The sequence below is a fragment of the Cnephaeus nilssonii genome, assembly GCF_951640355.1.
Source record: "Cnephaeus nilssonii genome assembly, chromosome: 10".
NCBI classification, from domain to species: Eukaryota; Metazoa; Chordata; class Mammalia; order Chiroptera; family Vespertilionidae; genus Cnephaeus; species Cnephaeus nilssonii.
This window is the reverse complement of record NC_137081.1, coordinates 30,160,432-30,304,610: the sequence shown is the minus strand read 5'-3', so window position 1 is coordinate 30,304,610 and position 144,179 is coordinate 30,160,432. Positions and strand designations below refer to the sequence as shown.

Below are 144,179 nucleotides of genomic sequence, written 5' to 3'. Positions count from 1 at the left end.
CATCCCACACAGCTCTGGCCCAGCACATGTCACCCTGCAAGGCTGGGGAGCGGGGCGGGGGGGGGGGGGGGGACATGGGGGGCGGGGAAGGGGAACACCACCCTTTGAGTCTCTCTGACCACACGTTACTCCCTTGATGAGGGTCACGAACAAAGCTCGTCAAGAGAGGGAGGTGGGAGAACAGCCCACATAGGACTCAAACTTTTGGTGTTAAAAGAGGGAGAAAATAACACTTATATATACATGTTGGTACAGAAACTCTGGAAGTAGCTGTGCTGAGGATACCCTGAGGGGCAGGTGGGGAAATACTCATTTTTACAAAAGGAGATAGCTGGAGGGGAGGTGGACGGGCTTCCTTTGAAGAGGAACTGAGCCGTGAATGGCTCTGCAGGCCCTTTAGTTCCAACCCCTTCCTGGGCCTCCCAGGCCACGGCCCCGCCCGAAACCTGCGGGTCTCCTCCCTGCTGCTTTTGGGCAAGTCCCTGGCCTCTGCAGCTGCACCCAGGGTGCCCTGATCTGGCCGCCTCCCCTCTGCTTAGGTTGCCCTAGGGGCCTGGGGTGGGGAGCGGGGAGCTCTCTTGGGGAAGGACTGCCCGGAGCCCTGCTTTGAGCTCAGGCCAGCTCGGGGCTCTACGGCCCAGGGCAGGGATTGAACTTAGTTCTCCCCTTCCTTCGCATAACATGGCTGCGATCAGAGTTGGAGACGGTGGGCGAACACTTGGAAGGCTGTCACGGTCCCAGCAACCTCTTTCCTGAGCGATGGGGACCCCAGCTGACTTCCCCGAAGTCACCCACCAGCTGTTATTGACACCCAGTCCCACCCCGGGGAGCTCCTATTCCTGTAGACGCCTGAAAGCCACGGCACGCCAACCTGTGAGAACAGCTTGAGCCTCGGGTTCTCAGGGGATCTCCTAGTCACTTCGCGCACAGGGCTGAATCTGCCAGGCGCGGTAATGCCAGACTTCCCTGAATGTCTGGACTCTGCAAGGTTCCCTGCTGAGACACACCAGCCTGGGCCCGTGGGTGGGTCGCAGGTCCCAGCCCTGAAGATGGGAGGCCCTGAGGCCATCTCTGCTTGCAGGACCCTGGGGAGCTCTGCAGCCCAAGGCTGGCCCCGCTGCTGTGGAGACCTGGCATAGAAGCCAGGGCCAGGGAGCTGACCGTCCTTGAAGACACTCAGGCAGGGCTGGGCATCCCTGCCCCCCAAGTCCTAAATATGAAGGTGCCCAGCACTACCCTCTTTTCTGTGGGCGGCAGTTCTTAATCCTAAACCCCAGAAGCGATGGAAGCCACGAGGGCTTTTGTAAGACGCTGGCTGCCCCTGCGTTACACCCGGCTTAGACTGCTTAGACTGCGGCGTGTGAGATGACTCCACAGACATCCTCAGACCTGAAAGAAGGAGCCCCCAGCCAGAGCCACTTGAAAAGCATCTGGTCCCACCCCCTCATTTCAATGATGAGGAAGCCGAGCCCCAGAGGGGAAGTGACTCTCCCCAGAGCAGGCTGGCGACCAGGCTGCAGGAGAAATGACATCTCACAGCTTGCTCAGCTACGCAGGACCACCAACAGGTAACAGCCCCTGGGCCACTTAGAAAGACGAGGCACAGAGCCACAGACTGACCCTGCTTTCGTGGACTGCAGGTGGCTTTCCTGATGTCAGCCGGGCCCCCATGGTCTGGGCTCTGTCCACACCTGCCCTGGCTCAGCGGGAAGTACCAAGCGACAGGGGCAGGGCAGCCCTGGCAGCCTCCGTGACAGCAGCAGCTGCAGGCGAAGGGTTGGTTTCCCCCTCCTCCCCGATTAGCAGAGACATTTTTTTATGAACCTTCCACTTCCTCCTGATTTGGCTCAGGATTGCAGTATCAGGCTGGGGGTGGGAAGCCTCAGGGTTGGCAGCCCAGGAGCCTTCCCCAGGGGAGTCGGCTTATGTGCCACACCCCCCGCCCACCTGCCTGCTCCCCGGAATCTGGCTGGGAAAGCACCAAGAGCCCGAGAGTACACAGGACTCTCCCTGCAGCCCCTGCGCGTGGTGCTGCGCAGGCCAGGGAGCCTAGGCCAGCCACTTGCCAGCGGTGTTACTTCCCTGGCCTCAATGTGCCTCTCTGGGGAATGGGAGCAATAGAAGTTTCTTCCTCAGGGGGCTCTTGAGCGCAGTGAGTGATGGAAGTGCTTGCCCCCCAGGAAGCACCCAGGAAGCTTTGCTTTATGTATTATAACTGGATTGTTTTTGAACCCTAACTAAGTGTCTTTTGGAGAGGCTGGGGCTGGGGGGAGGGGGATACAGCAACATGGGGAACCCTGGGGGTTCTGGATTCTTTCTTGAGAGTGGAGGTGGAGAATGGGAGTCGGGAAATGTCTGCCGGACTGGCCTGGGCTCGGCTTTGTGCTGCCCGAGGCCGTGGGGCTAGGGTCAGGGGGTGCAGAGAGCTGCCCAGAGCTCGGTGCTCCTCTGGTTCTGACCCGTCATCCCAGCTCCAAAGGGAACACCTGTCACTCGGAGCCCACAGACCCAGTCATTCGCTCGTCCCCCCTTCATGGAGCTAGAACTTCCCGGGGGCCTGTTTTTGGGAGGCAGGGTGATAACAGGACGAAGGAGACATGGCCCTGTCCTGGGGTTGCTAGGACACTCTCAATGGCACACAGGTGACTTAAAGGCCCTTACTCAGTCACAGCGAGGAAATCACGTCAGATGACACAGGTGGACCACGCAGTTGGCCATTTGGAGGGAGGGATGGAGTTCTGAGGAGGGGAGGGGAGGTTCTGAGGGAGAGGAGGAGATGTGAGGTGGAGCCAGGCGGAAGTGGGGACTGGGAGGGAGCTCCTGGGTATGCTGGTGGTGCTGGAGGGAGGCCATAGTGAGGACAAAATGAAGGAGAGACTCTGAATGTGAGTTCCAGCAAGGCCCCTCACTGCCTGCTTGACCTTGGGTAGACTCTCTTATTTAAAAAAAATATATTTTATTGATTTTTTACAGAGAGGAAGGGAGAGAGATAGAGAGTTAGAAACATCGATTAGAGAGAAACATCGATCAGCTGCCTCTTGCACACCCCCTACTGGGGATGTGCCCACAACCAAAGTACATGCTCTTGACTGGAATCGAACCTGGGACCCCTTAGTCTGCAGGCCGACGCTCTATCCACTGAGCCAAACCGGTCAGGGCTGGGTAGACTCTTTACTTCACTGTCTTTATCTATAAAATGGGCATAACTATAACAACGTCCCAAGAATGTACAGAGTTCCCCCCGTAGAGCATTTAACACAGGACCAGCCACATCTCAAGCCCATGAGCTGGCTGGCACCTCCACTTCCTGAGCCCCCACATCAAGCCACCAAGCTCAGGGGTACAGCTCCAGCAAAGTGCTGGACTCAGGGACATTCTGTCTACATGCTCTGTCCCCTCTGTGTCCTGTTCCTTCTTGCATCGTGTCCCCCAGACGCCCAGCTCAGGGGTAGACTGGTGAATTGGTGTACGGTGTTAGTCGCAGATACTAGTAACTGCGTCCAAGTAAATATCTGTGTTCTAACTGTGGCATTCCACACTGCACCCCCAGGGAGGCTGGGATTGCAGGCGCGGAACCTGGATGGGATGACGCTGGTCCGGGGAGCATTCCTCCTCCAACTACATCCGCTGGGCTGTACCAACTCTGCTCAGCCAGGCCTGGCCCTCCCGTCTCTGGTATTCCTGCTTAGCCTGCAAACCCCCTCAGGTTGCATCCTTCCTCTGGCTGTTGTTTTCTGGAAAGTCTAGTCTGCCAATGCAAGGCAGGTTGGCTTGGTCTGAGGCCTGCGGCTGGGTTTAGGTACCCCAGCTGCGCAGGCATGGACTCAGGCCTGTCCCAACTGAGATGGGCAGGTAAGGGCACCACGGGGCACAAGCAGCTGCAGAAATCACAGCCCAGCGCGGGGCCGAGTTGGCAGTAAGAGAGCCAGCTCGGTGAGGCCACAGGCTCGGGTTCACAGGGATGAATAGTGCTGTTTGGCTAAGAGAACCCAGACGGAGGCCCCACAGCCAGAGAGAGCCGGGCGCAGAGCGAGGCCTCGACGCCCAGCCCCGTCCCTTTCCACACTCGGGATGCTTTCTTTCCTATTCACTAAACATTAATTTATCGACAGAAGATTCCATGTCGGGGTTTTGCTTTTTTGAAAAATTGTTTAAGTGTGCATACCTCTGGTGACAGAGAGCTCGCCACACGGTGAGGTCTGCTCTCGAACACTCTGGTAGCTAGATCTGCTTTCTATGGCCCCTGGAACCCATCCCTTTTATGGCCCCATGGATCAGACAGTGTGCATGTCTTGAGCACTGGAGAATGCTAATACGTCTATTCTCAGAGATTATGGGCAACTCCAGCCCTTTCTCCGTCTTCTCCTGTGTTGTGGCTTCCCAGCCCCTCCTCATGCGGCCCCTGCAGACAGGCAGCCCCTGGTGCCCGGGTGATCAGAGCAGTTGCAAGGGCCACGGTCACTCCGTGTTCCTCCCACGTAGCCTGGGTTCACCTCCTTTCTCACCATCTCTCCTGTTTCCAAGGATACGTAGGAATCCCCATGTTCCTTTAAGCTGGGACTGCACCAGTGTTTTGTGTGTATTTGTCCCTTTCCAATATGTCAATAACTTCTGCTTTTCTCTCTGATTCACAGAGTTCAAGAGACTACTTAAGAGAATGCGTAAAAGTACCTTTTACATATTAGTAGTTGTTTTCTTGGTGGTCTGAGAAGAAAAAGGTAAAATTGCCATGGCTTTGGAGTGCTTGGCTGGGCCCAGGAATGGGATAGATTTGGTGGAAAACCCTGGTCGTCTCTCAAAGGGAGGGTATTCCCTTGATTTACGATTTAGTCCTTATTGATCAGCTAGTTGTACCTTATTAGTAATTGGGCTGTTCAGAGCTCCAAATTTCTCTGTCTACTTGATCAATGATATTCCCAGAGGGGAGCAGTAAGGCCTTTACCTGCAGTTGTATCTCCATTTTGACTTCTTTTTGCATTTCTGGCATGTCCCCATTATGTACTTCTTTGCTACGCTCATTGGAACATAAATCGGGTGTTTTATGTTTAATTATTTATTGTAACTTTTACCTTTGTGGAGTCTCTGTGTTACTCTCTTAATTCCTTTTACTAAAAAGAATCACCTGGTTCTAGTCCCTTCTTTTCTAGTATCTGTGTGCCTGAAAAACCATCGATTATCCTATCAGTTTCCTCTCTCTATGTCTTTTGGTTTCCTCTGTGTTTCATATCCACAAAATTAGGTTAGGTTTTGATTTTTTAAGTGGATGCCCCTTTTTATAGGGAGTATTATAATTGTTAGGAGCATTGTTTATATTATAACTAGAGGCCTGGTGCATGAATTTCTGGCACCAGAGGGGGGTGTCCCTCAGCCCGGCCTGCACCCTCTCCAATCTGGGACCCCTCGGGGGATGTCTGACTGCTGGTTTAGGCCCAATCCCACAGTCCCGGATTGTGAGATGGATGTCTGACTGCCCTCCCCTGCCAGCCCGATGGCCCCCAACTGCCCTCCCCTGCTGGCTTGATCACCCACAGCTGCCCTCTCCTGCTGGCCATCTTGTGGTGGCCATCTTGTGATGATGTGAGGGTGGCTATCTTGTGGCGCCATCTTGTGGCGGCCATCTTGTGATGACATGAGGGCGTCGCACAAGGGTGCGAGGACTACCTAGGCTTTTATTAGTATAGGATTATTATATTTGTGTAAACTCCCATCGGGTTGCCCCTCTGCTTTCTATATTGAAACAGTGCATTTTTTCATTTTCAGTTTCTATTGTGAATTTTCCTTGTGTTCCTTTAAAAATATACAAGATAATATAACTGAAATGTCCAATATAGAAAATATTTAACTTTTAACTTCTACATTTGTTTCCATGAATAGCTCTCTAAACACTGGGAGAATTACATTTAAATATTGTTCCTTCCCTTCACCCAGTCTTCATTGTTAACCTGGCATTTTTCATCTCATATACTGTTCTTTACTCTTTATGTTAGGTACAATTTTTATGATGTAATAGCTGAACTGCTGGCAGGTGAAACTTTTTATTAATAATCAGGTTCTTGATGCCTTTCTCATCTCGTAAGTGGCACCTGCTTTCAATTACTTGTCCCTTGCAATTCTCTGTCATTCATGCTTTGTTCTCAGATGCTATGTGTTGAAATGTTCATCTTTGACCTGCCAAGATAATGCCTCATCAGCTGAGCACTAGTTAGTTCAATGCATTTCTTTAAATTTTGTGTAACCTCCCTCCCACCCCTGCCTCAAACACACACCAAGACTTTTCTTCTTTTACGGGAAGTCAAAGCTATTATTTTTCTTCTTTTTCTCCAACATTTAATACATTACAAATTTTTAAATTGTTTTCATATTATCATTAATTAATTAAAAATACACACACAGCCCAGCCGGCGTGTCTCAGTGGGTGAGTGTAGACCTGGAGGTTGAGGTTCGATTCCTGGTCAGGACTCGATCCCCAGTATAGGGTGTGCAGGAGGCAGCCAATCGATTCTCTCTTATCATTTATGTTTCTATCTCTCTCTCCCTCTCCTTTCCTCTCTGAAATCAATAAAAATATATTTTTAAAAAATACACCCCCCCCACATAAATGAAAGATATGAAAGATAAGAGATAAAGATAAAAGATTTAAAAATCACCCGCTATCTATGAGAATGTAACCTATGTTTGACACATGGAAATTTTTTTTTCTAGGGTTTTCCCCACCTAAGCATGGGTGTTTTCTAAAAAAAAAAAAAAAAAATCATAGTTGAAATCATTTTCTGAATGTACAGTTCTGCAGTTTGTGGAGTTTGTACTTAACATAATCAGTATAAACATAACACAAACAGAAAATGTTTCCATTGATTAGATTTACCAAAGTGAAAATAAGCTGTTGTTGGTATTTAAATATGTGTGTGTGTCTTTTGCTACCAGAAAAATGTTAAAATAAACATATTCTGTACCCAATTTTTCCTACTTTTGCATAACTTACTTAAGGTAAAATTTCAGAATCAATGGATGAAAGACAAATATTATTTCTATGGTTCATAATCAAACCCCAAAAGTATATTAATTTGTATACTCACCAGCATATCCGTGACTGTCTCATGGAATCCTCACCAGCTTCTTTAAATTCGATAAGCAAAAAATTTTATCTCTTTTTAAATCCTTTTCTGAGAACTGTCTATTTTTGCCCTTTATCTGTTGATCTATTGAGGATGTTGATATTAAACATTTTTATATTCTTCATAGAGAAAGAACATCATTCATCTAACATTTATCGCATTTTCTTTCCTCCAGCATATTACTTGATGCTAAAATGTTTTAACAAAAAATTTTTTTTTTAAATTTTGTGCAAACTTGTTGTGTCTGGCTTTTTAATTCTTCTGCTTTTTAATCATTCTAAGATGACAAAGAGCTTGCTTCCATAAGTTGTCCATTAGATTTTCATCTACTTTTTCTATGGCTTGATTTGTTAAAATTTAATTAATTCATCAATGAATTGGGGATTTCTTTGGCTATCCAGTGTGAGATGGAGATCTAAGTTGGTTTTTACTGATAGTTTCAACATCATTTATTGACCAAACCTTCCATTTCTATTATTTATTCCATTGTCTTAGTGCATCTTTGGAACTTCTGGGTATAGGCTAGTGTCTTATTGGCAATTTCAACAAAAACGACTGTTTTTGTTTGCTTGTTTGTTTGTTTGTTTTAACCATTAAATGCAAAGTTGGCCAATGGTGTGAACAGGTTACTCTTTATCATGTGTAAGAACTTGATATCCTTTCATTTAAACGACTTTTGTGTAAAAACTATCTACCGATAAAGCAGAGGGTTTTTCATTTTTGCTTTAATGATGTAATACACAATGTTAATACAATGTTAATAGATTTCCTAACATTGAAACGGAGTTGGTCATTTGAACAATAGCTTTTCTCTTTTGTGCTACATCGGTCAAGTTTTGATATTCGGGTAAGTTGGTTTCATAACACAAATTCATTAATATTATCTTATGTCCTGAAATTATTTTTAGAGTATGGGAATTATCTGTTTCTTGACATTTTAAATGAGCTAGAGCCTGGTTAAGAGTAATTCTTTGATAGCATTCTCAGTTTCTTTCATGGTTGTTGGTCTAATCAATCAATACTTCTCTGTCCACTCTTGTATCAATCGAGGTAGATTATGTTTTGCCTCCAAATCATCAACTGCATTAAGGTTTTTTAATGGATTAGCACTCACGTGATAAGGTAATTTATTTCGGTTTTTTCTCTTCTCTTCCTCTAAGCTTAACACTTTCTCTTTCATTTCTAGTTATGATCATTTGAGTTTTTTTTCTTTATCATAGTTATTGGAGATATATGCTTTGTTTTATTTACTCCCCTCCCCCAGAAACCAGCTATTAAATTTATGAATTCTGATATTTTCCTCCTTTTAAAATTCATTTATTTCAGTTTTAATCTTTGTAATTTTATTTCTGATTTCTCTACCACATTTTTTTTTTCCTAAATGCTAAATGTTCAAGTTGAGTGTTTAATTTATTTATTTAATTTCCTTTTGTAAAAAAAAACACCAAAGCTGTTGCATGGGAGTGGGAGCGGGTGGGTGGCTGCTCTGGGGATGGCTGGTGAGGCATGGCAGCGCCGCAGGGAAGGGGGGCGTCGTGGGGGGCGGGTGGAGGGAGGCTGGGGCCCGACCGGCTGCCCCGCCAGGTGCCGGAGTTGGGGTTCTCCTGCCTGCAGCTGTCGGCGCCCTAGTGTGCAAGCGCTGGTACCGCTGCCTGCACAGCGATGAGAACAGCGAGGTATTGCAGAACTACAAGGCCAAGGTTATGATATAGCCAATTCCAAGAGCTTTTGCTGAGAGTTTTGTTTATAACTTCTGTTTGGTCTTATTAGTAAACATTCATTTTGTAACGAAGTTTTGAAGGTGCCGAATGGAAAACAAAAACATAGTTATTGCATATCGAACCTAGAATCAAATGTGCCTAAATATTTAACGACAAGCTATTCTTACCTAAAAGATTTAAATTCCCTAATATCCCATTTGCAAAATTTATAAGATGGAGGTTCATATTTAGCACAAGCATTGGGGAATGAAGAGCCTTCATTTATAACCTGATAAATGAATTTGTTACTGGAGACCAACAGTACAGAATATTAAAACAAACTGCTACAATGTTCAAGGAAATGGAATCTCTTTTTCACTGGTGCTGAGAGAGCATTTAGGTAGAAGATAGTTGCCCTTAAAGATTGACTATAAATCATCTAAACCAATAGTTCTCAATCTTAGCTGTACTTTGGAGTCATGTATGTTTTAAAAATATTGATACTTGGGTCCCATACCCTAAGATTTTGATGTTGGTCTGGGATATGACATGATCTTAAGGATTCTTTAAAACTTTCCAGATAATTTCCAATATGTTGCCAAGGTTGAGTTCAAAATTCACCTTAAGTTTTCTCCTCTAAAAAAAGAACAAGTCCTTGCTCCCTCCCTTCACTATCTCACAAGAACGTCAAGGATAGAGAAAATATTGCGAAAAGGCTTGTGTGATGGATAAGAAGTGCTATTGAGATGCAAAGTAGTATTTGTTATTTCAACTGAAACTATGAGCAGGAAAAATGTGTAACTGAATTTGCTTTGCTGACTTGAGAAACAGGGATCACTCTAGTTCTTAACTTTAGTGAAACCTGCAGATGTGTAAGCAGACGTTACTATTGCTTGCATTCGCACTGTGGTATTCTGTCTTACTTGAAATAGACAGTGTTAATGATCTGGTTTTACATAGGAAAGAAGAAATATTAAGGCTTAAAGTCTATACTGGTCAATGGTTCATAATTAATCAAAACATTTCATACAAAGGGAAAAAAGCTGTTAGGGCTATGCATCTCTCAGAATAGTTTTGGCTGCATCCTGATATATATATATATATATATATATATATATATATATATATATATATATATATATATATCTGATATATATATATATTTTTTAAATAACCAATTCAGAAAGTTCTTGTCATTTCAGATTATATCCCAGGAGTTTTGTTTTGTAGTTCTGACTTTACTTATTTGTAAATAGCCAATTCTATTTTTTATTTCCTAGGTTTCTGTATATTGTGGTCAGAGAACATAGCCAACGTAATTTCCGCTTTTTTTTTTTTTTAATGGAAGGTTTTATTCTTGCTAGGCAGAGAATTATTTTGGCAACTGTTTATTCGATATTTGGTTTAAAACCAAATCCAAGAGCTACTAATTAAATTGTATTCATTATACTGCTTATATAATTCTATATCCTAATTTATATTTGCCTACTTGATGTGTTCAAATCGATAGTATATTAAAGTTTGCCACTACAATGTATCTTTACCAATGTCTCTTTGAATTCTATTTAATGATGTACTTTTTTCAAATAATACTTAGAATTTATTTTGTGCTTTTAAAAAAAATTATCTTTATTGTTAAAAGTATTACCGATATCCTCTTTTTCCCCCTCATTGACCCTCTCCACCCACTCCTGCTCCCTCCCCAGGCCTTCACAGCACTATTGTCTGTCTATGGGTTATGCATATATGCATATAAGTCTTTTGGTTAATCTCTTCCTATCCCCACACACTCCCTCCCCCTTTTGCCAGTCCATAGAGTGCTTTCTCTGGCTTCAAAGATTATCATTTGAAAAGTTCCCATTTGAAGTCTGTCAGTAATTTTAATGTGACCTTTAGCATGGTCCTACTGGAGAATACTGACAGCCAAATCTTGTCTATTTTCCACACATACGCCTGGTGCAGTCAAGTCACATAAGCCCAGTGCAGGCATGCCCGCAGACTTGGTCTTCTTGACCCTGGGACCAGTTCTAGTCGTTCACCTGTCTCAAGGCCTTTCTTTGCCCTGTGGAGACCTCAGGCCCTTACTTCATTTCCCTCTTCCATATTTCTCCATTTTTGTCTAGTTTTCTCCATGGGATAGCAAGAAGTTACAGCAGCTCCAGACCTTACATCTTCCCAACTTCAAATCCTACAGAAAGAGCCCCAACCCCCTGCCTAGAAACCCAAGCAAGAGTTTCATTGCTTTTCATCACCTCTGTGTGAGTCAGGTGTCCATCCCTGAACCAACGACCCAGTCACCGAGTTCAGAGGAGTGTGATGCGCTGATTGTGACCAGCCCTACAGTCAGGCAGGGTGAACTCTGTCAAACCTTCGGGAATGTGGGTGGAAAAGAGAAGAGGGAAAGAGAAGCTCAAGTCAGCCCTATCTTGTGTTTTCATGTTTTCCATTATGTTAAACTAGAGGCCCAGTACACGGATTCGTGCACCAGTGGGGTTTCTTGGCCTGGCCTGCAGGGATCGGGCTGAAACTGACTCTCTGACATCCTCCAAGGGGTCCCGGATTGCAAGAGGGCAGTTCTCAGGTGATGCACCCAAGAATCAGGCTCCCTCCTCTCTGGTTCCTGGTGCGTCACCTGAGAACCACAGCTGCCAAGTCACTGCAGCTCTGCAGCTCCTGCATTGAGCGTCTGCCTCCTGGTGGTCAGTGCGCATCATAGCTACTGGTCGGATGGTCAGATGGTCACTTAGGCTTTTATATATATCTAGATTCTCTCTTTGCTTAAACCGGTTTGGGTCAAGGTTTATGTCGTTACTCCTTTCAACAGAAGGAGTTTTGATTGGAAAAAGAAAGACAAATGTTCATGCATAATTTTATTTTTGTAAAAGAAAAAGGCACACACATGTGGTGTGTGAGTGTGTGTGTGAAAAGAGAGAGTCTGGAATGATATACATGAAATAGGAACAGTTACATCTAGGCAGCAGAATTAGAGATAGTTTTTATTCCCTGTGTTTTCTAATGGTTATTCAATGAGCATTCAATTGCTGGGTGATAAAGGGGAAGTGTTTATCATTCTTGAGGAAGTCATAGGAATCCATCACTTCTAGAGATCGAGAGGAACTTCATCTAATCTATGTTGATGTTGTAGGGAAGGACATGAGCCAGCCAAACGAAAGCAAGAACTGCTCCTTGCGTGACGTGGATGAGCTGATGAGAACCGTGCAGCTGGCGGTGCACATCCCCACCTTCCTCCTGGGCCTACTTCTCAACGTGCTGGCCATCCGACGCTTCCGCACCTTCCTGAAGAAGAGGTGGCCGGAGTACGCTGCCACCTCCATCTACATGATCAACTTGGCAGTCTTTGACCTCCTGCTGGTGCTCTCGCTCCCATTCAAGGTTGCCCTGGGCCACGTGAAGGATCCCTTACAATCTCTCTGTACGTTTGTGGAGTGCCTCTACTTTATCAGCATGTATGGCAGTGTCTTCACAATCTGCTTCATCAGCCTGGACAGATTCTTGGCCATCCGGTACCCGATCCTGGTCAGCCACTGCCGGTCCCCTAGGAAGATTTTTGGGATCTGCTTCACCATCTGGGTCCTGGTGTGGGTTGGGAGTATCCCCATCTACAACTTCCATGGGAAAGTGGAAAAAGGGTACACATGCTTCCACAATATGTCCGATGACACCTGGAGTGCCAAGGTCTTCTTCCCTCTCGAGGTGTTTGGCTTCCTTCTTCCCATGGGCATCATGGGTTTCTGCTCCTTCCGGAGCATTCACATTCTGGTTGGCCGTCTGGACCACAGCCAAGACTGGGGCCAGCAGAGGGCTTGCATCTGGACTATTGCATCCAGTCTGGCTGTCTTTGTGGTCTCCTTTCTTCCGATCCACCTCGGTTTCTTCTTGCAGTTCCTGGTGAGGAATGGCTTTATTGTGGAGTGCAGAGCTAAGTGGAACATCAGCTTGTTCTTGCAGTTGTCCATGTGTCTCTCCAACATCAACTGCTGCCTGGATGTTTTCTGCTACTACTTTGTCATCAAAGAATTCCGCACGGGCATCATGGCCCTCCAGCGTTCTGGTGGCCAGCTGGCCCTCTGGGATACCATGACCACCAGAGGCTAAGAGAATAAAGTCCTGCTCAGAGGAAGGAAACCCCAGCCCTGAATTCCAGGAGCAGATATCCCATCCCAAGACTGTATTGTGGTGGGATGATACGTGGTGCTTTGACTGGTGTGCTTTCCCTTTAGATGCTCACTGAATGCTGTGCCTGCTCATTATGCCCCCAAAGACCTTCCCGCCACACCCAGACAGCTCAACATAAATCACCCAGCATTTGGGGATTCCTGATGAACCTAAGAACTAGGTGAATTCTTGATTTCTAAGTCCGAAAAGCATGAGGCAGAATAATTGAGGAAGAAGATGAGTCCATATGGACAAGGCTGGTTCTCAACTCTCCCCTACCTCTTGTTAGATCAGAAGATTCTGGAAAGGAAGAGAGAGTGGAGTTAGGAGAGAGAATCAAGAAAGTCAGTCATGATGGCAGGTATCCTGGGCTGAGATGCAGTGATAGGGATGGATCAAGCTCCTCTTTAGTTTGGGGATCCCAGGGTGGAGCAGACTTATGCTTTCCAGTCCCTTCTGAGGCTCTGTTGGCCGACAACCTTTCAGAGATGATAGCAAGTGGGATGATCAGAGCAGATCAGGTACACACAAAGAGCCCCAAGTTTCTTAGGGGCTTTTGAAAGGCCTGGGAAGCCCAGGAAAAGGTTGCAGAAGAATGAAGGGGCTGGTGTGGACCAGGCTATGGTGAAGCTGCAGATACTTTGTGGAAGCAGTGGGGTCAGAGTGGACAGCTGTTGGTGAGACCTGAGATCCATGAGGATACACCTGGGGAAGGAAGGAGACAGGCCAAGGGCAGCTCTTCCCCCATTGCCACAGGGGTGTCCATTGCCTGACGTTTTAGCGCATGCCTGCGGGAGGAGAGGCAGTGGTACCAAGCCTGGGAGAAAGGAAATTCCTGAATATGACTAGTTTGCTATCTTGAACAGACTGGGAAGTTATTCGTTAGTCTTACCAGGTGTACTGGTTAATAATGCAGATTTTGTAATCAAAGAAAACATGATAATTTCAAGAGAAATATCAGAAGTGCTTTATTCAAAGTAATGTCCATCACTAGCTACACATTTCCCCCATCTTTCAGGTAATTTGTGGATACCGTCCCGACAGAACTTTTATTGTTTTGAGGCAAACCATTCAGAGACCCAATTTTCCACTTCTTCGTACGTTTTGAAGTGCTGCTCAGAAAGTGCGTGTGCCATCGATCGGAACAAGTGGTAATCTAAAGGAGCAAGGTCTGGTGAATACGGCAGGTGGGTTAATACTTCCCAGGCAAGATCTCTTAACATGTCTTTAACTGGTTTTGAAGTGTGTGATGGTGCGTTATCATGAAGCAAAATTACTTTGCCCTGTCTTCTGGCCCATTCTGGTCGTTTTACGATCAAAGCGTGGTTCAAATTGACCTGGACGTTCTTTGTCTTTCACATAGAAATCATCACTTTTAAAGCGTTTACACCAGCGTTCACAAGTATCTTGAGATGGAGCATGTTCACCATAAGCTTCCCAAAGTATACGATAACTTTCAGCAGCACTTCTAAATAAAGTAATGAATTAAAACTTCCCACAAATGATCTTTTTTTGGCACGAAATTCAACATTTTTAAGCGTAGAAATATCTATGATGTTAACACCTTCAGAAAATTTGACATATGAAGTTTTGAAGCTTGCTGTCAATACAACAAAATAGCATACATATCAAATCGCATATACATCGACATATGTGTAACTCCATCTATTGAAAAAAAAATCCTCATTATTAACTGGTACACCTGGTAGTTTCCCTGAGAACAATGAGACAGAGTCAGGCTTGATTTGGTTCAGCCAGAGGAGAATAAAGAACATGTGTGTGTCTTGCCCACCTGAGTCCTAGCTGGGCAGCTGGCCATAGTGGTGTGTTCACAGAGCTGTCCTCTCCAGTGGCTGGGAGGGAGAAAATGAGTCAGCCAGGAATGGAGGAACCATCTTGAGGACACAAGGCTCTTGGCAGTTCCTGGTTGGAGGCTGTAAACTGTTGAGTCATGACTTGGCTCGGGCTCCTGTCATGATCTGAGAAGGAGAAGCAGTGATAGCTGAAAGCCTTCGATGACTCAGCTGCTCCAGAGAGCCAAATGATTGCAAGGGTAAATTAGATTGTGGGGTGGTTTTGGAGGGTGGAGTGAGTGGGATGTGAAGTAACAAATGAGACAAGGGGAAGGCTTTTCGGAAGAAGAACAACCACCTTCTACCTGTGGGATAAGAGGCTTCCACAACCAAGTGGTGGATAGGAGGGTGGGGTGATCATGGGGGAGGAAGAGGGTGGTTTAGATAAAACCTAATGGGAGGAGGAGGTGAGGTTGGGTGATTGCCCATTGCGTGGTGACATGGAGTTCTGTGAGAAGGTGGGAGTGAGCAGGACGGATGGAGGGCCGAGCTGCTTCCTGCCTGAGAGTCCCCAACTCGACTGAGACCCATGGAAGGGCAGGAGCCCCTCCCCTGCCTCCCTGCAGCTCCTCAGTAGTGAGGTGCACTCGGTGGGCTGCAGGGAAAGGCGGAAGTATCGATAAGGGGTGGGAATGGGTATGGAGGATTGATCTGCCCAGGACCAGAGGCTCCTGCCCCTCAAACTGGACCTCCAGGGACTAGCGGCCAGGGTCAGGGCTCTACAGACCCAGAAATGAGTCTTGTCTCCTTCCCCAAGCCCTGGATGCTCCACCCTGCTTGCAGGCTGCACTGTCCCATGGCCATCCTGGACGGAGACACACCTGTGCTATGTCAGAAAGCCAGGCTGTTGTATCCAGCAGGACATTTGGGGGTACAACTGGGGTCAGAGCTCAGGGGAGAGTGAAATTAGGGGCCACCCCTCCTCCAATTTCTCTCTTTGCATTGGGGACTGGGCGCTTACCCAGTGGAGGTGAGCGGCACCCTTCATGCTGCATTTGTATCTACCAGTGTGCTGGCCAGGCAGTCTTCCCAACAGAAAAGGAACAGCAGGGTCTGACCACCTATCATCCCCAATGTTGTTCATAAGCACAAAATCTTGGGTTGTGGGCAGCATGACCCTGCCTGAGCCAGCTGACAGAGCGTGGAGGAGACTCTTGACTCAAGAGCTCTGCCCATATAAAGTGTAGGTCCTTGGAGGGGAATAGCAGTCTTGGGTTGATGTGACAACTGTGGACTGGTGGGTGAACCTTGGGGACCGATCTCAGTACACTGACGGGGAGGAAAGGGGCCTCTTCTCTCTCCCTGGGGGGACTCATCCTGGCCTGCAAGGCACAGAGGACTCCTCAGGATCCTCAAGAGCGGGCACAGGCCCAGCACTGCAGGCCAGGCTGTTCTGCAGGGGGTCTACTCCTGGGTCCAAGCCCAGCCCTGGGTCAGCACTTGGACCTAGCAGGCAAATAAGGGGCAGAGAGTCAGGGTCAGGGTTAGGGTACAGATGCCTCCGAGGGCCCAGCCCTGCAGTTAGTGAGTTGGGAAACCTTGAACTTAGCTTTGGAAAAGGTTGAAATTCTGAGGATGGCGGTCAGGGGCTGCCCAACAAAACTGGTGGAAGACAGCTCTTCTGAGCCAGGGCGTCTAAATCTCTGGGCTAGGGGCCACTGAAGCCCTGGGACTTGGTGCATGTCACCGAAATACTGCTCTTTCTACCCGGTGTTTGTCCCAGTTCTGGCAAACGCGAGTTTTATTACCAGCAACAACAACAGCACAAAGACAGAATTGGATTAGATCCAGCTGGAAACCCTCCTGTCTTGGAGGCAACAATCTCTTCTTAGCATAGCCTGGCCCAGGGGCCTTGGTGACAGTGGTCTCCTGGGTAACGGTGGCCCAGAATGGGAACTGGGGCCTGCTGGGGGACTCTGCAGCCAGCTGGGCAGGCTGTGTGGGCAGCTCTGCTCTGAGGGGTACCCCCAGGGGGGAACCAACCTGGGTGGGCACTGGGGCTCCATCTGCATTGCTGGGCTGGGAGGTGGGTGCACCTGGAGTGGTCAGGGGCTAGGATGTCTCCGTGAGGCCTGGGAGAAGAGGGCACTCCTGAAACAGGCTGCATCTAGCTTCCCACCCTCTCCCCCCAAAAAACACCCATATTGCAAAGCCCACAGTTGCCACAGGCCAGGTCTGGCCCCCACCCCCCATGAGCTGGGCATTGCTGTATATTAGAGAATCAAGTTTTGAAATGAAAGGAAAGGACTTTTGCTCCCTAGACTGGTTTAGAGCTGCCCCATTTCCCAAATTACATGGTGCTCCATCAGATTGCTGCTGACTGCATTGAACCACCTGAATGCAGGTCCCGGCAGAATGAGTGGGGAGGGGAGGGGTGGTCTCCTCTTCAGAGCCTGAACTCACCACTTCTTTCTCTTCTCCCACGGCCCCCTTTCCCTACACAGCTAATAGTTTTACAACAATAACTCTCCCCGAGGCAATGGGACCCAGTGGGGAGGGGCTTCATGTCGGGAGGGGTGAGCAATGCTGGCATTGTTCCACAGGATGGGCGCTGTGCTCCAACACTGATGCCTGAGCACTGCTCCGGTGGAGACCCTCCATGCATTTGCTACATGTCCAGGAGGAGGGGAGGTCTCCACGAGGGCAGCAGAGGCAGGGAGTGAGGCCAGAGTGGGAGACGGTGTCAGAGGCAGACGCTGAGAGGACCAAAGGTGGGAAAAGTCTTCCACCTGTGTGTGGACCGTGTGTGTCCTAAGAATTGTCTAACACTGACACTGAATTCTTTAGAGTCGTGGGATGTATTTATACATGCTCCCTGTTGTAAGCTCAACTGAGAGCTTAGTTAATCCTATCACAACCAAGTGAGATAGATGTTATATCCAGTTTACAGAAGGGGAAACTGAGACTTTGAGAGATTAAATAACTTGCTCAAATTCACTGGCATAGCTTGTATCGAATGGCTTCAAACAATTTTGCCCCTCCCTGTACACATGTCACTTCTCCCCTCAAGAGAGAAGTGACGTGTTCCCTCCTCTTGAATCTGGGTTGGGCTCAGAACTGTTTTGACCAATAGAAACGAGAGGAAATGATGTTCTGGGGCCTCCAAGCCTGGGCATTAAGAAAGCTTGGCCACTGGGACTTCCTCTCTTTTGGAACCCAGCCTCCATGATGTGGGGAAGCCCAAGAAGTCGAGAGGAGAGGCAACACATACCACTAAGCCCAGCCCAAACTGTAAAATCTTGAGTAGATACATGCAATTGTAAGCCACAGGTTTGGCAGTGTTTATTATGGGTCAATAGATCAGCCAAACACACGGCCAGGAGGTGGTGGAGATGGGATTCAAACCCAGGCCTGGTGGTCCAGAATCCCTCTCTTCCCACTGTCCCCCAGGGCTGACAGCTACCACTGACGTGCAGGGTGGTTCTGACCGTCCTCCCTGAGATGTGGTTGGGCAAACTCCCTCTCATGTCCAAGGTGCAGATTGGGTGCTCCAGTTCCAGGAGCCCTGAGCATCAGAACTTTTCTCCTCATGCAACTCCCTGAACTCCCAGCCTGGCCTGGGGAGGCACGCAGCCGGCTTCAGGGTCAGGCCCAACTGCCTGGGATGCTGGTGGGGAGCCTGAGGCCTAAGCAATATATAGACCTCATGAGGTTTTTTTTTACCCATCCTTCTCCGCACAGCTCCCGACAAGTGTAGATAAAGATCCCACCTGCTGGGAGGGCTAGAGGTCAGAGGTGAGATAAGGTCAAAATGGGTGGGTCTGGGTCCTCCTGATCCCCCCGCCCCCGCCCCGCCAAATCACCTGAAGTTAATTCCAAGAAGGAAACCTGTTAACACCCCTGAGGGATCTGAGAAAAAAACAGGAATGTGCCCACTTATTGGACATTCCAAAATAGAGGACTTGCCAAGGAGTGACTCCAAACCAATCCTGCAACTCTCGTCCATCCCCCACTCCATGCTCGCTAAAGGCAAAGAACGTTTCCGAGAGTAATCCGTGTCCCACTCGCCACGCTGCTGCCTCTGGCCTAGTGAGAGGGGCTTCCATGAGGCTGTGCAGAGCTTGATATGGGTCCCCTACTGTTGGGAGGGTCCCCTGAGGACCTGGTGTGGGACAAGCTCCTGAAGGCGCTCACGGTCAGTGCTGCTGGGGCTGCCTGCTTGGAGCAGAGCAAGGAGAGGTGCCCTGCGGTTGTAGCCCAGCATCAGAGCACGGGGGGGGGGGGGGGGGGGGGGGGGGGGGGAAGTCTCAAAGCACTGAGACCAGCCCAAGAAGACTGGAGCGCAGAGGGCTCACCTGCGTTGAGGTGCAGTGAGCAGTGAGGATGGGGGGAATCAAACACTCCCAACGAGCACCTACCCCAGGGAGGGGAACGGTGCCAGGTACCACCAGCCACCCCTCCTGCCCCTCCTTGTCCTGCACGGTTCCCCACCCAATGGTGCTGGGGTAGCCTGGGGGAGCGGGGGAGGCGTGGAGCATGCCCGGAGGAGGGTCATGGAGGTAAAGCTGACCACGCTCTCCTTTGCCAGCCACAGGTTTCCTGTGTGGGCCCGTCTCAGAGGGTGGAGGGGAGCAGCTTCAGCTTCCAATGAACTTTGGAGTCTCAACTATTTTCATAACTAGACATTTTAATTCTTGAAATTAGACTTTGTGCCTAAAAGTGACTCCAGGAATTTTTATGATCTTGGATTGACTCCCCCCACCCCCCCGCCCCAAACACACACACACAAAACAAACAAACAAACAAACAAAAACAAGAAATCTACCTTAGATTTCATTCAAGGCTGGGTGAGAACCAACCCCACTGAACAGGTTTTGGAAAGGAAGTGGGAAGAAAGAATTAAGTTGTTTTCTGATCACAAGCTCGCTAAAACTGTGACTCAAGTAACAGGAAGCATTCTGGCTAACCTAGGAGGGAAGGCGTTATTGACAGGACACTGGGGAGCTCGGAGAACCACCGCTGGGCTAGAGAAACAGCCTCAGTAATTGGGGGCCGACAAGGGGAACCAATGATTCAATGAATGCTACGAACCACAGAAAAGGTGCCCCCACCACCTTCTGCCCACAGGATGCTGGGTGACTCGGTCTTCGCAGTCCCCCATTCCGTGTATTCACAGAAATTTTAGGAGGCCGCCGCTATTTCCATCAAAGCCCCATTGTAGGGAAGACCCCAAATACAGGGCCCTGGGGCAGGAGGCAGAAATGAACATCTACCAAAAGGGTGAACCATTAACTGATTGAGCTTAAAACTGTAGTTTACCCCAAAATGACCAAGATGACATTTTCTGCCACCAGACTAAATGGGGATTTGAAAAATAGGTTTTTATACAAAATAGATTATTATAGAAAAATAAGTTTTTGCATGCCTGAGTTTGTGGTTATGAAATTCATACCTATCCTAGAGATAATGTAAGATATAAACAAAATAAATCAATGAAAGCCCCTGGCATATGTGTAAAAAGAGTGGGTCCTCATCGGTAAATGTTGGACAAGGATGCTGGTCAATGTTCCCCTCCCTCCCTCCTTCCCTCCCTCTCTCTTTGCCCCTCCCTCCCAGCCCCCATTAGCACACTGCTACCCACCATCCTCCTCAGTCCTCTAGGTGCCCAGAGCCCTCGCTTCAGTGGGGCTGGACCCGACATGTTACTTCCAGTGAAAGGCCCTCTGTCTCCAGGTGGGAGGCGGGCACCGCGGCCTTTGCTCTCACGTCCCTTGCTCTGTGCTCTGGCGGTTGGAGCATGTGCGACACACAGCAGGGCCAGGGAAATGCCAGCCGTATCAGGGCGTCACTGGTGCTGTGGACCCACAGTCTTGGGAAAACACCACGCATCCCTGGTACCCCCAGCCCTGGACTCCAAACCTCCCTTCCAGACCCCAAGCCACGCTCTGGGACTCTACCTCTGTCCTCTGGCCCGTGGAGGGCACACTGCTCTTTCCTGCTGCATCTCCCACCTCTGCCACTCCTCCCTAGCCTTCGAAGCTCAGGTGATCCCAGGAAGCCTGCCCTGGCCACTGTCCGGTCTCCCCTCCTCTGAGCCCCATTCCGTCAGGCCACGTGCAAACCAAAGCTGGAAAAGACCTTCAGAACGACTTGGCCTCAGCTCTCCATTTTACAGAGGGGGCTGGAGCCCAGACCCAGCGTTAGTCCACCACCGCTATACAGCACATCGGTGGTCAGTGGCAGAGTCCAGGTCCCCGGACCTCCAGATGCGGGCCCTCCTCCCTCCGGGGACACTGAATACATTGCTTCCCCATAAGGGCACCCCCTGTGAGAATGGTGGCTCTTCCTCCTTCTCCAGCAGCAGCTGGTAGTGCCTAGAGCCCACCTGGGCGAGCAGGGGCCAACCCACCATTCCCTCCCTTAGCATTTATTGAAGCTCGAAGGTCCCTGATAAGTAAGATTTCAACACCCGTGGGTGGCAACTCCTTCAAGCAGAGTTGAGAACGGTTTCCATGGAGACTGCCCAGGCTCCAGTTTCCATAGCAACATCCACAGGCGGTTACAGAGCCTCCTATTTATGTCAACTTAACATTTGCAACTGCTCTATTTTTCAGGCCAAACCTGGGCCTAATATAGGGCTTCCTGTCTAGGATCAGTGACAGACCACAAGGGCCGGAGGGGAACTGGGTGACTCGGTGCCATTAGCTGACAGTGAGGACATTGCCTCAGCCAGCAGGCCTCCTCCATCCTGGCTGCAGGGTACACATGTACACGGAGACATACACACACTTAAACTATAAAGAGAATACATCTTCTCGACAGGAGAGATAGAGGCCTGCAGAGCCCTGCCCTCCGGAGATGACTGTTACGTGGTTTGGAGTACCCTTCCGGAAGCAGTACATGCACATCCATAGAGCTATCTTTCAGAAAATTCACAAATGGGATATATATTTTATTCTTGCTCTGCCAACTACTTTACCCTAATTATATATGTTTCTTTAATTGGATTTAGAGAGAGAGAGGGAGAGGGAGAAACAATGATGTGAGAAACATCAATTGGTTGCCTCTCATGCACCCGGACTGGGATCGAACCCAAAACCTGGGTATGTGCCCTGACCAGGAATTGAACCGGCAACCTTCCGGTGCATGGGACAATGATTAACCAACTGAGCTACACTGGCCTGGGCTTACCCTAATTGTAGATCTTGGAGAACTTTGCACATCAGCACAAATTTGAGATACTTCATTCTTTGTAATGGCAACAAAATATGCACTTTAAAAATAAGTCCCCAGTTGAGGGAGTTTTGTTTTTAGTTTCTTGCTGTTACAACAATAAATATCCTTGTACCCATTTATATTTCTGTAAACTTGTTTGAGTATATCCATAGAATAAATTCCTAGCAGTGAAATTGCTGGGTCAAACCCATTGCATTTTAAAATTCGACTCTTGTCACCAATTTACTGCCATTGGTACAAGAGGGCTTGTACCAAGTACATACTTGAGAAGACTGGGTATTATTAAACTTACACCAAACCAAACACAAAACCAGTCTCCCCAACTTATTCTAATAACATGAAGGCCTGAAAAGGAGAGTGTGAGAAAGGGAAATTACAGGCCAACCTTACTAATAAACATGTACCCAAAACTGCTAAAGAAAATATCAGCAAACAAAGCCCAATAGTATAGAAACAAGAGAACACATCATGACCAAATGAGTTATTAATGTTATTCCCCACATTAACAAGTTAAAGGGGAAAAACATGTGATCATATCAATAAAGAAAAAACACTTGATAAAAAAATTAAACAACTATCCCCGATTAAAAATGAAAACTAGAAATAGGAGACAACTGCTTTAACCTTAAAAAGAGTATTTCCCCAATATCTAAAACTATGCAAGGTGAATTCTCTTTAAAATCAAGAACAAGCCAAGATTTGTGACTATCACCATGGTACCAGAGGTCCTAGTCAGTGAGACAGGTTAAGAAAAAGAAATAAAAGTTTTAGTTATTTGAAATAAAGAAATAAAATATATTGTGCTTCAGAATTTACACACTAGTGATTTACAGATAACATTTTGTCTACTTTAAATGTTTTGCTACATAAAATATATGAACCCTCCCTGCAAAAAATGTGTGTCCCTTTTTGTTTCGTATTTTCTATGTAACAGTAATAAAACATCTTTTCATGTTTAGCTATGATCCATTTGTATTTCTCTGTGAACTGCCTGTTTATATTCTTTGCCTTTTTATGTACCAAGTTGTTCATTTTTCATGACTTTAAGAACTTGGCATATTAGGGAAAATTTATGTCCTGTGTTTCAACATCTCCCCCAGTTTGCAGCTTATAAATCTTTTGCCTTGGTGTTTTGCTGTATGTAAGTTCTAATTTTTCATAGTCCAAGTTATTGGTAGATGTCCCACTTAGAAAGGTCTTTCCTCCTCCCAGATTATCTTTTAAATCATTTCAAATACTTTCATGGTTTCAGTTCATACTCAAAACCTTTGCTCCATCGAGAATTTTGTTGCAAGGAAGTAGGATCCTGGTTAATTTTTGTCAAAACAGTTACCATGTTGTTCCACTAAAAAGAACTCACGTCCCCCCTAAATTATCTTGAATGTAAGTCAACTTCCAGGCCTCCACCACATCCATTCCCTTTGCTACAGCGAACTCTTTAATTGTAGAAGTTTATAATGCTGAATATCTGGAGGCTATTCTCCATGCATACTTTCCTAAAAGAACTGAAAGTCGTTAAAAAAATAAACTGTTGGCATTTTAATTGATTGCATTTAGATTGATGTCTTTGCAAGATTTAGAACAAGGTGTGTCTGTACTAACCTGAGCCTTTTATGCCCCTCCCAGGATCACTGAGCCTGTGACTAGGACCTACAGGGAAGGTACCTACCCTCATCCCACCGCTGGGCTCATTCGGTCAAGGTGCTGGGCAGCTTCCCTCTTCCTTCTCTGCAGAATGTGGACCTGACTCATGCCAAACTCAGCGCAGCCCCACCAACGTGGTTACTTAATGCCCAGAAATCGTGGAGAACACGTCAGCGTCCTTGTGCTTAAGGACAAGCAATAATGATGTCATCTTCCGGGGTGGTTTAGGGGCACTTAGAAGCAGCGTAACCTTGGGCAGGTTGTGCAAGCCCTCAGAGCCCCCTCACCTGTAAAACGTGAATCTACCCGGCTTATGAGGGGACATCTACGGTCCTTGGCTGGACCAGGGAACAGGCCCACCTCTGCAGGGATCAGACGCCAAAGCCTGCTGGCTGCCCCTGCCTACTGCCCCCCCCCACCCCCTGCCACTCTGCCCCCAGGCTGTAGCACCCCTGCCCTGCCCACCCCCACCTGCCACTTTCGAGTCAAAGTCAGAAGTCAAAGATTTTTATTGTTCTACAGACACTTCTGAAAAGAAATCTAAGTGAGAAAATATACAAAGCGTTTAAGAGTTTCATCTCCAGGGAGCACCTAAGCCTGACTGGAGGCGTTGAAGCCTCCTCTTCAAGGCTCAGGGCTCAGAGCGGTTAGCATATGGAATGATCAGTAAAACATGCAAAAGTGAGGAGGAAAAGGAAGAATGGTGCATTCCCCCAAAGCAGAGGGGCACGGATTTCAGAACAAAGAGGAGGCAGGGTGTGCAGGTACCAGGTGCTCTCCCTCCCCTCCACCTTATCTCCTACAACAGCTCAAAGCGTGGAGGGAGCCAGGGGCCCCCACCCACTTGGCGCGTCAGTGCTGCGCTCAGCCCCTCAGCGAGGGGGAGAAGCGACCCTCCTCTGCCCTGTTCCAGCGCGGCTGCGGCTGTGGGGCCCTACCACACTCCTGGGGGCCCCGGCTCCTCCCTCTTTGGTTCCACTCAGAGAACGATTGTGCTTGACAAACTCATCCCCACCCCCAAGCTCCAGGCTCCCTCTGGTGGGCTGAAGGCACTGACAGGAGTCCTGGGAGGCCCCCAGGACAACCACCTTCCCTTGTGCTCTGGTGGGTCCATCCCTGGCACAGTCCGCCATCCTCAGCCCAGACCCGGGAACTGGGACACGGGAGGAAGTGTGCCATCCAAGGTAAAAGCCTTTGGGACTTTCCCAACTGTGCAGACATTTCTGAACCCCACTCCACACCCCTCCCCGCACTCTATCCCTTAGCCCAGGACCCCCACGGGCCCAGCCCCTCCACCCAGTCCTCCCCAGAGGACCCAACTTTAAGATGGTGGTCACAGAAACCATCTCAGGGCGCCCTCTCTGTCCCCCAGGCCCAGGACGTCAGCGGAGGTGAGGGCCTGGAGAGGTCCCGGCTCTGGTACAGGGAGGTGGGCAGGGCTGGACGGGAATGGGGAGGCACGTTACGTCTATGGAATGGCGTCCAAAGTACAAGCTAAGAGAGGGGAAGAAGGAAGGCCAGAGAGTGGCAGGAAGAGAAAAGAGGAGAGGCAGGGGTGGGACGGGAGGGCGGGGAGGCCTTCACACCGCCCCGCAGATGAGCGTCTCCACCACGAAGGTGTTCTCGAAGTGGCGGATGGCGTTGCAGTTCTTGGCCCCACGCTTGTTGATTCCTGCGGGGAACAGAGAATTCCCAGTGAGGCCGTGTCCTGGCCCAGAACTGGCTGGGCTACGAAGCCACCAGCCTCAGAGCCTGAGGGGGCCAGAGGGGAGGGGGAGGAGGCCCAGGAAAACAAACCCAGGTTCACCCCAGGCAGCGCAGTAAAATGCTCAGCATTGCCTCCCTCCTGCTGTGTGACTTTAGACTCTAAAGTTTAGAGGGATTAACTAACTTCTCGGAGCCTCCGTTTCCTCACCTTTAAAAGGGGCAGCAATGATGATGATGATGATGATGATAACTTACACTCTTTAAGGACATAAAGAGCGTAAAATGCGTGGTATGTACTAAGTGCTCAATTAACGTTTACTGCTGCTGCCATCTGAGCTGTCTGACCACTGGTCTCCAGCTCTGGGGCCAGCACGCTGGGACGGGCCTGGTGTGGAGCCCAGGGCAGGGGCCACTCACGCCTCCGAGTTGCCCGGCGCCGCAGCCGGTAGGTGTCCTTCCCGTTGCACAGGTGGTAGATGAAGGAGCCCAGGGTCTCCTTGTCGTTGACGTGCTCTGTGACCACCATCTCCTCCTGGATGATGTACGTCTGCGGCAGGTAGGTGCCTCTCTGCAAAGGGAGTGGCCACAGCTCTGGTCAGTGCACAGGGCTCCCCTCCTGTGGTCTCCACTAGCTCTCTGCCCACTCCCCTGTCGCCACCCTTCTGCTCACTCGAGCTGTGTCCCCCAACACTGAAATGCACACATGCCCCTCCCTCATTCAGAGGCTCCACAGCTCGGCCTTCTAATGCCCCCAGGCACTTGCTGCTGTGCTAAGTACTGCCACCTGCGCTGCCCTGAGCTGCCCTGAATTCTGCGTGTGTGGGAGTCTGGCCTCCCACCCTAAGGGCAGGGTCTCTGCATCTCCCTGCACTGTGACTGGGGCATGGAGTGGGGCATGGCCTGGGGTATGCAGTGAGGTATGTAGTGGGGTATGGGCTGGGGCACAGAGTGAGGACGTGGAACCTCCCTCACCCCAGGCCTGGCTCCACAGGGCGGGACAAGATACCACCAACACCACCGCTCACCTTCACGTTCATGAGGAGCTCCCAGAAGTTGCGAGGGGGCAGCACGATGGTGGTGTTGAGCTCGATGACATAGCACTTGTCCAGGGAGATGTCATGGTAGGCGGTCAGACCCTGGGGAGAAGGAGGGGGCCATGTCAGTCCCTGCAGGTGAGGGCCTGGCCCATGGGGGGGAGGGGGGGGAGGGGACTGGGAGAGGCCTCTGGCTAGCAAAGGCAGAAACCCCACCCCCGCCGTGGGGATACACCCCTTTTTTCTGCTCCTCTCCCAGCCTGTGTTTCATTTACTAGATGCCAGTCACCAAGTGTGAAACGCCTGTGTCACAGGGCTCTTCTCACGGGTGACAGAGCTGAGTTGGGGGGAACACAGTGATGTCCCGACTGCATGCTATCAAAGCTGGGAGGCCCACTTCTGTGGACCCTCAGGGAGAAAGCCCCGACCCCAGGCCCTCCTTGTGCTGCACCTCGATAAACGTGGCACAGGAATATGCGATAAAAAGGGACATCCTGACCCACGAAGCCAGCGTCTGCAGCTGCCAGGTGGCGGGGGGAGAATCCGTGGCTCGTTCATTCAGTGATAACTGCGTTCCCCATGCAGGGAGGGCAGAAGTAGGTTCAGTTGTTCGTATGAAAATAATACAATTACTAACTAATAATACAAAAACTTCGTGTTTTGTATATTCACAACCATAAACTTACTTTAGCACCTGGTATAATGAAAGCAATGTCTTTAAAACCTCAACAAAGCTAAGCCGTAGTCAGTCATGCCCTACACACAGTTGATATTACTCTGACTATGGTCAAAGGATGTAAAGGGCCGTCAGCCTCCTTTCACGCCTGTTCTTCCTCATGACTCTTGGTGGAAGGGGGCGGCGGCCCCTGGGTGCCCCTCTTCCCACCCCGGCCGGCCCCAGCCTCAGCCCCTGGCTGGCCTCACCCGCTGGAAGTCGTGGATGATGTCGGCAGGGTCGCCGCCACCAAACTGGGGCACCGGCACGTTGATGCGCTCGTAGTTATCTTCGAGGTAAATCTTCACATCCTCCTCCAGCTCCATCCGCGTGCGGGCCTGGGAGGACAGGGAGTCCTCGTAGAAGACGCCGCAGTGGAAGAAGTTGTCTCGGGCCAGCTGAGCAAGGTGGGGAGAGACAGACTGGTCACGCAGTGCCCTGGGCACGGCCACTGCCACCTGCCCAACCACTTCACTCTCTTAAGGCCGGAGGACACAGGAAGGGTGGGACTGTGAGACCCATTTCACAGATGGAGAAACTGAGAAACGTGGGGAGTCAGGGAGGGTGAGCTGGGCCAACCATTTCCTAGGTGGATGACCTCTCTGGGCCTCAGTTTCCCCATCTGTAAAATGAGGTGCTCCCTCAGGCTTCTTCTGACCTCAGGTCCATGAGTCTGTGCTTGAGAAATGGGGTGGACCAGCACGGGGAGGACCCAGAGGGACAGACCTGAGAAAGAGCCTGGGGTGAGCAGGAGGGTCCTCAGGGGCAAACACAGGAGCTTGAACTGAACAAGCTGGGCTCCAGGGGCAGGCAGCGCCCTACACCGCCACCAGAGAGCATTCACCCCTCTTTCCTCCTCCTGCTGTGGGGCCCTGAAGACCTGGGGGCAAAGTGGGGGTGGGGAGGAGCTGAAAGGCAGCCCTTGTGATTCCAGTTCCATGTCCAACCTCACACAAGCCCCCACCTTCCCTGGGCCCCATGCCTCATGAGAAACCTTGGCAAACGCTGTTTTCTCGAGTGGCTGGCCTGTCACTCCATCATAAGGGAAGGGAGCCAGGCCAGCATGGCTCAGTGATTGAGCGTCGACCTATGAACCAGGAGGTCACGGTTTGATTCCCAGCTAGGGCACATGCCTGGGTTGTGGGCTTGATCCCCAGTGTGGGGTGTGCAGGAGGCAGCTGATCTCTCTCCCTCTCCGTCCTCACTGAAATCAATAAAAATACATTTTTTAAAAATAAGGGAAGGGAGGCAGTGTGACATGATTGAGGCCAGGGACCGACCGGGTGGGCCCACTGGTAATTCTCCAGGGGCTCCTCCATCGGTACCCGGACAGCTGGCCTGAACTGGGCAGGACTTTCCTCCTGTCTCTGTGCAAGCAAGCTCCAGGATGAGTGAGCACGCATGAATCACAGGGTCCCAGGGCACAGACCAGAGGCTAGTCTGAGGTGCCCCAGTGCCTGGGAATTGTGGTGGGTGAGGAACCCTGGAGTGTGAGCGGGGGCTGGGAATAGAGGGGACCAGAAGCCAGAGTGGGCTGTGGCCACAGCAGGAAAAGGCCCCAGGGTCTGCTCAGGAAAGTGAAAACCAGGGAAAGGTGGGGAGCAGGCCTTGCGGGGAGGGAGGAAAAAAGGGGAAGTCAGCGGGTTCGAAGGGGAAAGTCCCAAGGAACAGAAACTCTTCAGTGATTTCCCTTGTGGGAAAACTGAGTGAGGACCAAGGTAAAGGCCAATGCTTAAGGGTGGGAGAAGTCACTGGGGTCATAAATTACTGGCAATTCGCAGCCTTTTCATTCCTCTGAGATTCCTCATTTGATGTACTTAAGGTTCCTCTTTTGAGCTACCTTAACTTAACTACCTTCAGCTCTGAGTTCGAGGGGCACTGCCTCCCTCCCCAGGTCTGGGTTGATCACAGGGTCACTGTGACCATGAACAGTTCAGGCCTAGCTGAAGCCCAGACTGGCTGCAGGAGCAGATCGATGGGGGTGGGCCAGCTGCGGGTATGGTGGTGAGTGGGTCTCTCCACTCACCTATGTCCAAAGATAAAATGGGATGGAATTCCTTAAAGCGTGACCCTTGGGCACAGGGTTTGAGGGATCAGAGTTCTGATTTGTGCTCGGTCTGAGTTTCTGGTGACAACGGCCCAGGGTGACTCTGTGGGAAGGGGCCTTGGGCCACACAGGCCCAGGTTCTAATCCCGGCTTCCCCACTGCTGACTGCACTCCGGGGAGAGTTTCCTGTTGACCTCAGGTGTGTCTGATGAAATGGGTAAGGACACTCGTCCAGGGTCTGTAGGCGTTAGAGGACGGGCCCCAGTCCTGGCTCCTGGACCAGAGCGAGGCTCCCCAGGATGAGGGGCTAAGGGTGAGCTGACTGAGCCCAAGGACGCTCCAGGGAGGATGAGGGGGCAGGCCTTCTGGGCTAGCCTGGGCACTCCTCCCATCTGGGGGGGCATGCCCAGGGCTTCCTGCTCCCCCTCTTCACAAATCCCAAGCACCTGGCTCTCAACTCCTCATGCTGCCCTCTCCTGCTAGCTCCCACATCCGCTGCAAACTCCCACACTCCCCTTTCTGAATGCTCCCCTTTCTCTGAGATCCCGCCGGCCTCCCACCCAGCCTCACCTGAGCGAGAAAGAAGTATCTGTAGATGTAGACGGAGGCGAACACGAGGCCCATGAGCAGCACCACCATGCCCATCGACAGGTAGCACACGCTGCCTACGGAGCCCCCCTTCTTGTGGCGGTGGTAGGGGGGCCGCTCCTCCTGCAGACAGCAGTGCAGGGTCAGTTAGCTGGGGGTCCTACACCCTGGAATCCTCCCACCCCTTTTCCGAAGTGAGACCTCGCCCTGCTGGCCTGGGGGGAGCCTTGGGGTCAGGGGAGAGGATGGGTGATGCACGGGAAATTATCTGGAAGAAAAGGAAGCCGCGGGCTCCCCCAGCTCCTCCGGTCATGTACACAGAGACTAAGACCCACCACGAAGGTCACAAAATGACGCACAGGGGCTCAGCAGGCGCATCTGGAATTCCCCTGCATGAGTCCCCTTCATGGGACCAGCTGTGACCACAGGGTATTCTTTCAAACACAGAAGGGGAAGCACAGACATGGCCTTAGTCATTGTGCCAGGCCTCGTCACCTATGGGAATTGGGGTGCTCTGGGCTCTGGGGAGCCAGGGAGGCTTTTGAGGTGGGGAGTGACAAGATGCACCTGAAGGCTGGAGTCCACAGGGTGGACTGGAATGGGGGCCGCGGGAGGGGGGCCGTGGCAGGGAGCAGTCACTGACTGATGGGGACAGGGGCTCCAGGAGGCCCACAGGGTCGGGCTGGTCTCCGTCCGGCCAGGCAGCACTGGGCTTGTCCACGCTGAGCAGAGCTCAGCCTTCCAGGCAGTGATGGCCTCACACAGGCCCGGCTGGCAGTGCCAGGCAGGCTGTCAGGAGGCTTCCAGAAGCCAGGATGCTTCTGCCAGGAGGGAAACGTGTTTGTGGCAGCAGCAGCTGCCACCAGGGAGCTGGGGCAGGAGGCTCCCGGTAAAACCTGCTCTGGGAGCCAGGCTGGGGCCCAGGACAGTAGCTGCAGGGCTGCCAAGCAGCAGCAAGCCAACCAGACCCAGCTCCAGGCCATACCACGTGTGTTGGGCGGGTGGATGGCGGATGTGTGTAATCCCTGTAGCACACTTCACCTGCAGCACTGGACCCGTGTGACCTTGCTCATCCCTCTTTACACCTGTCCTCTCTAACCCAGGCCTTCCTTCACCCTGTGAGCTGCTGTAAAGGTGCCAGGCTTGTCTCTGCCTCCAGTGCCCACCATCCAAACCCTCCTCCGTGGTGTCCAGATACAGCCAGGTGAGGTTAGAGGCCAGTGCCAAAGACTCCCGCCCCACCCCCACCCTCAAGGAGCTGGGGCAGTGTGGGGGGAGGGGAGGAGCTCCAGCTCAGAGCCCAGCTCCTCACTGGGCCTTGCCACTGCCTGCTTAGCCCTCTTTGTGCCATGTTTCCTCTCTCCCTTCATCCTGGAGTGGGTGGCAGGAGGGTGGGGTCACAGTTCAGGTCCTAGTTACTCAGGACAGGCCCATATCTCTCAGCACAGGAGGTCCAGCCTGCTGTGCCCCTCAAGTCCTCTCCCCTGTGGCTCCTGGTTTGGCACATGTTGCGGGCGGGGGGTGGGGGCGTGGCTCGGGCCTCGGGGAGCAGAGGAAAGTCCCATCAGAGGAGCTGTTGCCTTCCTGCTTGGGGAGGGCAAAGAAGGCCTGGAGGACCCTCCCCCTCTCTGGGCACATCCCTCACCAGGCCAGCGGCCCCAGCCTCTGCCGCCATGGGGTGAGACACGGAATGGAGAGGTGCCCCTGCCCATCCTGCTCAAAGCAATGGCTTTGACTTTCCAATGGGCTCCCAGGAGCAGCAATGGACAGGGCGACCCAAGAGCCAGGCTCTGCCAGCATCTCAGAGAAACAAGCCACCCGGGGATCCACCGTCTTGTGTGTGGTCCTCACGAACGTCGCTGACTCAGAAGGCAGGCCGGGACCCTGCCAGCTGTGCCTCCTGCCCCTCTGGACCCACATGTGTCTTCGGTGGGACCCAGCGCTGAGGCCCCAGCAGGGGCTGGGATCCAGCAGGCGCACTGCAGTGCCCCTCCGAGCAGGTTCCCCTCCCTGGGAAAGTGAACAGGCCGCCCACCTCCCCACTGGGTTTTGTCCTGAGGGGGTTTTGTCGGGAGTAAAGGAGACAAAGACCTGAAAGCCCTCGGTTCAGGATAAATGCTGGTTATAACTAGCAGATCTTTATCAGCTCAACTTTCCCTGGTTAGGGCCACCACTGAGACAGCTGTTGAGGCTGCAAGGGGGTCAGGCGTATGCTCCTTCTTCAAGAAAACCAGAGGAGCAAGCTTGTGAGAACTGCTTTAAAAACAACAACAAAACAGCAGAACAGTCAATGGGCGACAAGCCAGAGCCCCAGGGCCTGCTCCACAGAGGAAGTGCCTGGTCAAGGTGAGGCCTACCAGGGTTACAGCTGCCTTTCTGCCGGCTGGGTCAGGTGTTTCTAAGGGGCGGGCAAGGCAGCTGGAGAGGGCGGAGAGGAGAGGAGGTCAGAGAGGACAGAGGAGGGGGGAGGTGAGGCTCACGCCCCCAGCTGAATGTGAGGGTGGCTAATGTGGCCGAGGACACAGCCGCCAGCCGGGACACCTGACACTGCCCTGTGTCCTCACATCTCCGTGGGGGGCGGTCACTGTGAAGGTTGGGGATCCCCCACTTTTCCTAGATGTGCAGTGGACAAATGGCTCCTTCTCCTGCCTCTGTTGCCACCCACTGAGTGCATACTGGGGGCTCATCCCCTACTCCTCTCCCGACCCTCCAGCCTTCGGGGGCCAAACCCCAGAAGCATCGTGGCCGAGCAGTGGCTGGAAGAAAAAGCAGGACCAGAGGCCGTCATGAGGCAGATGGGAAACCACGGATGGCCCTGCTTCCAGACAAAAGGGCCCCACACAGGAGGGAGGGCCCCTGAATCCTGCCCCAACGCTGCCATTGCTTCCCTGGCCCCCCAGCTCACTCAGCGAGATGGCCAGCTTCATCTGCCGTGCTAGAGACCCGGGAAAATGCAGCCCCCACGTGAAGCAGTTACTACATCCAGGCATTTGGGAGCTTCCATTTAGAAAGTAGGAAATATTGCATACTGTTTCCATAGCAACTGGGCTTTCTGAGAGAAGTGCCTGGCTGTGTACTCTTGTGAGGCACGTGAGCCAGACCTGTGGGGACCCAAGAGGGGCCTGAGCCTCTGCCTGCCTGCTTCCCTCAGCCCCACAATGGCGCTCATTAAACGACTTAGCAAAGGCAAGGCCAAAACAGTCAGGGGGAACCCAGCCAACTGGAGCATTAACTCAGCAGACCCCCCGGCTCATGGAGAGCGCGCCCAGCTACCTTCCCCTGGTGGCAATGTCCAAAATAACTGCAAGCGGATTAAGCTACAGTTACAGGCTGGAGGAGGAGGCTACAGGGAACCAGAAGGCCAGGACTGCCGGCTGGTGCGAGGGGTCTCCCCTCCCCTCCCCAGCATCACGCCCCTCCTCAGCACCTTTCTTTCCCAGGCTGCAGCTCACAGAGACAAGGGCACGTGTGTGTGTGTGTGTGTGTGTGTGTGTGTGTGTGTGTGTGTGTGTGAGAGAGAGAGAGAGAGAGAGAGAGAGAGAGAGAGAGACGGAGAGAGAGAGAGAACACTGACAGGGTGAGGTGAGAATGGGCAAATGCAGAGCTGTGCTCAGATGCTGACAGGGGTCATGACTTTGCCATCACTGGAACCCCATTCCTACCGTGGGACCCAGCAGCACCCCAGAGCGGTGGGTGAGGAGAACAGTGAGACCCCTGAGGACACTCCTGCACAGCCCTCCACTCTGCTTGGCGCTCGGGATGGATTCTGCTCCATTCCCCACGGTCAAGACGAGATCCAGAGAAAAGGCTTGGGAGGACGAGAAGGCGGGCTGCTGGAGCTCTCCGGGAGGAGCGAGCTCGGAGAGGCTGCGCTTCTGTGATTTTATCACAACATTTTTTTTTTTTCTGTCACTAAGAGAAACTCATCCTCCCTGGCACTCTGCTGACAGCCTTGGAACATGCAAGGGCAGGCCGAGGGAAATAGAACAGAGAGCAGAAAAGTCTGGTGCTCCGGGAAGGCCCAGGGCAGGCCAGGAATAGGACAGCCCCATGTCCCCACACTGCCATGGGGCAGGACCCAGAGCTGGCCTGCATTTTCACGAGGGTCCTTTCAACCCAGCCCTTGGGGCCTGTGGGACGGGAGGACTCCCAAGCCAGGCCAGATCCACCCTCCGGGCTGGCAGGGACCTCCCCCAACGACTCCGGGGGACCCAGCTCCCCGCTGCCAAGGGCCTGAGGCCAGGGCACAGAAGGTGAAATCTGAGTCTCAGGTATGCAGGCTGGGAGGGAGGACACAGGGGCCATTAATCAAAGGCAAAAGCCAGAGAAAACTGCAGCGCTGAGAAGATGACTGTATTGAACTTGTTCCTTTCTTCTCATAGCCCCCAAATTGGGTCGAGTGAGGACATGTCCACATCTCCTGGCTGTGTGTGTGTGTGTGTGTGTGTGTGTGTGTGAGAGAGAGAGAGAGAGAGAGAGAGAGAGAGAGAGAGAGAGAGAGAGAGAGAATACATAGGCACAGAGAACTGTGGGAGAGGGGAGGGTGCTGAGGGGTGTAGAGCTGGCCATGTTCACTAACATGCACATGTCCTAAAGGTGTAACCCTTTAGGACAGATTGTAATCCTCCTCTTGGGCCCCTATTGCTCCCTCTCGCCCATTAAGAATGACATGGCCAGAAGGTGCTAAGAGGGGGTGCTTCCCCGCCAGCCCCCCATCAGTGCAGGCTTCTCATTATCTCAGAGGCAAGCACCATGTGGGGAGAGCGGGCAGCTGGAGGCCCAGCTGCGCCCCCACCTCATCCCTTCCAGGCCCACCGAGCCTCTGCCTTCCGGCAGCAGGTCTGGGGACAAAATCCTCCTTGTGTTCCAGGTTTTGCCCAGAAGCAGGGGGAGCCTGCTCTGAGGGTGGTGCTGCTGCACCCTGGCCCCTAGGCCTGCACACAGGTGGCATTTTGTCACAGCGCCAGCGGGTGGCTCGCCCGCGGCAAGGCATTTACAAGCTCATCTGTGCATCCTGTGGTCCTGCCTCGGCTCTGAGTCTTATTGTTGAGTCCAGTTCAGTAACCAAGAAGGGGTCCGAGTCAGCCCCAGCCGGAAGATACCTTCTAATAGGCTTTCCTCTGCGTCCCCACCCGAGTGGCACAAAACTCAAATGACCTGTCTTGATGAAGCAGCTCCCGGGGCCTCCCAAACAGCCCACCTGTCCCACTCACCTCTCCTTCAGAGCCCTAATAAATGGCGGATACTCTGTCCTGGGCGACATCTGTGAATGCTGGTGCCGGCTGTACTCACTGCCTGGGCACTGGATGTGGGAAATGTGCCCACTGGCCCGGAGAGGCCACCAGAGGCTGGCCGAAGTGAACTCTTCTCCCAAGGCCCCAGTTCCAGCAGAGCAAAGGTGAAACATCCAAGCCCCCTGGGCAGCACCTCAGGGCCCGGAGCAGCTATAACATTTCACTGATATGCACACCTGTCCTAAAGGTGTGGGATTTTAATCCTCCTCCCAGGACCCCGTGCCCCCTCTCCATGATTAAGTGAGTGAGGGGACCCTGCCCAACAAGGTCGGGGGAGGAGGCTTGCTCAGCAGGCTCAAGGCCATTACCGACAGCACCAGGAAAACGTGGATATTTCCATTTCACGCTGGGTGAGGGGGAAGAGCCAGAGGCTAGATGTCAGTTACTGCCAAGGTGATGCTAGCTAGCATCTGCCACGAGGCCTGCACTATCAGCAAGGTGCTTCTGAGAATGTGCCATTCCTGCAAATCTGTGGCCCTTCTGATGGAGTTGGAATTACATCCTCCCTTAATCTGGCTGGTCCCCCCTCCTGCCCAAATCCTACAGCTCTTAGAGGCAGGGTCCTGTTTTCCAGACCTTGGCTGGGTGCCAGGCAGCTGGGAGAAGGGGCAAGAATGCTGCTTTGGGCCCCTCATCCCTTCACCCCCCAGGGCAGAGAGGAAGGGAGGAAAGAGGCTTGAAAAGCGCTCATTGGAAACTTTTAAAGCTGCAGATCAGTCTTCAAATATGGAGTGCCTCTCCCCATCCAGGCGTCAAATTAAGATGGAGCTGTTGTGGTGGGGGGGCATAGCAACTCCCCACCCCAGCCCAGGTGGTCAGTGATGCTGCGGGCTCCCAGCATTCCACTCTCAGGGTGCCTGCTCAGGCTGCGACACCCAGGGCCTTAGACCCCTCTCCAGAGTCCCGTCCTCCAAGGCACAGGTATTCCCTGCAGCCCCGTCAGATCCCCGGCGAGGTGTGTCTCAGCCATAAACTTGGGGAGGGCCTTGGCGCGGAGGAGAGTCCTCAGAACCCAGCCTCCATCAGAGGGAGGGAGTGGACAGTAACTTTTCTTCCAAGTCCAGTCTCCATAGGGACTGGGGGCCCTAGATGCGGCCCAGGATCGTCGTGGGCGACGCTGCGGAGACGCCTTTGCCTGGCTGGACCAGCTCTCCCTTCCCTCCGCCTCCAGGCCCGAGCCACGCGTCCTGTCCCCTCGGGGCCTCCCCACTCAGACTTCACGCCGCTCCGTTTTCCACCGCGGAAATGCCTTCTCTCCCCAGCCCGAGGCAGGGGAGGCAGGGGAGGACGCGCCGGGGGCGGGGTGCACGAGGCCCGCCCCCACAAAGCGCAGCTGGGAAGCGGTAGGGCGCCCGGGCAGCGGGGAGGGGACAGCCCGAAGGAGAGCCGGGAGGGGAAGGAAGGAAGAGGGGACAGGGGGTCGGTGGGATCAGGATCAGCCTCGGAACCCCGAACTTCGAAGCCAGGACAGGCAGACGGGCGGGTTCTGGTTTATTTCCATTTCATCTTGCACTACTTTCTCCATCAGGTGCAGAGTAGCCGCACGTCCCCCACCCCTGGCCGACCACCCCCTCCCCTCTTGGGACGAAATCAATGGCCCCTCTTCCCCTCTCCCTCCGACGGCACCAGAACCCTCCCCCCGCCCCTCCCCCGCCTCATTTCCCACCAATCACGACCCACCGCCCTACTTCGGAGAAATAATGTTCAACCCTCCTCCCATCCCCCACCCGGGGACTCGGCTCTCGGCCCCTCCCCCTTGATTGGAACCAGACGCGAACGCCAGTCCCCCGAACTTCGTCGGCCCAGCCCCCTCCCTCTATTTTGGGGCTCGGCTCCCAGGGCCCCTATACTTTTGGAAGAGTCCTTACGCGCTTCCCCACCTGGGGACTAGCGACCCGGACCCCCCTCCCAAACTTCGGCCTTAGACGCGCGCTGCCACCGTAGGACAGGACCCAAGCCCCTCCCCCACCTTAGGATGGATGACCCCCCCGGCATCCGCGGGGCGGCCAGGCGCGCCTGGGTCCCTCCCCGGAGCCCCGGCCCCTCTCACCCGAGCCGGCGTCAGCAGGATCTCCGCGGCCGGAGCGGAGGCCGAGGCCGAGGCCGAGGCCGAAGCCTTGTCGGCCTTGTCGCCTTTGATGCCGGCCACGGCGGGCTGGAAGCTGATCTTCACCATGGCTGCGCCGGCCCGTCCGCCCTGCAGCCTCTGACAGCGCAGCCTCTCTCGGTGCAGCCGTTGCCCGCACTCCGCAGGCACCGGAAGTTTGGATCCTGCTCGCGTGCCTTTCTCTAACCCCACCTCCAGTCCGCCCCCAACAGGGGGGGCTTCGGCGCCCGCTGCGCCTGCGCCCCCTTCCTGCCCCTCAGTGCGCAGTGACCCCTGCCGGGCGTGCTGCTCCGATTAGGGGAGGACTGAGGTTCACGCCATCCATCCATCCATCCATCCATCCACCCACCCACCCACCCACCCACCCAATCAGGCATGGATTCAGCCCTCTTCAAAGCCTTATCCCTTCCAGCTCCCTTTCCAAGACCAGCCTCCCCCAACACACAGTCTGTTAAAACAGTGTTTGCTAGATAAATGCAGTTTCCAGTCAAGTTCCCAGGCTCACTCCTCGCCCCCTGCCCCCCAAGGTATGTTTTTTTTTTATTATTATTGATATTTAGAGAGAGAAGAGAGAGGCATCAATGTGAAAAATAAACATCCATCCATTGCCTTCTGCTTGTGCCCTGACTGGGAATCAAACCTGCAACCTGGGTCTGTGCCCTGACCAGGAATCCAACCAGAAACCTTTTGGTGTACGGTGGCGGCTCCAACCAACTGAGCCACTCAGCCAGGGCCCATCATGGCCTTTGGCACCACGTGCCACCTCCTCTTCTGGGACCTCAGTGCTGCTGAGCAGTCCCAAGGCAGCCCGTGCAAACGGTTCCCCTGAGTGTGGCTTTGTTCTCAAAGTCATTTTCAAAGTGAGGACCTTGACCAGCAGCACCAGCAGCACCAGGGAACTTGTTAGAAAGGCAAACAACCTCATTCACCCTCTCACTGCCTCTTCCTGTCCTCTCCAGACCGCCCTCTCCTCTCTCCTCAGCAGCTGAGCTCACCTCTTCACGGAGAATCTGGAAGCCATCCTGTGAGAACGCCATTGTGCTGCTGGCCAGTCCCCCTCCCCCCCCCCCCCCCAGCAGCTGCCCCTGTGGCTACTGTGGTGCCTTTGGGCCCTTCAGGCTGGAGGAGGCGACTGTCTTTGCTCTTCTCCTAGTTTCATTCCACCTTCTTGGTGAAGATTCCAAGCCCGCCATCATCTCAGATATCTTAAGACCTCAGTCATGCGCCATCCCCAGCCCATCAGGGGTGGCCCTCTACTCCAGCCTCAGCTCTCCCTTCAGTCCTATCAGTTCTGAAACATGCTTGCATTAACCTTGAAAGAAAACAGAACAAAACACCTCCTTTAGCCCCTTGTCCCCTCCCCTTGGGACCCCATTTCTTTCATTTCCTCTTTAGCCAAACTTCTAGAAAATTCAGTCTCCATTTCCTCATCCCTCTCCACACTCATCCTAGTTGGATCTGGCCTCTGTCCTCATACCTCCACCTGGTTCTTAATCATCCTTTTTTCTGTTGTTGTTGCGAATCCTCACCAGAGGATATTTTCCCCCACTGATTTTTAGAGAGAGTGGAAGGGAGGGGGGACACACAGAGAGAAACATTGATGGGGGAGAGACACATTGATTGGTTGCCTCCCACACATGCCCCGACTGAGACCAGGGATGGAGTTGCAACCCAGAATTGAACCCCAAACCCTTCAGTCCACAGGCCGACGCTCTAAGCACTGAACAAAACTGGCTAGGGTTAATCCTCATCTTACTTGGGATGCCTTTGGGCTGCTTGGCTATGCCCTCTCCTGTGACTCTGCCCCCTCCCCTCACCCCCCCATCAAACAAGTTGAGGAGGGGGATTGGCCCCAGTGGGAAGGTTTTCTGGAATCAACCCCCACAATAGTTCATTTTAAAACTAAAACCCCAAATGTGAACTTTTACATGTGTTTACTTCTTTCTCCAAATTGAGTAGTTCAGTGTTGTCCTTAAAGGATAGCTGGTTTATGACAATGTAAAGGCTGGTTATTTGAGACTTACAGTTATAGTTAACTTTGGATGGTCAGGGTAGGACTTGCTGGGAATGCAGTGACCTCAGACAAAGGTATAGCCACTACCCTCAGCGTTCTGTCATCTCCCAGAACTTAGTTCATCTTGTAACTTACAGTTTGTACCCTTTGACCAACATGTCATTTCCTCCATCCACCAGCCTGTGGTAACCACCATTCTACTCTCTGCTTCTATGAGCTCAACTGCTTTAGATCCCACATGTAAATGAGGTAATACAGTGTCTGCCTTTCCCTGTCTGGCTTATTTCACTTAGTATGATATCCTCCAGGTTCATCCATGTTGTCACAAATGGCAAGATTTTATTCTTTTTTATGGCTGAGTAACATCCCATTGTATCCATGCACACCACATTTTTTAAATCCATTCATCCATGAGTGGACACTTAGGTTGTTCCATGTCTTGGCTATTGTGGCTAATGCTACAATGGCCACGGGAGTGCACATGTCTTTTCAGGTACTGATTTCATTTCCTTTGGATGTAGTATACCCAGTAGTGGAATTGCTGGATCCTATGGTAGCTCCATTTTTAATTTTTTGTACCTGATAAGTATATTGAAGAGATAGTTCCTCTGAAAAATCAGTAGAAAGAGACAAATCTCTGGAAAATTTAATGAATAAATAAGGTAGAAAATATTAATATGAGAAAGAAAATAAAACCACAGATAAAGTGGATATTACATGTTATAATATACTATGTATACTCATATCAAATAAATATGAATGTTCCAAAGTGGATGATTTTTACGGAAAAGTAAAATGGCCAAAACTGACTCAAGAAGTAGAAGAAAATAATAATGTCCTATAATCAAGGAAAATACTGAAAAAAGTTCTCAAGCAATTCTCTCAAAAAAAGGCTCTGAGCAGCCAGACCACTTATCTGGATGGTTCTTTCAAACGAAAGGAACAGCAAGTTTTGTTGGTGCTTCAGTTAATTTTAGGCATAGATTATATATTCTGACACAAAAACCTGACAAAAGAGAGAAACATACTTTTAGTTATGAAATGAGATACAGAAATTCAATGGTATATTAGAAGAACAGCGAAGTGCTACCAAGTAGAACTTCTGAGAATAAAGACATAGCTTTCAGGTTTGAAAATCTATTGGGGGAGAAATTGCTTTGCAAAATAATGCTTAAAAGTAATAGCTATTCAAACTTAAAAAACATAAAGAAAATAAAACAACAAAACCCACAACAAACACTGTAGTACTTTGTTATTTTTCCTCCAATATTTTTTACTCTCTATGTGAATATGTGTGTGTGTGTGTGTGTGTGTGTGTGTGTGGTATGTATGTGTTTCACTAAACTGGGACAACAGTGAGAGAGAGAGAGAGAGAGAGAGAGAGAGAGAGAGAGAGTTCTCAGCTAGGGGTGATTTTGACCTTTGGGGAATATTTGGCAATGTTTGTCACAACTTGGGTTGGGGCAGGGAGGTAGGTGCTGCTGTCCTCTAGTAGTTAGAAACCAGAGCTGCTGTGTACAGGACAGTCCCCACAACAATTATCCAGTCTAAAATGAGAAACTCTGGTTAATATCTTGCTGCTTTTTTTTTTCCTCTTTAATTTCAGCATTTTCTCATGTGGTAGGCAGGCAGAATGCCCCCTCCCCCCCACCAAGATATCCATGGCCTAACATTTGGAACCTGTGAATTTGTTACCTTACACTGTGAAAGGAACTTTATAGAAGTAATTAAGATTATGAACCTTAAAATAGGGAAATTATTCTGGTTTTACCTGAGTGATCACGTGAGTCCTTAAAGGCCGAGATCACGTGAGTCCTCTCTGGCTCAAGTGAGAGAGATGTGGCAGAAAATTCACGGAGATCTGAATCATGAGAAGGACTGGAAATGGTGTTGCTGGTATGTAGATGGGGGAGGGGCAATATGACAAGGAACCATAGTGCCTTTAAAACGCTAGTTACTGAAACCAAGGGTACAAGCCAAACTTGTGAGACAGGTGCTGGTGAAAAAGGAAAGAGGATTATTCTCACACCTCTGAGAACATGGGGGACTCTTGTCACAAAGACCACCCTAACATCTCAGTGCAGGCAGAGGTTTTTGTAAGGAGGGAGAGGGAAAGCAGAACGAAGAGATCAAGGGAAGGAGGTTGAAAAGTTCTCTATGTGCAGACCAGCACAGTCCATTTCAGAAGGACCTCGAAACTGGTCAAATGATCGCCTGGTATGCATCATCCTGGTCTCCGTCATCCTAGTTCTACGGCTGAAGGTCAGCAAATCCCCCAGAACTGGGATGACTGAAGGTCAGAGTCTGTATCTTCTGAAGTTAGTTCCTAGGATTCTTATACAAACATGCTGTTTACCTACAAGCTACATATTAGATTCAGCATTTACAGAAACAATGTCAAAAGAATGGTGGGGTGGGTTACAATTCCTCACTGCTACACACTCAGAGAAACAGAAACCCCAAGAAAACGGAAACCTCAGTCCCATACCGCACAGAACTGAAATCTGCCCACAACGAGAATGAGCCTGGAAGTACCCTCTTCCCCCATCTCTGCCATCCCCCAGAGCCTCCAGGCAAAGAGCCCAAGCTGGCGGGCACCTTGTTTTGACCTCGCTAGACCAGGAGCAGAGGGAACGCAGAGCCCACCTGCACTGTTGAGTCACAGAACTCTGCAATAAGGAATTCATGAACATCCCTGTCACCTCTCTTTGTCCTAATCCCCACACCGAATCCATCGGCAAGTTCCCTGGGCTCTGTCTCCAAAATCTATCCAGATTGGACCGCTTTTTCCACTTTGGTCCACGCCACCCTCTCTCCTGGACCATCTTAGCTGGCCTCTCACCTGGACCTTCCCAGGGTCTCTCCAACCCCCTGCAAAGTCTGTTCTCCCTGCAGCCTCCAGAGGGCGCATTTAAAACGTCAATCAGGGGCAGGTGGCAGTTCGGTGAGGCGTGTCAGGAGCATCTCCGTTTCCAACGGCGAGCGGGCAGTCGACGCGCGGACGACTCGGCACGGCGCTCCGACTGTAGCTGTGTCACTGTGTTATGATGCCATCTCGTACCAACCTGGCTCCTGGAATCCCCAGTAGTAAAGTGAAATACTCAAGACTCTCCAGCACAGATGATGGCTACATTGACCTTCAGTTTAAGAGAAGCCCTCCTAAGGTTCCATATAAGGCCGTTGCGCTTGCTGCAGTACTGTTTTTGATTGGCACCTTTCTCATCATCATAGGCTCCCTCCTGCTGGCGGGCTATATCAGCAAAGTGTGTGTGTGTGGGTGGGGGGTGCAGATCGGGCCGTTCCTGTTCTGATCATTGGCATCCTGGTGTTCCTGCCAGGGTTTCACCACCTGCGCATCGCTTACTATGCATCCAAAGGCTACCGGGGTTACTCCTAGGAGGACATTCCAGACTTCAATGACTAGCACCTACCTTAGCCCTGAGGGGCAGAGTCAGATGGGACTGAGCTCAGCTTTAAGATACTGAGCAGAAACTATAGCTTAGGGCTAAAGAATTCTGCAGGTTGCAGATGCTTAACAAAACAATGGCCATGTTTTATGGGTCCATCCCAAGAGCTTACAATTAGCTAATTAGGACATGCTTTATATTCCATGTCCTGGCCCTGACAAAAAGCTGACAAGTTTTTCCACATGAACCTGCATCATGGAAGAATAGCAATGTTAATTGGAGAAAGTGGGAGGCTATTCTGCAGTGGGAAGTGTGGCTGCCACCACCCTTTTTAGAGTTGAGCATTTCTTTTAAATATTCTTTATTATCAGTTTGTTCTTGTGGTAAATGGAAGACTGCAGTATGTCGAATTTCTTATTACTAAGTAATTTATTTTGAAAATACGTAAGTATCTTACCCCCTGTTCTAGTGGAAGACTGGCAAAATCAAATATTAGTGTGGGTGCATCTGAAATATTTTTTACTTGCTTTCTTATTCAGAGCAATCAGGAATTTTAAACCTCAGAGCAAGTTTTCAAAATGTAAACACTTTCTCTGCTCACCATTCCTTGGCCAGCACTGATCTGGCTCACAATTAGGTTGGGCACCATATAATTTGGGTAATTCTATCCTATATAGATGAACAGGTTCTGTATGTCATGCCTTTAAGGACTAGACTATTGGCAGTTTTCTAAGGAAAAATGTAGATAAGTGGTTGTTAGTTAGAGTTTATAACCCCATTGTTAGCACCTTGTATTATGATGTCCTTCTTCTGAAGATTGCAAGATTTGGCCTGGATTCCTAGGGGACTAGACTGCCTTAGTTTGATTTTGTTTCCTAGCTTGCAAAAGGTGACTTATGTTCAAAACAAAATGTCGAAATCTAAGTCCTACACTTAAATGAGTTGACTTTAAACATATTTCAGAAAACATTTTAATGATTAAATGGTATCTTAGATCCCAATACCCAGGACTACTTTTATTTTTAGATAACTGGCATTGTGGGTCAGCCTGCTTTCCAGTAATTCTTTTACTCTGAGGTTGTGGATTGGCAACTAGAGACCTGGAAGTGCTATTAGCTGGGATTTGGAGGACTCTGGGTAGAGCAAGTTTAACTGGGGAGGATGAGTTCAACTTTGGGTGTGTTAAGTTTAGGTGTCTGCTTGACATTCAAAAGGAGCTGTTGACAAGGCATTTGCAATGCACAGGTTTGCAGTACAGGAAGGGAGTCTAGGCTGGAGGTAGAAATTTGGGAGTCAGTGTTGGGACAATATATCCAGGAACCATGGGGCTGGATGAGATCACCCACAGAATGCACATGGGAAAAACACTAGAACTCAGGAAATGAGGGACAAAGAGGGTGACCAGAAGCAGCCTCCAAGATTAGATACATTTGTTAATGGGAGGGTAGGTTGGGGAGTCCAGTAGTCTGATTAAAGTTCTTGGGCCTTGGCAATGAAGATGTGAGGAAATATATAAAGCTGTCCTGGGCAGTGTTTGCAAAGCAAAGCTCAGACCAGAAGGTCTTTTTTATAAGGGTAATGATGCTATTCGTAAGGATATGGGGGAATGGAACAGGAGGACATAAAGTGAAAAGTATGCATTTGGTTGGGGTGAGTAAACATTTGCGCCCCCACCCCATTCCCCAAGGTTATCTAATTAAGTTTCTTGTATACCCTTTCAGAAACATTCTAAGTATGTATGTGTATATCCTTTAAAAAACAAACAAATAAAAATGGTCTCCCATTGTATAGTTTTATAATTTCTTTTTTTTCTACCTATTTTTTTGTTGATTTCAGAGAGGAAGGAAGACGGAGAGAGAGAGAGAGGCATCAGTGATGAGGGAGAGTCGTTGGTCGGCTGCCTCCTGCACATCCCACACCCGGGGATTGACCCACAACCAGGGTATGTGCCCTGACTTGGAATTGAACTGTGACCTTCTGGTTCATAGGTTGGCGCTCAACCACTGAGCCACACCAACCAGGCTCTACCTATGCTATTTTGTATATCTTTCCATATCCACAGAGATCAGCTATATTTTTATTTATTTTACTTATTTCACCTGGGGATATTTTTCCATAGATTTTTAGAGAGAGTGGAAGTGGGGGGTAGGGGGGGGACATCAATGTGAGAGAGACACATGGATTGGTTGCCTCCCTCAGTCACCCTGACCAGGGCTGGGTATCACCAGGGCTGGGGATCGAGCCTGCAACTGAGGTACGTGCCCTTGACCAGAATCAAACCTGGGACCCTTTAGTCCATAGGCCAATGCTCTGTCCACTGAACCAAACCGACTAGGGCTTCAGCCACATTTTTAAAATGTAAAGTATAAGTACAGTTTATCATGCTATACATGTAGTCATAGGGTCCTAAGAACAGAGACCATAAAAGTCAGATTCCTAGAGCATGAATTCCTTCTTGGATGTTTCCTGAGGGATGGTCCTCGTTCTATTTGAACATCCAGGCTCATAATTTCATTCCATTTGGGATTGTTACAGGTATACTGTTTATTAAGCCAAAATCAGAATCCCTGTAAATATGCATTGACAGCAGTTGTATATTCTGGTGCTTTATAGAAAACATCTAGCCCGGATGGCGTGGCTCAGTGGTTGAGCGTCGACTGTGAATCAAGGGGTCGCGGTTCGATTTCTCGGTCAGGGCACATGGCATGGGTTGGGGTGTGCAGGAGGTAGCTGATCAATGGGTCTCTCTCAGCACTGATGTTTCTATATCTCTCTCCCTTCCTCTCTGATATCAATAAAAGTACATTTTTAAAGAAAAAACATCTAGACCTCCATAATAATAGTGAATGTTTCTTGAACCCTTTGCCCAGTGTTGTGTCAAGCACTTACATTATGTATTCTATTTCATTTTAGTCCTTGGGGAAAACCCTGAGTTGGGTAAGATTCTTAGGTAATAGGTTGAGTATTTGCAAGTCAAATTTAGGAAAAGCCTGAATTGACTTACCAAGTATGAAAGCCAAATGACTTTAGGGGCTGGACAAGTAAAGAAGTGGGAGGGGAGTATGCACTGTGGTAGTAGGGATGAGTGTCAATCACCAAATGTTTATTTTACCTAAAAGTGGCTTTCCCTCCCCTCTACTCTGGCCTTTATAGTGTTGGCCAAACCATGTGTCCTAGCCTTATAAGGATTTTCTTATTTGCAACAATTATGCCTCTCAAGTCTAAAAGTCCTCCCCCTGCCCTAACCGGTTTGGCTCAGTGGATAGAGCGTCGGCCTGCGGACTCAAGGGTCCCAGGTTCGATTCCGGTCAAGGACATGTACCTTGGTTGTGGGCACATCTCCAGTGGGGGTGTGTGCAGGAGGCAGCTGATCGATGTTTCTAACTCTCTATCCCTCTCCCTTCCTCTCTGTAAAAACATCAATAAAATATATTTTAAAAGTCAAAAAATAAAAATTAAAAATAAAACGTCAATCAGACCATGACCTACCTCTGCCTAAAACCTGCTGACTTCCCAGTTCCTTCAGAATAGGGTAACACACATCCCCTCCCCCGCCCCCAATAAGCCCCACAATACGTTCACTCACAATGAGCCCTGGCCAAGGACATCTAGATCCTATCCTATCAAGCGCTGCCTGTATGCTTTCCCAGTTTTTCTGTTCGCGTGTTTATCTTCACAAAAACAGAGAAGACCCTTTGTACATTAAGAATATTAGCTTTGCCCTAGCTGGTTTGGCTCAGTGGATAGAATGTTGGCATGCGGACTGTAGGGTCCCAGGTTGAATTCCAGTCAAGGGCATGTGCCCGGTTTGCGGGCTCGATCCCCAGTAAGGGGGGGTGCAAAAGCAGCCAATCAATGATTGTCTCTCATCATTGATGTTTCTATCTCTCTCTCCTTTCCACTCTGAAATCAATCCTATATAATAAAAGCCTAGGTGGTGGCAAATGCGACATCATCACAAGATGGCCACCACAAGATGGCCGGCAGGGGAGGGCAGTTGGGGCGATAGGTCAGCAGGGGAGCAGTTAGGCGTCAATCAGGCTTGCAGGGGAGCAGTTAGGCGTCAATCAGGCTTGCAGGCAGGTGAGCAGATAGAAGCCAGCAGTCCCAGATTGTGAGAGGGATGTCCGACTGCTGGTTTAGGCTCGATCCCACAGAGGACATCCCCCAAGGGGTCCCAGATTAGAGAGAGTGCAGGCCGGGCTGAGGGACACCCCCCATGCACAAATTTCATGCACTGGGCCTCTAGTAAAAATATATTAAAAAAAAAAAAAGAATATTAGCTTTTGGTATTTTTCCATTTTGACACCTGCCTTTTTGTTGCATTCATGGACTGTTTTGACATATAAATCCCTCAAATTTTCCATTATGATTTCTTCCTTGCCTGCACACTTAGAAAGACTCTCTCCCCTTTAAACTTATATTTTCACCAGTATTTTCTCCTAGCATTGTTATATACACAGAACATCGAAATTGTTCATCATTACTTTTAAAGGTCTTGACAATTGTAATGCATTGCCTACTCAAGACAAATTTTAGAATGATTTTCCCATTTGTCTGCAAAAACCTATTGGGATTTTTATTGGATTTACTTTAATTTGGGGGAGAGTCGGCATTCCTGTCCAGGAATACGATTTGGCTTTTCCATTTACTTTCAGCTTTATGGCCCCCAGTAAAGTTTTGTGCTTTTCTTCACATGGGTCATAAAATCGATTCCTAGAAATTCTGTATTTCTTTCTGGGGACACCGCAGGCCGAGCCCCTCTTCCTGTGGCCGGGTACCTGGAGAGAGTGAGAGGTATGTTTGGGGACGGAGAACTGGAGATGGCAGTGGGCAGCGGGAGGCCCCTCCTGCTTGTGGGAGCCCCGTGGTGGCCACGCTCAGGGTCTGCCTGCCTCTGGCTGCTTTGGGAGATTCGGAGGCGCCCCCTGGCGGCCACCTCCAGTGCTGCGATTCTGTTAATAATTCAATTTCATTTTAACATCACCTCCCCAGACTCCTTCCCTGCTAGCTGTTGGAGTCACCACCTCCCTTGAAGGAAGGCAAAAGATTTTGAACATTTCAGATTCAACAATACACAATTTGAAAGATGGATATAAAAAAGTTACTCTAAAGCCTAATTGACTCTTTAAAATTTAGCAGCTACTTAACTCATCCACTCTACACCTGTTGGAGGGTATGTTACTCGTCAGGCTGTGGGGATGCAGGGGTGAACCCAGACAGAGAGAGCTTCTTGCGTCTTATGTTCTAGTGAAAGGAGACAAAAAACCAATCAAGTAAATAAATGAGATTATTTCCAAGAGTGTTAAGTTCTTTGAATAGCTCAGGAATAGAGAGGGGTGGGGTGGCCACACCGGCTAGGGACCAGGGCAGACTTCTCTGTGGAGGTGCACTGAAGTGGAGAGATGAGTGAGGAGGACTCAGCGTGTGAAGATGGGTGCACTACAGATCAACACCCTCTTGTCAAATTCTGCTTCTATATTTTTTATGGAAGTAGAAATTCAATCAGGAAAAAAGTGGACTATATGTGTCCTTGTTGCCTGTCCATTCTTTCATATTCGTATTTCTCAGTGAAGTTATGTCTCACCCACATGGTGAGGGTGAAGTTCCTGTTTGTCCACAGGGAGAAGCAGGGCTGCAGGCCCGGCAAACTGTATTTGTTTAGGGATATGGGTGTTGGCAGCTCTGGCTTGTGTGGGGGAGGCATTTCTCTTTAGATCTTACGCTTTCTTTCGGGATGTGCTTAAGGACTTTTTTAAAAATATATATTTTATTGATTTCAGGGAGGAAGGGAGAGGGAGAGAGAGATAGGAACATCAATGATGAGAGAGAATCATGAATCGGCTGCCTACTGCACGCCCCACATTGGGGATCAAGCCCGCAACCCAGGCATGTGCCCTGACTGGGAATTGAACCATGACCTCCTGGCTCATAGGTCGACGCTCAACCACTGAGCCACACCAGCTAGGCTTAAGGACTTTTTTTCTGCTGTAATTATTGTTAGTGCAGAAGAGCAAGTCTAGGAATTAAAAACACATAGTATAGGCCAAAGCCGGTTTGGCTCGGTGGATGGAGTGTCGGCCTGCGGACTGAGGGGTCCCAGGTTCGATTCCGGTCAGGGGCATGTGCCTTGGTTGCGGGCACATCCCCAGTGCGGGGTGTGCAGGAGGCGGCTGATCGATGTTTCTCTCTCATCGATGTTTCTAACTCTCTATCTCTCTCCCTTCCTCTCTGTAAAAAATCAATAAAATATATATATATTTTAAAAAATAAATAAAAACACATAGTATTAGGGGCTAAATCATGCCCCACCCCCATTCATATGTTGAAGCTCTAACCCCCCAGTATCTCAGAATATGACTGTCGGTGGAGATAGGGTCTTTAAAGGGGCGATTAAGTTAAAATGAAGTCATTAGGGTGGGCTCTAATCCACCATGACCTCTTGGCCTCTACAGATGTCCATTTGGAACACCCGGGGTGTAAGGTTAATTTTCAAAATATTAACATTCTTCCTCAGTAATTTTTGTCTGATGTATGCATGGTCTTTTCTCAGATTATCAAGGTTTCTTTCAGCCCATTATCACGAACTTTTTCTTGCATGAGAAATAAGCTGGTTTCCGCGAGAGCCGTGGTTCTTTTGAATTTTTCTGACGGAATTTCGGCTTGTACTCTGCGGGTGTCCAGCACGGCTGATCTCGCCATCTGCTTTGGAATGATTCTCCTCTAACATTAAAGGGCACGTCGTCTCTAGATTGAATACTTGGTGAACACTCATTTATTTTTCTTGCTGTTATCCAGGGAGGACTTGAAATTATGCCGGTGCTATTGCCTCTCCCTTGTGTTTTCCTCACTTCAGTCAAGCTTTCTCAGCTTTAAGACTTTAACTAGGAGTGTATTGATTACTTCATGTTCTTCACTAATTTAATGTATATTTGATTTCTTTTTAAGTGTTTTAAAATAACCCTTTATTTTTAAAAAGGATTTTTTTTTATTGACTTTAGAGAGAGGGCAAGGGAGAGGGAGAGAGAGAGAGAAACATTGACTGGCTGTCTTTTGCGTACCTCACACTGGGGAGCGAGCCCACAGCTCGGGCATGTGCCCTGACTGGGAATTGAACCGGGGCCTCCTGGTTCATAGGTTGAGGCTCAACCACTGAGTCATGCCAGCCGGGCTCAACTGACGATCTTCTGATGCATGGAACCAGCTCACCCAACTGAGCCACGTGGGCCAGAGTTAAAATAACCCTTTGAGTGACATCAATCAGTTTCTTCAAAAGTCCTTCAGATTAATATTTTAGGATCTCTGTTTCTGGTGCATTTGTTACATCTAATCCCAAGTTCCCATCATCCATATTAGTGTTCTCCCAAGAAGGCCACCTAATGAGTCCTCTTTAGCAAGTAGCCATGTAGAGGCTTGATCTGATTTTTTTTCAGTTTTCTAACATTTCATTTTGTTTGATACATTCATCACTCTCCCTTTCCCTTCTTTGCTTCTTGTGAAAGCAGCTCACACATTCGTGAAGATCATCGTTTTCATCCAAAGCATCTTTTAGCCCTGTCTAAAGTGTTTTTATTTTTATTTTTAATCCTTCTGATGTATTTTGAAGGCTGTTCCAGCTGCAGGTACTGGATATTAGGTGCGTTTTGATGCATCCTCTAAAGACTGGATTCTTCTTTAATGCTAGCCATTAGCACAGCTTGTTCTGAATGTTTATATTTCTTTTTGAAGCATTCTTTTCTAAAAGCCTCTATTTTAAGCCCAAGGAAAAAGTTGGTGGTTTCCAGCTCTTTGTTAATGGTCTCTGGTTTTTAAAAAAAGATTAACTTTTTAAGAGCAGTTTTAGATTCACAGCAAAATTAAGAGGTACAGATATTTCCCATAAACCCCTTACTCCCATAGATGCACAGTCTCCTCCACCATTAACATCCCCCCGCAGAGTGGTACTTTGTTACAGTGGATAGTCACCCAAAGTTCATAGTTCATCTTAGGGTTCACTCTTGGTGTATATTCTATGAGTCTGTACAAATGCATAGTGACATGTATCTATCATTACAGTATCATGTAGAGTATTTTCATTGCCCTACAAATCCTGGTCATTCTAATAGGTGTGTAGGGTATCACTGTTGTTTTTATTTGCATTTCTCTGATTACATATGATGTGAAGCATATTTGGTTTTGAGGCATAACAAACAAAATTTGCTGACGATTGCTTGAGAGGAGGAGGTGAGCAAGAAGGTAAGGAATTGAGGGTGATTGTTGATGTAAGAAACTAGAGCCCCAACCTAGCTGGTTTGGCTCAGTGGATAGAGCATCAGCCTGCAGACTAAAGGGTCCCAGGTTCAATTCTGGTCAAGGGCACGTGCCTGGGTTGTGGGCTCAATCCCCAGTAAGGGGGGTGCAGGAGGCAGCTGATCAATGAGTCTCTCATCATTGATGTTTCTACCTCTCCCTACCTCTCTGAAATCAATACAAATATATATATTTATTTTTTTTTAAAAAAGAAAAGAAACTAGAGCCCTGAGCTTGGGGGGCCTGGTGGGTGGGCCTGTGTGAGTTCCTTTTTGGACCTTGGAGTTCTGGGCTTCTGGACATCCACGTGCAGTGGTCCTGGGAAGTCCCCTCATACCCTGAAGACCTTTCGCCTTGTATTCAGTGACATGTACTGGGTGTAATTCCTCCCCCTTCCCCAAGCTATTCTTTTTTAAAAAATCACTTATTTTGTTTCTACCATCTATATATATAAAAGCCCAGCGACCCTTATGGCGGATCGACCAGAATGACTGGTCGCTATGATGTGCACTGACCACCATGGGGCAGATGCTCAATGCAGGAGCTGCCCCCTGGTGGTCAGTGCGCTCCCATAGCAGGGGCGCCACTCAGCCAGAAGCCGTGTAGCGGTGGTGGTGGGAGCCTCTCCCGCCTCCGTGGCAGTGCTAAGGAGCGGCAAGCCAAGTGGTAAGGAGTGAACAGACGGGCAGTTAGGAGCAAGCAGAGAGGCAGTTAGGAGTGAGGGGTCCCAGATTGTGAGAGGGCGCAGGCCGGACTGAGCCCCCACACGAATTTCATGCATCGGGCCTCTAGTTTCATTATAAAAAAATTTTAAGCATACAGAAAACCGGAAGAATTTTACAGGGGAAAATGGTATAATGGGAGAAAAGAGACCAACCTCCTATGCAAAAAATTCCAAATAATTGATGCTGTCAAGGAGGTGGAGTCCACCCGCCATCCTGGAGTGTACGATGCACACAGTGACACCTTCCTCAACCAGGGCTGTGGTGCTGTGCACCTTCAATGTGATACAGTGACAATGGCATTTGATTTGTGTGGTCCTCTTCCCAAAACCCAGTCTCATTCTGATCATGAGACAAACACCAGACAAATCCCAGCCACGGGGGATCCTGCAATCTGCCTGACCAGTAGAGCTCAAACACATCCAAAGCAAGGCAAGCCTGAGAAACTCACAGCCAGAGGAGCCCATGGGGACATGATGAGTAAATGTCGTGTGGGGTCCTGGGACAGACAAGGACATTAGGGAAAACCAAGGAAGTCTGAATAAAGTATAGACTTCATGGGTCCATTGATTATGACAAATGTACCAAACTAAGGTAAGACGTCAATAATAGGAGAAACAGGCCTGGCTTATGGAAACTCTGTACTATCTTTTCAGTTTTTCTGCAAATCTAAAACTCTTCTAAAAAATAAAATAAAAACCCCACCACATCCTACCACCTACATTCTACCGGTCACATCTTATAATCTTTATCACACATCTGTCTCTCTGTCTCTTTTTAAAAAAAACCTTTCTTGACTATCCACTCCTTTTGCTCACAACGACACCCAGGAAGCCCTGGCACACAACACACACAGGGGCTCAGGTCCTTGAGTGTTTGTCACCTTCGTTTTACTCTCTATGAATACCCCGACCCCAGGCTCAGTGGCTGCTAGAAACAAGGAGCTCTACTGCCACCCAGTGGACATTTTGAAGTAAAGCGTTGCATGCTGGACAAGCTGGAGGAGGGCCCTCACCTCAGCCGGGCTGGGAGTAGTCTTTGAGTTTAGGCTGCACATGAACCAGCCCCTTCTCCGGATCCCCCATCCCAAGTCTTACCTAGATCTGGACTTTTCCTAACTCTGCCCCAATTCCAAACTGTGCAGTAATTTTGTATTTGCTAACCTTCTCCATCTAAGTCTACTACATGTTTCAAGAAAGTCCTTTTTGGAAGGAGATAAATCATGAGGGAATTGGGCATTTTCCAGTTTTGATGACCGGGAAGAGTAATTTCTGTGCAGAGGTGTGGCCTGTCCAGCTGTTTTTGAAAGAGTCTGAAGGCTTCAGCTGGCTGGGCATTGGGGACGGGGGGGGGGCGGGGGGGGACGGCGGCCTGGGCCTGGCCTCAGGCAGCAGCAGCTGTGGTCACGAGAGGCCTTGCTGTGCTGGGCCACACGGTACCTGTTGTCAGTCAGGCTTTGATGCGCATGTGCTTCCCGAGGGGGTGGGGGGCAGCAGTGCTCTGCATCCCATGGCCTCCTCCATGCGGCTGACCACAGGCATGGCTGCTCATGCCTCTGGGTTAGAAGAAACCCAATGAGCATGTCTAGTCTGGGTTTCCCCGGAAGTAGAGCCTGGGACAAAGGTTTGAACACCAGTCATTTATCTGGGACTTGATCCCAGGAAGCCCTGGTACAGTGTGAGGTGTGAGCGAGGGGAAGGAAAGTGTCAGATAAAATGCCATTAAACCATTCATGTTGTCCTTGGAGCTGTCTGCTGGCGAGCAGCCCAGCCGGGGTCCAGGACACCGGGGTGGGGGCTGCTTCTGGTGCCCTGGGCTGCAATAAGTAGCTTTCAGAGGCAGAAGAGGGTGCCAAGGGGGTGGGGCGGGCACTGCTACGTCCTCTTAGTGTGCTCAGCACCCAACCCCACTCATCCCCAGTGGATGCCAGTCCCAGGCGGGATGGACAGCCCAACGGCTGGGGAGAGCGCAGGACGACGCAGTCAGTTGAGCACAAGAAGGCGCTATATGGATTGAGTGGGGTCCTCATCACCTCCACACAAGTGAGATTTTCAAAGATCTTTGGTGTGTGGAGGAGTGTGCCAGGCAGCCACGGGGTGTGTGTGTGTTGGGGGGGAGATTAGGGGGGGATTTAGGGGGCGCAGAGGGGCGGGAGCCAACTGGGGAGCAGCCTTGTCTGGAAGCTCCCCCTGGCCTGGGCTGTGGCACTGTTCACCGCTCCAGCTGAATCTCCACCAAATGGAAGACCCGGCTACTGAAAACTAGAGCAGGACCTTGTTATTCCCATGGCACACCAAGTATTTAGGTGATAAAGATGTATTACCAAGAATGGGAGTCTTGATGAGCAAAAGCTCATTTTGTAGAGAATATTGAAAAATATAAAGCTTTCCCCCAAATCTCCACTGTCTTCCTGAAGTTCTACTAATGAAAGAATTTCACTAACTGCAGAGGACACTCTCCTGTACAGACACCTGGTGGTCCCCAGGAAGACCGAGATCCCCGACGGGCCAGACACCTGCCCTTGCCTGAGGACCACACAGGGACCAAACATGAGCCAGGTCATTGTCAGGCCAGCTGTGGAGCGACTTGCCTTGTGCAGCCATCACCACCATCTCTGGTCAGCATGAACTGGGAGTAGAAGTCCTTGCAAGGTTGTAGGCTTTGTCCCTATAAATTATGCCTTGGTGGTGGAGTGTGGGTTGACCCAAGTGAAGTGTTATCAGGCGGAAGCTGATGGTGCTTTCTTGGTGGAGCTGAGGTGAGGTGTGTTCAGTCTGCTCCGGAGGGAGGTCTTCCCGCAGGGCTGGTTTTGGGAGCCAACCAAGATCACTTTCAGATTGTAGAGTGTGTGTGTGTGTGTAGGGGGGTCTTACCTTGCCCTTCCACCTTCTGGAAACCAGATGGCCAGAGAGGGGCAATCAGGCTCTGGAAGACGTGGTAAGGACACAGACGTGGCCAGAACACCCTCTACAAATCCAGGAGGAGCCGAAGGGGCAGCGTGTCCCAGGCCACTGTCCTCCGAGAGGCACTTCTGGTGAAGTCCCAGGTGGGGTTACTCACCACCTTGGAGGGGCTCTAGCCCCAGAACGCACAAGCTGTGTGGCACTGCAGCCTCAGAGAGCTGTCGGTCACTGTCTCGTTGGATCCTCATAAACAAGGAAGGCAGAATAATAGCCACACATTACAGAGCCGCCCAAGCTCAGTTTCTGTGTTTTTGACAGGGGGGGGGGGGGGGGGGGAAGACGGGGGACACCCGACTGGCGACTGGTAGGAAGCAGAACCTGTGCTAAGGCATGAAGACACCTCAGAGAGAGAAAGGGCAGAGTCACAAGTTCTGACCTCAGGGGACCCTGACATCTTTGAAGAACTACCTAGAAGAGATAACAAGTAGGATGTCATCCAGACATCTTGTGTGCTAGGCAAGAGCATATCCCTTGCCATCACCTGACAACGGGGTCCCACTCATGACAAGCGTGGAAACAACTGAGGGCGGGTGGTGGCTCCACGGTCCAGGCAGCCCGAGGACACAGCTTCGCCCAGGCGCCATTGAACACCGCACTTCTGCAGTCTCTCACCTTCACTGTAGCTTCACTCTAGCTACTTATAAACACTCTTGCCCAGGGCTTTAGTTTTACCTTAGAGTATTCAGAATAAAGGGTCACAGAAATGAAGAGAAAGGACCCCCCCAAAACCATGGTGTCAAAGTGACGCTAATAAAAGGCCTAATGACATTTAACTGTGGAAGGAAGGGTGAGGCAGCTGTGAGCCCTATACGGTAAGTGAAAATGACGTTTGACAGCAAAAAGAAAACCCCGGGGGGGGGGGGGGGGAAACAAAGACAGAGCCGCGTGTGTGTTGTTTCTGGTTCCGGTTTGTGGCAAAGCTGTCCTCACGTCTCCTGATGGGGTTGTTCAGAGCGACACGGACGCAACGATCAGTATGACATCGTAAACATGCACAATGCTGTTTCTCCAAAATTTTATTTTAATTTAAATTACAGGGCCAGCCATAGTCTGATAAGAAATTACTTTTCCTCAGGAGAAAGGAAATGCTCTCACGGCATTGTTAACAGGTGTATCCATCTCCACCTCTTTCTAAGGGTTAAAAATCACATGGAATAACTGACTTATGTAAAATTAAACCTTTATAACACAAAGAGAAACACTTCCAGTATAATAGTTTTGGTAATATGAATATATTAAAGGATCATAACTTCAAATGCAACTTTTCAACTTTGAATGTTTTCACATTTTTGTTTAAAATCAAACAAAAACAAAAACAAAAAAACGCAAATCTTAACTATGTCCAGATTCCAATGCGATGTACCACGCGGTGTTTTCTGACACACTGTCCTCCATGCTCTCGTGCTACGACGACATCACGGAGTGGAAGCTGCTTGTCGTTTCCAGTTCTAAGAACCAGCTTGGCAGGAAACCTTCCTTCCACCCGGTGTAGTTACTGCCCCCCCTGAAGCCTGACACCCAGCACTGGCCACAGAACCAGGAGGCTTCACGGCCAGGTCTGCCTTCCCAAACGTCTTGATATTTTCAAATCAAGAAGCTTGGATCACTTCCCCTACTTCCAATGGAAAAACATGAATGATTTTACACAGATTTTGGTAAAGACAGCCTCAGGAAAACCAATGCCGACTGCCATTTAATTAAACAGAATAAAATACATCTATATTTTCTGGAGCTATTTTCCTAACTGGTGTTCCTAGAAGGAGGTCTTGCAACCTGCTGAAGCATCACTTGGGAGTTTCTTTTTACTGGCCGATAAATAATTCAATTAGTAAGAGAGGCTAGCAAAGAATAATCATGTAAATTTCTTAGTCAGCCACAGCCATGCTGAATTCAAACTGGCAAACTTTGATTGTAAGTTGTTAGTTGTGATCTTTGTATCACTAAGATGAACAGATACCATTCTAATAACTTTACATAGATATATCCTAGGAGACGCTGCTCTGCCGTGGTCACAGTAACAAAAAAGTGGTGCAAAATCAGTTACTTTATAAATACTGATAATTTGCAGCATTAAGGAATAGGACATTAAAAAAAATAAATTTCCCCACAGGACACCTGTGACGAGGAACTCTTCTTTTCCTAAGAGAAGCTGAAGTTTAATGATTCAGTTCCACAACTGCTGTACTGGATTACTTACTCTAAAGAAGAAAAGGTGCTCTCCCGAGGTTTCCCACACAGAGAATCAGCGTTAATTGATCATAAACAGTATCATCCATAGATCGAGGAAACTCATTTTAAATGAATAAGGCCAGTACTATGCAGGAAAGAGGGCTGACTGAGTTCCAAGTCTGTATTATACCCTATTGATGGCACCCCACTAGATAACTGAATACAAAGGATTGGTTTACTTTTGTCTTTTAATGCTGTGATACTTAAATGTTAAATCAGCATTTTCATGTGATCTGAAGTATTTCAATTACATATGAGCATTCATTTTTTTTGCAAAGATTCAATATTAGGTAATAGTTACATACTAATACAATAACATTCCTCTGCTGTACAAATTAAATCATTTAAAAGAAATGAGCATTCTAAGAATTATATACAAAAGAAACCTGTAAGCATTGTTGAAATGAAATGTGAGGTGTTGCTAGCTCTACTGTTTGAAAATACCTTCCAAAAGGAAAATTAACAAATACCTTCCAACATATCCAGGTTTACAAGTCTCAAGAAAATCAAATGTCAAAAAATTCTAGAAAGCCGTGAAAAGCGTATATACATTTTCCTTATGAAGCGTCACACTTTTAAGAAGTTGCTAAGTTTCAGTATCAATTTATTCGCACGTCAACTTTAACCACCCCAAAAGCTCACATCGTGGGTACAGTTCCCCTGATTCCAAATACAGCGCTGCATGATCTTCCTGTAGTGAAGGCAGACAATCTCACCACGAATCCACGCCCAGCTCTTTAACATAAGTGCAAACCTGCAGGTTTAATCTGACCCCATCACGCCTTCCGCCCCTCCGTCACACTATCACCCCTACATTTGCCCTCACGAACCTAGCCGTGTTCAGAACTCCTACAGCAAACAGGGTCTCTGAATTCTGAAATGACACAAAGATCAAGAGAAAGTCCACGTGTGCTCTAGTGTGCAAGAAAGCAGCAGCTACGTTCTCCAAGATGGACTAAAAAAACAAAACAAGATAAAATGAAAAACCGTTCACTTAACAGCAGACTAGCATAATGTTCCTCATGAATCGGTGAGAGTGCCTGATGCTGACGAGCTAACAGCAGGTGCTGGGTTTGGATTTAATATTTTGGATGTTTATGGGGAGTTAGGCTTCTTGCTGAGCTGGTCTCTTCAAGTCCCTGATCTGTTTAACTAAATAGGTCTTCTCGTCATTAAACTGCTCGTCCTCGGTCCTGTCGTTCTGAAACTTGCTGAGGAACTCTATGAGTTTGGTCTGGTTCTTGAGGAGGATGTCTAGGATGGGCTGTGTCTTGTTAGGGTTGGCAACAAACACCTGCCGGAGAGAAATCTGCATCAGCTACAGGAAAGAAGGAGGCAGGACACATCCAGAGCTTCCCTCCCTGGACACGTGAAGTCGGGATAACTTGGTCAGAGGTTTGTGCTTCAGGATATCTTATTTCACAATTTGAAAATTAAAAAAAGATTTACATGCTTTAGTACAAAGAGGACTGGTACTTTCCCTCATGCTCTGAAACTCAGTAGTTAGTATTAAAATACAGATGCTGATTTTAGGATAACATTTGCACAAAAGGTCAAAATGAATTTTGAGGATAAAAACCTCCACAGAAAGCATTAAAATATGGGTTACCCCTTAACTTTGTGATTAATAATTTTCTATGACAAAGAGAAATGGCACTCCTCTGTAAATAAACTTATTTTGTTCCCAAATTGAAATGTTTACCCTGTTTCTGGGTCTATTTTTCTGTTTAAATGTTGTACCACACAAAACATGAAAATTAACTGAATTGTATAACTTAGATTACCAAAGTGAGGCTAATACTATTTTAGAAATTTGTATACGAAATGAGATTGACAACTTCAGGAGAAAATATTGTTTGTGGTTTTAGTACTCTACCTTAAAAACGTGAAAGGCCTCAAACTGGATGTTACGACTTTTGTCTCGTAGAAGATTCATCATTAATTTGAGGTTCTCGGGTTTACTGATGTATTTTGTCATAATTGTGAAGTTGTGTCGGTCTAATAATAGTTCACCGAGAAGCTGAGAAGACATTTAAAGAATCACTCTACATTATCATTAAGATTCTAAGGAAAATCAAAGTCTGAAAAATAATTCATTTAATAATCAACATTATTAAGTACAGTATCATTATTCCCCACCCCCCACCCTCCCAAAGACTGATGAAGTGAACTGAACTATGACCTAAAAGCTATGGAGTACCTACTCTCCGCCACTCCAACACCCACCTTTCCCTTGGGCATTTAAACCTATGGTGAGTCTGACACTGCTCTCTGAAGAGAACATTCAGGCACATTTGGCCCCCAATTTAAGACCGTCAGAGCCTGTCTACTCTTTAAATAGCATTTGCGTTATCTCACTAAAACGAAACTATCGAAGAAAATGTTTAGAAGAGAAGTTCTTGATAATTTCTGTTAACTAACCACAAACCTTAGCTTAACTAAAAATTAATCTTTTTATTTTTAAATTTTACTCATTTGGATTTCATAGGACAAAGGATCATGTCCAAAGTTTTCCATACACTAACTTCTACACATGCCAAAGTTATCACATCTGATTCATAAAGGCTGATAAAAATGAAAACTTTTCTGTTCCTTCTTTAGCCAAGTATCCTGGAGATACTCCATTTCTTCCTTAGTGACTCCTCATCACTAATAACATCAATTAAGCAGAAAAGAAACTTGTGTCTTTGGGGCTTACTGAATTCATAGAGGTTGGTTATACCTTATCAGTCCTTAATTTTTCAATTGTTGTTGCTTATTCTAGATTTTCTTTGGCAGCCACCTCTTCACGCCATCAGTGCCCACATCTAGTGCAGATCGAGTGTGTGGTGGTGTGGCCTGCAGTGGGGGAGGGCCAAGCTGTGGCCCTTGTGAACAGAGGCAGAAGCAGAGTGGGGGAGGGGCTAGTTCTGGCACCACCAGCCTGGCTTCGAGTCCTGCTTCCCTGCTCCTTGTGAGCTATGCAACCTCAAGCACGCTGTTAACTTCCAATGGAACTGTTCATATCCTATTTTGATATGGAGCAGCCAAACCCGTCTATGGTCCGCATTCTCACTGCTCACTCCGTCCCCCTCCCCTCACACAGCAAGTCCCTGCCATTAAGGTCGAACCCTTGGAGATAACACCTGCAGTGCCTTCATCTAACTGACATGATTCTAAGTTTTAAAAATGTTTCAAAATATAAAACACTGCATTGCTAAGAGAGAAAGTCTTCTTTAAAATTCTGTGTATTGCATTTGGGATCTCTAATTTACAGGGAGGTGGGCAGGAACCCTGTGTGGACCTCTGCTGAACCCCGCCCCCTTCCACAAAAATTCTGACCATGGACAAACATTTTCCTCTAAAGGTCTAAGACCCACATACTAGCATAACCCCCTTTCTCCAAATCCAAAATTCAAACACAGGGTGAAGAGAAGTGAACTACATAAAATAAATAACCATCATACCTTGAGTGACTGTCTTTTTGTCACATAATTTTCTGAATGAAGTAACTTCTCATACTCACTGAAGAACTAAGACAAAAAACACATATCAGAGTTATTTATTTATTTGTTTTTTGAAGACGGGTAGATAATGTCAGAAAATTTGAGTGGAAGCTTCTAACACCTCGAAGGTCAATCACTGTCCAAGCTCGCCTCCGCCAGTCTGTTCCACGCCCTTCCTCTGAGGCACTCAGAGACGCTCAGGGTGATACCTGCTGATTACCTCTGTGAAGAGGGCTCCTGGGACTGATCCCCTCCCAGCTCTAGACAGGCCCATATATAGCTTACATTTGGTCCTCTTCTGTCACCCAAACTCCATATTCATGAAACAACTCCCTTCCCCCAACCATTTCCTCACTGTTGAGTCAGCTATCATTTCTTGGTGTTATATTAGCAAATTCATATTCGTTACAGAGGAGAACTCAACTAGTCCAAAGCATAAACACAAAGAAAAGTTACCTGTTCTTTCGACGCATCAAGGAGAGAAAATAATTAAGAACAGAAGAGAGAGAAACTCATACTGTGTTATATTGGAAGAGGTCCTACAGAATGTAGGCTTGGGCTAAAACTTGAATAATGGGAGGAATTTCACTTAGAAATGGGGGGAGGAAAGAATTCTTAGGGGATAAAAAGGGAAGGACACAGCATGAGTAGAGACCTGGAAAATGCAAAATGCTATGAATTTAGGAACTGACACGTATCCACTAGAATCATGTACAAATCTCAGGGGACTCTATTACCAGGAAGTCTGACATCCATTGACCTCACTGCTGGGCTATCCAATGTCCTAATTTTAGAAATAAGGATGGACTTCTGAGTCCCCGAGTGGTAATGGCCTTGGTGGTGACAAGCTGTCAGCTGCAGAGCAGGGGCAGGACCGGGTCCTGCCTCTAGGCAAGAGCTTGTCTCACCCTATCAGGTGCTGCCTCCTTTTCTATTTAGCAGCACAAATTAAAAGGAGAGTTAAGAAGTCAAATAATATTTTTCTTTTATTTCAACTGTGTATTATTATTCAGCACCAAAGTGCTTTACTTTCCTCTTCTAAATCAAGAAAAGATACAAATGGCAGCGTGTCAATCAAACAGATAAAGTCTGCTTCTGAGCAGGTAACGCACTATACCTGTTTTCAGCAGAGAAATGGTTATGGCATTGCCTTAAAACTTTATTGCAAAATAAACAGTCTGGTACAAAATCTAATTTAACCTTTCATTTCTGGTAATAAAACTTAAAATTTGTTATTATAAAATAGTATTTCATATACTTACTCTATCATAATGTTGTTCCAAAAATTCTGCACTGAGCAACTTATGTCTTGTAAGCAAATCCTAGAAAAAGAAAATATATTGTTAAAAGTTGTTCTCGCATTCAGGTTCTTTTAGAAAAGAGAATCCTACAACATTCCACGCCATTTTACCTAATAAAAACTGTTGTTAAAATTACTATACTTAAATTGAGCATGAATTGTATTGAGGACATTGATTTTGTATGAGTAAATAAAATCAATAATCTGAAATTGTGATTTTAATGATTATGATTAGTCACACATCTATAGCTCTTAGCAGGAAAAATTTAAAAACAAACATATAAGGCAATGGAAATATATGTTCAAAGAAAGAGAATAAAGAATTGAAGTGAAATAAAAGTAAACAACTGTAATAAAATGTCAAATTGAAACTGCTCCTGGTGGAGAAAAAGGAAATTTCTTTAATTAGAAGTATTGGAGGTTCCATTTCCTTCCTCCTTAATTCAGTTGCATTCAGTTTCATATCTAATGTAACCTTTTGCAGAGGTAAAATGTTTTTGAAAAGCCCTGTCATTTTATAAACATCAGCTCCTAAGTACGCAGAATAACACTGCAGGAATGTAGGAACAAAAATCAGTAAGACCTCGAGTCTAACTGTGCATTACTATAAAACAGAGCTTAGGTCTCACCCCACAAATTTCCCTGGAAACAAGTCAAGGATCATTCATTCAGAAAATATCTACAATGTGCCAGGTAACGTTCTAGGTGCTAGGGTTACAAAGAAGAAAGATGTGGTCCCTGCCTCCAAGGACCTGGAAGTTAGCAATGATTAGCCATGGTCTCACAAGGTTTTGTGTGTGTGTGTGTGTGTGTGTGTGTGTGTGTGTGTGGAGGGGGGGGGGAGGAGGTAGGAGGGTAGGGGTAGGGGAACAAATGACAGCAGGAATGGCCAGTCAATATTTGGGTCAATCAATGAATTACATTCCTTTAGAGCCCCCTACTGGAGAGGTTGGTGCCAATAATCTCCTTCTCACAACCAACTTTCCTTAACTTGTATTCTTTGCTATTTATGTTCGAGTTACCAAGGTTACATTGAACTAGAGTTTCCTAAGTACATCCAAGTGCCATGGAAATGGGAAAGCTCTGAGAAATGTTCCACGGTCAAGCTGACATGGAAAGCACTACAGCTCTGGTTGCTTCATGGGGCTCCATCTGGCAGCAGGAGATACTGCAGGGAACTCTCTGTCGCCTGCTTTGTCAGCACCCTTCCCTGAAAGGCCTCCATGGCACACAGGCTTGCCCCTCTCTAGGTACCTACGACCTTCGGAGCTCCACTTGTCACTTCCACAGGGAGCTCTTCCAGACTGGCCACCAGCATGCAAGCATGGTCACAGGTATGGCTGGTCACTTGTGAGATGACCTGATGAATGTTTCGTGCCAGATTGCACATTCTGTTAACACAAGGCTCGTGCCAGACTGCATATTCTGTAAACACAAGGCTCATGTCTATTTTAAATCTTTAAATTCCCCAGCACCTATGCAGTGCCCAGCACATAGTAAGAGCTTAATATTTAATAAATGAATGAACCAACACCAGCACATAGTAAGCTTACTATTTAATAAATGAATGAACCAACATCAGTGAACATGTTTGGGAAAATGTCACACAAACCAAGGTTCAAAGTATGCTTGTTAAGAAGGCTTCTAATTCCACCCCAAAGATTTACAGGTGTTTAAACTGCTGGATAGGTTGTGTACTGTATGTTCAGGAAAGACCTACCCAATTTATTCTAAATCCCCCTTAGGGAATAAACAGGCAAAACAGAAACGCTGGAGCTTATTTGAGTATCTCAAGAGTTTGGTAAGAAATGCTAAGAGGTACCCAGATAGGGAAGGAGAGATGGCAGGGGTAGAAGAACTGATATTATCTCAGTATATCATGGGGCCAGATGTAAGGGAGAGAGGAATATGAGAACGTTAAGGGCATATACCGGCCATGCTTGTTAGGATCACTTCCCTCCTTCTAACATGCTACTGTGGTCTGTTTATGGTGGTCTCCCCTGTGTAAGAGCCTCAACGGTTAGGGGGTCTATCTGTATGGCTCACTGCTGAACCCCACACCTATAGAACAGCACCCAATACAGGGCAGGCGCTGAGAGGCTTGTGGAATGAACTGAACAAACATATGAATAAGCGAATTAAGGGATTAATGAGTCAGGATCTGTGTGAGACTGGATGTCATTCTGGAGGCCAGTATGAGGAAGTACAGCAAAAGAAGCCCAATGCTTACTGCTCGGTCATAATCTGACCATGGAGAAGACCAGAGGAGGGGGTCTGAGAAACAGTGGCTCTCACTTGGGGCTGGGTTCTTAGGAACAGGCAGGTAGAAAGTATTGCTCTAAAAAGCAAAGGCCTTGATTTGACTGCAGGTCCGAGTAAGGGGACTATTTGCTCTGAGGCTGTATCTCAAGTAGGAGCATGAGGCTCACAGTGGAGCCACACATGAAAAGGGGGACTGCCCACATCTCCCCATTTAGGGGAGTCTCCTTGTTATCATCTGGTTTAAAGAGAACATGAAACTCAGGAAACCATTGCCAATTTAGGAATCAAATCTCAATGGCCTTGGTAAGAGAGAGAAAAGGGGTGCGCTGAGACTACTGAAGTAGGAGCTGGGACCAGGGCCCCAAAGAATGAAAGCCCTTGTTAAGAAAGGCCATGACAGGGCAGGGCCTGGAGGGGACAATAAAACATTAGTGGGAAAGGAGCAGTGGTGAGAGCCAAGCCCTTTTACTAAGCTGGGAAACGAGGAGATGGGGACTTAGGCTGTGCCTCTGTCTACTGAGAGACAAAGAAGAACCTTACCTTAGGACTACAGCCAAGAGCTATGGATAGCCCAAACCAGGGTGTGGGGAAAGAAACCAACAGAGTAGAAGATGAAGAGAAATGGTTATGAGGTCAGTATCTGCTCAGTAATCTGCAAAGTTTACATAAGCAACTCTGCATGTGGTCCCCAGACATGCAGAGTTGCTAGGTTGGCCAGCAGGGGGGTAAAGAAAAGGACTTCTCATTTCCCACCTACCTAAATTCCAGTTATCTAAGGCCTTGGTATAACTTGGGAGAAAGGTCAGGAATCATCTCCCAAGTCCAGCAGTTTAAGCAGCCAGCTTTTAGAGTAGGTTGAATTTAAAGATTCCTAAAAAGTATGTAAGTTTGAGCCCCAAATATCATGTGACAAAGACAGCCCTGGAATCCAGAAAGAAATGCTGCTAAGCCAGGGGCTGATTTTCAGAGCAAGTCACTTGGCTCAATTCCCTGTCTCATGCTTGAATATGTATGCCCAAGGACACGAAACTCAATTCTTCGAACTGTCTGGTTCACCTCTGGAGCTCCAGAGTTAGAATGTTTTTCCTGTGCTGAGAGTCAAAGACTATGCCCCAGCTACTTCCAGAAACAGGTTTAATCCATTTTCCAGAGAACCCCACTTCAAATACAGCAGTGCTCTCATGGCAAATCCCTACCGAGTCTTCTCTTCTTCAGGCTAAATAGGTCCAGTTCCTTTAACCACTCCTCGAATGACAGGTTCTGAGTCCCCCTCACCATCTAATGTCTTCTGAAAGTCATCTATTTGTCTATGTGCCTCTTAAAGTGTAGCGCCTGGAATGGAACACATTTATGTGTTGTTACCTGGTAAGCTTATAGTGGGGTGAGACCATCAACAACTCCTTAAGTGACACACTTTGTGCTCACATGTAGCTCTGGAGCAGCATCATCAAACTGCCAATTTTAATGGACAAATTCAGAATTTTGTTTACTCATAGTGGGCTCTGTAGTCAGACTGCCTGGGTTCAAATTCTGGCTTGCCCATGTATTGTCTGACTTTACTCAGCATTTCTATGCTTCAGTGTCCTTATCTGTAAAGGAGATGATAACAATACTTCCTTCATAGGATTGTCTGAATATGATAAGAACTTACCTATATTTTAGTAACTATTATAGGTGGCTTTAACTATTATTATCATGCCTATTCCCCCATCCCATATTTATATGGTTGGGTCCTCAAGTAGATGACTTTGGTTATCTATAATTAACTTTATCCTGTAATATTCTGGCCTCTCTGGATTTATGAAGCCTTATTTAGGCTCACTGTTATTTATCTTGCCCTTAATGGCTGTCACTGACACATTTGGTAAGTATGCCTTGTCACCCTCTATCCAAGTCATTAATAATGTTCGACTTGGCCGAGCAGAGATCCATTAGAGTCTCTCTCCAGGGTGATGGTGATCCATTTTCCAGCATCTTATGGATATGGCATTTAATTAGTTGCAAATCACCATACTGAAACTCCCTCCATCTAGCTCCTAATCTTTTTATTGTTTCCATGAAAATAGGTCTGTATAATTATTTGACATCCAGTATATCCTCGTCATAAAGGAATCCTACTAGCTACTATTTACAGCACACATACTGTGTCAGGCCACAATAACCTGACACACTAGTATTATTACCCATGTTTTAGCAGATGAAGACACAGGTGCAATCAGCAGCAGAGCTGGGAATTGAACCCAGGCAGCCATGTCTTTAGGCCCCTGATCTACTGGCATCAATGAGATTAGTATGACTGAACTTACTCTTAGTGAATCCATGCTGGCTGTGGGCACTCGGTTTCCTTTCCAAAATGCTCAGATATCATCTCTTTAGAAATACTTTCTAGAACCTTACACAGGTATACCATCAAGCTCCAAGCTCCACCAGCCTCTCTGGGGAATCTACCTTCTTTTACTCTGGAAAATTGGAAATATATTTGTTGGCCTTCTGATGCCCCTCCCAATCTCCTAATTCCTTAAAAATAATCACTAACAAATACTTGGCCACTGATTTAACTATCTCAGTACCTGTTCATTTGAGCTACAAATCTTGGACATATTTAGAGCAGGTAGTTTTAATTTCCTTTTAAGACTCGGCCCACTTCCAGGGGCTTTGAATACAGAGTTATGGATGAGCTGCATTTATTGGAAAGTTTTTGTGTGCAGACTGCATTTTCGGGAAGTTGCTCTGGTCACATTCTCAAAGGAGAGCATGAACCATGGATCTGTTCTCCTTCTCCTTATGAAAGCATTCTCTGCAAAGAGGACACGAGTAAACTGGGAGAGAGGCAGGCCCCTTCCCTCCGCCAGCGCCTGTGGAGTGAGGCTGAGACTGGCCCCTGCCTGACTCAGGTGGAGTGTCTTTTAGGCAGGGGTGGGGAGGTAGGTAGCTTAGGTCTGTTTGCTAGGTCTATTTCTCTTTTTCTTGTCTTGATTTTGGCCTCTTGTCTTTTTCATTTCTTGGAGAGCTCTCTTTAATGAGCTTTCCACTGTACTTGCAATGAGCCAGTAGCTGAGATACAGAATCCAAGCCAGCTTCTCCATGTTTTCTCCTCTGGAGCTCATCCTTAGACACCTCTGTTATTTTTTAAAGTTTCCCTTCTTCCGGTAAGGACTACCACCTGACTCTGCCCAGTCTTTCCCTCTGTGGCTACCATGACCTGACCTGACAGGTTGCTTTACCACAGTGATTCCATCACCTCGGTATGAATTTAATTCAAAGAAGCAGCCTTAACGGAGATAAAATAATTAGCAAGGCCAATCAAAATTTTGTCAGACACTGGGAATCACATTTCTGGCATATAATTAGCACATTTCTTTCAACTCTTGGTCAATTTTGCCATCTGTGCCAGGAGCGTGCCATTCATGTCCTCCTTGGTCCGGCAATCTGGCTGCATTCTCCCACACCACTGCCGCCTCTCCTCCTCTCTGCTTACCCTCCTGCTCCCAGAGTTGCACTCTTGGGCTCACGGCTTTTATTTCAAACAGGAGTGTCTCCTCGTGTTGACACATGATGCTACTACACCTTCCTTCATAAAGGTCTGCTGCTTTTGAGTGGGGCATTCCCTCCATCCTAAGAGTCCTATCACACCAAGGGCGGTGGAACTAAGCATCACATTTACCATTCTATGCTATCATCTGAAATGAATTTCATTTTGCTTTGCACACTGACATAGAAATAGCTGAGGTCTTACCTAAGGCTTCTGATACCCTTCCTAATGGCTTCAGGAAAATAAATTCCTAGACCTTTCACCCTATTATTTTATTCTCATTCAATGTGAAACCCTAGTGGCCAGGGTGCTAGGCTTTCATCCTATTTGATGAAATTGAGGGACATATTTTACCCAGAAACCAAGGACTGTGCTCACCTCAGGCATTCTTTATAATCATAAAACTGAACATTTACAAGAGAAGCAGCCACTTGTCACTGTAACAGTATTCACAGTTTCTGAGCATAGCAATCAGCAGGTTAGTATACTAAATTCTGATTATATTAAAATATCCGTTCTAAATATTGACTTAAGATGTCACACATTTTACATAAGGGAATGTTAACAGAAAGGTTATAAAGATTACTGCCTTGTTTATATACCTTAAACAGCACAGAACCTTGCAATTCAAAACAAAAATGTGCATGTTGCACAGTGGTATCCTATATGTGTGCATTTAATTTAAATAAATATACAACAGGGAGATAAGGTACACAGAGGAGAGGCTACAAAATAATTTGAACAGTGCAGGTGATTCTGCCCACCCTCACCCCTTGTAGTTAATAAACAAGCTCTGGCATGAGCATGAGATGGGAGAGTTAAGTCCCTGGTTCCCTTGGGCCTGAACAGAAGCCAACTACTTCATCTGGTGCTTAACCAAAGAAACTGCTCAACACAGGAGAAAAAACTGGTTGTTATATCTATTACTGTACTTGATGGGTAATTTAATAGAAAACTGTACCCTGCCTAAAAATTATAACTTTTCCACCCTTTAAAACTGTGACTTTATTTGTATACATACATATAAGGGGTGGGGCAAAAGCAGGTTTACAGCTGTTTGTATGGAAGAATAATACAGTAATTAATAAATAACACAAGAATAAACTTTCACATACACTGTAAACCTGCTTTTGCCACACCCTTGTATATATGCGGTCTTCTTTATTCCCACTAGGGGGCAGCAGTATATAGACAAGGGCGGTAGAGAAGGTTTAGGAAAAACAGCACACCTGTTCATCGGAGTTGCAAGTATAGTTAGAAGTCTATAGTTTTTATATATGTTACCTTGAATGTGGCAAATGCATCGGAAGCTATGTCAAATGTTGACATTTCGACATATCTGAAGAAATCATAAAACTGTTCTGACCACAAAATGATTTTTGCAAGTGGTTCATGTCTGATGCACTCTCTTAACATTATTCCACAATTTAGAGCTATTTCAGGAGATTCATACCTGCAAAAAGAAAACAAACAAACTTGATTGCTCTTTTAAAACTCCAACTGAACAGTTCACATTTTTAGAAAAGGACACTTCAGGAAGTGCCCTGAGTGACCACAGCAGGTTACACACAGCATCTCTCATGTACAACATGTGCTCAGTGAATTTTCTCTAGTGGGCACACACACATTAGTTGGTGAAGACAGCTTCAACCCAAAGAAAAATAACAGCTATGAGAGTGATCGTGGAAATAAAAGTTCATTATTTAAGGTAAAAATTTTGAAGAGAAGCATTTAGGGTCTCACGTAAGGGTTAGCTTTACATGTGGGGTGCTCTCAACACTTCAGAAAAACCAAAAGCTGAATAAAAAAACAATATGAAATAAATGAAATAGTTCCCTAAATTCATAGTATATAAAAGGCTCTAACACATGTACAGCACTTGTATTTCATTGTTTCAAGTTAATACTTAAAATAGTACTTTCAAGACTACTGGCAACATCTAAGCCCTACAGACTTGAAAGCCTGGTCCTGAGGATGTCACAGTCAGGACTCTCACAGTGGGCAGAGGGGGTCCACATGCAGCCTTCCTCTACATCCATCTTGGTGTTTGTAGAGTCTCCCTTCCCTATGACCAGAAAGAAAACCTCATTTCCTTTCACCCAGCAGGCCTTTCCCTTCTGACATGCACCAACCCCCTCGGACCAGCTGTGCTGTTCAGCTCAAACACATAGCTCTTTTCTTTACTTCCTTCCAAGTTGCTTGCAGGGTTTAATGTCTTTCCCACACAATCTCCTCCAGTCTCCTGCAGTCAAATTCCATTTCCCAACATCCTACCAGCAAAGACCTCTCCTGGACAAATCCGCCTTTTCTCCTAACACAGAGTCTACCACTTAAGTGTCCCGGCAGTGCTGACCTTCACATCTCTCTTTCAAAGAAAAACCTCTTCCAGTTCTCCTTTCTACTCCTCTGACTGTTCTGTTTGTTTTCCTGGCCTCCAGTCTGCTAGCAAACACCCATACAATCTCCTTGCTTCCACCATGACTCCTACAGGTCTTCTATTCAGGTCTACACCTGAACTATACATTTCTGTTGTCTCTGGACAACTTCAATTAACATATAAACTCCACATGTCTAAAATAAAATCTCATCTCTCTCCACAAAAGAGGCCGCCACCCCTGCTTCCAAGTTGGCATCACTGCTGTATTTTTGATACCCCAGTCTGAAACAGTTTTGAGAGAACTGTCTGTGATAATGGTAATGGTTTTTATCTGTGCTGTCCATTATGGTAGCCTACTAGGCACATGTGGCCATTGAGCACTTGCAATTTGGCTTAAATGACTAAGGGATTAAATTTTAAAATGTCACTTAACTTAAATTAATTTGAAATTAAATAATTACATGTGGTTAGTAGGTACTATATTGGAAAACACAGTTCCAACTATGCCTTTTTTTTTTAATTTTTAGAAAATAAGTCTTTATTGTTGAAAGTATTACATATGCCCTCTTTTTTTTCTAATTGATGTGAGAGAGAAACATCGATCAGTAGCCTCCCAGAGGTGCCCCAACCGGGAATCGAACCTGCAACCTGGGTATGTGCCCTGACTGGGAATCAAACCTGTGATTCTTTGGTACACAAGATGATGCTCCAAATAGTTGAGCGACACTGGCCAGGGCCCAACCTTACCCTCTTTCTCTGCTCCCAATCTTCCCATCTCCAGTGCTTTTTAACTGCTTCTTTGTAATATTTTCGTTTCAGTTCCTGTTATCTTTTTCCCACTGTGGCATTAATGCAGACCTAGAGAAATGCAATTGACCCTAACCAGCACCTATGTTCAAGCTGTCTTACCAAATATACCCAACACACAAGTATATCAATAGCACTTCCAGCTTAGGAGTTTAAAATGACTTCTTGCTGATCAAATAAAGACAACCTTAGAGGCTTAATGCCTATCTCAGCTTTGCATCAGATCTATTCCTCTGGCACAGTGTCACCTCCCACTTTGCCATAAAGCAGCCCACTCTTCTTACTGCTGCCCACCACTATGTTCAATTGTGCCCCTGTACCTATTCTCTTTTTTTCCTGCCAATTTAAACCACCTGGAAATTCACTCTTATGTTTCATCTTTTACCAACCCTTGCCTTATTGACTAACCCCCCCCCCCATTTTATCCCCTGAAATCCTATAGTACTAATTGTTATCTAGTAGCATAACAATTGTATGTTGTATTATCCTTTTGTTGTACATAGGTTCATATCATTTATGGTAAGTCAGCTAGATGGCTGATTGTGATTAAAATGTCTGTTCGGAAAATGGCTAATCATACAATTTATCTTTGCTGATCTTTAGTAAGGAGACTAGAATTCAGGGGGTAAGACAGTTTGGTACAACAAGTTGGGCAGGTTTTGATGGCAGTTTGTCAAGCTTATCTTACACGATTAAAGTATAAACCAATGATTACAAGGCAAACAGTTATGCTCTACAACCTGTTAGCACTAGAGTGGAGGGCACATTAACATTTAAATCGCCAGAGAAGAAGCTGCCTCCAGATGCAGTCTAACACTAGCAACAAAAGTATTTTCAAATGCAAATTAACAATGGCAACCCGAATAGCTGGAAGTATGCATAGCCAGAGCAGATAATCACATCCTATGGAAGTAGTCTAAACTAACTGACAAACAGGACAACAATCTTAAAAGCAAGTTCACAGGGCTCCTTAAAGAAATGGCTATTTCCAGGACCGAAGACAGAACTCACACAAAATAAGCCAGGGACATCATGTGCTGAAAGCACAGAAACATCAAAGACTGATGCGGTCTTGCTAAAAGGAGCCAACTTGAAGGAGAGGAGCTCTCAATGGTCCAAGAAAGGGCAGTTTGGACATAAAAGTTGTGATTTTTTTTCACACAATAAAATGACCCAGTTACTTCAAGAAATAAATGGTATATTTTAAAAAGGGGGTCAGGAGCTATTACAGATGAAAAGAGAGTTAAAGAAGAATCATATCAACCAAATTCAGTTTGTGGGCTTTGCTTAGAACCTGACTTGGACAAACGGAAAAATGCCATTTTTTGTGGCGTGAAAATCAAGAAAACATGAACACTGAGCATTAGATAATGTTAGGTTTATAAATGGTATTGCGACCATGTAAAAAAAAATCCTTAGATGTATCATCTTACTAGGGATGCAAACTGAAGTGACACTGTGTTTGAGGAGGAAAAAAGGGACGAATACACGAAACAAGGACACAGTTTAAGAAGTGCTGAAGCTGGGAAATGGAGGAAGGGTTTGCTGTATTATCCCCTCCAGTCTGATGTACATGTTCCACAGTACAGGCTAGAAAGGGTCCCAACACCAGCAGCATTCTGCACGTGTCTCTTCCTCTTCTTTCCAGCTGAGGTTTCTGCTCTGGCTAGCTCGGATGGATGAGAGCTTTAAACTTTTTCTTTAAATTGTTATCTTAATATTCTTCATACCCTTGGCTAATCTAAAGGGAAAATGTAAGCAGAGATAACTAATTTATAAATTTTAATAATGATGGCTACTTATATAAAAGGAAATTATTAGCTTTAAAAATACATAAAGACTCCTGGAAGCTGCCTGAAGAACACTAAAATTTGCCCTAGCCGGTTGGATAGAGCGTCAGCCTGCGGACTGAAGGGTCCTGGATTGAATTCCAATTAAGGGCACATGCCTGGGATTGTGGGCTCGATCCCCAATAGGGGCGTGCAGGAGGCAGCCAATCAATGATTCTCTCTCTCTCCTTTTCTCTCTGAAATCAATAAAAATATATATATAAAAAAAGAGAACACCAAAATTTCAGACTATTCCCTACATGTTTATACACAAAACTCTGGATTGACACACAAAAAAATTAGATACCAAAAGTTCTGTATGGCAACACGTGAAGAAGCAACACAGATAGTTAGAAATAGAAAAAAAAGAAACAGAATGCTGGCGTCCAAGGCACGCACTGACTCATGCTTTGTCTAAGCAAGTCTGAACTTGAGGGAAGTGTTAAACCCCAGAGATAGGAATCAAGTGAGACAAGTGGTACAGCTAGGGGTAGGAGAGCAAGCTGATTCACACCAACAGCCATGCCAGTAAAACGCCTGCCTGCCAATTTAACAGGACATCACCAATGCTGGGGCAGACACACACCATACCCAAAGCTGGCCAACAAGCCTGGTGTGAACTGACAGGAGGTTACCTTACCAATCAGGGAGGCTCAGTGATGAAGGAGGACAGGATCGGTTTTGTTTTGAAGTTTAAACTTTTAGGCTTTTGGGGATTTTTTTTTTTTTAACTGACAAATTACCGAAACACAAATGCCTGCTTAGTCCAGGAGTAATTCCAGGGAGATACACTGTGCTTTACCAAATTAAATGGGTTAGTGAGAGGACACACGTAAAAAGCAAAGGGTACTACTTCACAACCATGTTCTTTGTTGACTGATTGAGTTAAGCTATACAGCTCCAGTTACTAGGGAGCTTTTACTGCCTTACAGGGTGCAGTTGTACCCAAAGATGTCTTTAAATACATGATTTAACTGACATTTCATACACTTAACTTTTTAAATCTTAGAGAACAGGAGTAAGACCACAGAGGACTTTTATTCTTCAGTCATGTATGATTTGAAAATTTAAAGCCTCATGATTCACCTACCTTTAAACTTCTATGGGCATTTTTTCAAGTTCAATTTAGCTCACAGGCTGAATTTTAAGGAGGGAAATATGTTCAAGAGCTATAGAAAATCGAGCTGAGCGAACCATAGAGAAAATGCTTTCCCACATTCACCATCCTGTTTTTGCCCAAGACCATCTTTTCTTTTTATTTCTCAACTGAGAATATAAATTTTATTACATTGTACATACCCTTTCAATAACATGAACAAAATATTCTGTTGGGTGCAGATGTATTCAACAGTAGGAGTTCTTGTACCAATTTGTCTTCTGAGAATATTGTTGAAAATTTGAGCCACATCTTTTTTGCCCTATTAGGAATACAATCATTAAAACATTTACCTGACTAAACATTAAAAAGTCCATCCACCCTCCCAGATACACTCAAATCAAGGCATTGAATGTTTATAATTATGACCAAATATATGACCTTAAAACATTCACAGACATTAAATTTTCTTTATAATTTTAAATTCTAAGTTTTAATAGTATACCATTTTTAACCTGAGCAATGTGTTGACAAAGTGAAATCTCACTACATATAATTTCAATCATTCCTCTCAGAATCATGCTCAGATATGAAAAACAAAACCTTGCTCTATGTTTACAATGTTCAGGGACCTCATTCCCACCCAAATGGAACAAGCGGCCTAAATAGGATGCTCGTGTTGTAGACGCTACATATATTTTCCTTTTACAGTGAAGAAAGGAGAAAGTGTATGCTGCTAATATAATAAAATGAAAGAATTCCATAAGAATCTGAGCTTTAATGGTAAGTAGACACATGCCCCTATTAAACTAGACCTACTTAGGAAAGAATATATAGATTAATAGTGAAGGTGCTAAGTATCACATAATGTTCAGAAGTCAGAATTACACCACTGTACTTGACTAAACAAAATAGACGGACATTATCGCTCTACAGTAAAACTGAAAAGCTGCATAAGAAAGTAACAAGTGCAGCACTGGATGGCAAGAGATGTTTCAGAATGGCCACTTGTTAAGAGCCTGACAAGCCTGCAGGAGAGATGGAGTGAGCGAGAGCTTTCCAGCACCAGAGATCACCCTGCGGCCCACCTAGGTCAGGAGCTGTAATAGCAATTGCTAAGAACCAGTCTCAGGGGCACACACTTCTTTAAAATTTGTGTCTCTAAAGTCCCAAATGAATATTAAATTCGGTGTCCAGTCTGGGGACTGAGATGGGTGGACAGAGAAGAAACTGGATGTTCCAGTGCATTTCCAACATTGCAGAGGAAATAAAAACTGTTGTTGAAATTTGATACATGATTAAAAATACATGAAATCAGATACATAAATGGAAATATCAGTTCTACTTGTTCTACAGGATAGAAATAAAACTTTATTCTCTTTTATTATCAATATTATATTGGAGTAACCTATGAACCCACCCTCATATCCCTCTCCAAAACTGGATCTGGCTATATTGCCTGCTATTTTCTCCCCTGGTTTTGCAAGCACCTGAACAGACATCCAAACACTCAGGATGATAAACACTGGGGCTTTCACAAAGCACACCCATAATAAAGAATCAAGAATCATGACCATGCCAGAGCCCCTCAGTACTATGTATATGTATGTGTGTGTATACATACATATATTATATATGTATATATACTTCTCAGACTGGTACCAAGGACCATTATTCTCACTGTTCCCTGATAAATAACATGGCATGATCAGCTGTGTAAGTTTGGGTAGCAATCTCAAAAGTATACTAGAGCTGGGCAGGAGAGGCAAATGGGTAAAGCAGGGGGAAAAGTAGGCTGCGCTGTCTGCCACACACCCAAGTGTGGATCTCCTGTGTCACGGGTAGTTGCTCCTCTGCTCCAGCTGAGGGGCCATGGAGGACTACAGGCCCAATGTTATCAGAGTCCGAAGTTTCAAGAGAAGCCAGAAATTCAAAATTGTGTATAATACCTCCTGTTATTTAAATGACATCATCATTTAAACATTTAAAAGCTGTGCCAAGCAAAACACATATGATCTCTGCTGTAATGAATTCTCAACAGGTAAAACCAAAAACCAAAAAAATAACCACCATAATGATGTTCTCGGAGATCTCATCTACCTCTAAAATTCTAACATTCTAGGTCATCTTTAGATTGTTTATTCCTTGAGAACCAAGGGCCAATGAATTATGTAAAACAGCAGCTGTTAATTAGACAACCTAAATAAAAGGGCATAATGAATACCTAAGAACCTCCCTGTATGATGTGGTAAAATAAGGGGAGAGAAGCCTGGGACACCCTTGAGTTCCTGCCCTGGCTCTAATAGGAGGCAGTGTGGGCATGCTTATAGGTCAGCAACCCCTGAGCCAGGAGCCTGGCAGGAATCTTCAGATGTTTCAAAGGAGGGAGGCTCATGGAAAAGGACTATGAATGGGGTGCTGTTGGTGAAAAGCAAGAGACTGGTTTCTTACCTCGAAGTCAATGAGCTGCAGGTCTGCCACCAGGGTGCTCAGGAGCCCACTATTATACAGTTCTTGAGCGAGCTGTGCCACTGCTTCCGTCTGCGGCTCTTTTTCATTTGTGCCATAGAGAATTTCTTTCATGGCAACCAGATTTTTGGAAACTTCTTCTGTGGCCTGATTTTGAGGGAGAGGAGAAAAACAATTCATTTTAACAAACATATATAGCACACCTACATTTGTTAAATACCTTTGCTATATACCCATGGGCCTATGTACACGCACCAAAAGTGGACAAGCCCAAGATGCCCTCAGGAGCTTAACACTGTGCATGTGTGTACATATGTGTGGGCCAAACACACATGCTCAGCAGGGAAAACCAGCAGATTCACATGTACACTTGAACACTGAAAACAATATAATGATAGAAATGCAACAGGAAGAAAATACTCAATTCTGCATCAAATGGGAGGGGAAACAACAAGGAAGAGGCACATGAGCTGACCCAGAGACTGGAGACACCGAGAAGCAAGAACTGGGGAAAAGGAGACTGTGGGGCAAGAACTGGCATGAGCCAGGCATGAGAGGGAGGGAGAAGCACAGGGTCTGTTAGAGAAAAGGTGTGGATGGAGCAAGGGAGCGGCAGCAGAAAATGAAGCTGAAAGAGGCTTTGAATGCAACAGTAAAATATTAGCAATAAATAAAACGTCACTTCTGGCCAAGATGGAGAAACAGGGGCTAGATTTTACCATTCCCATGAAAAAGACTAAAACATTGGAGATAATTATGAAAACAATGAGTTCTAAACATTGAACTTCAGGCAATATAGGACAGTGACCCCTGAGAGAAGGGAAACAAATGAAGTGAACCTCACAATTGCCCAAGTTGACTATCAGGAGGGAATTTCCAGGCTACATCACAGGAAGAGGAAGCCAGGCAGAAGAGGGGGCCTCCATGAATTGAGCTGAGTTGAGATGATAGAGCTGCGCATCTGCAGAGGCCAAGGAGACTAGCATTTGCAGCAAGGCAGAGTACCAGAGAGGAGAGATCTATATGGAGGAGAGTTAGACATCTGCAAAGACTCGCTTCTTCAGCTGAATACTGATAGGCATACACATGCGAGAGAAGTACCCAAGGCCAGGGAGTAGTACCATGGAGCTCACACAGGCTGGAAACAGTTCTCATTCCTAATCAATCTGAGGAAAACCTCCTGTTCAAAGGACATAAAGCAGAGCATTCAAAAGGTTTTTATCTCAGTCATTATACAAAATTAGTCCTAGACTAAACTCTATTCTGGTCCCATACAAAGCTTAACAGCAAGCCTGAAAAGGAGCAAACTGGAAACTATCACCAATAATGAGGAGAAAAAAAGCAATAAACAGAAACAGCTCTGCTTGTGACATGGGTGGCAGAATTAATAAACATGGATATTAAAAGTTACTATAACTAGCCCGGCCGGCATAGCTCAGTAGTTGAGCGTCAACTTATGAACCAGGAGGTCATGGTTCTATTCCCGGTCAGGGCACATGCCCAGGTTGGAGGCTTGATCCTCAGTAGGGGGCATGCAGGAGGCAGCTGATCAATGATTCTCATCATTGATGTTTCTATCTCTCTCTCCCTCTCCCTTCCTCTTTGAAATGAATAAAAATATATTTTTTTAAAAAGTTATTATAACTATAGTCAATATGTTTGGGAAAAAATAAACAGGTTAAGTAAAGGTATGGAAAACATTTTTTTTAAAAGACCCAAATTAAACACTTAGAAATAAAACTACAATGTCTGAAATAAAAATTACACTGGATCACTGGATAAAATTAACAGCAGATTAGACACTGCAGAAGAAATCTCTAGTAAACATAAAGATAGAGCAATAAGAACTGTCCAAAATGAAATACAGAGGGGCGGGGGGTGGGAGGGGGAAGAGATAGCACAGCAGTGAGTTATAGGATGGCTATAAGCAGTCTAATACATGTGTAACTGCAGTTCCCAAAGGAGGGAGAGGATAGACAAAATAAATGAAGATATAATGGCTGAAAATTATCGAATCTGATGAAAAAATATAATCCCACAGAACTAATAAATTTAAAAAAAAATCCTAAACACAAGAAACAGAAAGAAAACTACACCAAGCTATGGAATAATCAAATTACCTTAATTTAGTGAAAATTTAAAAGCAACCAGAGGGGAAAAAAACACTAGAAAACAAAAAATCAAACAATGACAACAGACTTCTTGATAGAAATGAAGCAAGACTAAAGATAGTGGAGGAACATCATTAAAGTCCTGGGAAAAGACAAAACAAAATTACCCTCTTATAATTCTATACCTAGTGAAAATATTGTTCCCAAAACAAAACTAAATAGAGTTGTTGAGACGTAAACAAGCTGGAAAATTTTGTCACCTGCACTAATAGGAAATGTTTAAAGAAGTCCTATAGGCAGAAGGAAAATGATTCAAGATGAAAACCTGCACATACACAAAGGAATAAAGACTACTGGAATTAGTTCGCTATAATTTTTGAAAATGACTGCAATAAGTTAAAGCTATATACTTTAAGTCCTAAAGGAACCACTAACACACACACACACACACACACACACACACACACACACACACACACACAAAACACAAAGAGTTATAGGTAATAACAAAGGAGACTCAAGTAGAGTACTAAAGATAGGTGAAAAATATAAAGGCTATAAAAAGCTATAAAAGCCAAAGTATTTGTGAACAGAAATCTACTTCAAGGAGATTAGTTAGCACAGATTCACAGGACACAAGCATTTAATGGTATCTAAAGAATTATCTAGTTCCAAGGTATTCCCTTCTACAATCTTCTATCCTCCTTACCAAATGATCACATTGCTTCACCTTAAAAATTTCCAGTGTCTGCTAGTCCTGGGGCTGCACTGCAGAGCAGGCAGTATCCTAACTTCTCTTCCACAGAAAGGCTCCTCTTTGAAGGCAGCTTTGCTCGTTTTCCCTAAATAGTCTTCTTCCAGGAAACCTCTCAGTTTCTTTAACTACCCTCCTAAAAAAGATAGTGCTAATGTTCCAACCCTATCTAAAATGGAATAATGCAGAAGACATCTGACTACCACTTTCCTACAAATGTCACAAATGTTAATGTGGCCCAAGGCTACCTTTAAGAATTTTTGCAATTATATCATACTAGAGGTCTGTTGCATGAAATTCGTGCAAGGGCCTTGGCCCCGCGCCCTGGCCCCTGCCCGTCGCTGCTTGGGGCGGGGGGGGGGGGGGGGGGGGGGGGTAGGGGGGGAGGCTCTGCCACCTCTGTTTCAGCCCCCACCTGCTGCAGCTTTGTCTGGAAGGAAGGACATCCAGTCTAATTAGCATATTACGCTTTTATTATATAGATAATTCATTCAAAACCAGATCTGTGAATGACAGTACAATGAAGGCTTTAACTATTTTCACTATTTAATTTTATTTCATTAACAGTCCAGCATTCAACATTGTGGAGGTATTTCTGGATTTGGAAGGACATCCAATATACTACCTATCACTCTCCTGTTTGTACGGTCTGAAAATCTGATAGCTATGCTTCCCATGGCCTCAATCATTAGCCAAAATGCTGAAAAGGAAATAACCATAAAGGAATCATTATACCATTGAATCATTATGTTCTTTTCAGTAACAATCTACTTACTAATAATCTTTGGGCATGGCCACTCAACCACTTACATACCCCTATTTCCAAATCATATTCAAGTGGCATTTTGTTAAATACCTTGATAAAATAACTATTCCTTCCACACTTCCTGAACATAAGAAAATGAAATAAAGTTAATTTGGTAAAACCTTTTATGCTGATTTCTACTAACCACTATTTTCTATTCTAAGTGCTTATAAATCCTCCTCTTAATAATTCCATCATGAAACCTTAATCAGTCTCAATGTTAAGCAGATTCTTAACATTTCCAGTCTGCTGCTACTACCGTATTTTCTAATGACTCAGATTTCTGACAGTTTGTCATCCAATATACAAATTTTCAGTCCGACTAGTGTGGCTCAGTGGTTGAGCATCAACCCCTTGATTCTGGGTCAGGGAACATGCCCAGGTTGTGGGCTCCATCCCCAGTAAAGAGTGTGCAGGAGGCAGCCAATGGATGATTCTCTCTCATCATTGATGTTTCTCTCTCTCTCCCTCTCCCTTCCTCTCTCTGAAATCAATAAAAAGATTAAAAAAATTTTTTTAAGTATCCCAGATTGTACCTTTTCTGGGCCAGTAGATGAAATCATTTATTAATAGTAAATGTTCTCTTAAATCTAGTTATATGTGCTTTTTCAACTTAATTTTACTAATCTTCATTCTTAAGATATTCTCTTTGAGAGGGAAGAATCTGACATTTAGTAGGTTTTCTGAGTCTATTTTCTGTTGATTTTATACCAGTAACCCTAAGTAGTAGGCCTCACCCCCCACTGCTTCTCTGGCTAGATCATAGTTTTGAGGCTCATAGCAATCCTTCATATGCCTCACTTTTTACTATTCTCTAAAATCATATGATTTTAAATCTAATTTAGATCATATTCTAGGCTCTCTTCTGAGAGCAAAAGATGAATAAGGGGGAGAGGTGAGTGATAGCCAGAGTATGGGGTTTCTTTTGGAGGTGATGAACTGTTCTAAAACTGACTGTGGTTATGGTTGCACATTATGTGTGAATAAACTAAAAACCACTGAATTATACACTTTAAATGGGTGAATTATATATGAGTTATGTCTCAACAAAGCTGTTTAAAAAAAACAGGGAGGGGAGAAGCAAGGAAATAGAAAGCTACTTACGCTAATTCTGAAATGAAAGCCCACCTGGATTCACTTTTAAATCCCTCTTCTTACCTTTCCTGTCACATACATTGCGGTTGGGGAGGAAACACCAATGGAATTCCCTCATCTGCTAACTAGTACACTCACCTACCCATGTTAATCCTCCCTGCTTCTGGACTCCATCCATCTCCTGCCTTCTCAGAACTCATCCTGTCTGTTATCTCATCTTCTAATATAGTCAACTCCCCTCTCACTTGATTTAAAATGTGATCAAGACTCCCATTAACAAAATCAAACTCTCCTTTGATTTCATAATCCCCTCCTAGTCACTGCCCCCATAACATCTACCTGTTTGCTATAGTCCACATCTTCCTATTCACTCTTCAATCCAAACCCATGTGATTTCTACACCTAGTTACCAATGACCTGCCTGCCACTAAATGCAATTTCCAGTCTTCATTACATGTGAGCTCTTGGCAGCATTTGCAGTTGTTGATTACACCCTTCTTTTAAAACCACCCCTCCCTTGTCCTCAGTGACTCACCACCACCCTAATTTTTTCCTTCCTGTCTCCTTTTTTGGATCAGCCTCCTTGACTAGACCATTTAAATATTGGAATTCCTCAGGGCAGGGTACAAGGCCCTCTTCTAATTCTATCATCTCTCCCTAAGTGATCTCACCCACACCCACAGCTTTAATTAACACCTCAATGCAGACGCCTCACAGATTCCTATCTCTAATCCAGTTGTTTTACTAGTACATCCAGCAGCCTACTTAAAATGTCTCCACTTGGATGTCTCAAGGCCCCTCAAAACTAACACATCTAAAACAACTCATGATCTTGATCCAATGCCTGGTATTCTTCCCTTGTTCCCTATTTTAGGATGTGATACCACTGTTGATGTGAGTATACATGTTAAAAGTTAGGAATCATCCTCAACTCTTCCTTCTTCCACACCCTGCCCCAATCTTATTCATCACCAAGTCCCCCTAATCCATCTATTTATCTCCCCGCTCCCACCATCACTACCCAAGTTAGAGTCCCCATAACTACTACCTACTTGGCCTACTAAGTAGCCTATTGACTGTTTCCTTGAATCCCTTAGAAACCACTCTCCACATCACACTTACAATAATCTTTTTATAACGCAAATATGATTGTCATTCCCTCTGCTTATAATGCTTTAATTACTGACTGCTCTTAGGATGAAGAAAATTCCTTCTTAACATGGCCAATAAAAGCACTCATGGTCTGATCCTACCTCTCTGACTTTACACCTGCACTACAATTACTCCCCCACTACCTATTCCAGTGATGGGCAACCTTTTGAGCTTGGTGTGTCAAACTTCGCCAAAAAACTGAGCGTAACTTGGGTAGTGTGTCACTTTGAGGAAAAAACATTATTTCGCAATATTTATAGTTTAAATAACATAAATGTATAATTGCTATATATAATTGTATTTAATAAACCAAAAACTAAATATTTAACTTTCCTGCTTAGTGACTTCTTTGTTCATCCGTCAGTTGGTTTCTTTTGTTGGTCTTGATATTATTTAGCTTGTGTGGGGTGCCGTGAACTAAGATAAGTTAGGGGGAGGGGGAATTCTTTAACTAACCTGCCTATTAGTGACTTTTTTGTTGCTGAATTTCATTGGCTAAATCTTCGATTGAAGGTTGGTATTTTGTACACTTCAGGCCCAAGCAAGCGCTACTAACTTCATCTGTCAATCTGTTTCTTTTGTTGGTTTTGATATTATTTAACGCTGAGAATAAGGCCTCACAAAAGTATGTAGAGGGAAAAATTGTGAGTAAAGCCATTGCTATATTTTTTCAGGGTGCTAAAAGTGTCTGGTAGTCGGTTCCAGGCACTCCAAATTTCCTGTTCGTAGTGGCACTCCTCTTGATTCTCCAAGCGGCACCTTTCCAGATTCTCAAGCTTTGACCTCAAGTCGACAAACACCTGAGCCCAGATACTGTCTTGAAATTCTGCAAGTTGCATCTCCAAATCATCAATTGGCATCCATTGGAAACCATTTAATTCCAAACTACTGTAGACTACTACATCAGGATACTTAATTATTTTCATGGTCTGTTCTAGACTTCTAAATTGACGAAATCTATCACTAAACTGGTCAAGTAACGAGTCTAAAACATGCTGGTACATCATATGCAAGAGTTCCATTTCATTTTGTACAGCTGCACTGGCCTTCTCAAAATACTTTGTTACTCGAGGAAAATACTTATAAGTTTTAGTTTCTACATCTCGCTTGAAAATTTTAACTTTACTTTCAAAAGCTTTTATGTATCCAAACATAACGTCAATACTTTTGCCAAAACCTTGTAACTTTAAGTTCAGTTCATTAATATGAACAGAGAGATCTGTAAAAAACATCAGGGTGTTGACCCACTTATCATCATTAAGCTGAGGAAAGTTTCCCAGATCCTTATCGTCAAGAAATACCTTAATTTCTTCAAAGCACTCCATAAAACACTCAAGAACTTTGCCTCGGCTCAGCCATCTTACATTATTGTACATCAGCAGTCCACTGTAGGTGGAATCAACCTCCACTGTGCCGAAAATTCTCGCTTGTGAAGGGGGCGAGCAGCTATTAAATTAACTATTTTTGTAACAACTGACATTAAGTCGTTTAAGTCGGTGAATCCTGCCTTGGCACATAAAGCCTCCTGGTGGATAATACAATGAAAAGGCACAATCGGATGTCCAATAGCTTCTGTAAACAATTTGACAAATCCGACTTTTCCCCCCACCATATTTGGTGCCCCATCTGTCGTCACTGACACAACTTTAGAGATATCAATGCTTAGGTCACGAAATGTTTGTATAACAACCTTACATATTTCGCTTCCTGATTTACTTGTTGACACTGATACTAACTTTATCAACTCTTCTCTCATTGTGAGACCATCAGAATATCGACCAATAATGGCCAACTGAGCATGTGATGTGACATCAGTAGTTTCATCAAGAGAGATCGAAAAATATTTACACTTCCTTATGTCTCTCTTTAATTGATGTTGTATGCTTGTGTTCAGTCTCATTATTCGGTCTTTTATGATATTTCTACTGAGTAGTAACTCAGATATTCTCTTAATAATTGCATCTTTATTCTGCATATCGTGAAATAGAACTGGTGCACATCTTAGGAGAGTTTCTTTAATAAATTCTCCCTCACTGAGTGCTTTTCCATGCTGAGCTATAGAGTGAGCAATGCTCAAACTTGCAGATGTTAAATTTGTAGAGCCTTTCATAAATTTAAGGATGGAATTAGATTGGCTCTTATAAAGGCATAGCTGCCTGGAAATGTATTCCTTCCTTTCATCCTCACTTTTTTCCAAGAGCTGGGAATGATTAGTTTCAAAATGTCTATTTATATTCCACGTTCTGCTTACTACCGTTTCAGTACATAGAACGCAAAATGATCTGCCATTTTTTCCTATAAAGCCATACATCTCGGTCCATGTCTCTTGAAAGGGTCGGCCACTGCTACTACCACTTCCTTTACTTAACCTTAGTTTTTTATTTTTTTGGGTTCTCCATCAGGAGGGCAGTGACAGAAGATAGAATTATAGATAGCTTGTTAGGCCTGCAGGCAATTAGGGGTTAACTAGCCTAACTAACCACAAAATGGTGCATATAACTGTCTTTTAGGAAAGGGCAGGGTTAATAAGCAGAAATAGGGGTTAATAAGGATGCACAACAGTAATAGTGGTGAAATGGAGTCTGCACTATGGAGCAAGATGGTGTTCCTTATGTGAATTAAAATGGCTGCCGCTATTTCTAATGGCGGGAAACGGCACCCATAGCACGCCACAAACCCTCGCCTCTCCCAGCCTCCCCCTCACTTATCTCAGTAATGATGGATTAGAAATCCATGACACCCAGAACAGTAGATAATGGTTGTTGTGGTTAACTGTTATTTGGTTACTGGTAATGGCAGGGCCCCCAAAGATGCGTCCCCCGCTGCGTTCCGCTGCTCCCTGCTCTGCCGGCGGAAGTGAGGGCAAAGATCCCGGCTTAACCGGAAGTCCCAGAACTAGCCGCTCTGTGCCGGACTTCTGTTGTTTTGGCCTACAGACCTCCAGCACAGAGTGTCTAATAGGGGAAGATGAAACATTTGCGACTAGAGTCTTGGAGTTAGCCAAGACTCTAGTCGCAAATGTTTCATCCTCAGGAGCAGCAAATGTTTCATCCTCGGCATGCGGCCGCGTGTCATCAGAAATGGCTATGCGTGTCAGTGCTGGCACGCGTGTCATAGGTTCGCCATCACTGACTTATTCGCTACTACTCTGGTCACATTGGTCTCCTTTCAGAATCCTTGCACATATGGTTCCCTGTGCTTGGAATGTTCTTTACCCTGCCCCATACCCTGCCCCACCTCTTAGCCAACTCCTATTCTGCCTTCATTGCTCAGCTCAATGATCACTTCCTCAGAGAAGTCTTTCTAGGTAAATTTTATCACACATTCTCCTACCACCATGTACTTTTTCATGGTGTTTCTCCAGTTGTATATAATGCTGCTTTATCTTGTGATTCTCAATTAATGTCTGCTTTCTTCTGTATTCTATTAGGAGCCCAGTACTTGCAAGTGCTCCATACATGCATGAAGAAGGGTTGAACATCAGCATACTTGATCACTGGCATATAAAATCCAGATGTAAAGAAATGTGTGACACCATAAGTCAATGAATCCCCCCCAGATGTAGTACCGATTGATACAAGGACCTAAAGGCAAGACACCTTGAAACCTCTCACTGAGAAAGTTAAGGGAGTCTACCTGACAGAGTTAAGTAGTAAGCAAGAAACCTCCCTGTGTTCTTACAGAAAAACCAGTTTGGTAGTATAGTCTATGGGGAAGGGTAAGAAGAATACTTTCATCTTTCACTTGCTCTATTTCAGATTTATTTGAATGCTTTACAATTCACCTTTTGTTTTAAAAAGCAAAAAGATAAAGAGAATGAGACAAATAGAACAAAATGCTATGTTGTACTAATCTTATTTCTACTTCTGTTTTATCCCCATAAGACACCCCCATAATTTTTAATATTTCTAACAAGTAACTAAGTTTATGTCAATGCTAGAGGCCTGGTGCACGAAATTCGTGCATGGGTAGGGTCCCTAGGCACTGGTGGTCAGCGCACGTCATTTTGAGCGATCAAACTCCCGGTCGGTCGAACTCCTAAGGGGACACTTTGCATATTAGGCTTTTATATATATAAATATGTAAGTAGGTCAACCTTAAAAAAGAGTGCCACAAATGATGCAAAATAAAAAGCTAAAGACTGGAATGGGTCTTAACAGTAAAAAGCCTGACTCAAATGATTCAGAAATAGATAACAGCATTGGGGACAAGAGACTTCCAAACTGGTCATTTCCATAGTTAGTTACCATTTATAAAATAATCAATAGCTTGATATAAAAGAAAAACTAAAATTCATCAACTTTTTTTTTAAATTCATCAACTTTATTATTAGCAGTCCTAATAAGAGATTAAACTCATATTTCAATAATTTTTGTTCCCATTACATGAATAATTACAAGTTGATTAAGCAAAAGCTTTAAAAAAACTGTCTAAATATTACTAAGAGATAATCAGAAAAACTTAAGAAGTCAATTATTTCACCAGAAAAGGCAACGCAGCAAGTATTTATGGGCTGAAGGTGCCACACACAGAATAAATAAACTTGACATTGTTTACTTTTGACCTGGTTCCCTTCACCAGCATTTACACTAGTCACCCTGTCCAGTCCCCCATCTCTGGCCTGCCTGCATCATGTCAGTATGGTCTCTGCCTCTCTGACCACATCCTCCTTATCTGTCACCTTCCGGTCTGTCCCCTTACACCTACCGAGTCAGCTATTCACACTTATAGTGCCTCCAAACACTGTATCCTTTTCAAGCTGCTGAGATCATCATGTCATCTAATCCACTGGGCTCCTAATACCGTGTTACCTGTCTTGCTAAGACTGCATGTTTCAGTGCTGCCATGTTCTCAGCTCCAGGTCTCCTGATCACTAATCAACATTGGATATCCTTTACTAAAAACTTTTCCTATTTAGGCTCCCAGGTTTTAAGCACTGTAGAAAAAGTGACACACCTGAGCACACTTGGTTCACTGAAATTCATGCTGTCCGACTGCCTTCAATCCAGTCAGAAACATTCCTTCAAACTGGATTGATTTAAAACCAGTAACTCCTGGTAGCAACTATTTCAAAATTGCTCCACTTCCCTCAGGGAGATGTTAGTCTCTCTCTCTCTCTGCTCTGTATCTCTCTCTCTCTCTCTCTCTCTCTCTCTCTCTCTCTCTCTCTCTCTCTCACACACACACACACACACACACACACACACACACACACACACTATCCCACATTACCTATGTTGTACTAATGAGTGCTTATGAAAAAAGAAAGAGGAAAAAATTGAACATTTCAGCTTCCTCCTCCACCCCCCCCCACCCCCCCGCAGTGATTTCAAACAAACAGAGCTTTGGCAAACAGATGCTGAAGTAAGAGAGAAAGAATCTGATGACTCTTAGGTTTTGAGCCAGAGATATAGAGACAACATTTTTAAACCAGTCAATCAAGAAGAGAGAGAACAATGCTGGGGCAGAGAAAATAAATTCTGAGTTGAAATGTTAAGTTAGAAGTGATGCCGCAGTACGGAATCATAGCATCTTAAGTGTTGAAAGAGATGCCAGAGGTAGTCTAAATCAGTAGTAAAACTAAGAAAGTGAATGAAGGGAGAGAGTCCCTGGAACCTATTTCCCTAGAGCATTCTTTGCATATATGTGGAACATCAAGTTTAAAAGCAAAACATATACTTACTTTCCCTGCCTACCCCCATTTCTAACCAAAATAAGAATTCCTGCTATCTGTCTCATGAGAAGTATCATGTTTCTCTAGATAAGTAGGTAGCAAACTTGTGGGTCATATGGTCCCTGTCACAACTACTCAACTCTGCAACTGCAGCAGGAAAGCAACCGTAGACCGCAGGTCAATGAATGGGAATGGCTGTGTTCCAATAAAACTTTCTTTACAAAACCAGGTAATAGGCTGACTTGGTCCACAGTTTATTGACTCATACTCTAGACCAGTGATGGGCAACCTTTTGAGCTTGGTGTGTCAAACTTCGCCCAAAAACTGAGCATAACTTGGGTAGTGTGTCACTTTGAGGAAAAAAGTAACTCCAAGACTCTAGTCGCAAATGTTTCATCCTCAGGAGCAGCAAATGTTTCATCCTTGGCATGCGGCCGCGTGTCATCAGAAATGGCTACGCGTGTCAGTGCTGACACGCGTGTCATAGGTTCGCCATCACTGCTCTAGACAATATATGGTGGGTAGAGAGGATAGGCCAAAGGGTATGTGAACCTGAAATTAATTGTAGACAACCATCAAATCCTCTCAATTGTCCCTCAGAAATCTACTCTCATATCTTGCTTCTCCTTCTTACCCTTAGCTTTCCTTGTCACTGGAGTTCTCTTAGCAAGTTCATCTTCTGCCATTACATCCATCTTCCCAGACACACTTCTAATCTCATCTCATCTCTGACTTTGAAACATTGTTAATAGGAATGTAAAATGGCACAGCACTCTAGAAAAGAGTTTGGTGGTTTCTTATAAAACTAAACAAGTGCTTACCATGTGACCCAAGATAGTATTCTTGGGCATTTATCCCAGAGGAAGGAAAACTTAAGTTCACACAAAACTGGTATAAAAATGTTCATAGTAGCTTTATCTGTAATAGTCCAAAACTGGCAATAGTCCAGCTCTCCATCAGGTGAATGGCTAACCACACTGTGGTAAATCCAGAGAATGGAATACTATTCAGCAATCAAAAGGAATTATTGATACACTCCTTGCATGGGTCTCATGGGAATTTAGCTGAATGAAAAAAGCCAATCTTAAAAGGTTACCTACTACATGATTCCATTTAAAAAACATTCTTGAAGTAACAAAATTACAAATTTGGAGAACAGATTAGGGGTTGCTAACAAGGGTTAGGGATGTGGGGGAAGAAACCAGTGTTGCTATAAAGGGATAGCAAGAGGGGGCCTTGTGGTGATGGAACAGTTTTGAATCTCAAATGCGGTAGTGGTTACAAAGAAACCACATAGCTATCATGTGATAAAGCTGGGTAGAGCCCCCCCGCCCCGCCCCCCCCACACTCATATACATCAATCTATAATAATTAAAGCCTAAGCGACCATCGCAACCAAACGGATGACCGAACAGGCTGTGTGGGGTGACCAGGCCTGCAGGGGGGAGAGTTGGGGGTGACCAGGTAGGCAGGGGGGTTAGTGAGGGGCGACCAAACGACTGAGCAGCAGGCTGCGTGGGGCAACCAGGCCGGCAGGGGCGGGGGGGGGGGGGGGCGCCAGTAAGGGGTGACCAGGCCAGCAGGAGAGGCAGTTAGGGGCGATTAGGCGGCGGGGGGGGGGCGGGGGGCAGTTGGGGGCAACCAGGCCGGCAGGGGGGGCAATTAGGGGCAATCATGCAGGCAGGCGAGCAGTTAGGAGCCAGTGGTCCCGGATTGTGAGAGGGCCTAAACTGGCAGTTGGACATCCCCCAAGGGGTCCCGGATTGGAGAGGGTGCAGGCTGGGCTGAGGGGACACCCCCCCGTGCATGAATTTCATGCACAGGGCCTCTAGTATATATAAAAAAGGCTAAGTGACCATCCGACCATCCGGTAGGTATGATGCACACTGACCACCAGGGGGCAGATGCTCAACGCAGGAGCTGCAGACTGAGGTGCCTTGGCAGCAGCAGTTCTCAGGTGATGCACCCCAGAACCAGAGAAAAGGGAGCCCACTTCTTCATGGGGCCACGCGATTCCACCTTCGGCCATGGGTTATGTTGTTGCTGGGGCACTGTTGGCCCCAAATCTGGTTTAGTGCACACTTGCGTTTGCGTTCCACACCCTGTACGACAGCAACTTTGCAGTGCCCTCTTGCACTCCGGGACCCCTCAGGGATGTTGGAGAGCCGGTTTCGGCCCAATCCTGACAGGCCTGAGTGAGGAACCCCACCTGCCGGAGGGACTCCCACTCACTCCGCAGATGCCCTTCGAGCCACAGCACTGCCCCAGGTGTGGCCAGGCGGGCAGGGACCTTGTGAGGTTGGCTCCAGGGCATGTCCGGCTCATCTCACCCAGTCTCACTCCACCAGCCACCTTTTAATTAATTTCCTTTTAATGTGAACGAATCCATGCACCGGGCCACTAGTATATTTATAAAACTGGTGAAATGTAAATAAGGCCTGTGGGCTGTTCTAATGTCAATTTCCTGGTCTTAATATTGTATAGTTATGTGAGATGTTACCATTGAGGTAAACAGGGTAAAAGGTAGACAGTATCTCCCTGTGTACTTTTGTGCAACTTCCTATCTTACATAATAAAAAGGTAATATTTAAATTACCATCACTCCGCTACGCCCATGATTGGGCCAGCGGGTGACACAGGGGGCGGGACTCGGGGTGGCTGGGGTGGTGATTGGGCCGGCAGGACGCTGAGCTCGCGTTGCCAGCGGCGACGACGCGAGCTCAGCGTCTGCGCCATGGCTGTGCTGCAGCACAGACAGGCCTCTGGGGCAGCGAGCTGAGCCGGTGTTTTGGAGGTTTGGAGGCAGCGGGCGGTGGGTGGGCGGCGCGGCTCCCCGGGGAGGAGTCAGGCGGCAGTTGGGCCGCAGGAGCACGTGGCGGCGGCCCCAGCCTTCCTGGGCGGGAGGCAAAGGCAAGACCCTGGCCTGAGCTCCAGCCGCAAGAGGACCACGCCCCCGCCCCACCTCGCCCTAGGGGCCCAGGGACTTCGGAGCTGCCAACCAGCGGACAGACAGCTTACACGTGCATGATTAAATCATGCACTGGGCTTCTAGTGAATGAATAATTACTTAAAAATAAATTCTTAAAAGAAAGTAAAACAGAAGATTTCTTCAGATCTCTAAGTATATCTTTAGGCTGTATGCAAGGCTCTTTACAGTCTACCACAACATACATTTGAGCCTCACTTTCCACCATTCATTTATATCTTGTCACCTCTATAAAGTCACCATGAACTTGTCTCTGTTCTTCTGAATATGCCAGACTTTATGCTGTTTCACATTCCGTTCCCTCTCATTCTTTGCTTGCCAAACAACTTAAAACCCAGTTCAAATGTCACTTTAAATTTAATGCTATCTCTGAAGAGGTACGGACTGCTTCATCCTTTTGATTCCCACAAAATTACTGGTACCTCTTACTTATTTCCTCTCCTAGATTATAAACTCCTTAAGAACAGGGAAAAAATTTTGATCCTTGTGCCATCTATCTGCCCCAATATATGGGGGCACCAAAATTTCTGTGGATTCAATCAAGTTTGGAATCTTTTACAAAAAAGATCTTGCATTGTCACTTTTTGCAAAAGACTATCTTGCTATAAAATGTACACATGCAACTCAGCATAATAAAATTCCCATAATTGAGATGGGAATCACTGTGTATAAAGTCGTTTTTAGAAACAATTTAGGAAAAAATTCCATGTTTCTGTTCACCATTAGTTTATATAATCAAATTTATTATAATTTACATGTAAGTAGTTATTACTGAGAAATGCCTCAAAGAACCCAGATTTTTTGGGGGATGGGGAAGGTTTAAATCATTTATTATTTTATTTCTTCATACCTACTGTTTAGCAAAAGAATCAATTTAAACAAGAGCCCTCTGAATATATATACCAATCTATATGTAATGCCTAGTATCAGTTCATCCTCAAAAAACTATTAGATGACCTCAGTGAAAAAAGGAAGTTCTTAAATCAAAGTAAATTAAGATAAAGAATATGAGATGGAATCTAAAAGTAACCTGAGAAATATTGTTGGTGCCAAATATTTGAGATAATGAGAGCAATTCTCCCATCATATTAATTCCTGTATTAACTTTCAAAAAGAAGTCCCACACACACATGCAGGCACACACGACTCTGTGGAAAAAAAAGTCCGAGTATTCTTCTGAGCTGAAAGATCATGGACTAAGAAAAACCTATTAATAACCTTCTGGTGTTAAAGATTACTCTAAACAAGTTTAGTAACCATGAGTCACTGTTAAATGGCCACCCTATGAAAAGACTCCTCCCTTCCCCCTCTTAAGTATGCCAGCAAACTTACTCCTCTCCTGAAATGAGTGAATACAGCTATTCAACACTGTGAACACACACATTCACAGTGATGAAGGGAACCAAGTGTGTGCTGAGCGAGGCAGCCATACCTTCTTTATATAGCATGCAGTGGGCAAAGAGTGTATAAATAGCCACTTCGTACACCAGACCTGTGTGGCTGTTAGCAATGAAAGAACAAATTCCACCCCACCCACCCAATTTCACCCTCATGCCCCAAATATCTAAAAATAAAAATGGTTAAAGAAACCATTTTTTTCCAAAGGTATGAGAAAAGTAGTTTTCAAATTATTTCAAAAAGGTGTGGCATAGTTCCTAAGTGACTAATCTATTTGTATTATACACAATTCTTTTTTAAAAAAAATATATTTTTATTGATTTCAGAGAGGAAGGGAGAGGAAGAGATAGAAACATCAATGATAGAGAGAATCATTGATTGGCTGCCTCCTGCACACCCTCTACTGGGGATTGAGCCCAAAACCTGGGCATGTGCTCTTGATCAGAATCGAACCCAGGGCTCTTCAGTCCGCAGGCCGACGCTCTATTCACTGAGCCAAACTGGTTAGGGCTTATACACAATTCTTAATATGGCAACTGTATACCATATAAAATAAGTACTAGTATACCAACATATTACAAATAAAGGAATAAACACTCAGATGTTGTATTTATCATTTGTCTATAACACCCCAGAAATGAGAAGATGCCCATAGATATAATGAATAAAGCAGAAATAGGCATTACTTTACTATAGGTTTGGCAGAGTCTGGAGTGAATACCATCTCTGACTCTAATATGATGGGTTACCTAGGAAACAAAAGCTTCCTTCATGTAGATTATGAGAATAACAACAGGAAACCATTCTACCTCAAAATAAGATGGAGGACTATTCTCTATGAAGGCACCTTGCAAAATATAGTGTATCAATGTAAGGATAGAACAACCATGCAAGTTTCAATTCTTTCTGCAAGACCTGAGTGGTGACCTAGTCCACACCAAGACATATCCAGAGACAGGAAACTTGCTATCTACCAAGGAAGTCAACACCCACCTATTATTTTTCCTAATATCAAGATGAAACTAGACTCCCTGCTTTACTTCCACTCACAGGTCTTAATTCTACCTCCTACCACCATCTGCCACCTTCCCTTTCCTCCTATTAGATGGTCCCCTAAAAACACTTTACTAAGAGCTCTAAGGCTCAAATTTTATTCTTCTGTAGTTCACATCTCCAGTTCTTTCAACAATTTCTCATGGTAGACTTTTGAATTTCTGTATCAGCCTGGTCATGTCCCTCTCAACCCACTCCAGTTTCTCTACACCCTCAAGTATGGACTTGTCTACACAGAGAAGCTGTTCACTTTGAATTTAAGTAGTGTATTTTTACTGTATCGACCTAGGCTTACAATAGCCTTTCTGGGGGCTTTATTACATGACCTATTCACAGGGCCAACATCTGTGCTTTCCAAGCTATCATGATCTCAGTTGGTACATGGGTAGTCTTCTTACTCTTTACTGAGTTACAATTGACATGCAACAAATCACACATATTTAAAGAGTACACTTTGATAAGTTGGGACTTATTTACATATCCATCACCACCAAGATTCTTCTGTAGTCCACTTACTCCATCAACCCCACTCTAACCCTCCACATCTCTACCAAACCCAAAGCAACTACTGATGTACTTTCTGTCACTATGGTTTCCATACACTTTTGTATAAATGGAATCATACATTATATACTCTTTAGAATTTGGCTTCTTTCACTCAATATTTAATTATTTGAGATTCATTCATGCTATTGTGAATAGCAATAGTTTATTCTATTTCATTGCTGAGTAGTGTTCCATACTATCAGTGTACCTCAATTGGTTTATTTACACACCTGGGCTCCTTCCTGTTTGGGACTTTAAATTACAATTAAAGTTGCTATGAATATTTATGTATAAGTCTTTGTATGGATATATATTTCCATGAAATTCGTGCACGGCGGGGGGTTGTCCCTCAACCCAGCCTGTACCCTCTCCAATCTGGGACTCCTGGAGGGATGTCCGACTGCCCTCTCACAATCCAGGACTGCTGGCTCCCAACTGCTTGCCTGCCTGCCTTCCTGATTGCCCCTAACTGCTTCTGCCTGCCAGCCTGATCACCCCCTAACCACTCCGCTGCCAGCCTGGTTGATGCTTAACTGCTCCCCTGCCAGCCTGTTTGCCCCCAACTTCCCTCCTCTGCCAGCCTGGTCACCCCTAACTGCCCTCTCCTGCAGGGTTGATCACCACCAAATGCCCTCCCTTGCAAGCCTGGTCCCTCTCAACTGCCCTCCCTTGCAGGCTGGGTGCCTCCCAACTGCCCTCCCCTGCTGGCCATCTTGTGGTGGCCATCTTGTGTCCACATGGGGGCAGGATCTTTGACCACATGGGGGCAGCTATATTGTGTGTTGCAGTGATGATCAATCTGTATATTACTCTTTTATTAGATAGGATAGAGGCCTGGTGCACGGGTGGGGGCCAGCTGGTTTGCCCTGAAGGGTGTCCCAGATCAGGGTGGGGTTCCCTTGGGGCGTGGGGTGGCCTGAGCGAGGGGCCTGTGGTGGTTTGCAGGCGGGCCACGCCCCCTGGCAACCTAAGCGGAGGCCCTGGTATCTGGGATTTATTTTCCTTCTACAATTGAAACTTTGTAGCCTGGAGCAGAGCCAAGCCTGCTGTTCCCTCCGGGGCGGCAGCCATCTCTGTGGCAGTTAATTCACCTTCTACAGTTGAAACTTTGTTGCCTTAAGTGGGTGAGCCCGGCCAGGGTGTGCTTTAAAGCTTTGCTTCCCCTGTTGCCGCCGGCAACCCTGGCCTGCTCTCTCAAGCTCCATTCTGTTGCCATTTGTTTGAATTTGTTTACCTTCTATAATTGAAACTTTGTAGCTTGAGTGGAGGCTTAGGCCTGCAACAGCTATGGAAAGCTTGGCTTGCTCTGTTACCTGGGAAACCTTGCTCTCTGTGGCTGTAGCCATCTTGGTTTGGGTTAATTTGCATACTCGCCCTGATTGGCTGGTGGGCGTGGCTTATGTAGCGGAGTGATGGTTAATTTGCATACTACCATTTTATTAGAGAAGATGATGTCATCCACAAATAAAGACTGTTTTTTAATTCCTTTCCATGCCTTTTATTTCTTGTTCTTGTTTGACTGCACAGGCTAGAACCACCAAGTACACAGGTGAGTAGAAGTGGTGAAAGTGGACATTCCTATCTTATCCTTGATCTTAGAGATAAGCAATTCAGCCTTTCACCATTATGTGCAATGCTACTTGTAGTGTTTCTGTGGATGCACTTTATATTAGGGTGAGAAAGTTCTCTTCTATTCCTAGTTTGCCAAGTTTTTATAAAAAATGAAGGCTGTGGTTTTTTATTTCCCCCCTGTCTACTGATGTAATCTGTCGACACAATAAATTACATTGACTCATTTTTGAATGTTAAACTATCCCTACATTCTGGAAATAAGTTCCACTTGGTCATGATGTATTATCCTACTGTTAGATTCAATTTGCTAACTTTTTGCATCTATGTTCATGAGAGATACTAGTTTATAGTTTTCTTGTAATGTCTTTGGTTTTGGTATTAGTATAATCCTGGCCTCATAAAATAAGGTAAGAACATAAAAATTTTCTGGCTAAGTTTGTGTAGAAATTGTGTGATTTCTTACATGTTTGGTAGAAATCTCTAGTGAAGCCATCTGTCTCTAGCTTTTTCAGGATGGTATCCTGCAACAGATCACTGGAAGCTCAGGGTAATCCAGTGATCAAATCCACTGGGTGTAATTAATCATGCAACCAAAAAAAAAAAAAAAAAAAAGTCCTGTCCTCTGAGCATCCTGAAGTATAGAGGGAGTTAATTAATGAACACAAAACTGAAAGCTACTAGGACCAATAGGATAGACCTCTTGAGAAGGATAATTTATCTCACTGCTTCTGTGGATAGTAGCACTGAAAGGGAATGTGATATTCGGCCAGCATCATAAAATTCAGAACATACCTGGCTATGATACCCTCTTACTAGCCACAAACTCAACATATAAATCATTACAATATTCCAATAACTGTTTTATCCTATCTAGTAGAAATCAAGAAATCAGAAGAATCCTAAAGTGACAATGTTTCATGTTAACTCTGCTTTGTATTCCATTTTGAATAAATACAAATAGTTATTGAGCCCTGTCTTTGGAAGGCTTATATTCTAACAGGGGGAAGATATATTAAACAAACACCATTAAGTACATTAAAAATGTTAAGTGCTACATAGGTAAACAGAGCAAGATCAGTGGGAGCAGGAATGTCAGAGGGCAGGGCTGCATTTTACACAGGGGGTTGTTGAATCAAGCGTGACACTGAGCAAACACTTGAAAGCAATAAGGGAGTAAGCTGGGGAAGAACATTCTAGGCCAGTGATGGCGAACCTCTGACACGCGTGTCAGTGCCATTTCTGATGACACGCGGCCGCTGAGGCGGCTGCATGCCGAGGATGAAACATTTATGTTATTTAAACTATAAACATCGCGAAATTTGAAACACCAAGCTCAAAAGGTTGCCCATCACTGTTCTAGGCAAAGGGAATTGTCAAATGCAAAAACCTAAAGACAAGAGTGTGACTAGAGTGTGTGAGAAAAGGAAGCCAATGTAGGGGTAGTACTAAGAGAAGGAATCATTGAGGCCACAGGCCAAGGGTCGGCATTTATTTTTCTGTAAAAGGGCAGACAGTAAATATTTTAAACTTTGCAGGCCACATAAGTTTGCATTATTCTTCTTTGCTTTTTAAACCAAGCCTCTAAAAATGTTAAAACCATTTCTAGCTCATGAGCCTTTACAAAGACAGGCCTAGGCAGGATTTGCCCTGTAGAACTTAGTTCGAGCCCTTGTAAGGACTTTGACTTTTACCCTGAAGAAAATATCATTTGATTCATGTTTTAAAAGACCAACCAATTAGAAGAGGTCAATGGAGTAATCCAGAACAGAGATAATGGCAGTTCAGACCAGGCTGATAACTAGGAAATGGGGAGAAGTGGTTAGATTCTGGCTTTTTTATTTTTCTTCCCAGATAAAGTGGATGGATTTGCTCATAATTGGACTTGGGAAGTGTGAAAAGAGTCCTAGATGACTCAAGACTGTGGCCTGAACAACTAGAAGGATGGAGTTTCATTAACCATTAGGAGAAGATGAAGAGTGGATGTATAAAGTATGTGTTTTACTTTAAAACAAAGTAGAATTCCTATTTCTTAGATTCTGCCATAACTTTGAGCTATTGTATTTATTCTGCCATAACTTTGAGCTATTGTATTTATTCTTCCATATTCTTCCAGAATCATTTATTATCAAGTTACAAAAAGATCCTGTGATTTGAATGATTAAAGATTAATTTGAGAAGAAATGGCATCTTAACTATATTCCATTTGATAACACAGACCAAGTATTCTATTGTGCCTCTGAATAAGGTTTTACAATTTTTTTCATATAGGTTCTTGCATACTTCCTAATGAAAGTATTCTCAGACATATTATACATTTTTGTTGCTATCATAAATGAAATGCTTAAAAAATAATTTCTAGATAGTTCTGATTGATATTTAAGAAAGCTATGAATTTTCTATTTATTTTTTAAATATATTTTATTGTTTTTTTACAGAGAGGAAGGGAGAGAGATAGTTAGCAACATCAATGAGAGAGAAACATCGATCAGCTGCCTCCTGCACGCCCCCTACTGGGGATGCGCCTGCAACCAAGGCACGTGCCCTTGACCGGAATCGAACCTGGGAACCTTCAGTCCGCAGGCCGACGCTCTATCCACTGAGCCAAACTGGTTTTGGCTGAATTTTCTATTTATTTAGTTGCTCTAATGAACTCTCAGTTTTGCATTGATTCTTGTGTTTTGTATAGTAATTTTCCTCTCTCTTTGTAATAACTGTGTTTTTTATTTCTAAACCATTTCTTTATGCTTTGGATAGAATTTCCAGACAAAGCTAAATAACAAGTCATAGCAAACACTCTTATTTTAATGGAACGACCTTCACCTTTTCAGTCTTTTGTATGATGTCAAAGTGCTTTTCATGGTTTTTAATTTAGTGATTAGATTTTTTTATTTTCCCACCAGAGGCCCGGTGCATGAAATTCGTGCACAGGTGTGGTCCCTAGGTCTGGCCGGTGATTGAAGCACGAGTGTCTGATGTGGAAGGGCAGGTCCCAGCTGACCCCTGGGCCCTGGGCAGCACCTGGGCCCCTGGGTCCCCATACTTCCCCCTCTGCCTGAGTCACAGCGCCCGAGTCCCCATGTGGAGATGCGGTGAGCACGGGTGGACACCGCAGGCTGGGGCGCAGCGTGGGCCTCTGGGCCGCCCAGAGGCACCGCACTGAAGCTGGGCAGGCAGCGCGCTTTCTCCTGGCCAGCCTCGCAGACCGGCTCCTGCGCAAACCCACGGGGAGCCCCTGCGGTCCCAGTGGCTGCGGCCTGGCTTACTGGGAAGAGGCCACACAGGTGAGGGGCGGGCTCCTCGTGGTTGCTCAGCACCTGAGTGCACAAGCCCTGGCGTCCTGGGGGAGGGTAGCAGGGGGAGTAGGAGTGAGCTCAGCGGACACCCTGCATTCTCACTGCACCTCTGTCCCCTTCACCCCCGCCCCCAGGTAGCCGGTGAGAGGTCACAGCCCCCTGTCTGGGCATCGCAGGAGGTTGGTTGCCGCCACCCACCCCCAGTTCCCCATCGCAGCCTAGGGCCCGGCCCCAATCAGGGCCTACTGGCTGCTGGTTGCCGTCTGCAGGGCAATCAGTAAGGCGATTGGGCCCCCGCTCACACCTGCCTTGGCCTGGCGCTGCCCGCTCACCTGCTCCACCATCCCACTGTTGTCCCACTCTCGATGGGACCCATCGGGACCGGCAATACCTCCACTACCACCCACTGCCAGCATGTTCTGCACCGCCCCCTAGTGGTCAGCGCATGTCATAGCGAGTGGTTGAACTACCCATCAAACTCCCAGTTGAGGGACAATTTGCATGTTAGGCTTTTATTATCTAGGCTTGTTTTCAGGTCTCAGTTCCCTCTCATCACCATTTGATTTAGTTACTACTACCTTTTGCATCTTGATAAGAAAGTGAATCAGAAATTTCAGGGTTTTTCTCCCTATTCTTAATCTATTTCAGAATAAGTAGATTTTGCATGGATAGCTCTTCAGAGTTGCCCCATTCTTTTGAAATAAATTTTATTTTTTAAAAATTCAACTATTTTTCTTTGCCTTATTATAATAGCAGAAATGTCTATTTGTGATTAGGTATAGAGCAGGAGTTCCTGACATTTTGGGCCATATAATTCTTGGGGGTTGAAGAGGGGGGTCTCATGTTTAGCAGCATCTCTGGCCTGTACTAACTAGATGCCAGTAGCAGCTTCCCATTGGGTTATAACCAACGTTTCTAGGCATTGTCAAATGTCCTCTTGGAGGGCAAAATTGCCCCTGGTTGAAAACCACTGATTTTAATCAAGTAGATGATATGAACTCCATCAGAGACTAAGCTTTATCATTATAGGATTCATCTCTGATGTCACTTCCTCAATAAGAATTCCTCCATATAACCCATCTAAATTAGGACACTCTCCCTACCCAATGCCACCATACACACACACATACTCTTTTCATTCAATATCACAGTAGATTTCAAAGTGTGGACCCCTTTCAAGGAGTTCGTGGGGTCAGAACTGTTTTCACATCAAACTAACATACAATTTGCCCTTTTCCACTATATTGTCATTTGCACTGATGGTGCTGACCCCTTAGCCAGACTCAAAGCAGTGACACCAAACTATACTATCTATCATTGTAGTTTTTATCACCATGCACTAAACTGCAAAAGAAAGAAACATATGGGGGGGGGGGGGGGGGTTCTGAAAGATGAATAGAGCTGAGGTGGAAATGGATGAGGGGTGGGATGGGGAAGAATAAGACAAAGGCCTGAAAAACAGTATAGCTGATTATGTGCTTTAGTTACTTTCAATGGACAGAGTTGAGATGCTAGAACACAAGAATAAGGGAGGGGTTGAAATTCACCTAGAGAAGAGAGATCAGGTCACAGAGTCTTATGTGCCATGCAAGGAGTCTACACTGAAGGTTTAAGGCAAGGGAAATATTTTAGAAATAAGGAAGGTCATGAGGATCTTCACTAAGTAGGATTGGAAGTCAGAATCAATTCATAAACACCTCAGGAAGTAGGGGTTCATACTATTAGCGAAAGATGATGTTTTGAAGGAGAGCGGGGAGACAAGATTGGGATGAAAGTCAGGTTTGGGCTGTGGTGACTGGGTAGAGGGAGATACTCATCATGGAAACAGGGAACACAGAAAGAAAACCAGAAGAGGTTAACTCCCTAGGAAGACTACTGGTGGAATCACTGATTTTAGGAATCAGATAAATCATTTCAACAATGAAAAAAACAAAATTTAAATAAACTTGAAAACCTCAAATGAAAAAAACGAAGAAAAAGGTTAGAAATATGTTTGGTAGACAGCAGTGCAGGAGAAAACCTGGTGTTTAAACAGCAGCAAATGTCGTATTTTAAAATCCAAATTGGGATTTATTAATTTTTTAAATCACCTCATAATTTATCTTACACTTGCTCCTAATCAAAAGATTGAAAATATAAAATAATGCCAAATACATACCTTTTCTGCTTTTTTGTCAGAAATGTCTTGCTTCTCCAGCACAGCCATGCTCTCCTTCAGGTTCTTCACGATATCTGCTGGAGACTTGTGAGACTTGCCAAATGGGAACGGCATGGCGGCGGCGGCGACAGGCGCCTTGCTGCACTCTGCCTGCTGTAGCTGGGGACACAATACAAGGTACAAGTAAGAAGAAAGTGATGTCAATTTGAAGACATACTTTCTAAATCAGTAGGAACTGGGAAATCTACCAGTATATGCGAGAAATGATAATACCGATATCCTATCTAATAATAGACAAATATGCAAATTGACCATACCTCCGACACACCCACAAGCCATGTCCACCATCCAATCAGAGCGAGTATGCAAATTAACCCAAACCAAGATGGCTACAGCCACAGAGAGCAAGGTTTCCCAGGTAACAGAGCAAGCCAAGCTTTCTGCCAGCCACTGCAGGCCTAAGCCTCCACTCAAGCTACAAAGTTTCAATTATAGAAGGTAAACAAATTCAAACAATGGCAGCAGAATGGAGCTTGAGAGAGCAGGCCAGGGTTGCCACCGGCAACAGGGGAAGCAAAGCTTTCCGCACACGCTGGCTGGGCCCACCCGCTTAAGGCAACAAAGTTTCAATTATAACCCCAACACAAATGGCTGCGGGCCTCGGAGGGAGCCCCAGGCTTGGCTCTGCTCCAGGCTACAAAGTTTCAATTGTAGAAGGAAAATAAATTCCAGATACCAGGGCCTCCGCTTGGGTTGCCAGGGGGCGTGGCCCGCCTGCAAACCACCACAGGCCCCTCGCTCAGGCCGCCCCACGCCCCAAGGGAACCCCCACCTGATCCGGGACACCCTTCAGGGCAAACCAGCTGGCCCCCACCCCTGTACCAGGCCTCTATCCTATCTAATAAAAGAGTAATATGCAGATTGATCATCACTGCAACACACAATATAGCTGCCCCCATGTGGTCAAAGATCCTGCCCCCATGTGGACACAAGATGGCCACCACAAGATGGCCAGCAGGAGAGGGCAGTTGGGAGGCACCCAGCCTGCAAGGGAGGGCAGTTGAGAGGGACCAGGCCTGCAAGGGAGGGCAGTTGGAGGTGATCAATCCTGCAGGAGAGGGCAGTTAGGGGTAACCAGGCCGGCAGAGGAGGGAAGTTGGGGGCAAACAGGCTGGCAGCAGAGTGGTTAGGGGGTGATCAGGCTGGCAGGCAGAAGCGGTTTGGGGCAATCAGGAAGGCAGGCAGGCAAGCAGTTGGGAGCCAGCAGTCCTGGATTGTGAGAGGGATGTCCCAGATTGGAGAGGGTACAGGCTGGGCTGAGGGACAACCCCCTCCGTGCACGAATTTCGTGCACCGGGCCTCTAGTATCTTAGAATTGTAGAACACTTCTACTTTTCAAAGACCTTTTTTATCACCTGCTCTTCCAACCATCCATTGGAGGAGGAACATGCAGGTGCTGACAATGTAGGGGCTATCTTTCACAGGGCACCTAGTTCTGCCAAGCCAATGATGAGTACTAAGTGGCAAAACCAGCTCAGGTCTGTTTTGATCCAAAATATCCTTAATAGATATCTCTATTTTATAGTTAAGAAACTGAGTCAAGGAGCCTCAAAGTGTAGGTAAGGAGCTTAGTCAAACAGCACTAGCAACAGACTATCTGGATCTCTCCAGGGGCCTCTCTTCCAGTGTTCATGCTGTTCCTCCTAAGTAATCTGGTGGGCACACACTTCCACAGCCCACCAACCTCCTTTTCCTCCTCTTCAGTTAGTCACAGCTTAAGAGTTGGAAAGAACCTTGAACAAATCTCCCATCAGACCCTCAAATCCTTTAAGTGCCAGTTTCAACATGTACTCTTTCTACCTAGATACAACTATCTCCTATGAAGGAACTCACTGGGGAACACCTTGCAGATAATGAACTTCTGAAAGTTCTTAATTTCTGTGGGCAGCAGAAAACAACATTCCCACCAAATCAACCACAATATTACATGGTGCAAAAGGAGACATCAGCCTGGCCGGTGTGTCTCAATTGTCAACCTATAAACCAGAAGATCATGGTTCGATTCCTGGTCAGGGCACATGCCCCCGGTAGCAGGCTCGATCCCCAGTGGGGGGCATACAGAAGGGAGCCAATCAATTATTCTCTCATCGTTGATGTTTCCATCTCTCTCCCTCTCTCTGAAATCAATTTAAAAATACTATTAAAAAAAAAAAAAAAAGGACACATCAACTATTCCAAGAACTCACCTTGAAAAAACAAAGTTAACAAGACAAACAATGTAAGTAACTTGGGAATATGTCAGAAGTGACTCAGTGGTTGAGTGTCAACCTATGAACCAGGAGGTCATAGTTCAATTCCCAATCAAGGCATATGCCCAGGTTGCAGCCTCGATCCCAAGTAGGGGACGTGCAGGAGGGAGCTGATCAATGATTCTCTTTCATTACTGATGTTTCTATCTCTCTCTCCCTCACCTTTCTTCTCTGAAATCAATAAATATTTTAAAAAGTTATGATTTCTTTCACTAAATAAAATAAAATAAGTTAAACTCATAGGCATTAAACCTGGTATACGATACCAAAAGATAACACTTTTGAGAAGAACCTTACGGATCACTTAGGCCAGTGGTTTGCAAACTGTGAGTTTCAAACTCCTATATTTAACTGCCCCTGACCCCTACCCACCTTTGTCAAAATTAGAGAAAGGCAAATCTCAGATAGCTCAACCATACTTTGTTCCCCCCCATATCAACATAAAATTTCTCTATTGCATAGCATTATAATACTTCTTTTGAACTTTGTCTAAGACTTCATTTGAAGAAAGTATTTGAATGTTTTTCTCTAACATTTGAGATACAGTGATCTACATATCTATTTACAAATAAGCATTCAGGAGAGAAAAAGCATGCAAATAAATGCTAATGTTAAACTTACAATTAAATCATGGACAGGTATGTTATTTTGTGACATATGGATGTATTTGATCTGAGCACTCTCTATACCCAAATATCACCTATCTAGCTCACCTTTGGTCAGCTTGTAAACCCTTCATTGTTTAATTAAAACCACACTTCATTAACCAAAAGGAAATATCCTCAAACATAGGTTCCCAAAATTCAAAGGTGCATAAATTTACTTCTGAATATCTTTTCTATGACAAGAAGTGTGGGTCAATTATAGGCGACTTACTCCCATAGGACTGTTATATTTTTCTTTTATTACCTGCCTACATGGAACACAAATCCTGGATAATTATTTTCCAACATGCTTTTCTTAACTTTTTTTTTTTTTTAGGGGGGTGAGGGGCAATGCAGGTTGATTCTCCAGAAACATTGCGGGTCCACATAGTCAACTCTCCAAAAATATGTTTTCTAGTTGTACTCTACAACGAATGGCAGTGATGCCACAGTCAATGCTGGGTGGAGGGTGGGAATGAAACAGTATTTTGCAGGAAGTGTTATGGTGCTATGCAACAGAGATATTTTCAGCTCTGGCTCAATGGTGGAAGGAGTGACTTTCCAGGGCAAAGGGGGTTTTAAAAAGTCCTACTATATGCCAAATACTGTTCATAGTACAGAGTACAGCTGCCAAAGAGAGCACAGATAAGGAGAGGCACAACATATTACTCCTTGTAATTAGTACACCAGGCAGCCAAGAGTTTGAGGAACATATAAACTAATAAGACTGTATTTTGAGGAAATACAGTGAGCAAAAAGTACCCGAAACAAGAAGTGGTCACTCCTCAGCAGGATCCAGTCACAGTGGTGAAGCTATTCATGACATGCTCACATTCGCTCTTCTCCTCTCCCTCTCATTCCCTCACACTTCATATATTCCTTTGATATATTATTTTAAAAATATAGTTAAAAAATTAAGTAAAAAATAAAAACTATACAAATAATTTTATTATAAAACTTATAAATAAGAACGATATAGTTCTTATTTTGTTTATTGATTGATAGATTTGAGAGGAAGAGAGAAACATTGATTTGTTGTTGGTTGCCTCCTGCATATGCCCTGACTAGGGATTAAACCCACACCCTGGAGCATTGGAAAGAAGCTCCGACCAACCGTGCTACCTGGCCAGGACTATATGGTTATTATTTTAAAGTATTAGTGTAATAAATAAATCCTTTGCTTTCTTTCATTTAGGTCCTCAAATTCACCAATTCTTACTCAACTCAACCATCAAAGATTTTGCAGGGCAAAGACAAGGAAATAACACCCCTTATTAAAACTTCTGCCTTAGAATCTGTTTTTTATGTCTAAGTTTGCTATGTATTAAGCTTAAATATCTTATACTAATGTATGCTACTCAGTGATCCAACTTTTAAAATAATTAATTGACAACAGAAAAGTTTAAAATTAATGAATGGCTCTTATGTGAAGATCAAGTGGGTAGAACATTGCTAAAAGGGTAAGAAGAGTCATGCTTTACGAAATAAAGCTCTTATTAAACATGTTAGCTTAATATGCATAGAGATACTGAGTATTGATTGTTACTGAATTTATGAGTGTAATAAAGAAAACATAAGCAGCTTGAGGCAGATGTTTTGAGTAATATGATGAAATCATGGATGTGTCATACAAGTATGCTTATTAAAGTTTCGGGAAAAGATACCAAAAACAATCAATCCAAAGAGTTGGATAGTGGAGAAGGAAAAGGGGGAAGAATGGTATTTTTTTCTTACAAGCCCTTTTTGTAACTATTTGCCTTCCTTCAATTATACACATGTATTATTATTTTTTACACATGTATGATTTTGAGAAATCAATGAATTATCTAAAACAATCCATCCTTAATAAAAGCTATTATCCATAACACAATTAAATGGAAAGCTAAGTGAAAAAGTAAGGCTACCAATGAATAGCATTAATCGTGAAAGCTGGATAGAGCCAGTAAATCAGAAGTGTTTTTCCAACTTTGATCATGATCTACAAGTAAGACATGTATTTAATTACATACTTGTGCATGTGGATGCATGCAACAAAGCTAAAACTGACTTTTTTCTATTGAATTCAATTTCATTTTAAAAAAATACATGATTAAACAGATTCATGAATCACTAATTGATTTTAGTGATTATAAAGAGGAACAAAAAGACTTGGAACCAAATACAAACTTAGTTTTAAAAAGAGTTGAGCTTCAGTGCTTCAACTCTTGCTTTGTTCAGTCTCCTCATTTCAATCTTTACTCATAAGAACCAGAAGTTAATCCCTCGGTCGAGCACCAAATGACTATCCAACAATGCTCAAATAATAGCAAAGGCACCACTAATGGACTCTTTAGCCCACACCGCTTTTTCCCAGAAGTAGAGAAGTGCCTTCAAAAGAGCCTTGTCCACCATCAAGCAATACAGAAGCAGTACCATTCAAAGTGCTCCGGAAGCTTGAAAGATGTGAAAAACAAAGGCACGTATCTGAATTTCTGAACCGAGAATTCCAAGAGTATGGGGATGGTCAAGCTAAAGGTAGCAATGGTTAAAAACAAGGGCTATGATGGCTAAAAGACACCTTTCACCATAACAATCTGCCTGCCTTTCTCATTTCCCCCTTGCTTCCTTTATCATCAGCAGTATTTAATTAGAAGTATTAGGGGAATTTTAGGAACTGAAAATAGCAAGAACCCATTGATTAATGCCCTTCAGTAACTTTTCATTGCCCTTATAATAAAATCCAAATTCCTTGCCAGGGCCCTCTAGGCTTTGCCCATCTTCAACTCACAGCACAACCCTCTGGCCTTTATTACAGAAGTCTACCTATACTGAGATCCTTCTGTTCCCTGAATATGCCTATTACTTCTAAGCCTGAGCACCACATTTGCAAATATGGTAAGACCTTAATTTTTAAATCTTGATGGTAAGAATATGGGCTTTTATTGCTACTCAACTTTTCTGTATGTTCATTTTTTTTTTCCTGAATAGTGTTTTAAAACTGCCTAAACTGTGTTTTGAACATAACTGGAGTTCATTTAGAAAATAGACAAAAATAAATATTATAATTGAAAAAATGTCCCCGTCCTGCTAAAAAAAATTAGTTCATAATAAATCTCAACAGGACTCCTTGGGCTGAGCCAAAATTATTAATGCAACTGGGAGAAAGCTAGGCACTGTTAGGATTCTAAAGAGGACTTGGAAACCACCTCTCTCCAATTGGAGGAAAGCATGCTCCTGATGGCAATCAGTGATGTACACGTGAATCCCAAAAAAGAAAAGGAGCCTCAGAAGGCAAATTTAACTTGAAAATTTGGGGATGAGTGGGGAGGGCAGGGGTGGAGAATAATTTAACATTCTACTTTTATATTAAAATAGACATTTATGGAATTTATTAAGTCTGTATGGAAGGGATTTGCATGTCTATTTAGCACTGCACACCTCTTAGCTTTCATGCATTGTTCTCTAATTGTATTCCTGTCTCTCCCAATGCTCTTTCTTTCTGCACTTAATTCAATGACTCATCTTTACGTCCTTCAAGGTTACACCCTTGGCTGTCTTTTTACCCTATATTCTGAGTAATAATCTCATCTACCCATGGTTTCAGCAACCTGAAATCTATTTCATGCCCCAATCAATCAGCCATTACCAACTGCTACTCCTTATTCTGGAAGATTCTTCCAGAGAACTCAAACCTCGTTCCCAAACTCTGCTTCTTTTTCTGTTCCTCTTCAAAGGGAACAAATACATTATTCACCCAATCACAAAATTTGGTCATCATACTAGACTCTCCACATGTTAACTCTTCCATATATAATCAGTTAACGATTTTAGTCAATTCTATTGTCTAAATCTCTCTAACCCTACATATACCAAGTGTGTAGACCTTCACTATTCTTCACATTGGGCAGGGGTTGTTGTCAATGGGGCCAATATCATCTGTAGGGGATGTTTGAAAAATTTATTTGTCAATGACTGTCACATTCACTAACCACTAAAATAATTGTGTGTGTGTGTACATATATATATATATATATTTAAAAAGCAGCATTGTTTTTTGTTTACATAAGCATAGCCTTCTGCTAACTATAGCCTTGCAGGGTAAGGGGTTGGGTTAGGGGTCAGAATAATAAAAGGCTATCTACTCCTTCATCTGCACTCATAACTGAGAATTAAACTTCTAGCTTTTAAAAAATGGTTATGTTGGTTAGTATGCAAAATTCAAACATTAAAGGACCAAACAAGATAGAAAGTGAAAATCACCTGCAAAGCCTTTGGAGACAACTGATACTAACAGTTGGGTATGCATTCTCCTTTTTATTACTTATGCTCTATATTTGCGGTCTTTTGTATTAGAAGTCTACTCCTTTCTCCAAAACCGATGAAGACCAGATGATACTAGAAATGGTCACTTCCATTTTAGAAAGCACAAAAGTTCAAGTCACTGCTATGTTAATACTCCTAAAAGTACAAGCAGCTCCACCCCATGAAAGTGCTAAACATTCAGAAAACCCACTGAAAAATCAAAGCCTAACACCATTAGAGTTAGGACTGTTAGGCACTGCTGTTAGGCAAGCTGATTGCTTTTGGCCTGTGCAACATACTCCTAACTCTAACTCTATTCACTTATATATTGACAAATACTGAAAAGTAGTCAGGACATTCATTCAAATACTAACTGTGCCCTCACTATATGCCACAAACTCAAGAATTACATCAATAGTACCTTTTCTAAAGAGGACAACTTTCTGGTGTGTGTGGAGTAGGCATAAGTTTTTAGAAACAATAATGAAAAACTGCTGAATTAGAACACATTCCTAGACAGTTGAGTTCATAGGCCTCGACACTAATATAGGTTAAATCTAACTCATAAACTTGGTGGTCAAATGCAAAACTGCAAACAAACAAAACCCCACATCTATAATAATAAAAGCGTAATATGCTAATTAGTCCAGACGACCTTCTGGACAAAGCCGTGGCTGTGAGGGAAGCCCGGGTCCCAGGTGCCAGAGGGAAGCCAGTGCTGGCAGCTGTGGGAAGGAAGACCTACTCTTGCATGAATTTCATGCATCGGGCCTCTAGTCTGTATCTAGTCTATATGTAAAAAAGCATAATATGCAAATCGACCAGATGGTGGAACGACTGGTGGCTATAACGCACACTGACCACCACTGAGCAGACGCTCAACACAGGAGCTGCCCCCAGCCCACAGGCCCCGATCGCCTGCCGGCCAACCTCTCGGTCGCTCCCTGCAGCCGGCAGGCTCCTATCACCTGATGGGAACAGGGAACCAGGGGTGGGTGGCGGTGGACACGGGCAGTGGGGGGAATGGGGCTGGCTGCCGGCAGCCAGGGAAGATCGACCCTGACCGCAGGCCAGGCCTAGGGACCCTACCTGTGCACGAATTTCGTGTGCTGGGCCTCTAGTACAATATTAAGATTGTTGTATACAAGAACTATTAAGGTACTTAATTAAGCAATCACAGAAAGTGTGTAATTTTAAAATAAATGCTGAGTATCTACAACATGCCAGATATTGTGTTAGATGCACTAGACCAGTGGTCAGCAAACTGCGACTTGTGAGCCACATGCAGCTCGTGAGCAGCGGTTTGCCACTCTGTTGACTAATGAGTTTGCCAACCACTGCACTAGACTATCCATATAAAATGGATGATCTTATCCTAACTTTTTTTAAATTTTGGCATCTAAAAGTTTTGATTCAGCTTTTGAATGGAGAGAAACATCTATGTGAGAGAGAAACACTGAACCGTTGCCCTGACATACCCCGACAGGAGATTGAACCCACAACCTAGATATGTGCCCTGACCAGAATTGAAACCGCCACCTTTTTGGTGTACAGGATGACGCTCCAACCAACTGAGCCACCTGGCCCGGGCAGGATACATGCTCTTCTTAAAAGCAAATAGATGCAATAACTTAGCTCCATTAAATAAACCATGAATAGCTTTAAGAAGCAGCTCAATCTTTGGCTAATTACCAAAGCTACCAAATACATAGTTCACCAACTATGTCAAAAACAAAACTAAGTGTTCAAGAGCATTTAAAACTTTGGAATGTGTTTTGCAATTAGTATATCTTGACCAGACTTTCTGAGGCCAATGATGTTCAATACTGGATACTATGCAGGAATCATAGTGACACTCTTTTACAGCCTAGATAGAAGTATTTAAAAGAATTTAAGATCTAGACACACAGTTTTGGTTCAATCCCTGGGATTCTGTTTCAAAAGGAATCTGCAATATTAACAAGCACCTCCAGCAACTCCCCTGCAATGGGTATTTCTAATTACTGCCGTAAGCCAACCTGCACTGAGTCACTTAGAGACTCTCTCCAAACTCTTATTTTTGTCCCTCCTGGGGATTTTTCAATAGGAGAATTATATATTTTTGCACGTGATATGCTCCGATTATTTCTTCAAAGAAAAGTGACAAGATTATAATAAAAAATATAGTATTAGCAGCTGCTATCTTTGAGTTCCAACTACACATCAGAGATCTGGCTCGAAGTTTCATTTGAAATAACTCAAGTTTGACAAAGTATGATAACTTCCACACTAGCACTGCTTAGTTGTGGGACAAAGTCAATCAAGAAATCACAGGCACCAGGTCTTCCTGGGGGAGTGGGGACCAGAGTGCCCAAATCTGAATTCTGAGAAATGGAAGTGTTTAACTTGGAACAAGGAGCATTTAAAGCTTTATTTAATTTACAGCTTCTTGTTTAAAAACAAAGTGTTGAGAAGAAATCTTTGGTTATTCATATAAAAACGGAGTTGGTGGAAGACAAGTCATAATCTAATTGTTTTTGTCTAGGGCAAGAGTGAATGTTACTGATGAAATAAACCCTGAAAAAGGGGAAAAAATCACTATATCATGAATTCATGAGCTTTCTCCAGTTACCAAATAATTAAGCTATTGGGTGAAGGCAGAATATATTCTTTATATGTGGTAACTATACTTAAATACATGTTAAATAAGTATGATGTCAAACATTTGATACATTTTTTTCATAATTATAGGTCTATGACTTGAGAATATTTAAAAAAATGAATTTATAGACATGTCTTTTAGGAATAAATTCCACTGGTAATGTTACAGAATTCCCATCCCGAGACTTTATCTCAGTCCAAGCCAAGCCAGAGGTAAATACTAGGTCTAGAAGGTGACAGAACACACCATCAATCCTGGGCAGCAATTTTAGTGAGCATCAGGAAGGAATATTTTTTGGTAGACCTGTATCATCATGCCCTAAGCACGGAGGCATCCACGACAGGAGTAAATAGAAAGTGAGAGATGTGATGTAGAAGGAACTTTCGAATACTCTAATCAAACGTGTTAATATATAAATTACCAGCACCACACTAGCCTGTGAGCTGTCTAGGAGCAAGAGCCATATATTCATATTCAATCTGTACACTTAGCATAGTTGGCAACAAAATTCCTATAAAATTTATCCAGTTGTGGTCTTGTTATAGATTTAAAAAATGAACCTTGGGGGAGTTGACTCAATCACAGGAGCCCTTCATTTATCCTCCAGGCATTCCAGATTGTCACCATCCCTCTTTTAAGAGTGTGGTGTTTCAAATTGATCCCTATACTCTATATGTGATCTGACCAGCCAAGACTACCTATCCCTATAGTTCATAAATGTAGTCTTAAACTCCATTAATAGTTGTGATAATCACACTACGTGGCTGCTTTCTATTGAACAATTTAACTGATTTAAATCTTCTCCATTAATGAACCACATCTTCACCCATTGTTTACTTGCATCAGGGAACCATTTGCATCAGGACTGAACCATTAGTGCGGGAGTGGGGGTGGGGGGTCGCGGGGTGGGGGGGAAGGAGTCCCTCAGCCTGGCCTGCGCCCTCTCACAATCCAGGACTCCTGGGGGATGTAGCAGTGTGTCAAGGGCAGGTAGACAGGGAGGAGCGGGCACCATGCAGCTTGCACTCATCCTGGCCTGTTGCACCTGCTGCCACAGCTGCGCTTGCCAGCCGTGAGCCCGCTTCTGGCTGAGTGACGCTCCCCCTGTGGAAGTGCACTGATCACCAGGGGGCAGCTCCTGCATTGAGCATCTGCCCCCTGGTGGTCAGTGCTCATCATAGCGACTGGTCGTTCCATCGTAACAGTCACTTAGGCTTTTATATATATAGAAATTGCTTTTGGTTGCGATTCAGTATACGGTATGACATTAAAATTTTTTATTGGATCTTGACTCTGTTGTCCAGTGTGCTATTAGCGTTCCTTACCAGATTCCTGTTAAACACAAATCTGATCAGCAAGTCACACAGGTTTTCCTTTACTCCCTGTTAAAAGCACAAATATAGAAGCTTTCCAGTGAAAGCCTGTCACGAATCTCTATTGTGTGTACAGTCATTTAAACAACCACAGGGCCACCAAGCCACCTAACTGCATTACTGCTAGCAGTGATGGCTTACAGATTTCTGACTTCATGACACACATGTGTTTATATATAAAAAATAAGTACCCTCCCCCCACACACAAAGTATCACCAAACAGCACTTATCCTTACTATGTAAAATTACACTGATATTCTCTATTCTCTATGCCAGGGGTCCTCAAACTTTTTAAACAGGGGGCCAGTTCACTGTCCCTCAGACCGTTGGAGGGCTGGACTATAGTTTAAAAAAAACTATGAACAAATTCCTATGCACACTGCACCTATCTTATTTTGAAGTAAAAAAACAAAACGGCAAAAACACCCGCATGTGGCCCGCGGGCCGTAGTTTGAGGACGCCTGCTCCCTTTCCTCCCTTTAAAAATGCTAGTCATAGCCCACTTGGCTGATGTTTTTTTTGTTGTTGTTGTTTGTTTAATCCTCACCTAAGGATATGTTTCTACTGATTTTAGAGAGAGAGGGAGAGGGAGAAAGAAACATTGATGTGAGAGACAAACATCAATCGGTTGCCTTCCACATCCTAACTGGGGATCAAACCTACAAACTGGGTATATGCCCTGACCAGGAATCGAGCTCAGGACCCTTCAGTGCATGGGATAACACCCAATCAACTGAGCCACACTGGCCAGGGCTATGCCGATTTCACAACCAACTGATAGGATGGAACCTGTAGTCTGCAAAACAGATTTAAAATTAATTTGAGTAGCTTTTATTAATGACAGCTATCGTATACACAATGCTGAACTTCTCAAATTATTACAAGGCAAAAAAGATTTTAGCATGTAGTTTAAGACTTGAAATCATAGTTACATATTACAAAGCAGTATTTAGAAACATCTGTAATACATAACTAATTAACTGGTTTCCATGAGTATTTTACAGGTCTTTTATCAATATGGATCTGCCATCCTTAGTTTTATCTTCACTGATTCACTCACAGATATTCTAAGGAATTAAAGAGTTACATTATCATAGTTTTAAAATTAGTTTCAAAACACGAACTCCAACTATTTCTTTACAAATTAGCACTGTATTTTAACAATATTAAAGTTAATCAATGTCCACATTTTAAAATGTGAAACTGTCAATCTTCAAGGATGAAATTATAAATCCATTTTTCTTTGTTATATTTACTACTCACTTTGCCACAGGTTGTATAAACATAGCCCATATGATCATTGGTAAACATCATGGCCTCACCAGCATTTTGGTAAATAAGAAAAGCAAATAGCCAATTCTGCTCTTTAAAAAAGATAACTCCTTAAAAAGAAGGCATAGTTCAAACTTGAACCGTAAACAAATGAAAAATTTGAAACCAAGTTAAAAATACAAAAAAAAAGCTTTTAAAAAATATTTTGTTTGTCAAGCAAGACAGATTAAAAAAGAAATTGCTGTAGTTCTAAAAAGTTACACCTGAGAAGGATGAAATGATTTTTATTTTTTCCTTTTAGTCATTTTGATGAAGATACAGTATTCTGAAAAAAACAATTTCCTTTTTAAAATTTACAACCTTAAAACTTATTTCTAGAGGATCAGATGTAAACCTGGAAAATCACTCTCCTTCAAGGTCCCAGCTGCTATTTCTGTTCTGGCCCAACGCCCACAAAAGCACCGACATGCCACAAAACCAGCCTTAGCTAAAGCACCATAGTTGGAGATTTGAAGGTCTGTTTTCTTTTTAAAATGCTCAAAGGCCACCTTGTGGTGGTATTTATTGTAAATAGACTTTTTCCAACAGAAGTATATTTAGAGTCACAGAATAAACAATGACATGGCCCTGTAGAGATCACGTGGAACATTTTACCCAGGGATGATTTCTCTGAGACTTCTAAACAGTCAATATATCCTTTCCACTCCTCCATGTCAACACACTAACTAGTATATGGAGTCTTGACCTGGGTTGAGAAAAATTCAAGATGAAATAATAAGGCTATAAAACATTTCATTTTAGAGGAAGTAACTGAAATTCAGGTGTCAAATGACTGGCATGAACAAATATAAAAGCTCTTGCTTGAACTTTTGGAGAAAAGTTCCCAATGCCATTGCCAAAACTTAGCTTGCGGACCAAAAGATGTGGTCATGCCTCATCTTATGGCACACATTCACTAGGAGTTGTTCCAGGACTTAGAATACAGCTATGAGATGAGGCATACACACAGGAAGACTGAAATCTATATAAGACTGCCCTGTCCGGCCAGTGGTTAGAGCATCAGCCAGCATATCGAACAGTAGTGTGTTTGATTCCCGGTGAAGGGAACATACCTGGGTTGTGGGTTCATTCCCTGCACCCTTTTGGGGGGTGTGTGGGAGGCAAACAGTTGATGTGTCTCTCTCACATCGATGTTTCTCTCTTTCTCCTCATCCCCAACTTTCTCTTCCTCCCTTCCACTCTCTCTGAAAAAGCAATGGGAAAAATATCCTCAGGTGAGAATTAACCAGAGAGACAGATATAGAGATAGAGATAGAAATAGAGAGAGAGAGAGAGATAAGAGAGAGAGAGAGAGACAGAAGATTAATACATGCCACCTGACTGTATGAAAAGAACCCATAAAATAACCTGGGTAGCAAATTCAGAGAATACAGTGGACACTCTGTGCTGAAGGTCTCAAACTTCAACAGAGGAGATGCTTCTTTAACTGTGTTTTGTACAAAAAGTAAATTTGGATAAGAGTAAGAAAATGTATTACAATTAATGAGAGCTTTATGTAACAATCTGAACAATCATAAGGAAACAAAAATTATTTTATTTCATGAAGCTCTGGTGGGTAATAAAGTATTGAGCAAAAAGGAAGGCAGAAGGTGGCGAAAAACTCACCATAAACCCAAGTTCTGTTTACAGAATAACCACATGCCTTCATTTATTGCTCAAAGAACATTCCACAATTTTATGGAGTGGTACTTTCCAGGTGAGTGTTGATATCACAACATAGTCACTAGGGAAAACTTGCTTTTTTATCTGAAAGCTGTATCTAAAATGCACAGCAAACACATCTTATATCCAAGGGAGCATAAAAAGTTAAGTTTTAGGTATAGGCCCCAAAACATTCAGAAGAGCAACAATAGATACATTCACTTACATTAAAAAGCTATTTCCTTGTACAAAAATTTTGAACATGACATTTGAGTTTTTTCCTTTACTATTTCAGCAGAATGCTAACTCAAGTGAATGTGGTGACTAAACCAAGTATTTATGAAAGTGTTCTGAAATCTGCAAAAAAGCATACACATAGACATTATTGCTGGTTTTTTATCTACTCATCTGCTGAGGGCACTTGGGCTGTTTCCAAATCTTAGCTAGGGGTGCATATATTCTGATTGGTTTTCAGGTTTCTTAGGATATACTAGAGGCCCAATGCACGAAATTCATGCAAGATTAGGCCTTCACAGCTGTGGCTGCCTGGATCCCTCTGTTGCAGCTGAAGCGTCTGCCTCAATCCCGGGGCTGCAGCCCCGGCTTCCTCCCGGAAGGACGCCCAGTCTAATTAGCACATTACACTTTTATTATTATAGATTATTATAGATTCCTAGAAGTAGGATCACTGGGTCAAATGGGAGTTCCATTTTTAAATTTTTGAGGAAACTCCATACTGTTTTCCACAGTGGCTGCACCAGTCTGCATCCCCTCCAGCAGTGCAGGAGGGTCGCCTTTTCTCCACCATCCTCCCCAACACTTGTTTGTTGAAGACAGCTATTCTGATAGGTGTGAGATGATATACCACATTGTTGTTTTAATTTGCATCTCTTGGATAATCAGTTACTTTGAGCATCTGTTCATGTTTCTTGGCCTTCTGTATGTCCACTTCGGAGAATTGTCTATTTAGGTCATTTGCACATTTTTAAATTGGATTATCCCTCTTCCTTTTGTTAAGTTGTATGAGTTTCTTATACATTTTGGAAATTAACTGCTTATTGAATGTATCATTGGCAAATATATTCTCCCACGCAGTGGGCTCTCTTTTCACTTTGTTGATGATTTCTTTTACTGTGCAGAAGCTTTTTATTTTGATGTAGTCACATTTGTTTATTTTCTCCTTAGTTTCCTTTGCCCTAGGACCGTGGTTGGCAAACTGCGGCTCACGAGCCACATGCGGCTCTTTGGCCCCTTGAGTGTGGCTCTTCCACAAAATACCACGGCCTGGGCGAGTCTATTTTGAAGAAGTGGAGTTAGAAGAAGTTTAAGTTTAAAAAATTTGGCTCTCAAAAGAAATTTCAATCGTTGTACTGTTGATATTTGGCTGTTGACTAATGAGTTTGCCGACCACTACCCTAGGAGATGTATCGGTAAACATATTGCTATGAGAGATGTCTGAGATTTTTCTGCCTCTGGTTTCTTCTAAGATTTTTATGGTTTCACAACTTACATTTAGGTCTTTTATCCATTTTGAGTGTATTCTTCTGTATGGTGTAGGTTGGTGGTCTAGTTTTTTTTGCATGTACCCGTCCAGTTTCAACAACACCATTTGTTGAAGAGACTGTCTTTACTCCACTGTATGCTCTTGCCTCCTTGTTAAAAATTGAGTGTAATGGTTTGGGTTGATTTCTGGGGTCTCTGTTCTGTTCCACTGATCTATATGTCTGTTCTTGTGCCAGGACCAGGCTGTTTTGATTACGGTGGCTTTGTAATATAACTTCATATTTGGTATTGTGATTCTTCCAACTTTGTTCTTTCTGAAGATTGTGGCAGTTATGTGGGGTCTTTTTTGATTCCATATAAATTTTTGGAGTGTTTGTTCTAGATCTGTGAAATTACTATGCGGCAGTAAAAAAGAAGGAACTCTTACCATTTGCAACAGCACAGATGGACCTGGAGATTATTATGCTAAGTGAAATAAGCCAGTCAGGGACCTGGAGATTATTATGCTAAGTGAAATAAGCCAGTCCTAGAAAGATAAGTATCACATGATCTCACTCATATGTGGAATCTAATGAACAAAATAAATTGATGAATAAAACAGATTCAGAGACATAGAACCTGGAACAGACTGATGAATTTCAGAGGGAAGGTGGAGTTGGGGAAGGGAGAGATTAACCAGGGAATTTATATGCATATATGCATAGCCCATTGACACAGACAATACTGTGGCAAAGGCTTGGGGGGGGGGGGGGGTGGTATAGGGAGGAGGGGGTCAAAGGGGAAAAGAACAACAAAAAATAAAGCAGACAGCTGTAATACTTTCAACAATAAAGATAAATTAAAACACACACACACAAATCAAAAACAAAACACAAATAGACATTACCATTTCTGTGCAGGCCTCAAAAATCTACCTTCTTGGTTTTTAACTTGATCTCCCAAATGTTGAGGTTATTGATAACGATATTACCATCCTGTCAAAATCTTAGTTCAAACAATAAGTTAATGCTAATTAAAATCTGTTTTCTATAGGTGTTCTTAGGGATAGTGGAGTGCATAGATTGAGCTTGTTCCTTAAAAGTAGGAGATTGGTGATCCAGGCTTTGAAATTTTCTCAAACTAAAATGAAATTAGCCATGAATCGCACAGTGGTTTTTAAACCTTCCTATAAGGTCCGGAGCAGGTGAGCATCCATCTTCGATCCAGCCCATGTACCTCACTTCTATCAGTTTTTAATTTATTTTTTATTTGGGCTTCTATGTCAGAAATTTAAAAACTATACTTTATTATATAATATACTGTCCATTAAATATGTCTGCAGGTTAAACACAGTATTATTTTCTGAGGAAAACACTGACCTAGCCTTCAAGTCAATTTATACAACTAGATTTAAAATGAAGTCCTAGTCCTACCTGGTTTGGCTCAGTGATGAGAGCATCAACCCTCGGACTGAAGGGTTATGGGTTTGATTCCAGTCAAGGGCACATATCTTGGTTGTAGGCTGGATCCCTGGCTCTGGTCCGGACTGGTGAGGGAGGCAACCCATTGGTGTGTCTCTCTCACATCGATGTTTCTGTCTCTCCACGCTCCTTCCACTCTCTTTAAAAAGCAATGGAAAAAATATCCTCAGGTGAAGATTAACAACAAAAAAATGAAGTCCTGGTTAAGCTCTTCAATTTTCAAAGGCAAATATTATAGTGCTACCCACCAGCTCAGCTAATCGTTAAAGTAGAGTGGTTAATTGGACTTCTCTGGTATCAATTTTAATAAAAAGTTCAGTGATATAAGTATAGAGCATCAGAAAAGTAATGACTTAATTGCACTCCAGCCTTGTATTATTATTATTATTATTATTAATTATTAATTATTATTATTATTATTTTATTTTATTTAAAGAGGGAAGGGAGAAGGATAGAGAGATGGAAACATCAAGAGGAACATCATCAATTGGCTGCCTCCTACATGCCCCCCACTGGGGATTGAGCCCACAACCTGGGCATTTGCCCTGACGGTTCCTGGGTGGATGTTTAATCGCTGAGCCATATCAGCTGGGCTATTCTTCATGTCTTGTACTAAGTAAGATACCTTAACTTTTACACTCTACAGAGAAATGAAGAGACAAGTGTACTAAGGACCAGAGCCTGCATTACAAAGGATCCAGAGGGTTCCAATTCCTGGAAAAACTATGCTACTCCTAAGTGGCTGGTTTGTTTTTTTAACTCAGGTACAGAGTCTTGGAATTGATCTTGCTATCTTCTTTGTTCTGGCTAGTCAAATTCTGGTATATCATCTCCCTAAAGAGTCCTTTCTGAGTTACATGGCATCCAATAACAACTATTCAAAAATTAGAACTTCCCAGCTTCTCTTTCTTCAATAGTTCCTGAGAAGCTACATATAAGAGGAGGAAGAGTGAATTCAGGTGAAAATAAGGTGTTTACATTTAGAATCTCTCCTTCTCTTCATTTCTTTTATTTGGCCACTATCAGAATTGATTGCCCACTTACCTAGTGTTTTAGCCTTCAATTTGTTTGAAAAACAAGGATGCTTTATGGGTTAAGAGCATAACATCTCTTCAGACCCATGTTTGAATTCCAGTTCTGCTGTTTAGTTCAGGTGTGTGCCAAAACCCTTGGGTAAAACATTTACCTTCTGTGTCTCAATTATTTATAAAACGATAGGAATACTGTTAAAATTTTAACTTGCCTAATATGCCCAGGGTGGCATTTAAGAAAAAATTTAAAAAACACACACACTCAACAGTTATCAGTTTGTGTGAGTTGTTACTATTCTGAGGTAAAAATTAACCCTTTGTCTATCATCATGTAAAATTTTTCATAGATTTATTTTAGTTTTTTTCCTTTTAGTCACTTGCTTCCTTATCCAAAGGTCTGAAAAATATTCATATAAATTTCTTATTTCTACTTTATGTTTTTTAAAACTCATTCGTGCAACTGATTTCTTTACACAAAGGGTAGCTTAATTATAAAAATTGATTTTCCCAAAGAATAACCAATTGTCTATCATGTCTGGCTAAATAATCCTTCCTCCTTCCAAAGAAGGCATACAGATGGTAAAAAGGCTCATGAAAAGATGCCCAACATCACTAATTATTAGAGAAATAAATGCACATCAAAACCGCAATGAGAATGGCTATCAAGAACTGGAGAGGATGCGGAGAAAAGGGTACCCTCATACACTGTTGATGGGAAAGTACATTAGTGCAGCCACTATGGCAAAACAGTAGAGATTTCTCAAAAATTATGACCCAGCTCTTCTACTTCTGGGTATTTATCCAAAGAATACAAAATCACTAATTCAAAAAGATAACTGCACACCTATGTTCACTGCAGCATTATTCACAACAGCCAAGACATGAAAATAACCTAAATGTCCACTTACAGGTAAATAAAGAATATGTGTTATACTAGAGACCCAGTGCATGAAATTCGTGAATGGGTAGGGTCCCCAGGCCTAGCTGGTGATCAGGGTCAATTGGGACCTTTTGGCGTCCCCCTTCCCTGTTGCTGGCCGGGGCCTCCCTTCGTTCCATGCCGCTCCCTGGTGGTCAGCACATGTCATAGCGAGCAATAGCACTCGCGGTCGAATTCCTGTGGGGACACTTTGCATATTAGCCTTTTATATATATAGACTAGTGATGCGGTGCATGAAATTCGTGCACATTAAAAGGGGATTAGAGGAAATAATTTAATATTGCTATTTGCCCTTTCTCTATAATAGAAGTGTCAGAGATGAAAGAAAATTAGTAAAATGTACATGAAAACCTTCCTCCTGTCAGAGTCTGGGGCTCACCACGGGACCCAGAGTCAAGTCCCCGCCCACCCACATGCACCTCAAAATCGCGTGAGACCCAGACCTGGCTGCCCCATTCCCCATTGGGCTAGATCCAGACCCGACCAGACCCACCCTTGTCAAGCCCTGCTGGGCAGGGGGCATAGCCTCAGGTCCCCTGGCCCAGCGCCAGGATGGGGGGTGTGGCCTGAGGACCCCCAGCCCAGACCGGGGGACATGCCTTGAGGTCCCCTGTCAAGCCCTACCAGGAGGGGGGTGCAGCCTCAGGTCCCCTGTCAAGCCCCGCTGGGTGGGGTCATGGTCTGAGTTCCCCCGACCCAGCACTGGGGGTGCACCTTGAGGTCCTGTCAAGCCCCGCTGGGTGGGAGGCATGGCCTGAGGTCCCCTGTCAAGCCCCGCCTGGCGGGGGGGTGGTGTGCGGTCTGAGGTCCCCCGGCCTGGTGCCGTGGTGGGGGGCGCGGCCTGAAGTCCCCTGTCAAGCCCCACCTGGTGGGGGGCGCGGCCTGAGGTCCCCTAGCCCAGCACCAGGACGGGAAGCGCACCTTGAGTTGCCCTGTCAAGGCTTGCCGGGTGGGGGCTGCGGCCTGAGTTCCCCTGTCAAGCCCCATGGGGGCGGGGGAGGGCGTAGCCTTGGGTCCCTGCTGATTACTAGTTAAGGCTCCTTATGGGAACTTGGCCTCAGCTGTGGGTGCAGCCATCTTTGTGACAGAGTGATGGTCAATTAGTATATTCACTCTTTATTAGATAGAATCTACTCAGCAATAGAAAAGATGAAATCCTGCCATTTGAAACAGCATGCATAGACCTTGAGGGTATTAGGCTAAGTCAGTGATGGCGAACCTATGACATGCGTGTCTGACACGCATAGCCATTTCTGATGACACGCGGCCGCTGAGGCAGCTGCATGCCGAGGATGAAACATTTGCTGCTCCTGAGGATGAAGCATTTGCGAAATAATGTTTTTTCCTCAAAGTGACACACTTCCCGAGTTATGCTCAGTTTTTTGGCGAAGTTTGACACACCAAGCTCAAAAGGTTGCCCATCACTGGGCTAAGTGAAAGAAGTCAGACAGAAAAAAACAAATACCACATGATTTCACTCCTATGTGGAATTAGAAAAAACAAACAACAAAACAAAAAACTCTTAGAGGCAGACAACAGAGGAGCAGAGGGTGAAGGGAGGGTGAAATGGATAAAGGCGATCAACTGTATGATGACAAATGGAAACTTAACTTTTGGTGGTGAGCACAATGTAGTATATACAGATATTCAATTATAATGCACATCCGCTTAAACTTATATAATGTTATAAACTAAATAGAGGCCCGGTGCACGAATTCGTGCACAGTGGGGTCTGGCCGGCCCTGTCCCCAATCGGGGTGGGGAGGCCCGATAGGGGCCGGCCCCGCCCCCGATCAGGGTAAGGGGGGGCAACCGGGGCAAGGCTGGCCGGGGGGAGGGGCCGCAGGTGGTTGGCCGGCGGGCCCCAATCGGGGTGGGGGGTTGATCAGGGGCAGGGCCACCGGGGGGAGGGGCTGCAAGTGGTTGGCCGGCCGGCCCCCACCCCCTGGTCGAACTCCAGGTCGAGGGGACAATTTGCATATTAGCCTTTTATTATATAGGATGTTACCTCAATTAAAAAACAAATCCTTTATCCTTCCCCACTGATGTGTGATTTCGCTCATGTAGTAGGTGCATATATACCATTTAGTGAGCTCCCTAGTGACTTTTAAAAAAATCGGACTATACTTTCTGGCCAATAATTTAACTTGGGAAATTTTCTTGCCTAGCTTCATATTCAAGAATATGGTAACCCTCTATTCTTAAGTCTTTCTTTACTCAATTATGTTTACAATTTTCTTCATAGAGATCTCAAACATTTCATATAGATACTAGAAGCCCGGTGCACGAAATTCGTGCACGGTGGGGGGTTGTCCCTCAGCCCAGCCTGTACCCTCTCCAATCTGGGACCCCTGGATTGCTGGCTCACAATCCAGGACTTCTGGCTCCCAACTGCTTCCCTGCCTTCCTGATTGCCCCTAACCGCTTCTGCCTGCCAGCCTGATCACCCCGTAACCACTTTGCTGCCAGCCTGGTTGATGCTTAACTGCTCCCCTGCCAGCCTGTTTGCCCCCAACTTACCTCCTCCGCCGGCCTGGTCACCCCTAACTGCCCTCCCCTGCAGGGTTGATCACCTCCAACTGCCCTCCCTTGCAGGCCTGGTCCCTCTCAACTGCCCTCCCTTGCAGGCCGGGTGCCTCCCAACTGCCCTCTCCTGCTGGCCATCTTGTGGTGGCCATCTTGTGTCCACATGGGGGCAGGATCTTTGACCACATGGGGGCAGACATATTGTGTGTTGGAGTGATGGTCAATCTGCATATTACTCTTTTATTAGATAGGATAGAGGCCTGGTGCATGGGTGGGGGCCAGCTGGTTTGCCCTGAAGGGTGTCCCAGATCAGGGTGGCGGTTCCCTTGGGGCGTGGGGTGGCCTGAGCGAGGGGCCTGTGGTGGTTTGCAGGCCAGCCACGCCCCCTGGCAACCCAAGCGGAGGCCCTGGTATCTGGAATTTATTTTCCTTCTACAATTGAAACTTTGTAGCCTGGAGCGGAGCCAAGCCTGCTGCTCCCTCCGCAGCAGGCAGCCATTTCTGTTGGGTTTATAATTGAAACTTTGTAGCCTTAAGCGGAGGCTGGGCCCAGACAGGGTGTGCGGGAAGCTTTGCTTCCCCTGTTGCCACCGGCAACCCTGGCTTGCTCTCTCAAGCTTCATTCTGCCGCCATTTCTGTTTGAATTTGTTTGCCTTCTATAATTGAAACTTTGTAGCTTGAGTGGAAGCTTAGGCCTGCAACAGCTCGCGGAAAGCTTGGCTTGCTCTGTTACCTGGGAAACCTTGCTCTCTGTGGCTGTAGCCATTTTGGTTGGGTTAATTTGCATACTTGCTCTGATTGGCTGGTGGGCGTGGCTTTGTGGGTGTGCCGATGGTATGGTCAATTTGCATATTACCTTTTTATTAGGTAGGATTCCCACCTGAGGCATTTCACATTTTGTCCCTTTAATATTTTTCTCCCAACATTTTTATAATTGGGTTATTTCTAGCAAGAAAAATGCTACCAAATTTAAAATATCTTTATGTGGTATACAGCTATTTTACTGAACTCTTATTTAGTTTTCCAATTGATTTTATTGGTTTTGCAAATACTGCTATTTTCCACTATTTTTTCCCTAATATTCTTGCACTGCCCAGGGTAATACCCGAAGTGTTATTGGGCATTCTTATTTCATTTTCTGATTCCAAGGGGAATTCTGTCAGTTTTCCCATGAGTAGGTTGTTTGCTGTTGGTTTAAGGCAGATATTCTTTTATCTTCTACAACTTTTATAGAGTTCAGAATCGAGAATTGCTGAATTAACATCATTATCTTGGCACATATTGGGATGAAGTAGCATGAGTCTTCAATATACAGTATAGTGATGCCGTACAATAAAGGTTCACAGCCAAGGCTCTGTGACTTACCATCAGTTTAACCTTGGGCAGCTTATTTAACTTTTTAGCCTAACTGTCTTCATCTGTAAAATGAGGGTAATAACAACCTCTTTCTTAGGGTTGTTGTGAGAATTAACAGAGATAATATACTAGAGCAATGCCTGGCACACAGTAAATACCAAGTGCTGCCTGTTATTTGTTCTCTTTAACTAAAAGTATTTCCTATTTAAACTTGCTGGTGTTTTACTTTGGATTTTCATGGCTATTTCCGCACGTGAAACTGGAACAGTTTTCGTCCTTTGCAATGTCTTATCAGGTTGCTTTACTTATATTTTATTAGTTTTTTAAGAGTTTATGTTTTATAACATGAATTTGGTATCTTTTTTTCTACGATCTAGAATAAATCAGATGGTTTATTGATACTCCTTCCCCCCCCCCCCCAATATAAAAAAGAACTAATTTCTTTATAATCTAGGTCTGGAGTACCCGTTTCTTTTTTGGTTGGGAGGCCATGGCCTTTAATATATACTTAATATATTCCATGATTGACAATCTATTCAAGTGCTCAACTTAAGACAATTTTAAAAAGCAACCCATTCTCCACTTGCATCTTTCTTTTTAAGATTTTTTAAAAATTGATTTTTTAGAGAGAGAGGGGGAAGGGGGGAAATATTAATTTGTTGTTCCACTTATTTATGTACTCTTTGGTTGATTCTTGTATGTGTCCTGAATGGGATCGAACCAGCATCCTTGGCATATCGAATGACACTCTAACCAACTGAGCTACCCAACCAGGGCCTATATCCTTAGATCTTTCAAAGTTGTCCACAACATACACATTTTAGACCCAGTGTCTTTTCTGGCCACTCCCTCCTAGATGTACTCCTATGACTTGTTTCTCCTCCATTTTTCTTATTTCTTCCTCCTCCCAATAATAAAAGCCTCTGTAAAAGATAGTTTTGCCCTTTGCAAACACCTATGGCAATAATTTAATTTGGGAAAATTTCCAAGTTACTTGTATATAATATCCTATACTAAGCACACTCATTCCTCTGTTTTCCTTTTACTACATTTAAATTTTAAAATGGCAAAACTTTCGAGGAGCATTTGAGATCTTGTTCCCCAGCCTATGTTGTCAGTTTGACGCAAATAAACTCATGCAAATTTTAAAAAAGGGGAAGAAGGGCTTTCATAAGATAAAAAAGAAAAAGCTAACATTCTCCATCTTCACCCCTCTTCTGTAAGTTTTTAGCTTCTGTGAGGAAGGAATGCACTCTCCTATTGTCTAACCTTCTTCCCATTAACTCACTATGCGGTCTTCAGGAACAAGAGCAAGACTAGCTCTTGAGTAAATAAATGGGTTATAATCAATCTTAAAGAACAGGGATGCATGATTTTTTAACATATAAAACTAGGAAGTACTTACTTTGCCATGTGCACATACAGGAAAATGTTACCAGTTCTAGTTCCTTCTTGCCTACTTGAGAAGGCAAGGCATAGGAATGTGGGTCAGTGTCTGCGACTAATGTTGCCATATACAGCTTAGGAAAAGTCTCTTGCATGGCTATATTCTAATACAATGAATGTAAGTAAAATTACCTTATAAAAATATCAAAATGACTTTTAAAATCCTAGATATTTCAACTTAAATTATACAATTTAACATTTTTCAGATCTCAAATATGAAACTATGAATCCTTGCAGATATCCATATCCTGTCTACACCCTTATCCAAGACATTTAACAAAAACCTACAAGAAAAGAAAATAGTAATGGATGGTAGCTTCCAAAAACTAAAACTTTTTTAAGGACTTCCTTCTGGGATTTGTCCAGTAATCAACATCAGGTCTAGTCTCTATGGTTTATAGATCTCACCCTTCCCCTTTTTTGAAAAACAGTACATTAGCTTCTTTAATCTTCCTGCACAGCTCCCTCTCTTCATATCTCCTCAAAGACCAATGACAGTAACTCAGTTCTCTGAGAGTTCTCTGTGTCCTAGATATCATACATCCTGATCAGAAGACTGGACCTCGTCTGTTTCTATAACAGAAATTTCCTATGTCCCAGGATGATTCTATATTCTAGTACCATGTGGGAGAGGCAACAGAGTATGGTTTGTTACAAGTGTACACTCTGGGACCAAGGTTTTAAATCTCAGGCCCCTTCCTAGGTGTGTATGACTTCAGACCAATTATTTAGCTTCTTTTTTTCCGTTTACTCACTTGAAAATATGGGGATGAAAACAGGGTTACCATAGGATTAAATGAGGTAAATATATAAGAAGGTCTTAAACTTTATACCAGCAGGTAACCTATATGTGCTATGTTAGCAACTCCCAAGGTGAGCAAAAGTAGGTTAATAATAACAATAATAATACAATAGTCCTATATAATAAAAGCCAAATATGCAAATTATCCCCTCAATGGGAGTTTGACAGGGAGTTCAACTGGGGGGTGGGGCTGGCAGGCCAACTGCCCACAGCCCCTCCCCCCTGCCAGCCTGGCCCCCACTCGTGCACGAATTCATGCACCGGGCCTCTAGTCCTATATAATAAAAGGCTAATGTGCAAATAGACCGAACGGTGGAAAGACCGAACAGCGGAACAACCGAACAAGTGGTTGCTATGACGTGCGCTGACCACCAGTGGGCGTGAGCGGAACATGGCAGGTGTCAGCCACGGTGGGGTGGCGGAGCAGGTGAGCGGGGGCACCAGACCAAGGTGGGGCACTGGTCGCTGTCCTTGGGGCAAGCTTCTGGTGGTTACTGAAAATTCTTTGCTCCCGCACGCCATGGTCCTGCCCTGTGCTCGCACCTGTTGCCAGTGCCAGCCCCACTCACACCTGCTGCCGGTGCCAGAGCTGCCGCTTGCATCTGCTGCCGGTGCTGGCCCTGCTTGCACCTACTGCTGGCACCAGAGCCACCACTCGCACCTGCTGCCAGCACCAGAGCTACCCCTTGCATTTGCTGCTAGCGCTGGCCCTGCTCGCACCCACTGCCAGCACCAGAGCCGCCACTCGCACCTGCTGCTGGTGCCCGGCGCTGGCCCCGATCGCTCGTCGCTGTCAGCGGGTGTGAGCGGCGGCTGCCAGCCCTGATCGTCCCTGGGGGCTTCTCCATCTTCCCCTGCTCCTGAAGGGCGATCAGGGGCAACAGCCACTGCTCACACCTGCTGCTGGCGCTGGTCCCAATTGCTCTGCGCCATCAGCGGGTGCGAGCAGGGCTGGCGCCGCCAGTGCGTGGGAGCAGCGGTGGCAGGTGCGGGGCTGCCAGCAGACAGTGGACCAGGGCCACGGTGGGAGGGGCCAGGCAGGGGCACGGAGGATGGGCCGAGACCCGCCCCTGTACCCACTGCAGCCTCGCAGCCCACAGTTCCTTTCAAGGTGCACAAATTCGTGCACTGGGCCCCTAGTTAATAAATAATAATACAAGAACAAACTTTGTGTTTCACATACAACTTTTGCCCATCCCTGTATTTATCCTTTTTACTTCATTCCTTTTGTTTACAAAAGTAGAGAATCTTTATGCTACCTTCATACTGAATTGGCATGCCTCAGTGATGCTGACTAGAACCTCTCATTTTAGCAACTTCAGGACATAATGAGGACAAATGGGCAATAAAAGAAGCAAACAGAAAAACATTTAACCAAGGCTAAACAATACAAAATACCTCAGTAGGTGACATAAGTGTAAGAGGCCCCAATTATGTTCAAGACAACAGGGAATAGTCTACAAACTGGATTTGGCTCCCACCATTGTTAATTTCCTCTAACTGTCCCTTTTCTACAAAATTAAACACCCAATAGAAATATAAAATACTGACGATGAGGGAATTAAAAAACTGCAGAAACAGGGATAAAACATGGAATAGCAATTTTTACCTTGTTCTTCTAGTGAATTGAAACTATAAGCATGCTAATTTAGTTACTGGTGTAGATATGTACATATTAGTATTTAAATACATGCTATGAAGATTCTTCTAAATTTAAGGTGCTATTTAGAAAAAAGAGTAAATTACATACAATAATACAGCATAAAGCTCAGCAACTAAGATCACAACCAATGATACATCTAGCTACATATTAGAGTCCAAGTTCACTTGAAGGCTGCTTCAACACTTTCAAACAAAGTCTTAAAATACTTTTGAAAGTGTGTGTGTATGGTGCAGCAGAAAGAGCTCTAGAGCTTCAGTTATCATAAAAGCTAAAATGTACTGGGCACTTAGCATATCAGACACATTGTGCAAAGTATATCTTACTGAATCCTCACAACTACTTTATGTGTAGGCTCTACTTGAGGCAAAACTGGCTTTTCACAACGGGCCAAGAAAACACAAGCAGAAACAAAATCTGGAAATTCTAAGGTTAGAGTTTTTCCTCTTATCTTTAGGCTGAGCTTTAGTTTTCTCACTTACTCTAGTAAGGTCTAGGTATTGTTTCATGAAACCTCTTTTCCAGTTTGGACAGTGTGCTAATAATGTATGTGCTGGGTCACTGAGCAAAATATAATTTCTCAGGGTGGGTTGAAATCTAAAAAAAAAAAAAAAAAAGGATTGAAAAGCCACTCATTTAAGATGTTCATTCTAAATTGAAAATAAATTATTCCAACCTTAGTTGGATTCCAGACCTGATAGAAGTAATTATTCTAATCACAAAGTAAATTATTTGAACCCTGGCCAGATACTCAATGGTTAGAGCATCATTCCAATATGCAAAGGTTGCAGGTTTAATCCCTGGTCAGGGCACATACAAGAAGCAACCAATGAATGCATAAAATAAGTGGAACAACAAATCAATGTTTCTCTTTCTCTCTCACCTTACCTCTTTCTCCCTCAAATCAACAAATCTTTTAAAAAGTTTTTGAATTATATACTAACTAGAGGCCTGGTGCACGCAAATTCATGCACTGGGGGGCAGGGTGGTCCCTCAGCCCAGCCTGTGCCCTCTTGCAGTCCGGGACCCCTCGGGGGATGTCTGATTGACAGATTAGGCCCGCTTCCCCGGGGACTGGGCCTAAGCTGGCAGTCAGACATCCCTTTGGCAGCCCGGGAGCCCTTGGGGGATGTCCGACTAATGGCTTAGGCCCGCTCCCCGCAAGGGCCTAAGCTGTAGGTCGGACATCCTTAGCACTGCCACGGTGGTGGGAGAGGCTCCCGCCACTGCCGGTGCGCTGGCCAGCCATGAACCAGCTTCTGACTGAGCGGTGCTCCCTCTGTGGAAGTGCACTGACCACCAGGGGGCAGCTCCTGCATTGCACGTCTGTCCCCTGGTGTTCAGTACGCGTCATAGCGACCAGTCGTTCCGCCATTAGGGTCAATTTGCATATTACCCTTTTATTATATAGGATAAGTATGTAAATAAGGGGATTTCCAAATTGTTTTGCAATAAAACCTTCCTTCAAGATGTTTTGAGTGTATTTTCTAGAGGAGTGGGTATTCTTGTGACCAAATAATCTTGGCAAATTGGGAAATACTGTACACAATATTTCCTTCCTAGACAGTCACAATGCACATTATTGAAAACTCTGGCACGCTTTCTCTCAAGTATGCCCACACCTTTCCCCCACTTCTTTCCTTAGGCACGTATCCTTTGCTTTCTTTCTCCTAAGCTCCCAGGGACCTTCTTTTGCCTTTGTAACTTGTTTTGTGAGTTCATGCAGCCCAGCTGGCTCACTTCTTCTGCCTCTGTGACTTTCTCTCTTAAAGGCTAAATAAACTTCTTACACTGTGAAAATAAATAAATGAATGAATGAATGAATGAATGAATACCCTGACAAACTCTATAGAAACACTATTACACAACTACCATCAAATTTCAAATCTGATTAACTGTTTTTAACTCAGTGTTTTCCTAAACACATATTTCATTCTGTAACCTCTCCCACCAACAGCTTCTAATTTCTCATAAAACTAGTGTTCTGCAACACACAATGTGGGAAATACTGCTTTATGTAAACTTATTGGGAAAAGGGTCTTCATAAGCTTCAGCTATTAAGCAAATAAGCATAAATACAGCAAAGATAAATAAAATTAACAGAAAATTGTAATTTGGTTAAGTATTTCACCTCTGCTGAGCAGTTTTATCAGAACATTACAGAGTTGTATCATTTAATAAATATGTACAGAAACAATGTATTATACTTCGAAAACATGAAACAGGAAGAAGACTAGAGAAAAGATCTGAAGAAAGGTAAAAAGAAACCTGCAATTCAAATAAATTACAATCTACTGTACAAAACTTACATACATAGGAAGTTGATTGAGATGAAACTTACATACAGAGGAAAAACTTATAACTCGCACTGGAACAAAGGCTGAACAGAGAAAAAAACCACACAGTAAACAGAGTCTAAAGATCTGCAAAGATCATGTTAGTGAGTTTCTGTCTCCCTGGTGGAGAATCCAGAAGTAAATGAACTGGCCGATAACAGGCCATCAACGAAGGGAACAGTTGTTTACCTAGACTAGGAGCCCTTTGGGATGGGCGTATAGGACAGAATCCAGCTTAATGGGCAATAAAAACTGCTTGTGGAACAAATTAACCTATAATATATATTTGAGGAGTTATGAATGCTCAGGGGTGGTGAAAATCACCGTCATCTGTTATCACTGATAGAACCCTGGGCTAGAAACAATCCTATGATCAAGGCTAGCATACCACCTTTATGTAGGTAGAGGCTTAGTACCAATTATGGCCATGCACACTATCTTATGCATGTTCTTCACATCCTCAAATTCGATTCTACCTTTTTGGTCCTTTCTTTTCCATTTCCATTGCCTTGGTTAAAGTTTTTCCTTTCCTCACAACAAAGAACTCACAGAACTTCATAGCTTATGGTACTTAAAAGTTGACAGTAAAACTTGATGTGAGGCTTGAGGATTTTGTTAATCGTTAACTTACTAAAAGCTTGTACTTTACAACTATATAACATTTAGCTGTTAACCATTTATTCATAAGTATGAAAGTAAAAAATTTAAGGATACACATTTTGATATTACATTCCCTGAAGCAGAGAACTACCCTACTATGGTATATCACACCAGGCACCTGACCAACCAGGAGAAAAAAATGTTAAAGTATGGTTACGTGCCAAAAAGTTCTCATAAAGAAACTGATTTCAAGACCACAGACAAAAAGGAGCAGTACTTAGTACAGGGAAAAAAAGGCAGTCAGAAAGCCTACACATAGGATCACTGAAAATAAGAGCAAGAAACTTGAAGGGCTTTCAATCTGGTCCCCCTAGTAGAATAATGGGATGGCTGATGATGCCCAGAAAGGTGGAGTGACTTGCCCAGAGTGACATGATTAGTCATTGAGTCAGGACCCAGGCCAGATCTTCCAATTCCCAGTCTTCTCCATTTCCCACTATATAGCTCAAGGCCTCCCATCTCCTCTACAAGACTAACATGGAAAATAAAATAAAATGCTCAGGGGTGGTGAAAATCACCGTCATCTGTTATCACTGATAGAACCCTGGGCTAGAAACAATCCTATGATTGTTTCCTACTGGACTAACTAAAACTATAAACCACAAATCAAATTATGACTCTATACAACTAGAGTAATTAGAATAAACCATCTTATTTTGTATTATGACACGTGGTTACTATCTAGAAACCTATTAAAATCCTCATTAGGCTATATTTACAAACCTTCACTCTAAAGTACTAAATAAAAAATTACCAACAAGAAACAAGGAACATATGGAGGAAAATAAAACACATTTTGGAGTGAGGCAGATCTGGGTTCAAATCCTAGCTCAACTGTGCAATGTCTGTGCGACCCTGAACAATTTCTCACTTTCATTTCCCATCTGTGATGATGCTGGGAGACAAGACTACCTACCTCAGAGGTCTGCCCTACAATTAATGGTACTGAAATGGTAATTTTCTCCCTCAATCTATTTTTGTCCATCTCCCTTGACTATTTCAACTTTTAACTTCATACAACCACCCCCCATACCACTTTCCAGCTACAATCTTAATTATAGATGTTTGTATATTCAACACCTTAAAACAAGATTTATGAAACAAAGAACATTTAGGATGTGAATATAATCTTTGTAAATGTTAGCGAAAAGGTTGAAAGACATTACTGAATAAAGTATAAAGCAATTTTTTTCAAGCCAACTGGATACAGAATATAGGAGAACCAGGCTCTATCTAGTTCAGTCCTGTGGCTAATAAACTGCATGACCCTAAGCAAGTGACTCCACTTCACAGAAAGCACCAGTTACAGCTCAAAGCCACACACTGCTCAAGTTACAGTGGGCCTCAGTGTTCTCAACTACAGAAAAAAACTTTCTGACTAGAGGGTTTCTAAAGTTCTCACGTTTCTTCCATCTGAACAGTGTAGCATCAGTACCATCACAGAACTTGTCCCCCACTTGGTATGTGCCTGGCCCTGTTATAAGCACATTAGATGTAGTAACTCATTTAAGTCCTCTTATAATCTTTGCAGATATGGTCTATGAGTCTATACCACTCCTATCCAAGGAACCTGAGCTAGAGAGAAGTGAAGGAACGTGCCTAAAATGACAGAGCCCAAAGCAGGTTGAGGGTTCAACCATCGAGGGCAGTGGTTCTCAACCTTTCTAATGCCGCGACCCTTTAATACAGTTCCTCATGTTGTGGTGACCCCCAACCATAAAATTATTTTCGTTGCTACTTCATAACTGTAATTTTGTTACTGTTATGAATCGTAATGTAAATATCTGTGTTTTCCAATGGTCTTAGGCTCTACAGCAGTGGTTCTCAACCTGTGGGTTCCGACCCACAGGTTGAGAACTGCTAGCAGGGTCAGTAGCAAAATTACAGTTATGAAGTAGCAATGAAAATAATTTTATGGTTGGGGGTCACCACAACATGAGGAACTGTATTAAAGGGTCGCGGCATTAGAAAGGTTGAGAACCACTGATCTAGGGGGTCTGGCTGCATCTGTGCTTTTAACCACTGAGTCTCAGAATTCTGTAAATTGTGGAGTAAGCCTTAACTAGAGACATGTAAACAAAAATCTGTTCATGCTGTTTCTTCCTTGGGCCTAAATACAGCTGATATATAATCTGTGGAGGGAGAGAACAGTGACCAACGTGTTAATAGCACCCTGTAAAAGAGCAAGCTACAATTCATCAGACAAAGTTATAAAGTAGCCACTTAATTAAGATCAAGTACAAAATGTGTATGTTGCTTCTCCAATGAACATTTTATCAAAAGAATCAGTGTTGTGATGTTTTGCATGGTATTTTCTTGGTCATCAACAAGTTATCTGCTGGATAATGCTCCCAAGGAATAATTACCATAAAACCAGTCAGCCACTAAACTTTGGTTAATTAGATTTTCTCACCTTTGTAACTATGCATATGAAAATGCATGTATACATATAAACAAGCAAACACAAACACAATCTCAAGTTAGACACCATCTACTGTATTAAGGATTATGCAAACTGGTATGTGCTAGACACTGCCAACATAAATGGCGAGGGGAGGCTTTACCTCCCTCCTTTGGGGCCACTTAACACCTGAATGACCTCTTACAATTCTCTGCATATCATTCCTCCTTCCTCTGCCAGCTTAACACCACAGTTACTAACAAACCACAATTCTGCCTTCATCAGACTTCTTCTATCTCTAGAGAAAGAGAAAAGCACAGTGGGGCCAGGAAACTCAGTGAGGTAGAAATAACACACTGGAGGACGATGCACACATATGCACACTCTAAAACAAAATGCTGATGGCAACAAGCTGTTAACCTTAATTTCGTCACCATTATATGTCACTCAGTCCTTCAATAACTCGTTTCACAAACTTGGAAGGTCTGAGAAACAAACAGAACATTTATTTCCTCCCAGACTGGTCTACTTTACAAATGCTGGTGGTAGAGATATTTGCCTCACTTTACCTACCCCATACTATATGGACTGATAAAGGTAATGATTAGGGCCCAGTTGGATAGGCATTAGAGTGGTGAGACACTCAAAGGAAGAACTCTCATACAGCTCAATTCCTTCTTAAATTTGAGATGGATCCAATACCAATCTTCTCTCCAATAAAACACCAAAATATAGACTGAAAACTAAATTATTATGCAATTTTTAGGCTACTTGGCTTGATATGCATCCACACAAACACAGGATCTTTACACCTCAATAATTGAACAACAAAACAAGTGACAAGCAATCCATGCTAGAAGGTCAGATATCTGACCGTTTTCCCCACAATTTCATCACATACCAAAGTTTTACCAACATTTTGCCATTATCCATACTAACCCATCTATGACACTCCTATTTTTATAACACAAGACAACATTCATAAAATCAAATTCCTAATTAAAAGGAGCCATTGACAAGAGAAAAAATAGATTTTAAAAATAAAAACACCACCAGAAATGTAACCAGAACACACTACCTGAAATGAAATTCTACCCTATATTGAGTTTTATTTTTGTGTGCTGTGGAGGTCAGGTAGGGGGACAATTTGGATTTGAATCTGTATTTTAATGGCAGATGGTGAACCTGAATGATCAGTGATCAACTCCTCTTGGAAAAAAGGCTCTTGGGCAAGTAGGGCAAAGTAACAGAAATATATAACCTACAAAAGATGATCAAAAGAAAAACTTTAGTAAATATTCAAAAGTAATAAAGGATGCCGGTGGCATACACATTTGCAATATACAAATAAAGATTCAAATAAAACCAAATTATAAAACTAAACCCCATTTTTAAGCTGGACTTTCTCGGCTATTCTTTTATATTGACTTTATGAAAATGTATACAATCTAGCTCAGCAGCTCACTTTTTATGTCAGTAGAAACAGAAACAGAGACCTCATTAATACATTTTAGAATGAAAAGCACATGGGGGGGGGGGGTAAACACTGGTTTAAACAAGAACCTGCAGTCTGAAATGATAATGAACTAAAGTGAAGTGCCTGAAATAAAACAAGAAGTCCCTTTTGTTACAGCAGCAAATTATTTCATGACAAATTCTATATTTACTTTAGAAATGTCAACGGAAAACTACATCTAGCCTGAACCTCTGTAATGTCACGATCAAAAGTAGTTAGCCTATATAGATGGCCCTATAAAGACTATTTGTGAGAGCGGGGTGTAGAAATGGGAGGCACATTACATTGTGTGGGAGATATACCAGCTATGAAAGTAATCTTTTTATAATGCCTTTTTAAAAAGTACATCCTCTCATTTGTCAGAGATGTGTGATCTTTTCCATACCTGAAGACAAGATGTGTCCTAAGTAATATTTATTCAACAAGCAATAGGATCTAAATTATACAGAGAAGTTAATAAATATACTTCAAACAAGAAACCTTTACAAAAAATTGTCCACAATAGCAGTTATTAAATAAAATGCATGACTACTGCATTTTATGTGACATAAATAATGCAACCTTGTCCGAAAGAAAATAATACATTTAAGAAGACTTCTCTTACTTGGGTAAAAATATTTTTACATGAAGATATTTAATGGTAAAAAAAGCTTAAAAGTGTTACATATATACAGCTTATTTCATTATGTAAAGAAAAAATAAACATAAAAGACAAAAGCAAATATGCAAAAAATGTTAACAGTAACCAAATCTAAGTGATAAGATTATATAAATTTTAAAAATTTTACAGTATTTCCTGCATTTAACAACTTTTTTTTAATTGAAAAAAGTTGACGTTCACTTGTCATATAAGCAAACAACAAATACCTACTTACAAAACTAACACAGGTTCTAAACTGTTTCTATAGATTCTAGACTTCAAATACAGCTAATTACTTGCTAGTAATGTTTTTTTAAATGTACGAAATAAAGCTAGAGAATTTTGTTTCTGGCTCTCCTATAAAGATTTTCAGAACTAAAAATAAAGAAATTTTACCTTTCTATAAAAAAGGTTCCATGTCCAACTTTCTACCCCAGGATATTAGCAACAATTTGATTTTTAAAATAATCAATTTAGATTGCTTTGCACAAATGTCATCTCAAAGAAGTTATGTTCAGATCAGTAATTCCAAAGTGCAGTCACCTAATACACAATGCAAGAAGTTTTGATGCATTTTAGTGAACTGCACCAACAGAAACACCTTGTGTGGAGATGAGTTTATTTTAAACACATCTTTCCACTACTTCTTAAGCGCCTGATATAGAATGAAGCTTTTTGCAAAAGGTACTCAGCTTAGACTGGACGTGGACTTACTCAAAATCTGGGAAGCTGTCAAAATCGATCTCAAACTGTATTACAGTCAAGTCACAGAATGCCAACTCTTTACTGGGCCTCCTTCTCCCCTTTCTTTCACAAGAGCGCCTTTAATACCCCCTAACTTACATTTCCGGGCTCATGAGTCACTGAGAAATGAGCTCTAAGTTTCCTGTAGAATGCCATTCAAACAGCTCCTCTCCAGCATTCAAGGATCAGGTCCCCAAATACCTCTTTAGCACCCCCCCCCCCACTTCCTACCAAGGTCCTGGGCAACAAAATGAATTATCCACTATTTCTACACAGTGCCTTTTTACCTTTGCCCTCTAGCTTTGCTATATCCCTCTCTACATAGTGTCTATTCTGCAACCCTCATTCCCAAATCCCATTAAGCCTTGAAGACACTCCCGTAGGCACAGCCTCGCCCAGGAAGCCTTCCAGATTTCTGCTTAGGCGGAAGTGACTGATCGGTCCCGTCTTCCCTGGATTCCTTTCTAGCACCTTGCAGTTCTTTCATAAGACTTCTATCGCCTCCTTCCTGGTATCGGATGATCTGTGTACTGCTCTTATCACCCACACCAGGGCGTAAGCTCCTCGCGGGAGGAGACCGCGGGCCTGGGTTCACCTTTGAATCCCTCCAGAGCGGACGACCAGGGCGCCTGCACGCAGTCAGCGCTCGGGCGGGTTCAACCGAACTCGGGAACGCTCCGGCCGCACAATTCCTAACCAGAAGTCAGTTAGGCATTTTCCCGAAAGGAACAGCACGGCGACAGTACCCGCCTCGGGATAACAGAAAGTTTACCGGGGGCCCGTGTTTGAAGGGAGTGACAGCTGGCCCGGTCCGCACTTCCCTGCCCTCCGGTCGGGACGTCCCCACGCCGCCTGCCCGGCCAGAGACCCGCGGAAGGGCGGCGGGAGCGCCCGGGTGCCCAGACCCCGCCGCAAGCCCCTGGGCGCGGCGTCGGCGAGAGCAGGAGGGAAGGCTCCGCGAGAGGCCGGGCCGCAGCGGCCCGAGAAAATGGAGGCAGCCCCGGGGCCGGTGACGGGCCGGGCAGGGCAGGCGGAAGCCGAGCCGGCGTCCGCGCCGCAAGCAGGGCAGGGCCCGGGGTCACTCACGGGGTTGGGCCGGGCGGCTCCCTCTCAGCCTCCGCGTCGTCGCCGTCCCCGTCCTCGGCCGCCGCCGCCTCGGGCTGCTCGCTCGGTCCCCGCGACGCGGCTCGGGCGCTCGGCCCCTCCGTTGTCTTCCGCCTGCTCCTGCTCCCAGCGACGGGCTCCCGCGGCGGCGGCTGCGCGGGAAGATGTCGGCCCTGGGGCTCCCGCGGCGGCCGCCTCACTGCTGTGCTCGATCGCCTGGCCTGCGGCTGCAGCTGCAGAGCCGGCGCCGCCTTTGCCTTCGCCCGGCTCCCGGAGACTCGGTCTCTCCCAGGCCGCGCCGCTCCCCGTTCCCCGACAGAGCCCGGCTTTGACGTGCGCACTGCGCAGCCGCCGAGGGCGCGACGTCGGGCGGCGCCGCAACGCCCCCTTCGGCCTCCGACGCCCCCTGGCGACCGGGCGGACTCGGAGCCGGAGTCCCTGGCCAGCGTGAATAGGGAGTGAACGTAGAGAAATGCAGAAGCTGAGAATAGGGACTTCCTCTTCTTTTATCTGCCACTTAAATATTGGTGCTCAGCCCCTTTTCTGTGTAAGGACGGTTCTTGGAGGAATCTCACGCTCACTTTCCACAACTACTTCCTCAACTCTTAACAAAGCTTTATTTCTGCTAAAGACCAAGAGCCGACTTTGTGTAGATTGAAACTGTCATCCTTGTGAGGGACAGGTAATTCTCATTTTAGCGTCCTCTAAGAGAGAGTGTGGACAGTGATAGAATGATCCAGATTAATAGGATTCAACAGCCTGGATTTAAACCCCAGCTCTACCATTAGTCTCCATGGGCTATTTCCTGTCCCTATGTCTGGGTTTTTCACACACACACACACACACACACACACACACACGTATAAGAATACAGGAACATAGGCTTATGAGGATGAAGGAGAAAAGGCATTGCAGACAGCAGAGTCTGGAACATAGATATGTTGTGTATGTTTACTTTTGTTTCTTTCTGTTGCTTTTTTTTTTTTTTTTTTTTGTAGTTGGACAGGGGTTTTGAGCATCTACTATGTGACAGGCACTGTTCCAGGTGGTGGGACAGTAAACAAAACATTCCCTGCTCCTGAGACAAACAATAAACAGCACATACATGACATTGGATGGTTTTCAGTGCTATGGAGAAAAGCAACACAGGCCAAGGGAGGGAGAGAGTACAGGGTATTATTATTTATAGCTCTCCTATACAGGTAGCTGCTACATGAATAAAGAGCATGTTGTGCCCTATGTGCATGGAAAGGCAGAGGGAACAGCACAGACCAAGGCCCTGAGGTGGGATGCCATAGACTCCAGCCAGGTGAGATCCCTGAGGGTGGGAAGAGAGCAGAGATGAGCAGAGAACGGGAACCATATAGGCTGAAATGAGACCTCTGTTGTTTTTACTCTGAATGAGATGGAAAGCTCTTTGGAGGGTTTTGAGCAAAGAAAGGATGTGGTCTGACATTTCAAAAGGACCACTCTGGTTGTGCTGTGAAGACCAGTCTGAAGGGCATGAGGCTTCAGCTGGGAAACCTGTTAGAAAACTTTTGAAATAATCCAGTCGACAGAAGACAGGCGCCATCCAGGAGGAGTAAAGAGTGGTTGGGTTCTAAAGGCATTTAAAAGGTAGAGTGGACAGAATTTTATTTCTAAGGGTTTGTTTGTTATTATTTTATTAAGCATCTGGAAATTACAATTTGGTAAAATGGGGAAGACAAACAGAAGCAGATGTGAAGAGAGGAAATCGGGAATACAATTGGGGGCATATTAACTTTGAACTGCCTGTTAGACACCCAAGCTGGAAGATGGATATAGAAGCTGGGGTTTAGAGGAGAGGTCTGGGCTGGAGATAGAATTTTTGGAGTCCTCAGGGCAAGTAAAATCTCAAGACTCAATGGGACCATTTAGGGAGTGAGTGTTAATAAAGGGCAAAGCCAAGGAAGAGCAGGAAGCCCCTAATACTTGAGAGTTCAGGGAGATGACAAGGAACCAGCAAAAGTTGCTGAGGAGAAGAGCCAGAGGGGCAGGAAAAGACACAGGAGATCAAGGGATGGAGGATGGATCAATGACACTGATTCTGGCTAATAGTTCAATCAAGGTTGGTATTGGTGATTGGCCATTGGCGTCAAGACCATAGAGGTAACTAGTGGCCTTGGCAGGAGCTGTTTCAGCAGAGGTGGGTGGAAAAGCCTGACTGGCGTGGTCTCTAGAGAGAATGGGGCTCTAGAAAGAGAGAACATGAGTGTAGAGAACGTTTTCATGAAGTTTTATTCTAAAGAGGAGCAGAGAAAAGAGGTGGTAGTTGGAAAAGAATACAGGGTCAAAGGAATTTTTGTTTGCTTGTTTTCTTTCTTTTTGTTTGTGTGTTTTTTATTTTAGGATGGGAAACAACATCATCAGCTCAGAGCCTGGAGGGGAGGAGCTGTTGGAAGTTTGAGGGAAGAGGAGGAGTGAAGCAGGACCGGTCAGCAGGGTTGTTCTGTGTTTTTCACCAGCCACAGGTTACTGGGAAGGCGTATTCAACCAGAGTTATTTTTGTTAGGGAACTCCACGGAGAGAGAAAAAGCAAAAGAAGGAGAGAGTGTATACAAGAAAGTAATAATAGTAATGGCCGACTGTTGAATCCAAGCCAGATAGGAGGCAGAGAGGAAATGGGGGTGGAGGTGCAGGCAGTAGGAGGGAGACATCCTGTAGGAGTTGGAGGACCCCTGAGAGGGTGGGTGAAAGGATTGTTGGAACCAGCACAGTTCGGGGAGTGTGCTGGAATGAAGGAAGTGCTGGCTGGAGAGCCAGGTTGCTTACACTGATGTTAGGGAAGGAGCAGTTTTCAGTAAATGACAAGGCCTGGGGCAGCTTCTCAAACTATAATGTCCACATAATTAGCTTAATTACTGGGGCCTCCTGTTGAAATGCAGATAGTGATTCCATTGGTCTGGGAAGAGGGTGGGAGGGTGCCGATTATTCTTGTTCTCGTTATAATCTTGATACAAAACCTCAATAAAGCAACTGACACGAAAAGAAAACTAGACTATATTGCTAGTAAATATATAGAAAAAACCTAATTAAAAAGTTTGAAATATAAGTAAAATATCAACACGTTAAAAGTCAAGTCCATCCCAACCACAGACAATTATCTCAAGCATTTTAGAAGCTGTTAGAAAAGCCATAGTCGCATAGGCCAGAGAGAAGTCAGCTGACAAAAAGTCCTGAGCAGGCTGGTCCCCGACCTGCTCTTTGCTTCTTTCCAGTAACCATGGCAGGGAGGTGCCAGGCCCTTCTGAGAGGCAGACTGGAAGTTTTATCTAATTTTGAGACTTTGTTCAATAAGAACTTTATCCCTACATCTTTCTTTCTTTCCATTTTTTTTTTTAAAGATAGGAGTCCTCTTTTATTGTAATCCCAAAGGGAGGCCTTGATTGTGCTGACATCCCACAAAAACAAGTCAAGACCCAATTTCTCACAGAATGAGTGACTGCACGGGGGTGGGGGTAGGGGAGTGGGGGGGTGGATAACCCCATATGCAAGTTTTTTATCCCTTTACTGAAAGGGTCAGAGCAGGTTTCCAGCAAGACAGCAGAAATTTCTGCAGCAGGAACAAATTCTGAAGCCAAAGCAGAAGGAGCCCTGTCATTTGACCACTTAAATTTACACAGTTCTTCCTTCCACTGGGCTCTCTGGAAAGCCCATTCGATTAACATATATATATTTGTAGGCACAACCTCTTTCTGGGAAATTCCTCCACCTCTTTACCTTGAAACCCTCTTCACAGAGGCACCTCAACTCTCCTGTGCTGAGTCCATAGATCTCAGGGTCAGAAGGCAGGGTCACCATTCTCCGGAGTCATGGTTGGTCTTGTATAAATCTTCCATCATTATCATTTTCCTTCCTCTCCTCCACTGAAGCTGGGTCTTGAGATGAAGGCACCTCCCTTCCTTAATCACACCACCTGTGAAAAGACTTTGGAGCCTGACTCACAGCTTCCCTTCTACCCCACTCCATACCTAACTTCTCCTTGGCAACATAAGTACCACTCATCTCATGTGTTGGATCATAGTTCCCTCCTATTCTCTGCTCCAGTGACCTTCACTTCCACTCCCCTTCAACAATCACTCGGGTAGCCCCACCCAGGGTCTCTCGGGTCACCACCACTGTACCTTTGAAGCTTGAACTTTATAACTCTTCTGTTTAATTGTTCCTCCCATCTACCCACCCTTCCCATAGCCTCATACCCACCAAACCTGCTCTAAAGCTCATTGAAACTTTGTTTACTCAACAAATACTTTCTGAGAGCACATAATTACTGAGCACAAGCAGTGGGAATGAGACATTGAGAAACTCAATGAGCTTGTAGTCCGGGCAATATGAAAGAGTGAGACATGAAGCAAGAATAAGATTTAGCCAGTTGGAGATGAAGAGAAATGCTCAAGCAAAACCATTCAAATAGCACCAAAAGCCAGAAAGCACAGTGAATTTGGGGAAGTGCACATTTTCCCCAATCTGTAGAGCTTAGAGGAGGAGAATTTTTTATTGCTATTACCCCTCCCCCCAGCTTTATTGAGATATTATTAACATATAACATATATAAGTTTAAGGTGTACAATATGATGATTAGATACATGTTTTAAAAAATTTATTTACTGATTTTAGAGAGAGGAAGGGGGAGAGAGATAGAGAGGAAGAGAGAGAAACATAGATTTGTTTTTCCACTAATTAACGCATTCATTGGTTGATTCTTGTATGTGCCCTGACCATGGATCAAACCTGCAACCTTGGTGTATCAGGACAACTGAGCTACCCTGCTAGGGCTAGATACATGTTTATATTGCAAAATGATTACCACAGTGAGGTTAGTTAATACTTTCATCTCCTCACATAATTTTGATTTTGTGTGTATGTGTGTGATGATATCATTTAAGATCTACTCTCAATAACTTTCAATTATCCTATATAATAAAAGGCCAGCAACCATAACGGCGTAACGACCAGAATGACCAATCAACCAGTCTCTAGGAGGTGCATTGACCACCTCTTGGGCCCTCCCCCCAGCCCGCAGGCTCCGATTGCTGGATGGCCAATGGGGAACCATGGGGAACTGGGGTGGGTGGCTGTGGGGCGGGACTGGCGAGTGGGCAGAAGGCAGACCTCTTGGTCCTTCCCCCCAGCTCACAGGCTCCGTTCACCCAGATGGCAAACAGAGAACCACGGGGAACCGGGGTGGGTGGTGGTAATGGGGCAGGACTGGGGACTGGCAAGCAAGCAGAAGATGACCCTGATTGCAGGCTAGGCCTAGGGACCCTACCTGTGCATGATTTCTGGGCCTCTAGTCTATATAATAAAAGCCTAAGTGACCATTACGGCGGAACAACCAAATGACTGGTCACTATGATGAGCACTGGTGGTCAGTGCACTCCCACAGGGGGGCAGCCGTTCAGCCAGAAGTTGGGCTCACAGATGGCGAGCGCAGCAGTGGTGGCAGGAGCATCTCTTGCCTCTTCGGCAGTGCTAAGGAGCAGCGAGCTGAGTGCTAAGGAGCCTGTCCCTAAGGAGAAGTGAGCCGTAAAGAGCTGAGTGGTAAGGAGTGATCAGGTGGGTGGTAAGGAGTGAGGGATCCCAGGTTGGGGATTGGGCCTAAGTTGGCAGGCAGACATCCCTTGAGGGGTCCTAGACTGTGAGAGGGCAGGCCGGGCTGAGGGATTCCCCACCACTACCAGTGCACGAATTTCATGCACTAGGCCTCTAGTATAAAATATAGTCATCATGCTGAATATTAGATCCCCAGACCTTATTTATCTTATAGCTGGGAATTTGTACCTTTTGATCAGACATCTCCCCATTTTCTCTACCCACGGACCTTGGCAACCACCATTCTGCTATTTCTACGAGCTCAGCTCTTTTAGATTCTACATATAAATGAGAACATATAGTATACGTCTTTCTCTGTAGAGCTTATTTCACTTAGCAGAATGCCCTCAAGGTCCATCCATACTGTCACTAATAGCAGGATTGAGGAGGGGAGTTGGCACAGGTAAGGTTGGAGAGATGAGCAAAAGTCCAATAATGGAAAGCCATTTCATCCATGTTGAGAAGACTGAGTTTCAACATGAAGACAGTGAAAAGAGGTTGGATGAAGTGGACATTGAAACTTTAAGCCATGGAATGACAAGCTCAGATGTGTACTTTAGATTTAGAAACGCCAGTCTGATCCTGTGTACCACATGGATGAGAAGAAGGCCTGATCAGTGGAAGTGGGGTCAGTAGGAGGCAATGCCATCCTGGCAAGAGATAATGGGGCCTGAGCTAGGACTATGGCAGGGGCATGGGCAAGAATGAAATAATTAGAAAGAAAGTATTTAGAAGGCAGTATTGGTGATTTGATGCATATATATGGTAGGAGAGAATGAAGAATATGGGATGGAAACCAGGCTTTTGGAGACTATGGCTAGTTAGTTAGATAGATGAACATCATCTAGGAGCAATCAGAAGATAGGGGGAAAAACAGGAGAGGGTTATGTCCCACGGACACATTTCAAAAGAAAGAGTAGTTTAGTGCTGCAATAGGATCAAGTAACACCAAGGTTTGAAGTTATCGGTTAGATATGGCAACAGGAGCATTTTAGTGACCTTGGAAAGAGCTGTACCAATGGAGTAATGGGTGAAGAGACACTGGGATGGCAGTGGGTTTAGGTGTGAATGAGAGATTTGGAAATAATGTGCATAGGTTGTATTTTCAAGACAGGAAAGTGGAAAGGAATGCCTGGTGAAGAGAGGGTCTAGAAGATAGCTGAGACTTGGGCATGTTTAGATACCGATGGGGTCTAGCTGATGTTACTCAGTGGTTGAGCACCAACCCATGAACCAGGAGGTTATGGTTCCATTCCCGGTCAGGGTACATGCCTGGGTGCAGAAGGCATCCAATTGATGTTTCTACCTTTATCTCCCTCTCCTTTCCTCTCTCAGGAAAAAAAAAAAAAAGATAAAAATTTGAATTATATCTCTTGCCTTGTCCAATGGTCAATCCTTACCAAATTTTCAATTCGTATAGTTTTCTTCAATATACAACTACAATCCTCCAATCTAATGTTTCCATTTTTCCTTCCACTCACCTGACTCGGCATCACCAAGAACTAAAACTTGATTGCTCAGATCCCTACCAGACTCCAGGTTGCTTTGCCTTTCCCTTCGAATTTAAGAAGCACAGTGAGCTGAAGGCTGGTGATTTGGCATTGACCTTGAAGGAACCAACACCACAGCAGACCATGCATAGGGTTGGAATTCTCCCTGGACAAGCTGCTGCTGGACCACTAAGG

General features: G+C 44.9%; 3 protein-coding genes and 1 pseudogene across 4 annotated transcripts; 2 read left to right on the top strand and 2 right to left on the bottom strand.

Moving 5' to 3' along the window:
• Nucleotides 1–1,455: 1,455 nt before the first annotated feature.
• On the top strand, nucleotides 1,456–12,931 carry GPR55 (G protein-coupled receptor 55; the record flags this gene model as incomplete). The annotated part of the gene is made up of 2 exons (XM_079781826.1): nucleotides 1,456–1,568; nucleotides 11,961–12,931. The coding sequence occupies exons 1-2, from the start codon at nucleotides 1,526–1,528 to the stop codon at nucleotides 12,929–12,931; spliced, it is 1,014 nt and encodes a 337-aa protein (XP_079637952.1). The 5' UTR covers nucleotides 1,456–1,525.
• Nucleotides 12,932–24,155: 11,224 nt separating this feature from the next.
• Nucleotides 24,156–37,325, bottom strand: ITM2C (integral membrane protein 2C). Its single transcript, XM_079782186.1, has 6 exons — nucleotides 37,100–37,325; nucleotides 29,738–29,878; nucleotides 27,330–27,518; nucleotides 26,397–26,507; nucleotides 25,789–25,939; nucleotides 24,156–25,336 (listed from the first exon to the last, which is right to left on the bottom strand). Exons 1-6 carry the CDS (start codon nucleotides 37,223–37,225, stop codon nucleotides 25,245–25,247), a joined length of 810 nt encoding a protein of 269 aa, XP_079638312.1. The 5' UTR covers nucleotides 37,226–37,325; the 3' UTR covers nucleotides 24,156–25,244.
• Nucleotides 37,326–42,111: 4,786 nt separating this feature from the next.
• Nucleotides 42,112–42,594, top strand: LOC307106485 (transmembrane protein 230-like; annotated as a pseudogene). Its single transcript has one exon. The product of its transcript is annotated as a transmembrane protein 230-like (transcript).
• Nucleotides 42,595–55,714: 13,120 nt separating this feature from the next.
• Nucleotides 55,715–137,215, bottom strand: CAB39 (calcium binding protein 39). The gene is made up of 9 exons (XM_079783209.1): nucleotides 136,864–137,215; nucleotides 100,535–100,693; nucleotides 75,920–76,084; nucleotides 73,672–73,790; nucleotides 68,644–68,812; nucleotides 61,528–61,587; nucleotides 60,227–60,292; nucleotides 58,657–58,800; nucleotides 55,715–58,074 (listed from the first exon to the last, which is right to left on the bottom strand). Exons 2-9 carry the CDS (start codon nucleotides 100,646–100,648, stop codon nucleotides 57,886–57,888), a joined length of 1,026 nt encoding a protein of 341 aa, XP_079639335.1. The 5' UTR covers nucleotides 100,649–100,693; nucleotides 136,864–137,215; the 3' UTR covers nucleotides 55,715–57,885.
• Between the last annotated feature and the right edge of the window lie 6,964 nt (nucleotides 137,216–144,179).

Bases quoted from the DNA above. Each gene is read 5' to 3' on its own strand.
- ITM2C (XM_079782186.1), bottom strand. From the start codon at position 37,225: ATGGTGAAGATCAGCTTCCAGCCCGCCGTGGCCGGCATCAAAGGCGAC. The intron at 26,508-27,329 runs GTGAGGCCAGCC...CCTTCTCCCCAG, and splicing joins TCATCCACGACTTCCAGCGG to GGTCTGACCGCCTACCATGA. The intron at 25,940-26,396 runs GTGAGCGGTGGT...CTCCCTTTGCAG, and splicing joins AGCTCCTCATGAACGTGAAG to AGAGGCACCTACCTGCCGCA.
- CAB39 (XM_079783209.1), bottom strand. From the start codon at position 100,648: ATGCCGTTCCCATTTGGCAAGTCTCACAAGTCTCCAGCAGATATCGTG. The intron at 76,085-100,534 runs GTATGTATTTGG...CCTCAAAATCAG, and splicing joins CTGACAAAAAAGCAGAAAAG to GCCACAGAAGAAGTTTCCAA. The intron at 61,588-68,643 runs GTAACATATATA...TTCTTTTTCTAG, and splicing joins ATGCATTTGCCACATTCAAG to GATTTGCTTACAAGACATAA.